The following is a 144,179-nucleotide window of genomic DNA, read 5'->3' as shown; positions in this document are numbered from 1 at the left end:
AGTGAACTCAATGGGCTGAATGGCCAAGTTTGTTCCTACGTCTTATGGTCTAACCTACCCCCCATGTGCTCCTGAAAACACAAGATCCACACCACCTGTCATGCACACAGTAGCAGAACCCCTAAAGAGAACATGAAGCCATCAAAATCTGCCGTCCATCTCAACACTTCGATGTCTCAGACAGGCTCCTGCTCTCTCACTAGAAAGGGAGGGAGAGGTATCGCTCCTGCCACAACGAGAGGAGAGGGGAGACCAACAGCTCGCTGTTCCGATGTTACGTTCACGATTAAAGATTAACTTTTTACTTGCCAAATGCACATTGAAATGTAGAGTGAAATGCATCGCTTGCATTAAACCAAATCAGCGAGAATTGTGCTGGGCCAGACCATTTCCAACACCAACACTGCAAGTTCGCAGTTTTGTATCTCTAACCCTAACTGCACGTCTTCGGAATGTGGCAGGGAGCCACAGCATCTGGCCGAAACCACGGGGTCACAGGGATAATGTACAGGAATAAACAGGCGAGCTTTTGTGCCACGGCCTTCACCAAGACTGTTTATTCCTCTCCAACGATGCTGCCTGATCTGCTGAGTTCCTCCAGCATTTTTGTGTTTGTTACTCTGGGGTTCCAACATCTACAGAATCTCTTGTGATTGTGATGGGGAAGCCCAACAAGTCAGGCAATATCACCGGAGGGGGGAATGAGCTGTCAGGATTTAATTTATTCTAGTCACAGAATTATTGAATGAAGGAGATAACAATCTGGCCCACCCACGTCCCTCTATGTATGAAGAAATCCACTTGAGTCACACAGTAATTAACATACTGCAGTTGTGAACAAACAAGTTTCTCATTGATTCTAGCTACAATCATAAACATGAGAAAGTCTGCAGATGCTAGATATCCATAGCAACAGATGAGGCCACCCTCAGGGTAGAGGAGCAGTAATTTATATTTCAGACAGGTATCCTCAAACCTGATGGTATGAATATCCAGTAAACAAATACCCCTATCCCCTGACTTTCTCTATTCACCACTCAGACCCTTTACCTCTTCTCACCTGCCTATTACTTCCCCCCGGCTCCCCTCCTCCTTCCTTTTCCCTTATGGTCCTCTTTCCTCTCCTATCAGATTCCTTCTTCTCCAATCCTTGACCTTTCCCACCCACCTGGCTTCACCCATCACCATCCAGCTTGCCTCCTTCCCATCCCTCCCCACTCATTTTTATTCTGGCATCTTCCCCCTTCCTTCACAGTCCTGATGAAGGATCTCACAACGTTTTGGAAGAAGAAAATAAGAAGTGTTACGTCTTTTTTTTAAAAAGCTCAAGGGTCTCTTTCTCCCGCTTGCAAAGAAAAAATTACGCTGCACTTCAACGGGTAGGTACTCATGTTGGTTTCATCTTAAAGCTGTTACGTTTTTGTCGCCACTGTTATGTTTTGCAACTCGAAAACGTAAAATTAATTGAAGGAAAGTCAAGGGTCCAGGATGTGTGTGCTTAGATTCATTTAGCTTTAGTGAGGTGCACAATTATGAAACAGTGGCATGATGCTGTATGCTATTCAGGTACTTCGTACATGTGACCCATCATGACTTACGTAAATAAACAAAGAGAAACAATATGCAGTGCCTATAAAGAGCATTCACCACTCTCAGAAGTTTTCATGTGTTATTGTTTTACAACATTGAATCACAGTAGATTTAATTTGGCTTTGTTGACACCGATCAACAGAAAAGATCCTTTTATGTCAGAGTGAAAACAACTTTCTACAAATTGGTTTAAGTTTATTACAATTAATAAACACAAAATAATTGACTGCATAATTACTCACCCCCTTCAAGTCAGTATTTAGTAGATGCACTTTTGGCAGCAATTACAGCCTTGACTCGATGTGAATAGGTCTCTACCAGCTTTGTACATATGGACACTACAATTTTTCCCCACCAACACACACACAAAAAATGCTGGTGAACGCAGCAGGCCAGGCAGCATCTATAGGAAGAGGGACAGTCCCCACTCAATTTTAAAATGTTTCAATTTTTTCCCACTCTTCTTTACAAAACTGCTCAAGCTCTGTTAGATTGCATGGGGATCGTGAGTGAACGGCCCTTTCCAAGTCCAGCCACAAATTCTCAATTGGATTGAGGTCTGGACTCTGATTTGGCCACACCAGGACATTAGCTTTGTTGTTTTTAAACTATTCCTGTGTAGCTTTGGCTTCAGGCTTAGGGTCATTATCTTGCTGGAAAACAAATCTTTTCTAAATTCACAGATCTCTTGCAGACTGCATCAAGTTTTCCTCCAGGATTTCCCTGTATTTTGTTGCATTCATTTTACCCTCTACCTTCACAAGCCTTCCAGGGCCTGCTGCAGTGAAACATCCCCACAGCATGATGCAGCCTCGACCATGCTTCACAGGAAGGAGGATGTGTTTTTGATGGTGTGCAATGTTTGGCATATGCCAAACATAGTATTTAGTCTGATGGCCAAAAAGCTCAATGTTGGTTTCATCAGAACCTTCTTCCAGCTGACTTCAGAGTCTCCCACATGCCTTCTGGCAAGCTCTAGCCGAGACTTCAGGTGAGTTTTTTTTCAACAGTGGCTTTCTCTTTGCCACATTCCCATAAAGTTGTGACTGGTAAAGCACCTGGGCAACAGTTGTTGTATGTGCAATCTCTCCCATTTCAGCCACTGAAGCCTTTAACTCCTCCAGAGTTGTCATAGGTCTCTTGGTGGCCTCCCTCACTAGTCCCCTTCTTGCACAGTCACTCAGTTTTTGAGGACGGCCTGCTCAAGGCAGATTTACAGCTGTACCATATTCTTTCCATTTCTTGATGATGGACCTAACTGTTCTCCAAGAGATATTCATGACTTGGAAATTTTCTTGTACCAGAAGCTGGACCTTCCAGATACAGGTGTTATTTTTACCACAATCAATTGAAACACCTTGACTGCACATGGTGATCTCCATTTAACTCATTCTCTGACTTCTAAACCTAATTGTCAGCACCAGTGATGATTTGGCGTGTCATATTAAAGGGGGAGAAATACTTATGCAATCAATTATTTTGTATTTTATATTTGTAATTAATTTAGATCACTTTGTAGAGAGATGTTTTCACTTTGACACAAAATAATCTTTTTCTGTTGATCAGCATCAAATAAAGCCAAATTAAATCCACTGTGATTCAATGCTGTAAAACTATAACACATGAAAACTTCCAAGGTGAGTGAATACTTTTTATAGGCACTGTTCTTACAATATCATTAAAAAATTACTAATAGTAAACACACAGCATTCATGAGTTCAATGTCTATTCAGAAATCCGATTGTGAAGGCGGAGAAACTGTTCCTGAAACACTGAGTGTCTGTCTTCAGGCTGTTGTACCTTCTCCCTGATGGGAGCAATGAACAGAGGTGATGAGCGTCCTTAATGATAGATGCTGCCTTTCTGAAACATCGCCTTTCCAAGTTCTCCTGGATGCTCATGAGGCCAGAAGTGCCCATGATGGAAGTGCAAACACAAGGAAGTCTGCAGATGCTGAAAATTCAAGCAACACACACAAAAATTGCTGGTGGACGCAGCAGGCCAGGCAGCATCTCTAGGAAGAGGTACAGTCGACGTTTCGGGCCAAGACCCTTCGTCAGGACTAACTGAAAGAAGAGATAGTAAGAGATTTGAAAGTGGGAGGGGGAGGGGGAGATCCGAAATGATAGGAAAAGACAGGAGGAGGAGGGATGGATCTAAGAGCTGGAAAGTTGATTCGCAAAAGGGATACGAGGCTGGAGAAGGGAGAGGATCATGGGATGGGAGGCCTAGGGAGAAAGAAAGGGGGAGTGGAGCCCAGAGGGTGGAGAGCAGGCAAGGAGATATAGTGAGAGGGACAGAGGGAGGAAAAAGAGAGAGAGAAAATAAATAAATAAGTAAATAAATAGATAAATAGATAAATAAGGGATGGGGTACGAAGGGGAAGAGGGGCATTAACGGAAGTTAGAGGAGTCAACGTTGATGCCATCAGGTTGGAGGCTACCCAGACGGAATATAAGGTGCTGTTCCTCCGACCTGAGTGTGGCTTCATCTTGACAGTAGAGGAGGCCGTGGATAGACATATCAGAATGGGAATGGGAATCATGATGGAAATGGTTGAGTTTAGAACTTTCTGCAGCCTTTTGCGATGTTGTGCAGTGGCCTCTCCGCTTCAGACGGTGATATAGCCAGTTAGAATGCTCTCTATGGTACATCTGTAGAAATTTATGAGTGGCTTTGGTGATATACCATTTCTCCTCAACCTCCTAATGGAATAGAGCCACTGTCGTATCTTTTTTTGTAATTGTGTCAATATGCTAGGCCGGCGTTGGAGATGTTGGCACCAAGGGACTTGAAACTGCTCACCCTTTCCACCTGTAATCCTTCGATGAGAATGGGAGTGTGTTTCATTGACTTCCCCTTCCTGAAGTCCACAATCAAATTCCTGGATTTTTACCAACACCGAGTACAAGGTTGTTGCTGCATCACCACTTGACCAGCTGATCTATCTCAGTCCTGTATGCCTTCTTGTCACAATCTGAAATTCTGCCACCGATAGTCGTGTCATCAGCAAAATTTTAGATAGCATTTGAGCTGTGCCTAGCTGCACAAGCATGGGTGTAGAGGGAGCGGAGCAGTGGGCTAAGAACACATACTTGAGGTGGCCCAGTGTTGACTGTCAGCAAGGAGGAGATATTATTTCCAATCCTCTCAGACAGTGGTTTCCCGGTGAAAAGTTGCAGAGGGAGGTACAGAGGCCCAGGTTTTGAAGCTTGTTGATTAGAACTGAGGTAATGACTGTCTTGAACACTGAGCAGTAATCAATAACCAGCAGCCTGACATGGGTATTACTATTGGCCGGGTGATCCAAGGCCAAGCGGAGAGGCAGTGGGATTGCATCCGCTGTAAGCATATTGTGGCAAGAGGCAAAAATGCTGCGAGTCCGGGTCCTTGCTTAGGCAGGAGTTCATTCTGGCCGCGATCACCTCTGAAAGCACTTCATCACAGTAGGTGTGAGTGCCACTGGGTGGAAGTCCTGGAGGCAGCTCACCCTCCTCTCCCTGAGCACGGGTATGATCATCACCCTTCTGAAGCAGTTGGGAACCTCTGGCTGCGGCAGTGAGAGATGGAAGACGTCCTTGAACACTCCCGCCAGTTGCTTGCGCAGGTTTTCAGAGGCCTACCAGGTGCACCATCAGGGCCTGTGCCGTGTGAGGGTTCACCTTCGTGAAAGGTGAAACCTTTCCCATCCAAGTGTCTTTTAAATGCCATCAATGTACTTGTTCAACCATTTTCTCCTTTAGCTCATTCTGTATATGCACCACCCTCCGTGTGAAGAAGTTGTCCCTCAGATTCCTATTAAATCTCTCCCCACACACCTTCAACCTATGCTGTCTAGTTCTCAATTCCCTATTCCTGATAGAAAAGCTATCCCTATTCATACCTATGGTCTTTGATTGTATGCACACATGCAATTTCACCCCTCAAACTCCCACACACCATTTAGTCTATTCAGCCTCTCTCAATTCCCAGTCCCTCCAGTGCCAGCAAGATCCTCATAAATCTCCTCAGCCACGGTTCTGTTCAATGATAGAATAGGCTCAGGGGGCCAAATAGCCTTCTCCTCCTCCTGTTTCTATGTTTCTAGAGATGCTTTATAGAAATCATTGATTGTATCAAGTGTTGAGGTTGACAGGGTGGACAGCTTCAAGTTCCTTGGTGTGAGCATCACCAAGAGCACGTGATGGTCCACCCACACTGATGAACCAGCCAATAAATCTCTACTTCCTCAGGAAGCTATAGCATGGCCCTGAGGGCTCTTACCAACTTTTATTGTTGCAGCATAGAAAGCCTTCTGCCTGGATGGGTAATGGCTTGTTATGGCAGTTGCTCCGCACTCGACCGTAAGGAGCCGCAGAGAGCTACGGACACATCTCAGTGCATCACAGGATGAACCTTCACTCCGTAGACTCTGTATACACTTCCTACTGCCTCAGTAAAGCAGCCTTCATAATCAAAGACCCCACCTACCCTGGACATCGTCCCTTCTTCCCTCTCCCTTCAAGCAGAAGAATCAAAAGCCTGATACCACCAGCCTCATGGACAGCGTCTATCTTGAATGGACCTCTTGTATGTTAAGATGAACTTTTGACCTCATCAAGACCCTTGTATGTTATCTCTACGTTCCCAACAGCAGCCCCAGATTTTTATCACTCACCCACACAATTTAAATACAAAAGCCTGAAGGCACATACAACCAGGTTCAACAACGGCCTCGAGCTTACTGTTATCAGATTCTTGTACAGAACTTTTATATGGCAAGAAGGACTCTTGACCTCACAATCTACCTCACTGTAATCTTGCACTTTATCACTTCAATTTTTCAGTGGGTTTTAAACTTTATTCCACATTATTATTATTATACCAACTCATATTATTGTACCATCACTGTGTGGTATGGCAATTGTCCCGTATCAGACCGCAAAGCACTCCAGTGTGTGGTGAAAACTGCCCAGCGGATTATCGGCACCCAATTGCCCATCATTGAGAACATCTACCATAAGCGCTGTCTGGGTGGGGAAAAAAGCATTATCAGGGATGCACCTCACCCTAACCACAGGCTTTTTTACTCTCCTCCCATCCGGTAGGCACTACAGGAGCCTCCGCTCCCGCACCAGCAGGCACAGGAAGAGCTTCTTCCCTGAGGCTGTGACCCTGCTGAACCTCACATCACAGCGCCAAGCAGTATTGCACCCATATTGTACTGTCTCAGTACTTTTATATTTGTGTGCAGTAGCACTTTTTTTATTCACAGTTATTTTGTAGGTAACACTATTCTTTGCATTTCTGGTCAGATGCTAAATACATTTCATTGGCTTTGTATCTGTACTTGGCACAATGACAATAAAGTTGAATCTAATCTAATCTAATCTAATTATTATTTTACCAATTGTTTGAGCTCAATGCACTTTGGTCTCTATCAATATAATCAATATAATATTTGACTATATTGTGTTACATGACAATAATAAACCAATACCAATGCCAACAGCATTTTCATTAGGCCATTCAATTAACAAAATACACGTGAGTCTGCAAGTTAGAAGACAGGGCCCCTTGAGTTTGCTCTGCTCTTCAGTAAGCATTAGCATCCTAAGCAGACCTGATTATAATTTCAAATGCACATTCCCATCTCCCCTGGTCAAATATACTTGTTTAAAGGTCAAAGTAAACATTATTATCAAAGTACATATATGTCACCATATACAACCCTGAGAGTCATTTTCTTGTGGGCATACTCAGCAAATCTCTAGAATAGTAACTATAACAGGATCAATGAAAGATCAGCCAGAGTGCAGAAGACAACAAACTCTGCAAATCAGAATCAGAATCAGGTTTATTATCACCGGCATGTGGCATGAAATTTGGTAACTTAGCAGCAGCAGTTCAATGCAATACATAATCTAGCAGAGAAAGAAATAATAATAATAATAATAATAAATAAAATAAAACAATAATAAATAAACAAATAAATCAATTATGTATATTGAATAGATTATTAAAAATGTGCTGTTCCTAAATTGCTGAGTGTGAGTGTGCATACTTCCTGAATACAAATGTAGATAACGAGAACTTGAGATAGTGAGATAAAGAGTCCTTAAAGTGAAATCATCGGTTGTGGGAACATCTCAATGGATGGGGCAAGTGAAGTTGAGTGCAGTTACTCCTGGGAGTAAAATGGTTAACACTTCAGGAGATTTTGATGGCTCTGGGCCTGTACTCACTGGAGATTAGAAGAATGAGGAGGGGTCTCTTTGAAATCTACTGAGAGTTGAAAAGCCTAGAGAGAGTGGAAAATACATTTCCTGTAGTGAATGTGTCTTGGACAAGAGGACATAATCTCAGAATAGAGGGATGTCTATCTAGAACAGAGATGAAGAGGAATTTCTTTAGCCAGAGGATGGTGAATCTTTGGAAATCATTGCCATGAACAACTGTGGAGGCCAAGGCACCGGGCATATTTAAAGCAGAGGCTGATAGGTTCTTGATTAATAAGGGTGTCTACGATTATGGGGGAAGGCAGGAGAATGGGGTTGAGAGGGATAATAAATCAGCCATGATGGAATGGCGGAGCAGTCAATGGGCCATTTGGTCTAATCTTGTCCTATGTCCAATGCTTTTATGGTGTTGCGGTCTCTCATCAGTTGAGATGCAGTTAGTCGGGATTAATTAGAGCGTGCATCTGCCCTGGCTTAGGATCAACAAAGTCAGCACATACCAGTGAAACCAGGCTTTAATGTAATTATAAAGCAGGCGTGTCACGAGAACCCCATAAACATTTATGAATGAATGACTTTAACGGCTGGATAATTTTTCACAAACTTTCTTCCCACTAAAAACAAAGGTGATTCTTGTTTTAATTTTAAATTCAATTTTATTGATGCCATAGGGATCCATGTCCAAATATAAAAGTCATAAAAACTAGCTTTTGCAGCAGCATCATGATCCATTACAGACATGACAAACATCAGATAATCTAAACCTCCTCATGGAATTGTGTAAGATGCTATTAGAAACATAGAAACATAGAAAACCTACAGCACAATACAGGCCCTTCAGCCCACAAAGCTGTGCCGCACATGCCCTTACCTTAGAACTACCTAGGCTTACCCATAGCCCTCTATTTTTCTAAGATCCATGTACCTATCCAGGAGTCTCTTAAAAGACCTTATCGTTTCCGCCTCCACCATCGCCGCCGGCAGCCCATTCCACGCACTCACCCCTCTCTGCATAAAAAATTTACTCCAACATCTCTTCTGTACCTACTTCCAAACACCTTAAAACTACGCCCTCCCATGCTAGCCATTTCAACCCTGGGGAAAAGCCTCTGAGTATCCACACGATCAATGCCTCGCATTATCTTGTACACCTCTAGCAGATCACCTCTCATCCTCCATCACTCCAAGGAGAAAAGGCTGAGTTCACTTAACCTGTTTTCATAAGGCATGCTCCCCAATCCAGGCAACATCCTTGTAAATCTCCTCTGCACCCTTTCTATGGTTTCCACATCCTTCCTGTAGTGAGGCGACCAGAATTGAGCACAGTACTCCAAGTGGCGTCTGACCAGGGTCCTATATAGCTGTGACATTTCCTCTCGGCTCTAAAGCTCAATCCTACGGTTGATGAAGGCCAATGAACCATACGTCTTCTTAACCACAGAATCAACCTGCATAGCAGCTTTGAGTGTCCTATAGACGCGGACCCATTGCTGAACCTTGAGGCATGGGTCTTCAGGCTCCTGTACCTCCTGCCTGATGGCAACATCAAGAAGAGAGCATGCCCTTGCTGGTAAGCTGGTAAGAGTCCCTGATGATGGATGTTGCCTTCCTCAGTGGTGGGGATAGCTATACCCATGATGGGACTGGACTATCCCCCGCGTTCTGTAGCCACTCACATACCTGTCCTTTGGATTTACAATCCCAGATCATGATGCAATGCTTGGTATGGAATGCTTTCCATGTGCATCTGTGGAATCTTGTCAAGAGTCTTCAATGACATGCTGAATCTTCTTAAACTTATAAGGAAGCAGAGACTCTGGTATTCAGTGGTGTACATCCATCACTAGCTAGTCAGTATGTGTTCAGGCTGCAGTGAGGAGAACCAGCAACACAGATTGCCTAAGATTACCAACCCTTGACTTACAGACACCCGTAAACATACAAGTGAGATCCCATAATATCACTAAACTCAAAAGTTCAACATTCTGTATGTACATGTATTGATTTCTATGTTTCTCCTCTCTCTCTGTTAGTTTCCCTTCTCTCTCCACTTCTAGTATTTTTTTATTATGGAACAGTACAGCAGGGGAACAGGCTCGTTGTCCACCATGTCTGTATTGAACATGGTGTCAAATTAAACTCAATATCTTCTGCTTGCACATGATCCTGATCCTTCCATTCCATGTCTTGCGTATTTGTGTGCCTAACGGCCTCTTAAACACCATCATCATATCAGCTTCTACCATCACCACCGCTGGCAGCCCCTCCCAGGCACCTATCATTCTCTGTGTGAAAAAAAAAACTTGACCCACACAGCTCCCTTAAACTTTCACCTTCTCACTTTAAATGCATGTCCTCTGGTGCTGTATTTGGAATTTCCATCTTGGGAGAAAGATTCTGACTGACTTCTAACCATTGAACACATCGACCTGAAACACTGTTGTTGGAAAGTAACATCGACCACCAGGGACACACCTCCCCCACCACCACCACCACCCAGGACACGCTCTCGTCTCGCTGCTACCATCAGGAAGAAAGTACAGCAGCCTCAGGACTCACACCACTGGGTTCAGGAGCAGTTATTACCCCGTTGACCATCATTCTCTCGAACCAAAGGGGATAGCTTCGCTCAACTTTATTTGCTCGCTCATTGAATGGACTCACTTTCAAATACTCTTTTTTTTAGATTATCCCATGCTCTCAATATAATACTTATTTCTTATTATTGTTTCTCCTTTTTGTATTTGCACATTGTTTGTTGTCTTCTGCCCTCTGTTTGAACTCCTTAGTTGGGCGGTCTCTCATTGATTCTGTTATGGTTATTATTCTATAGATTTATTGAGTATGCCCACCAGAAAAAGAATCTCAGGGTTGTATATGATGACATATATGTACTTTGATAACAAATTTACTTTGAACTTTGAACTATGCCTCCCATAATTTTATAAACCTCTGTCAGGTCTCCACTCAGCTTCCAGAGTTCCGGAGAAAATAACTCAAGTTTGTCCAACTCCTCCAAATAGCTAAACAACAGTATCAGTTTTATGTTTTTGATGCCTTTCATTACAATACTGTGGAGGTACAGTTACCATAATGAGAGGTCCTTGTGCAAATTCTGACTTGTCGACAAAATCGACTTAAGGACAGCTATAAAAACTGAACCTATTCATTACCCAGGTTTATTTATAGGCATCCGTTAGTCTCGTGAGACCATAGATTTGCTCCTTGTAAGGTTTCCAGGGCGCAGGCCTGGGCAAGGTTGTATGGAAGACCAGCAGTTGCCCATGCTGCAAGTCTCGCCTCTCCACGACACCAGTATTGTCCAAGGGAAGGACATTAGGACTCATACAGCTTGACACCGGTGTCGTCGCAGAGCAACGTGTGGTTAAGTGCCTTGCACAAGGATGCAACACGCTGCCTCAGCCAAGGCTCGAACTAGCAACCTTCAGATCACTAGACCGACATCTTAACCACTTGGCCACGCGCCAACACAAGGTACAGGTACAGCATCCAATTAACTTGCTGGGTCTGGAGATGCATATAGACGAGACCAGATAGGAACGCTGGCAGCTTTCCTTCACTGTAGGACGATAATGGAAAGGTGAGATTTACTGACAAAGCAGCATTCCCACTGTTGTGTATTAAATATTTCAATAATATTTAAGTAAACATATTCATATAAACATCTTGATTTAGCATTCTTGTTCTTTTAAATAATTCATTATGGGCTTTATATGTATAAATATATACACACATAAATATGTGAATTGCATACATCATCACGCTCCAGTTTATTATCGCAAACAAGAGAAAATCTCCAGATGCTGGAAATCCAGGTAACACACACAAAATGCTGGGGGAACTCAGCAGGCCAGGCGGCATCTATGGGAAAAAGTACAGTCGATGTTTTGGGCTGAGACCCTTTGGCAGGACTGGAGTGAAAAAATAGATGAGGAGTAGATATAAAAGGTGGGGGTGGGGAGAGAATATTTTTATTAGCATCACCAGTTTATCATCACCAACATTTGTCATGTGTTTTGCTGCTTTACAGTACGGTGCAGTATGTAATACACCATAAATTACAGTCCTTCCTAGCGTGTCGCACCAGACTGTCAGCCATTCTTGTCTGGCGTGTAGTGTCAGGATTGGTCTCCTTTCAGATTAACCAGGTCACGATATGAACGCTCCTGACTCAACCCTTGTTTTTTTATGAGGCCGAGTGGCTAGCTCGACGCTCAACCCAGCGCGGATGGAAAGCGTGCCCGGGGGGGGGGGGAGTGCGGTGGCCTGACTTGGATTCGAACTCGGGAGCCTTCGCTCCAAAGTGCAGTGCTGATGCCACTACGCCACCAGCCGGCCATAAATTACAGTAAGAAATATATATAAATTAAGCAGTGCAGGCAAAAAAAAGAGAGCAAAAATAGTAAGGGGCTGTTCATAGGTTGATGGACCATTCAGAAATCTGTTAGTGGAGAGGAAGAAGCCGGTTCTAAAATGTTGAGTTGTGTGCCTTCAGGCTCCTGTACCTGCTCCTTGATGGTAGCAATGAGAAGGGGACATGTCCTGGCTGATGGTGGTCCTTAATGATGGATGTTGCCTTTCTGAGGCATCGCCTTTTGAAGATGTCCTGGATGCTGGGGAGAGTAGTGCCCCTGGCGGAGCTGTCTAAGTTTGCAACAGTCTGCTGTTTCTCTGACCTTGTGTAGTGGCCCCTCCATACCAGGCAGTGATGCAATGTGAGAATGCTGTCCACGGGACACTCGCAGATACTCGCTAGAGTCTTGAGGGACGCACAAATCTCCTCAAGCTCATCGCGGAATATATTCCTGATTCATTTTAACTGACAGAATCAGAATCAGGTTTAATATCACCAGCAGATGTCATGAAGATTAACTTTGCAACAGCAATACAATGTATTGCATGATAACAGAGAGAAAAAAGAAAATTGGTTAAATTAAATAAGTAGTGCAAAAATAGGAAATAAAAAAGTAGTGTGGTAGTGTTCATGTGCTCGATGTCCATTTAGGAATCAGATGGCAAAGGAGAAGAAGCTGTTCCTGAATCACTGAGTGTTTGCCTTCAGGCTTCTGTACCTCCTACCTGATGGTAGCAATGAGAAGATGGCGTGTCCTGGCTAGTGGGGCCCTTAATGATGGGCGACCCGTTTCTGAGGGTCCTTGAAGATGTCATGATGGAGCTGGCTAATTTTACAACTCTTTGCAGCGTATATCGATCTTGTGCAGTAGCCCCCCACCCCCCCCGCACACCCTCCCACCCCAGCCAGACCAGAAATTAAACCTCATAGCTGTTTGGATGGAGCTTAGCTACTGACTGTAGATCTTTCTACAGTCCTGGACACCATGATTTCTGGTAGTTAGTCATCGCCTCGTGGGAACAGTAAATCCCCACAATCAACAGATGAGATGAGAAAGCCTTGCCCATCCGCTTGGGAAAACAGAATATTTTTGTTCTATTCACCCTTTGTTGTTGTAATGCTACTGGAAAGGGAGGGGAGGTAAACATGCACCAGCCTACATTCAGAATTCTGGAGCAACTCAGCAGGCCAGGCAGCATCTATGGAAAGGAGTACAGTCGATGTTTCAGGCCGAGACCCTTGGCCCAAAATGTCGACTGTACTCCTTTTCATAGATGCTGTCTGGCCTGCTGAGTTCCCCCAGCGTTGTACGTGTGTTGCTTGGATTTCCAGTATCTGCAGGTCTCCTCCTGTTTGTGGCCAGTCTACATTGGTGGATCAGAAATGGAGAGGGTCAACTGCTTTAAATTCCTGGGTGTTATCATATTGGATGATGCATATAGGCTTGTCCCAGCACACAGATGCAATCACGAGGAATTCACACCAGCATCTTTACTTCCTTAGAAGGCGGTTCAGCTTATCACTGAATACTCTAAAGGCTGATTTATACTTGTGCATACGGGCTACACTGTAGGCCTGATTTATAATTTTGTGTAGCCCTACGCCATAGCGAGCATGCGTAGTTGTGTCTGCGTCGCTCTGCAATTCACCGCCAAGACGCTAGTCGGCGGTGGGGTTTCTATGCCACCGTGTTGAGTTTCTTCGTGAGAGACAGGGACGAGGAAATGCATTTCAAATATTTTCCAATGTCGGCAGGTAGATTTGACGATTTGGTTCATCGTCTCCAACCATTTATTTCGCATCAGTGTACAGACATGGCAAAGAAAAGCAACCAGAAATACGATACTACCACGCGGACCCATCACAGTTGTTGCGGTCTGCGTCGCCGTGACGCGTGAGTTACGTTTTTGGGGAGATGCACGTCACCCTACAGCGTAGGGTACGCAGTACCTATGGCGTAATTTTGACACAGAAGTATAAATTGGGCTTAACACACTTCTAAAGATATACTGTTGAAAGTGTCCTGACTGGCTGCAAGATGGTCTGGTACAGCATTTTGAAAGCACAGCAATGAAGGAAGCTGCAGAAAATCAGCCCCACACATTGCGGACATATCTCTGCCCACCATCATTAATATCTCACAAAGGCACCATCTCTCATCAAAGATCTCTTCCATTCAAGAATTCAAATATTCAAAGTACATTTATTATCAAAGAATTTATAAATTATCTGCCTTGAACTTTGTCTGCTTGCAGGCAGCCATAAAGCAAGGAACTTGAATAACCCCAGTGTAAACAAAAGCAAAATCTGCTGCTCAGAGAAAGAGAAAGAAAAATAAAATTCCCACTGTGCAAACAATAGAAACAAGCCAACAGCATCCTGAACCAGACAGAGCCCAATTCCTGCTCCCAGAGCAGCCGGAGAAAATCCAAGCTAAATTTCAGTAAACCCACATCAAAGTTGCTGGTGAACGCAGCAGGCCAGGCAGCATCTCTAGGAAGAGGTACAGTTGACGTTTCAGGCCAAGACCCTTCGTCAGGACTAACTGGTGTGCACTAAACCTCGGTCTCCAGTTTTCACACCAGTGGAGCAGGAACGGACAGTAGCCAGATCAGTTCACAACTTCAGCGCTGCGGAGTAAGGAACGAACTGTTGCAGGAGAGCGAGCAAAATCAGCCTGATCCTTGCCTCCATACCCGACTCTTGGGCTTCCAGCCTATCGGTGCCGGCGTTTAAATTGTCCAAGCACCGAGCAGTGCCACGTTCGAGGACCTGGATCCCGGTGCCCGGACACATCTGGACTGCCACGCCTAAGCCGTTCTTGATCTCACCAAAGCAGCTCGGCACTTGGAAGAATCCAACCTCTCTTACTCAGGTTAGGTGGACGGGCATCGAAACTCTTCCGCATCGGCTCCTCCCTACGTGGCTCACTCCATCTCCAGTAACGATATGAACTTGTCTGCACACCCGGCAGCTCGAACATGTTGCACCTCGCAACGCCGCAGCACCGCTCGTCCCCCGAACCAGCCTCGTCTCTGCCTGCCTCCTCACTGTCCGCAGTGATAGTTCACCATAATGTGCTTCATGAAAGATGTTATAAGTAATGTTTTTAGTCAATCTTTTGCCTTTTGAACTACCAGTAAACTGTCGCACCTCTCCAGCAGTGCCGTCTCAAACCGGAAGGAAATGCCATTTCCTCATAGTTACCATCATTTAGGAAGCACAGGTTCAAGAACAGTAACTTTCCTTCAACTATTCATTCTTGAGCTAGCTTAATCACTTTGGAAGGTTAAATTTAAAGGCAGAATACAGGGTTAATACTCCTCTACTATAAACATGAAGCCACACTCAGGTTGGAGAAACAACACCTTATATTCCGTCTGGGTAGCCTCCAACCTGATGGCATGACCATTGACTTCTCTAACTTCCGCTAATGCCCCACCTCCCCCTCGTACCCCATCCCTTATTTATTTATATACACACTTCCTTTCTCTCTCTCCTTTTTCGCCCTCTGTCCCTCTGACTATACCCCTTGCCCATCCTCTGGGTTTTTCCCCCCTCCCCCATTTCCTTCTCCCTGGGCCTCCTGTTCCATGATCCTCTCATATCCCCTTTGCCAGTCACCTGTCCAGCTCTTGGCTCCATCCCTCCCCCTCCTGTCTTCTCCTGTCATTTCGGATCTCCCCCTCCCCCTCCCACTTTCAAATCTCTTACTAGCTCTTCCTTCAGTTAGTCCTGACGAAGGGTCTCGGCCTGAAACGTCGACTGTACCTCCTCCTAGAGACACCGCCTGGCCTGCTGCATTCACCAGCAACTTTGATGTGTGTTGCTTGAATTTCCAGCATCTGCAGAATTCCTCATGTATACAGGGTTAATGGTAGGATTCTTGGCAGTGTGGATGATGCAGAGGGATCTAGGGGTCCACCTTCATAAATCCCTCAAAGTTGCTGTGCAAGCTGATAGCGGTTAAGAGGTCGAATGCTGTGTTGACCTTCATATGTCGGGGGAACTGAGATCAAGAGCCACAGGGTAATGTTGCGGCTCTATAAAACTCCGGTTAGACCACACTTGGAGCATTGTGCTCAGTTTTGATCGCCTCATTATAAGGAGGTTGTGGAAGCTTTAGAAGAGGTGCAGAGGTTGCAGTCTCGATTGGATGAACAGTTGAGTGAGTCGGGGTTTTTCCCTTTGGAGCGGAGGATGAGATGTGACCTGACTGAGATGTACAGATGATAAGAGGCATAGAAAGAGTGGATAGCCAGAGAATTTTTCCCGAGGTGGAAATAGCTAATACAAGGGACATAATTTTAAGGTGATTGGAGTAAAACATAGAGGGGGATGTCAGAGGTAGGCTTTTTGAGTAGCACTGCCCGGAGTGATGGTAGAGGAAGATGCATTTAAAGGACTCTTAGGTATTTGGTGAATGAAAAATGAAGGGAAGGGTTAGATTGATCTTAGAGTAGGTTAACCGTTCAGCACAACCTGGTGAGCTGAAGTGTCTGTACTGTACAAGCCCATCCAGCAGGGGGGGGTCAGCATGGGGTGTCCTGCAGCTCCTGAGGGAAAAGAATACAATTTATCCTGAAGAACGTGAGGCCACGGGAGCAGGAGTTGGATGGTCATATGAGCAGCTGGTGCATATCGCAAGTCCTGGTTATGCAACCACTGACACCAGGCAGACAGCCTCTGAGGAGTATTGATAATGGCTGGGGTCACCCGTCTTGTAAAGACACAGTCCAGAAGAAGGTAATGGCCAACCATTTCTGTGGAAAAATTTGCCAAGAACAATCATGGTCGTGGAGAGGCTATGATCGCCCACGCCATATGACACAGCACAGAATGTTGTTGATGACACTCAGGAGAGATAAACATGTCATTTTTTATTTATTTATTTTTATTTATTTATTTAGAGATACAACACAGAACAGGCCCTTCCGGCCCACCAAGCTGCGTTGCCCAGCGACCCACCAATTTAACCCCTGACCTAATTACAGGGCAATTTCCAATGACCAATTGACCTGCTAACTGGTAGTCCTCTGAACTGTGAGGAGACCTGAGCAGCCAAAAGAAACACACACAGGCATGGGGAGAACATACAATCTCCTTACCGATGACACCAGAACTGTGCTCCAACACCCCAAACTCTAATAGTGTTGTACCAAACATGCCCCTTTTGACTAAGAGCTTTTACTGGGGTGGATTTTCAATTGCCATCTGGGTATCTGACCAATTTCATGAGCACAGACCCAGTACAGAGACCCCCTTGATGGATAAACAATTGGGCTATTTCTCTGCTGGATGAGTGATTTGCAAAGCAAGTGTTAACGTCCATTCACCAAAATAAAACTCTGCACATTTAAATTGCCATTTACAACTGGGATTCTATTGTGACTAGAGACTTTCCTAATGACCAGCTTTTTTTAACCCCAGCTTAACCACATCAGAAAATCTTCTTCTGACATCATGTCTAGACTCCCTAACCCTCTCTGTAACTACAAGAATCGTTCCACCCCAGAATTATACCCAGTTTTTAGAGTGTAGATTGAGCGTGTTGGTTAAAAGTACAATAACAATACAGTAAGCTAAATATCCTATTACAATTCTGGTCAATTCTTGTTGACTTTATATGGTTATGATGACACAGCAGGAAGCCGTCTATCCCCTTATGGCCATGCTGGCTCCAAGGGGAGCATTCCCAATCTACATATTTAAAGTCTGAAGTGATACACTTTGGAAGGTCAAACTTGAAAGCGGAGTTCAAGATCAAGTTTATTCAACCCAAACGACAAAACGTTCTCAGTACCATGGTGTATCCATGGATAACATGTATAATTCACAGCACATAAAATAAAATATTACCACAGATAAGTTCATAAAATATAATTCAAAGTGCATGTAGTGTGCAACACAGGTAAATAGTAAACAGTCCTGTATTGGCAGGTTTCATAACAGTGTGGACAAAGATATAGATCTCGTCCATCAGTCCCTCAAAGTTGCCATGCAAGTTGATAGGGTGGTCAAGAATACACATTGGGTGTTGTCCTTCATCAGTCAGGGGACTGAGTGCAAGAGCCACAGCGTAATGTTGCAGTTCTATAAAACCCTGGTTAGATCACACTTGGAGTACATAGAACATAGAACATAGAATAGTACAGCACAGTACAGGCCCTTCGGCCCACAATGTTGTGCCGACCCTCAAACCCTGCCTCCCATATAAGTCCCCAACTTAAATTCCTCCATATACCTGTCTAGTAGTCTCTTAAACTTCACTAGTGTATCTGCCTTCACCACTGACTCAGGCAGTGCATTCCACGCACAAACCACTCTCTGAGTAAAAAACCTTCCTCTAATATCCCCCTTGAACTTCCCACCCCTTACCTTAAAGCCATGTCCTCTTGTATTGAGCAGTGGTGCCCTGGGGAAGAGACGCTGGCTATCCACTCTATCTATTCCTCTTATTATCTTGTACACCTCTATCATGTCTCCTCTCATCCTCCTCTCTCCAAAGAGTAAAGCCCTAGCTCCCTTAATCTCTGATCATAATGCATACTTTCTAAACCAGGCAGCATCCTGGTAAATCTCCTCTGTACCCTTTCCAAAGCTTCCACATCCTTCCTATAGTGAGGTGACCAGAACTGGACACAATACTCCAAGTGTGGCCTAACCAGAGTTTTACAGAGCTGCATCACTACATCGTGAATCTTAAACTCTATCCCTTGACTTATGAAAGCTAACACCCCATAAGCTTTCTTAACTACCCTATCCACCTGTGAGGCAACTTTCAGGGATCTGTGGACATGTACCCCAAGATCCCTCTGCTCCTCCACACTACCAAGTATCCTGCCATTTACTTTGTACTCTGCCTTGGAGTTTGTCCTTCCAAAGTGTACCACCTCACACTTCTACGGGTTGAACTCCATCTGCCACTTCTCAGCCCACTTCTGCATCCTATCAATGTCTCTCTGCAATCTTTGACAATCCTCTACATTATCTACAACACCACCAACCTTTGTGTCGTCTGCAAACTTGCCAATGCACCCTTCTACCCCCACATCCAGGTCGTTAATAAAAATCACGAAAAGTAGAGGTCCCAGAACAGATCCTTGTGGGACACCACTAGTCACAATCCTCCAATCTGAATGTACTCCCTCCACCAACACCCTCTGCCTTCTGCAGGCAAGCCAATTCTGAATCCACCTGGCTAAACTTCCCTGGATCCCATGCCTTCTGACTTTCTGAATAAGCCTACCGTGTGGAACCTTGTCAAATGCCTTACTAAAATCCATATAGATCACATCCACTACACTACCCGCATCTATATGCCTGGTCACCTTCTTTGAGGATCAGGCTTGTTAGACACGATCTGCCCTTCACAAAGCCATGCTGACTGTCCCTGATCAGACCATGATTCTCTAAATGCCTATATATCCTATCTCTAAGAATCTTTTCCAACAGCTTTCCCACCACAGACGTAAGGCTCACTGGTCTATAATTACCCGGACTATCCCTACTACCTTTTTTCAACAAGGGAACAACATTCGCCTCCCTCCAATCCTCCGGTACCATTCCCGTGGACAACGAGGACATAAAGATCTTAGCCAGAGGCTCAGCAATCTCGTCTCTCACCTCGTGGAGCAGCCTGGGAAATATTTCGTCAGGCCTCGGGGACTTATTTGTCCTAATGTATTTTAACAAATCCAACACCTCCTCTCCCTTAATATCAACATGCTCCAGAACATCAACCTCACTCATATTGTCCTCACCATCATCAAGTTCCCTCTCATTGGTGAATACCGAAGAGAAGTATTCATTGAGGACCTCGCTCACTTCCACAGCCTCCAGGCACATCTTCTCACCTTTATCTCTAATCGGTCCTACCTTCACTCCTGTCATCCTTTTTTTCTTCACATAATTGAAGAATGCCTTGGGGTTTTCCTTTACCCTACTCACCAAGGCCTTCTCATGCCCCCTTCTTGCTCTTCTCAGCCCCTTCTTAAGCTCTTTTCTTGCTTCCCTATATTCCTCAATAGACCCATCTGACCCTTGCTTCCTAAACCTCATGTATGCTGCCTTCTTCCACCTGACTAGATTTTCCACCTCACTTGTCACCCATGGTTCCTTCACCCTACCATTCTTTATCTTCTTCACCGGGACAAATTTATCCCTTACATCCCGCAAGAGATCTCTAAACATTGACCACATGTCCATAGTACATTTCCCTGCAAAAACATCATCCCAATTCACACCCGCAAGTTCTAGCCTTATAGCCTCATAATTTGCCTTTCCCCAATTAAAAATTTTCCTGTCCTCTGTGATTCTATCCTTTTCCATGATAATTATAAAGGCCATGGAGCAGTGGTCACTGTCCCCCAGATGCTCACCCACTGAGAGATCTGTGACCTGACCCGGTTCATTACCTAGTACTAGATCTAGTATGGCATTCCCCCTGGTCGGCCTGTCCCATACTGTGACAGGAATCCATCCTGGACACACTTAACAAATTCTGCCCCATCTGAACCCTTGGAACTAATCAGGTGCCAGTCAATATTAGGGAAGTTAAAGTCACCCATGATAACAACCCTGTTATTTTTGCACCTTTCCAAATTCTGCCTCCCAATCTGCTCCTCGGTATCTCTGCTGCTACCAGGGGGCTATATAATACTCTCAATAGAGTAATTGCTCCCTTCCAGTTCCTGACTTCCACCCATACTGTCTCAAAAGATGATCCTGCTACATTACCCCACCCTTTCTGTAGCTGTAATAGTATCCCTGACCAGTAATGCCACCCCTCCTCCCCTTTTTCCTCCCTCTCTATCTCTTTTAAAGCACTGAAATCCAGGAATGTTGGGAATCCATTCCTGCCCTGGTGCCAGCCAAGTCTCTGTAATGGCCACTACATCATAATTCCATGTATGTATCCAAGCTCTCAGTTCATCACCTTTGTTCCTGACGCTTCTTGCATTGAGGTACACACGTTTCAGCCCTTCTACCTTACTGTCTTTACACCATTTATTCTACTTCTCTTTCCTCAAAGCCTCTCTGTATGTTAGATCTGGCTTCACTCCATGCACTTCTTTCATTGCTCTATCGCTCTGGGTCCCATCCCCCTCGCAAATTAGTTTAAACCCTCCCGAACCATGCTAGCAAACCTACCTGCAGGATATTGCTCCCCCTTGAGTTCAGGTGCAACCCATCCAATCTGTACAGGTCCTACCTTCCCCAGAAGAGATCCCAATGATCTAAAAATCTAAAACCCTGCTCCCTGCACCAACTCCTCAGCCACGCATTCAAATGCCATCTCCTCCAATTCTTACCATCACTGTCACGTAGCACTGGCAGCAATCCTGAGAACACCACCCTTGAGCTCCTGCTCTTCAGCCTTCTGCCTAGTTCCCAAAACTCACACTTCAGGACCTCATCCCTCTTCCTGCCTATGTCGTTGGTGCCAACATGTATCACGACTTCTGGTTGCTTTCCCTCTCATACCAGGATGTCGTGCACCTGGTCAGAGACATCCCAGACTCTGGCACCCGGGAGGCAACAAACCATGCGGGTGTCCTTCTCATGTCCACAAAATCTCCTGTCTGCTCCCCTGACTATAGAGTCTCCAATGACGACAGCTCTCCTCTTCTCTGTCCCACCCTTCTGCACCACAGGGTCAGACTCAGTGCCGGAGGCCCTGCTACCGTGGCTCACACGTGGTCGGTCGTCCCCGCCAACAGTATCCAGGACGGTAAACTTATTATTCAGGGGAATGGCTACAGGGGTGCCTGCACTACCTGTCTGCTCACCTTCACTTTCCCCCCTCTGACTGTCACCCAACGACCTGCTTCCGACAGCCTAGGTGTGACTACTTCCCTGTAGCTCTCATCTATGACTGCCTGATTCTCCCTTATGAGTCGAAGGTCATCCAGCTGCTGCTCCAGATTCCTTACATGGTCTTCCAGATCGCCCAGCCGTATGCACTTCTGGCAGATGTGACTCTGCGGGAGAGGGGCGTTCCCCCAAGACTGCCACATCTCACATGAGAGGCACATCACCGTCTCAGGGGACATTATAAAAGCTAACTGCGAGCTAGCTTGTCCTCTGCCTCTTCTCATCGAAGCCTCCCGAGTCAAAGCCTCAAAGCTCCACTGTGTTCAGTTCTGGTCGCCTCTTTATAGGATGGAAGTGGGAGCTTTACAAAGGGTGCACAGAAGGTTTACCAGGATACTGCCTGGATTAGAAGGCGTGTCTTAGGCTACGTCCACACTACGCCGGATAATTTTGAAAACGCCGGTTTCGAGTAAAAACGACAGGCGTACACACTAAGCATTTTTCAAAATATCCCTGTCCACACTAACACAGATATTTGGGTGAATCTCCTCTATTGGGCATGCGCAGGACACACAGAAAACAAGTGAAGAGGAAATGGCATACTTAGTGCGCGTTTGTCCAGTTACAGAGTAGAAAAACATAAAAGGAATTGCTCTTGGCTCTTGCGCAAGAGGACTTAAAACTAAAAAATAACAAATACTGGAGCATATGGAGGCAACCAACAGGGAGTTCACGGACAGTATGACCCGGCTGACGACGAACATTGAAAAACTAACTAACTCTGTTGCAGTAATAAAGCACCTTGTTAAATGTATAAAACCTGTCTGCATCAGTGTTATCCTGTATTTCCATACAATGTTACATTAGGCTGTTACACATCCGGTGTCAGAGAAGTACTTGTATAAATAGATAAACCACCTTCATACAAGCAAGGACAGAAAATAGGGCAAAGTGAGTACACTTATTTATTCAGTAAACTATGGGTCGAAGTATTTGGTGAGTACATGTCTAACCCTTCTGGGTTCAGTCTCGTTGCCGTCTGTCTGAAATTGTTAGGTTATGTGGGGGTTGCGTTCAAGAAAACAATGAAATGCTGCTTTGCGGCCGTCTGTTCCGGCACGTCATGACAAGGTTTTTAAATACTCAAAAAAGCTCACTTTACAATTTAACTCTCACGCCGTTCACACCGACTGCGCGTTATAACAGCCGTCCGGCAGTGCTTGTGTAGTACCAAGCAGAAGCAGAAAAAGCATTGTTGGTGTGGTGTTGTCATGACAGCATTTTTAAATCTCTCCGTTTACCCCATACACACTACAACGGATATTAGGTGTTTTCAGATTTATTCACTCTGGAGACCGTTTCCGAAAATCTCCGTTTTCGGGGGATGAAAACGTCGCTTTAGTGTGGACAGAGGGTCAAAACAAAGAGAAAAAGCTTCATTTTCAAAATTATCCGGCATAGTATGGACATAGCCTTAGGAGGGTAAGCTGAGAAAGCTGGGGATTTTCTCTTTGTAGTGAAGGGGGATGAGAGGTGGCTTGATAGAGCTGCACAAGGTGATGAGAGGCAACGCTGCAGTGGACAGCTAGCATCCGTTTTGCAGAGCAGCAATAGCTAAAATGAGAAGACATACTTTTAAGATGATTGGAGGGAATTTTTTTTTTACACGGGTAAGTTTATTTTTACGCAAAAGTTTAAGTGCATGGAACTTACTACCAGGGTGGTGGTAGAAGCAAATGCATTGGGGGGCATTTAAGAGATTCTTAGATAGGGACATAAATGAAAGAAAAATGGTTGTGTGGGAGAGAAGAGTAGGATTGATTTTGAAGTACGTTAAATGATTGGCCTGTACTGTGCTGTTCTATGTTCTATGTTATACAGCAATGCTGCAACACAGGTCTATCAACTCCCGCTTGATGCTTCTGGCACTTACGTTACTAACAGGCAAGTTAGCACGGACGACCATGAGAATAGGCCCTTGGGCCGAATAGGTCAGTGCCAGCTATAAAGCACCCCTTTAAACCAAACCCTCTCCAGTTTGCCTCCGTTCCTAACAGTGTCCCCAGATACTACCATTTCGCAACTACACTAGGAGTAACTTAGAGCAACCAATTAACCCACCAACCCCATACCTTTGTGGGACATGGGAGGAAACTGGAGAAGGTACAATTCAACACATGAAATATAATATATAATACCTCCTATATCTAATAAAGTGTCCACTGAGGGTATGTTGAAAGAAAAGCACGTTTATTATCAAAGAATGTATAATAATGTATAATGGTCCTTTTCATTGACTACAGCTCTGCCTTTAATACCAACATTCCAAATAAACTGATTCCTCAGCTCCGGAACCTGGGCCTTAGCACTCAGATCTGCAGCTGGATCTTCAACTTCCTCACAGACAGGACCCAGGCTGTAAAAATAGGCGACAAACTCTCCTCTACAATCACTCTGAGCACCAGTGCCCCACAAGGCTGTGTACTCAGCCCCCTGCTGTACTCACTGTACACCCATGATTGTGTAGCCAAGTTTCCATCAAACTCAATATATAAGTTTGCTGATGACACAACAGTTGTAGGCCGTATCTTGCGTAATGATGAGTTTGGGTACGGAGAGGAAATTAAGAACCTGGTGGCATGGTGCGAAGACAATAACCTATCCCTCAATGTCAGCAAGATGAAGGAATTGGTTGTTGACTTCAGAAGGAGTAGTGGACCGCATGACTCAATTTACATCGGTGGTGTGCAAGTGGAACAGGTCAAAAGCTTTAAGTTCCTCGGGGTCAATATCACAAATGACCTGACTTGGTCCAACCAGAGTGCACTACCAAGAAGGCCCACCAGCGCCTTTACTTCCTGAGAAAACTAAAGAAATTTGGCCTGTCCACTAAAACCTTCACTAATTTTTATAGATGCACCGTAGAAAGCATTCTTCTAGGGTGTATCACAATCTGTTATGGAAGTTGTCCTGTCCAAGACCGAAAGAAGCTGCAGAAGATCGTGAACATGGCGCAGCGCATCACACAAACCAATCTTCCGTCCTTGGACTCACTTTACACCGCACGCTGTCGGAGCAGTGCTGCCAGGATAATCAAGGACACGACCCACCCAACCAACACACTTTTCATCCCTCTTCCCTCCGGGAGAAGGCTCAGGAGCTTGAAGACTCGTACGGCCAGATTTGGGAACAGCTTCTTTCCAACTGTGATAAGACTGCTGAACGGATCCTGACCCGGATCTGAGCCGTACCCTCCAAATATCTGGACCTGCCTCGGTTTTTTTGCACTGCCTTACTTTCCATTTTTCTATTTTCTATTTATGATTTACAATTTAAATTTTTAATATTTACTATTTTTTACTATTTTTACTATTTTTAATATTTAATATTTGTAATCCAGGGAGCAAAAAGCGCAGAATCAAATATCGCTGTGATGATTGTACGTTCTAGTATCAATTGTTTAGCGGCAATGAAGTATAAAGTATAAGTGTAATTATACACCTTGAAGTTTATCTGCTTACAGGCAGCCCAAAGCAAGAGACGGTCTGCTGAAAGGTCCCAGCCCAAAACGTCGACTGTTTACTCTTTTCCATAGGTACTGCCTGGCCTGCTGTGTTCCTCCAGCATTGTTGTGTGTGTGGCTTGGACTTCCAGCACCTGCAGGTTTTCAGTTTTTTGGAACTGGCGAGTAGATGCCTTGGTACAGATCTGAAGGTAAAGCATTTGAATCCCACTATAGCACCTGGTAAATTCAAAATACCATACTAACTTGGAACAAAGCGTTGGAATTGCAAATATGAAGCGCCAATTAACTCAATTCAGCGAAAAAAATTTGCTGTCCTTTCCCAGCAAAGCCTTTCTAAGACTTCAGAGCAAAAAAAACATCTCACTTCAGGAAATAATTAGAGATGGCCATTAAATGCCGGCTTTGTCGATAATATCACTGAATAAACAGAAAGATGAATTTATCAGCGAAACTGAAGAATGAAAATAAGATTTTTTTTCCGGTAGTTTTATTATCCTGATTTCTCTGCCTGAAAATAAATCCAATATAAACATAATGTGGAAGATTGCAGATGTTACTCAAAGGAAGATTATCACAGGCCCCAGGGTAAGATGTTTGAGAAAGGCATCTAATTGTACCATTACAACAAAACACTTTAAGCTGAAGGGCTGGACCTCCTCATATATTTTTTAAATATCTGGGAGAACTAAAAACACAATGCTGAAAGCCTCTACTTTTATAGACAGATGTATTCAATCTAAAACTTTTTCTTAACTTCAAATTCTTTTTTTTTGATCCAGATGTTTATTCAAACTTGCTCAGACTCTGTAGATGCCAGGAAAACTGATATAAAGGACATTTTAGCATTTTCTATTTACTTTAGGGCTGCTTTGGCAGAATAAAAACAGGAATGGTTCTCGCAATATTCCTGCCCTTGACGTTTATCCTGTTTTTTTTTAAACAGCCTCGTAATTGTACTAAAATGGAATGTGATTCTAAATCGTAAACACAACACCGGCTTCTTCCAGTCCTGATGAAGGGTCTCCACCCAAAACTTCAACTCTTTATTCCTCTACATAAATGCTGCCTGACCTATTAAGTTCCTCCAGCATTTTGTGCAGTTATGAAGGATGATTCCAGATTCCAGAGCAGTGTGTCACATAGAGCCACTGCTTCACAATGCCTCTGCCCATTCTGCTGCTCTCTGTGAAGATGTACATGTTCTCCCTGTGACCGTGTGAATTTCCACTCAGTGCTCGAGTATCCTTCCACATCTGAAAATGTTCGGGTTGGTAAATTAATTAACCCTAACGTGCACAGAGTGGCTGAACATGGGGAGGACAAGTGAGATTGATGTTGATGAGGATTTGAGGAGAATAAAAAGCATGAAATAGATTCTTGAGGCAAAGAGCTGGTATCTGTGCTATATGAATCTATTTTCAGTTCAAATCAAATGCTAAACATCTAAACTATTAATTTCATTCTCTATGGATTATACCTAACCTCCGGTATTTTCTGATTTTATTTTAGGTTTCTGGGGGTGCAGGGGAGGTTCATCAGGATGCTGCCTGAATTGGAGAGCAGGGGATATAAGGATTCAAATTCAGATTTATTTATTTATTTATTTATCACAGAGTTGCTCTGATGTGTCAAGCGTACTAGAGTAGTGGGGTAGTGCTTGTCGCTCTCACTTTCAGCTTCCACCGCTGGCTGGCAGTCTTGCGAAAAGGAGAGCTGAATATGTAAGTCTCTCCTAGCCAGTACATGGCCTCTCTAACAGCAAGCCTCATGTAGTGCCTCCTCGCTGGCAACGCACAGAAACTGAACTCCCTTCAGATTTGGGATGGACTACAGAGAATGGGGAGGAGATCTGGCCCCTGCACACATGGATGAAGGCCACACAGGCCCACAAGTGAAGGCTATGGGAGTAAACACAGACAGCAAATCCGAAGTGAAACCTGTAAGACGGCTGGACATCATTGAACGTCCTTGCGGCAGCTCCTGCAGCCAGGCTTGTGCCAAACATATTGCTTCATGAGCTTTCCTTTGGACTACACTGGTGAGGCCGAGAGGGAGATCTTAGCGACTGGGCATCTCAGCATCTCCAAACCTTCTGCCCAGGCTTGTGATGATCATCATCGCCCATTGTCCTTCGAGACAGACCAATGCCAGCCAACCAACCAACCTATTTATCATATGTACATTGAAACATACAGCGACGTGTGCCATTTGCATTTACAACCAACACAACCTAAAGATGTGCTGGAGGAAGCCTTGCAAGTGTTACCACACGTTCTGACACCAACGTACTGTTGTGACTGCAAACGAAGTCACCAGAAAGTCACTGAAGCTGGTGGGTATAAGAGCCTATATTCTGCAAAACAAGCAGGCATCATACTGGAGACATGCTTGGAAGAAGAGGCTCATAAACCCAACATGCATCACATTTTTAAACCCTTAAGATGAATGGTAACTCAATACAGCTTCAGCAGGCGCAATGACATCATTTACTTCAGCATGGCAATGCTTCTATTGAGTAACATAGAATTTGCAAAAACCTAGATCTTCACACAGACACTCTAGGTTGAATGTTAAATCACAACTATTTCAGAATCAGGTTTATTATCACCGGCGTGTGTCGTGAAATTTGTTAACTTAGCAGCAGCAGTTCAATGCAATACATTGTATAGAAGAAAAAATAAACAAATAAATAAATTACAGTATACGTATATTGAATAGATTAAAAATCGTGCAAAAACAGAGTTGCATTCATGCATATGTAGACATCTCAGGTCGATGGGGTGTTTCCTGGTTTGCAACCAACCCCAGTCTGCAGCTCCAGGAACACCGAGCTGCATTGTAAACTCAATCCACAATCTGCATTCACATCTGAGCACTGGTTGCTGCTGAAATTTTTTTAGGCATCCGTTAGTCTCATGAGACCATGGATTTGCGCTTTGGAAGGTTTTGAAATTAATATTTGCGATATACTCTGACTCCAGAAAGCGCGCTGACATTAGCCTGCCCACAATGTTCAGCAGAATCACAATGTTTAACAGAAGGGATTGGATAAACTTGGGTTATTTTCTCTGGGGTGGTGGAAGCTGATAGAAGTTTATAGAATTATAAATGTATGAAGTTATGAGTCTTATAAACTTATAATTATAAAATTATAAACATACGGGTGTTATAAACATATGAGAGCCATAGATAGAGTGGACAACTGGTATCTTTATCACTAGGGTCAAGATTTCTAATACCACTGAGCATGCGTTTTAGTTAAGAGGGGATACGTTCAAAGGAGATGTGTGGGGCAAATTTTTTGAGGTGAATAAGCTACCTGTGTGGTGATGGAGGCAGATATGATGCAGGCATTCAAAAAGCTCTTGGATAAACCCCTGATTATGCAGAGAACAGAAACCATATGCAGGCAGAAGGGATTAGTGTAATTGGGCACCATCAAGCTCGGCATAACATTGCTGGCAAACGGCCTGTTCCTGTGCCTCAGTTCTTTGTTCTATTTCCAACATCTGCAGGTTTTTATTCTACAAGTGATTGTAAAATATCAATTAGAACTCGTATGGCCAGATTTGGGAACAGCTTCTTTCCAACTGTGATAAGAATGCTGAACGGATCCTGACCCGGATCTGGGCCGTACCCTCCAAATATCCGGACCTGCCTCTCGTTTTTTTTGCACTACCTTACTTTCCATTTTTCTATTTTCTACTTATGATCTATAATTTAAATTTTTAATATGTACTAATTTTTACTATTTTTAATATTTTTAATATTTAATATTTGTAATCCAGGGAGTGGGAAGCGCAGAATCAAATATTGCTGTGATGATTGTACGTTCTAGTATCAATTGTTTGGCGACAATAAAGTATAAAGTATAAGAATGTAGAATTGTTTAATTATTCTACATTTCTACAAATTTAGGGTGGAAATTGCGAATAGTGGAGGAATAATTTTAAGGTGATAGGAAGAAAGTATAGGGGGAAAGTCATAGGGAAGTTTTTGACACAGACAGTGGTGGGTGCTTAGCACAACCAACACAAACTAAGGCAACTTGCAAGTATTGCCACGCATTCCAGTGCCAACATAGCACGGGTGGTGGTAGAGGCAGATACATTAGGGGCATTTAAGAAGCTCTTCGATAGGTACATATCTGATAGAAACATGGAGTGTTATTTAGAAGGGAGAGGTTAGATTGATGTTAGAGTAGGTTAAAATGCCTACTCTATGTGCCACAGTGTTCTATTTTCTATGTTAATCTTTCATAGCTGTTCCAGAGTTAATAATAAACAGGATGAAAAAGGGGAATGAGTTAGAAGGAAAGAAACAGGGAGGGATTTCAACAGGAGTTTTTGAAGTGAAGCACACCTGCAGAGAGAGTTGAAGAATAACCAGTAATATCTCATCACAGCTTGAGATATGATCATATAATAAAAGGACAGAATGGATGCTAAGCTTGATTGCAGCTGCAACATGTCACGTGAAGTGGTATTACCAGAGAAATCCACAAGAATGAGAGATGCTGTTTTCGCATTGGAGGCTAGAGTGGTTTATTTTAATAAACCTGAGGCTTCAAGGTTAATTGTGTGCCAAGTCTTCACAACATAACACCATTCTATCTCAGCAACCTCTGTCAGCTCTACTGTCGACACTGGTTAACTGGGCTCTGAAAAATCACCTTCGGTCCTCAACCGTACTTTATTTATATGTGCACAATGAGAACAACCCCGGCCCCTGTCGCCACACTGCTCTGAAGTCTGAACAGAGAAAAAACATCTTTGTATAGAATTGACTAACAGTTACTGATATAGACCAATTGGTAACCTTGTTCATATTTCCTATTTGCAAGATCAATTGCTGTTCGCTATACAGGTGTTAAAATTCAATTGAAACAAGATAACAACTGATTAGAAAAAGAGAAGATTTGCAGTTGTGAAGTTAGTAAGGTTATTTTAGTTGGTGTGTGCAACTTGAATCTTTACATTACATTCTTATTTTGTCTGCGTGTGCCAAATGGCTCCAGTCCACTGCTGTGCAAAGGGAAGCTATGCTCTTCAAATACCTTCTTCAAAAGACCTTTCTTGCCTGGGCTGACCGCACTCTATCTGCAAACTATCCAGGCCTGGACATTGTCTAAACCCTTGCCTTGTCACAGCTTCCACACTGCAGGCTTCGAAGAGTCATGCTGCAAAGTGCATGCCATTGAGTCAAGTTTGTTGTCATATGCACATGTGTGGTGAGGCACGATGCGGCGTGGTAGTGTAGCAGGTAGCATAATGTTTTACAGGGCCAGCGCTCCGAGTTCAATTCCAGATTCCGTGCGTAAGGAGTTTTTACATTCTCCCCTTGAGTGTGTGGGTATCGACCTCGTGCTTCATTTTCCGCCCACATTCCAAAGACGTACGGATTAGGGTTAGTGAGCTGTGGGCATGCTACGAAGCAAGGCGACACATGCAGGCTGCCCTCAGTACATCCTCCGACTGCGTTGATCATTGACGTAGGTGGCGGGTTTCACCGTATGCCTTGATGTTTCAGTGTACAAGTGACAGATAAAGGTGATCTGTTTAGGTACAATGAAAAACTTGCCGCAGCGTGCAGGTTTAGATAACACACAATATAAATTATAGAAGAGAAAACACTTGTGCAAAACAAGACAGTACTGCAGGAAAACACACAGAGACAAGTCCAGAGTACTGCAAGAGGTGGGGTTAGATTTGTGTAAAGCAGTTCAAGAAGCTGATGGCTACAGGAAATGACTGCTCCTGAGCCTCATGATATGGGACTTTGGTAAAAATAGGAGCGCTGAGAAAAGGACATGGCCCAGCTGGTGGGGACCCTTGATGATAGACGCCGCCTTCTCCCAGCAGTGCCTCATAAACTCATTCAAAGTTCAAAGTGCAAAGTAAATTCGTTATCAACTTTTGCGAATGTCACCATATAACAACTTCAGATTTAATTTTCTTTCAGGTATTCACAGTAGCACAAAGAAATAGAATAGAATTAATGAAAACCCTCACACGAATACAAAGACTGACAAACAACCTGTACAAAAGAGGGCAAACGATGCAAATACAAAAAGCAATAAATAAATATATATATGTTCACATACATAAATAGATAGGCAGATAAATAAATAAATAGATAGATAGATAGATAATAATACTGAAAATATGCATCGCAGAATCCTTAAAAGTGAGTCCATGGGTTGTGGAATCAGTTCACATTAATCGTACTCCGATCCCAATTTATTAACAACAACCAAATTCTATCATTCCCACCCCGTTTCAGAATCAGAATCATGTGTAATATTGTTGGCATACGTCGCGAAACTTGTGAAATTTGTTGTTATGGAGCAGCGGTACTTTGCAATGCATAATAAAAGACTGCAAATTACAGCAAATATATATATATATATATATATATTAAAATGAGAAAAAATTAGTAGTGAGATAGTGTGCATGGGTTCAATGTCTATTCAGAAATTAGATGACAGATGGGAAGAAGCTGTTCCTGAATCATTGAGTGCGCACTTTCAGGCTCCAGTACCTCCTTCCTGATGGTAGCAATAAGAAGAGTGTATTAATAGAGACCAATTACCTACTAACCCACTGGATACATTCAGGAGGTCAGACCACATCTGCAGGAAGAAAAACAGTTTTAACGTTCAACTCGAAGTTGAGGGGGTTTTCAGCCGTTTCACTTCCCATAAACGGGATCTGGCTTCGAGGAATTCCCAACATTTCCTGCTGCTGTTTTAGCTTTCCAGCATCTTCAGTCTTGCTCATTTTAACTTACAGACCTGAATGCTTTTGGGAAACTGGAGCACTCAGAGGAAACTCCTGCCATAACAGGAAGAACAGGCAGAAACTGGCCAGAGGTCATGAGTAAATTCAGGGCCCTGGAGATATCAGGCAGTGACACTGCAATGTGCAACTTTGCAACAGCCCAGTACAGCTATATCCCTCCCATTCGGGATGCTTGACCGTCCCTGCCTTTCAGCACTTCTCCAAAGGCTGCTGAAACCCACAAATCCCTGTCTCAGTTTTCCTGACACTCTCTCCTCTTTTAAGATAGCATTTAAAATATAAGGCATCCATTAGTCTTAAGAGACCATGGATCTTCACCTGAAAAGTCTTCACTCTCCAGGGCACAGGCCTGGGCAAGGCTGTATGGAAGACCAGCAGTTGCCCATGCTGCAAGTCTCCCCTCTCCACAACACCGATGTTGTCCAAGGGAAGGGCATTAGGACCCATACAGCTTGGCACCAGTGTCATCGCAGAGCAATGTGTGATTAAGTGCCTTGCTCAAGGACACAACACGTTCCCACGGCTGGGGCTCAAACTCACAACCTTCAGGTCGCTAGTCCAATGCCTTAACCACTTGGCCACGTGCCCACAACAACATTTATAGTCCAGCCAAATATATCAGTGGTAAATTTTGTTCATTGACCCTGCTGTTCAAGGTCTCCATTTAAATTTGAGTTGTTTCTGTACATTATCTGCAAAAGATAAAAGATAAACACGTGAGATTCTGCAGAGACTGGAAATCCAGAGCAAAGTAAAGCAATCCATTTTCAAATGGCGATGCCTCTAAAAAGTGGTATCCATCATTAGCGACCCCCATCACCCAGGACATGCCCATTTCTCATTGGTCTTCATTACTGAAATGTCCTTTGTGGGATCATGCCAGGTTCAGCATACCAGAGATAAGGATCTGAGGCACAAGAGACTCTGCAGGTGCTGGAAATCTCGAGCAACGCAGACAAAATACTGGAGGGACTCAGCAGGTCAGGCAGCACCTACGGAAGCAAATGAACAGTTGGTGTTCTGGCCTTTATGCTGGGCAGGTCATGTCAGACAAATTTGATGAAGTTTTTTGATGAGGTGATGAAGATGACCGGTGGATGTTGTCTACTGGACTCTCTAAGAGAGTAAGGTATTTGACCACATCCCTCTTGGCAGGCTGACCCAGAAGATTTACATGCTTGGGATCCACAGAGACTTGGTAGTTTGGATTCACAACTGGCTTGCCCACAGGTGACAGATACATATATATACAAACATATGCATATAGGGTTTCCATCGAGGGTTATCACCTCTGGTAAAGGAGCTTATCATGTTTATACTGGGGTAGCTGAGTGAACAACCTCTGAATGACCTTTGGTTCCCATTGGACACTCAGCTCTCACCTGTGTCTCCAAGTAGCTGTTTGCATACAACAGCAGCCACACCTTGGTATAGAGGCGGGCTGAAAGAGGTGAGGGTAGTCGGCAGCCCTCATACCCCCGGTGAGGTAGGAACACTCCTGTCCTCGCTTGCAAAGACAGATCTGGCAGACTGGGCGGATATGTTTCTTCTCCAGGAAGCTGTATCAGTAAAAAAAAAACTCGTCTGTGTAGACATCAACTGGTTTGTGTAGATTTTCACAAACAAGCTCAAAACAACGACTGTACTTTTTTCTATAGATGCTTTCTGGCCTGCAGAGTTCCTCCAGCATTTTGTGTGTGATTGCATGTAGATTTTAATGGTTTTTAACACCTGAAGAATACATTGCATATGAAAATAAGGAATTAGACGGTGCTCAAAGTTTTCAATCAAGCTAACCTTGGTGTAAAATAAAATTGACAATTCTGTGCTGAATGAAGTTTTAGAACAATTTGGTGACGGGGATGATTCCATGATCTGGTGATTATTGAGATGATAGCAGCAATAAATATAGTCTTTATTGGATCAGCATAACATAGTCACTGCATTAAAGCACCAATTAAATGATTCATGGAGATACCTCTGTTTGTGTAGAAGAGTGCATTGCTTGGTCTCTACTGCAGAAGAGGTTCACCAGAGTGCTGCCTGGATTAGAGAGTGTGTACTATAAAGAGAGATTAGACAAACCTGTTTTCACTGGAGCAGCAAATCCTAAGGAAAACCTGATGGACAGAATAGACAGCCAATATCTTTTGCCCAATACCAGACGGCATGCATTGAAAGTGAGAGGGGTGAAGTTTAAAGGAGACTTGCAACCTATCATCTACCATCCCACCAGCCTCCACATCCAGCACATAATTCTCCGCAACTTTGGCCATCTCCAACAGGATCCCAGCACAAAGTACATTTTTCCCTCCTCCAAACTTCCTACTTTCTGCAGGGATTGCTCCTTACTCAACTCACTTGTCCTTTCATCCCTCGCCACTGATCTCCCTCCTGGCACTTATCTTAGCAAGTAGTTAAAGTGCCCCTACACCTCCTCCCTCACCAGCATTCAGGGCCCCAAACAGGTGACACCTCACCTGTGAGTTTGTTGGGGGGTCATCTACTGTATCCAATGCTCCTGGTATGGCTTTCTGTATATCGGTGAGACCCGACGTAGATTGGGAGACCTCTTCACGACATATGCCAGTGATGTTAAACCTGATTCTGATTCTTTCAATGGTTCAAAGGTTCCACTTAATATCAGAACGTATACAGTATACAGCCTGAAACTCTTACTCTTCACAAACATCCGCGAAATGGGAAAAAAACCAAAGAATGAATGAGAGAAACATCAGAAACCCAAAGCCCCCCTCCCCCTCCCCACAATCTATGGTACTGTTCATATGTTACTGCTTCAATGAACAGTGGCCCTCTGTTTAGACATAATAGATAGATAGATATACTTTATTAATCCCGAGGGAAATTGGGTTTCGTTACAGCCGCACCAACCAAGAATAGAGCATAAATATAACAATACAAAAACCACAAACAATCAAACAACAAAATGCAAACTATGCCAGATGGAAATAAGTCCAGGACCAGTCTATTGGCTCAGGGTGTCTGACCCTCCACGGGAAGAGCTGAAAGTTCGATGGCCGCAGGCAGGAACGACCTCCCGTGCCGCCCAGTGTTGTATCTCGGTGGAATGTGGTCGAAGTCCAACAGTAGAAAGTTCAATATCCGGTCTACAAACACGTTCCTCGATTGTAATATGACCCGGATTGCACCATCTGTTGTTAACCAGAATAGTAAGCACCCAACTCCTTTACGCTTACCGCTCTCAGTGCACTTCCGGTCAGCTGGAACGGTCTGGAAGCCGTCCATGGAGAAGTTTTGATCGGGTATGTTCTCGTGCAGCCCCGTTCCAGTGAAACACATAACACTGCGCTCCTGAAATCTTCTCTGACACCTGGCTAGCACTGTGGACTCGTCCATTTTATTACCCACCGAACTCCTCTTCTCCATAAGTCTCTGTTGTCTCGACCCGGTCCTCTTTCCTCGACTAAATACTGGAGATTCGGCAGATGCCTGTTTTTCCTGAATAATACACATACACACACACACACGATGCTAGAGGAGCTCAGCAGGTCAGGCAGGATCAATAAACACTCGATGTTTCAGGCCGAGATTCTTCATCAGGACTGTTTAATGTCTCACGCAGCAAGTGGAACCTTCCCTCGATGTTGCCTGTTTTTTGCTCGGAAGCAGGATTTGAACCCACAATGCTTGTGATTCCAAGGGTGTGTGTTACCACAAAGGGTGTGCTGACACTAACACTGTTTGACATTGTAACTCAGTGATGATTGATGAAACTGCAAGTTCAATTCTTCCTTAAAAATAAGCATTCTGGATCCAGTCTTCTGCCTAGCCTTACCATCCTCTGATCCCATTACCTTTCTCTTGCCTGTCTGGTCTTAATGAAGAGGTTGGATCAAGTGATCTCTCAAGATGTACTCTCAGTGACTGGCAGATACCAAGCCCCTTTCCTCAGAACCCCGGACGGACTCCGACAGGAGGAAAGAGTGGGCGGACCACAAAGAGAAGATGGAGTTACATGCAAACTGTCATTTTAACCATTGGAAAGATTACAGAGAATGATGAAAAATAACAAAATAAAAATGAAAGAATAAAAGTGTTGGTAAATAAGTTAAAAACATAAAACAGAAGTATTAAGAAACTTATAACAACACATATGTCAGACTGCTGGAGGAACTCAGCAGGTCAGGCAGCATTTAATGAGAGGAATAAATAGTTGATGTTTCAGACTGCAACTTTTCATCGTGTCAGTCCAAAATAGCGACTGTTTATTCCTCTCCATAGATCAAGCAAGATTGTTGAAGGATCAGTCCTGAGGTGTAGGCTCTTGATCCTCCATCAACTGCTTCTTCCCCTCCATAGATGCTGCTTGACCTGCAAATGAGTGTGGAACAGTAGGGGTCAGTTGTCCAGAGTAGTTGGCAGTTGAAGCCTTATGGTTTGCATGGAATTGGCTGAGTGTGAGACATACAGCACAGAAACAGGCCCTTCAGCCCATCAAGCCCGTGCTGACCCATCAAGCACCTGCACACTGATCCCATTTCATTCTCCCCTCGATCCTATTAACTCCCCCTTGATCAAGGGTTCCCAGACTTTTTTTTTAAATGCCATGGAGCCTTACCATTAACCGAGGGATCCGTGGACCACAGGCTGGAAACCCCTGTCCTAAATTTGACCTCCCACCTATACACTAGGGAACAGTTTACAGTGGGTAAGTAACCCACCACACTTCTGAGACGGGAGGCTGGAGGCCTGTCTCCTGTTTGGGTGGGGGCGGGCGGGGAAAGGAGACAAGCTCAGCAACAGATTCAAAAGGGAATTGGATTGGAATCTGAAGAGAGTTGCAGGGCTATGGCGACTGGCAAATGGGAGTGTCTGGACTGAAATTGCATTGAGCTTCAAGCACCATCTGCGGTCTCTTGTGGTCTCTTGCCTGGTATGAGGGCTGCGATGCACAGGATTGGAAGAAGCCGCAGTGGTTCATAGACCCAACTATGCCCCTTGCGGGCACTAACTCCCCACCAATGAGGATGTCTTCAAAAACAAGTACCTCATGAAATGGGCATCCATCCAGGACATGCCCTCTTCTCATTACAACAATCAGGGAGGGGGTACAGGAGCCTGAAGACCCATAAGACCATAAGACAAAGGAGCAGAAATCAGCCATTTGGCCCATCGAGTCTGCTCCGCCATTTTATCATGAGCTGATCCATTCTCCCATTTAGTCCCACTCCCCCGCCTTCTCACCATAACCTTTGATGCCCTGGCTACTCAGATACCTATCCATCTCTGCCTTAAGTACACGCAATGACTTCACCCGCACCGGATTTTCCGTCTTCCCCATCAGACTTATACATGATACATAAACCCTGGAAGACAACATCGCTATTCCTCTTTCACAGAATATCTATCTATTATCCACCCGTCTGTCTGTCTGTCTATCTGTCCGTCCGGCTGCCCATCTATCTGTGTTGATATCAGAATCGGGGTTAATGTCAAATATGAATTTTGTTGTTTTGTGGCAGCAGTAGGGTGAAGTAGGTAAAAAAAATGCTAAAAATCACAATAAGAAATGCACAGTGTAAAATTAAATTCAATAAGTAGTGCAAAAGGTGTGTAAAATAGTGAGGTGGTGTTCCAGGGTTCATTGTACATACAGAAATCTCTAAAATGTTATGTGTGTGTCTTCAGGCTCCTATACCCACTGCCTGACGGTAGTAATGAGAAGAGAGCCGTATAACTCAAGTGACTTTTTTGATCTATTGCGACCGACAGACTTCTCGCCGCACGTCAGTGATAGTGAGCCCAATTTGGACTGTGTCTCCCTCGCTGTCGCCTGCAAAGGGAGTTGGACCTAGTGAGAACGGAAACAGTTCATTGGCTGGGAGGCTCGGGGCGTTGTGGAGCGAGAGTGCACAACGTTATATAAAATGCTAGACGCTCTCCGATCTCGTTCCGTTGGAACAGCACTTTGCAGTGACCGAGCCGGACAGTGGGGAATGTCCACTGCCGATGCACTGATGCCACGGCCGGGGCCGAGAGAAATGAAGTGCGCGAAGACCCGAGTTAAAACCACGGCGCTGATCGCGCTGGTGTTGTTCTCGCTACTGCTTATCTTCCTGGGCGCCCTATTGATCAGGACCTACACGTTTAGGGCCGAGCAGCAGACGGCAATCGGTCAAAGTGCAGCCCTCGCTTCGAACTTCAGCCTGAACGAGAAAAGGCTGATGCTGGACAATTTCAAGGGAGCTCTGAGGATTGCCACTGTGTCTTGGGGCGACTCCGACTTCAACACGTCCGCACTGCGAGAGTTCAGCCACTATCTGTCTCAAGGTAACTTCTGCCGCTCTCTCTCGCTCTCTCTCTCTCCGTCTCTCTCCCACTCTCTTACACCATCTGTCCGCTTGCCAGCATCTTGCACCCGGACTTGCTGATAGAAGGTGAGGGATTGCCGCAATTGTTGTCCCTAAAGAGGCATTGAACTTCGAAGGGAGAAGGTTGTAGATTATTTGTCGACAATTTGTGTGTGTGTGCGTGTGTGTGTGTGTGTGTGAGAGAGAGAGGAGGGCACACACACACACGCAAAACACACGAGACTGCGGATGCTGGATTCAGTAGCATCAAACAAAACTGTTGGGGATCAGTCCTGATGACGGCTCTCGGCCCAAAACGTTGACTGTTTATTCCGCTCCATAGATGCTACCTGGCCTGCTGAGTTCCTCCAGCATTTTGTGTTGCTCTGGTTTTCCAGCATCTGCAGAATCTTGTGCATTTAAGAACCACAGGTTCTTCCACGACTGGACAGGAACCAAATACCTCAGTTAGTGCAGTCGTGTACCACCCCAGGGGGCCACATGACTGCCTACAGTGCTGCTGTTTTACTAATCTGACAACACCACTAAATGCCTTTACTATTAATCTCTGATCAAAACATCGACTGCTTTTCATTTTCATAGATGCTGCCTAATCTGCTGAGTTCCTCCAGCATTTTGTGTGTTTTGCTCTGGATTTCCAGCATCGGCCGAATTTCTTGTGTTCACGAAAAGGCATTGCACATTTTATTATTGTAAATATTTTTATTATGAATAAAGCCTATTTTGGTTAAGAAAGGAATGCTCAGTCAACAATCGCTATCCCAGCTCCCATGTGCAGGGCATTTCGACTCCCCTACCTATTTCCATATTGACCCATTCATTCTCCGACATCCCTACTGACAGGGTGAAGCCCAACTCAAACTGCAGGGACAACACCTCATAGTCTATCAATTTCCCTCCCCTATCTTTCTTTCCCTCCTAACTTCTGATCTTCCATTTTTATCCCCTCTCTCTCACCCCCTCTCTCCCCACCTCCATATCTCTCTCTCTCTCTCTCCCTCCCTCTCTCTCCCCCCTCCCCCTCTCCATTTCTGGTTTTGCCTGCCATACACATCTCTCCTCATGTTTGCCACTATCTTCTCCTTTGTATGATCAGAGTCCAATGCTTATATCCCTGTGTTCCTGCTCATCTCCCTCCAGCAGATGTCTCTCCCCACCCCACCTCATTCCATCAGCCTCTTGTTGTTTGCCTCTCTTTCCTTTACTTGCCTCCATGGAAGATATGTAGAACATGGAAATTTGGGCATACAGCACAGTACAGGCCCTTTGACCAACAATATTGACCTTTTAACCTACTGCAAAATCAATCTAACCCTTCCCTCCTACATAGCCCTCCATTTATCAATCATCCATGTTCCTATCTAAGAGTCTCTTAAATGTCTTTAATGTATCTCTCTCTGCCACTACCCTTGCCAATACATTCCTTGCACCCACCACTCTCTGTGTAAAAAAAATGACTCTGACACTCCCCCTGTAATTTCCATCGGTCACCTTAAAATTATCTCGCATTATATTAGCCATTTCTATCCTGGGGAAAAAGTATCTGGCTGTCCACTTATCATCTTATATACCCCTATCAAGTTACCCCTCCATTCCCTGTTCCCATTCTGGCATATCGACCCATGGCCTCCCACTTTGCCACAATGTGGCCACTCCAATGGTGAAGGAGCAACACCTCATTTTCCGACAAGGTAGCCTCTAACCCGATGGCATGAATATCAATTTCTCCTTCCTGTAAACTTCCGCTAATGCCCCCATTGACTTCTCAAACTTCCGCTAATGCCTCATCTCCCCCTTGTACCCCATCCATTATTTATTTATTTATATACACACATTCTTTCTCTCTCTCTCCTTTTTCTCCCTCTGTCCCTCTCACTACACCCCTTGCCCATCCTCTGGGTTCCCCCCCCCACTTTTCTCACTCCCTGGGCCTCCTGTCCCATGATCCTCTCGTATCCCTTTTGCCAATCACCTGTCCAGCTCTTGGCTCCATCCCTCCCCCTCCTGTCTTCTCCTTCTCCTGTCATTTTGGATCTCCCCCTCCCCCTCCCACTTTCAAATCTCTTACTAACTCTTCCTTCAGTTAGTCCTGACGAAGGGTCTCGGCCTGAAACGTCAACTGTTCCTCTTCCTAGAGATGCTGCCTGGCCTGCTGCGTTCACCAGCAACTTTGATGTGTGTTGCTTGAAATTCCAGCACCTGCAGAATTCCTCGTGCTCTCCCTCCTGTAACTTTTTTCCCTACCCCTTCCCTCTACTTCTATTCCACACTCTGGCCTCTCGCCTCTTCTCCTCAACTACCTATCACCTCCCCCGGTGCCCCTCTTTCTTCCTTTTCACCTATGTTCCCTTCTGCTCTCCTCTCAGATTCCTTCCTCTCCAGCCCTTGACCTTTCCCACCCACCTGGCCTCACTGATCACCTTCCAGCTAGCCTCCTTCCCTCTTCCCCCACCATCCTTTTTATTCCTTCAGTCCTGCTGAAGGGTCTCGGCCTGAAACGTCGCCTGCACTCATTTCCACTGATGCTGCCTGGCCTGCTGGGTTCCTCCAGCATTTTGTGGGTGATTCTTTTTACTCTGGCATTTTCCCCCCTTCTTTTCCAGTCCCGAGAAAGGGGGCTCGGTCCAAAATGTCGACTGTTCATTAATTTCCATAAACACTGCCTGACCTGCTGAGTTCCTCCAGCATTCTGAGCATGTAGCTCTCAACCTCCGTCACTCCAAAAGGAAAAGCCCTGGCTTGCTCAGCCTACCTTCATAAAACATGCTCTATAATCCAGGCAGCATCCTGGTAAATCTCCTCTGTAAATCCACCCATTATCCACCTTCCTCCCTCCCCTACCCGGGACTACTGGCATCCCCTCCTCAGTCTACTAATCACCTCAGTTTCTAGTCTCACCAGTCCCCCTTTCCCAACAGGCCCTTTCCCCCCCACAGATGCTGCTTGATCCACTGAGTTCCCACAGCAGATTTTAGCTCCAGGTTCCGGCAACAACAGCATCTTCCTGTTTCTATCCTTGGAACTGTTGTTGAGGGGGGTATAGGGAGAAGTTAAATATCAAATTTACTCATAAGGGGGGATGGTTAGTGGCAGTGGGTGAAAGAGAGACACAAAGACGCTGCAGAAGCTGGAATCTGGAGTTACAAACAAACGGCTGTAGAAGTCATCAGACCAGGCAGTATCCGTGAAAGTAGAGCGGATGGTCACTGTTTCATGCCGAGACACTGCACCAGGACTGAGTGGAGTGGGAGCATGTGGCCTGGTGAGACACGGACTTGGAGTTGATAAACGTCAACTGTTTATTCCCCTGCATAGAAACTGCCTGACCTGCTGAGTTCCTCTAACATTTTATGCGTGTGTTTCCCAGGATCTCCAGCATCTGCAGAACCTCTTCTGTTTGTATTTGAATCCACTTCCTCTGTGGTGACCTTTTCCCCCCTTTCTCTATCTATCTATTTTTGTCCTCCTCCCCTCCCGGTCCCATTCAAGCACCACAGACCTAGTTCACCACAGGGTTCCCTGCTCCTCTGCCCCTCAACTTCCTGGTGACGCATGGAAAACCTCTTTAATGTCCTCCAAGGAAGGAAATCTGAAACATTGTGCAGTCTGGCTTAAACGTGATTCATGACTTGTGACCCCAGACTTATCTGGTTTAGTTTCTATATAATGTCAGAGGTGAGTGAAGCACAGTAGGGTAACACTGTTAATATACCAGCAGCCTGACTTTAATCCACACAAAATGCTGGAGAAACTCAGCCGGCCAGGCAGCACCTATGGAAAAAAATACAGTCGACATTTCTGGCCGAGACACTTCAGCAGGACGGGAGAAAAAAGGATGAGGAGTAGATTTAAAAGGTGGGTGGAGGGAAGAGAGAAACACAAGGTGAAAGGTGGAACCTGGAGGGGGAGGGATGAATTAAAGAGCTGGGAAGTTGATTGGTGAGAGAGCTACAGGGCTGGAGAAGGGGGAGTCTGACAGGAGAGAACAGAAGGCCATGGAAGAAAGAAAAGGTGGGGGGAGCACTAAAGAGAGGCAACGGGCAGGCAAGGAGATGAGGTGAAAGGGGGACTGGGGGATGGTGAAGGAGAGGGCGAGAGGAATCAATGTTCATGCTATTGGAACATCAATTTCTCAAACTTCCAGTAATGGCCCCTCCCATGGACCTCAAGTTGGGAAACCCTGCTCTAAGTAAAGTTAACTGAAACACACCTCAGATACAGACCCATCACTGAGCAGTAACATCCTTGTGATGTAGCCTTTCTGTACCCTTTCCAGTTTAATGACATGCTCCCTGTTGCTTGGTAACCAGCAATGCACACAGTACACATTGCGGGGGTGGGGGTTAGTGTCACAGTTTATAGTGCCAGCAGTCAGGGTTCAATTCTCACCACAGTCGGTTTAATATCAGAGAATGTATATGTGATACAGCCTGAAATTCTTACCCTTCACAGACATCCATGAAGCAGAAGAAAATCTCCAAAAATGAATGATAGAAAAATGGTAGAATCCCAAAGCCCCCCTCCTATCTCCACACACAAGCAGCAGCAAAGACATTAAACCTCCCCCTCCCCTTCCCCCCAGCAGAAAACATCAGCCCCTGCACCACCCGCCATGCAAGGAATAGCAAAGCTCCCAAAGAGACCATGACCTAAAGTTCATCGGAAGCCAGTGTTCACCCCAGCAGTTCAACATGCTTCAGACCCTCTCTGCTGCTAGCAAGGGAGAGTGAGGTATGGCTCGAGCCGCAGTAAGAGCTCACTGTTTTGATGTTACAGTCTCGAGTGTGGCATATTTCAACCGTAGCGTTTACTGCTGTCTCGACGTTCCGATCTCCTGCAGTTTCCCCCGGATGTTCTGGTTTCCTCCCATGTTCCAAAGATGTATGGACTTGGTTCAAGAGTTGTGGGCATGCTATATTGGTGCCTGAAGTCTGCCAACTCCTGCAGGCTGCCCCCTGGCACACGCTTCAACTGTGTTGGCCATTGGTGAAAACAGCGTGTTTCATTTTGTGTTTCGATATACTGTCCGTGTGACAGTAAGCCAGTCTTGAGGCTTCTTGTCAAAGAGTTTCTGACAGTCTAGTCAAGGAATTGTCACATGGCCTTCTCCCATGATGCAAGCAGAACGTCCTGTGCTTACTTTGGTTCTGAGCAAGACTCGGTGCAGTGGGCTTAATGCCACAGTGGGTTGGGAAAGCTCTCCAATTCCACCCTATGAGTCAAATACTGGAAATACTTCAGGAAAGAATTGTACATTGCAGAGAAGGATGGTAGGATCTTTTTCCATGGAATATTAGCTCCCTGTGCCTAATAGCTTCTCCTGTATTTATCTACTGCTCTTTTAAAAGTTTGTGGTGGATAGGATTGTGGTCTTGCTTAGATTAAAGTAATCAAATACTTGAACATAAATTTCAGATCTCAGCCAATGAATATCTGTTTGGTTAATTAAATGCATATGGAATTTGCAATTGGTTTATAATTGTTACAAGCAATGTTCCCTCTAACTTGTAATGACCAGTGGGCACAAAAATCTTGGGCTGTGCAATTTTTTTGCCCAGTGACAACAACATGTGCGCATGAATTTTTAAGTGAAAGTAAACCAAAGCTGTCCTAAGGATAGTGAACTACCAAGCCCAGTTTGTTGTTTGTTGCTTAAATGAAATAAAATAAAATAAAACATATCAGTGAATCTTAATGCTCACGTAGTATACAACAGCATGTAAGAATACCAGTCTTTTCATGTGTTATTAAAGTTGTTTGAAATGGTCAAACAAAACTTATAAAATAACAAAGCTAGTTGACTAAATATCCAGATGTGTATCTTATTTGGAAATCATTGCATACAGAACTAATTTTGAAGCTTAATTACATAATATACTTAACTGTTAAAAAAAGGTTGGGGACCCCCGACTTAACATGCCAACGAGGTGGAGGATGAGGACTTTTTTTTGCACAGCTTGAATTCCCTTGTGCACTAGTAACAAAAGCTGTGTGCATGCGCACACCTTAGAGGGAGCATTGGTCACACGTAACAATGCGCAGCGAAATGCTTATTTCGCATACCATCCAGAGAGATCATTTCATTGTAACTGAACAGAGGAAGAATAAAGTGTTAGATTTACAGAGAAAATGCAGGAAGCCAATAAGGTGCAAGGTCAGAATGAGGTAGATTACGAGGTCCAGTGCCCATCTGATTTATATATTGAGATACAGCACAGAGCACATCACCTAGCAATCCCCCAGTATAATCCTAGCCTAACTATGGGACAATTTACAATTGAGCAATTAACCAACCAACAGGTCTTTGGGACCGTGGGAGCAAACCAGAGCACCCGGAGGAAACCCACGTAGTTACGGGGAGAATGTACAAACTCCTTATAGGCAGTGGTGGGAATTGAACCCAGGTGGCCTGTACTGTAAAGCTTTGTGCTAACCATTACACTACCGTGCCGCCCTAGTCTTATCATACAAGGGAACCACATAGATGGGTAGATGCTGGTCTCAAACCTGAAGGTACATTCTTTTAGGCTCATACTTCTTCTACCTGATGCAATAGGGAGAAAAGAGAACGTGTAGGACGGGTGGGATCTTTGATTACGTTGTCTGCTGTACCGAGGCAGCAGAAAGTGTAGACCAGGGTTTCCCAACCTGGGTCCATGGATCCCATGCTTATTGGTATTGGTTGGGAACCTCTGCTGTAGACTGTGCAGATTGTGAGGTCAAGAGTTCATTAACGTACAAGAGGTCTATTCAAAAGTCTTATAACAGTGGGATAGCAGCCGTCCTTGAGGCTGGTGGTTTCAGGCTTTTGCATCTTCCGCTTGTAAGGAGGTTGAGAAGAGCTAATTCCACAGTGGTGGGGCCTTTGATTATTGTTGGTTCTTTTTCGCACCTTGTGGCATATCGGGGAGCACTCTTTTGCCGTTTCCTTAGCATTTGTCTGTTTTTATGAAGCCGAGTTGCTAGCTCGACAGATGGAGAGCGGGCTGGGAGCCGGCCAGATTCGAACCAGGGACCATTCACCTTGAAGTCCAGTGCTGATGCCATTACACCACTGGCCGAGGGGCCTTTGATTATGTTGACTGTTTTATTGAGGCAGTGAGAAGTGTAGGCAGAGGCTGGTTTTTGTGATGTACACTTCTCCACAGTTTCTTGCGGTCATGACAAGAGCAGTTGCTATACTAAGCTGTGATACAATCAGAATGAAATGTTGAGGTGGAAGCGAGCACCATTGATCAACGAACTACAGGGCTGTCGCTAAAGAACAATTTGGTTCAATCATGTCCATCAGACAAGGAGATATTCCATCCTTATCTATCGAGACCCATCAACTGTCAACTGCCAATTGCTATTTCCTTTTCTCTGTTCCTCCGCCTCATTCTCAGGATGAGGCTTTCCTTTCCGAACATATGAATCAAAGTCAGAATCAAGTTTAACATCACCAGCATGTGTCATGAAATTCCTTAACTTTACAGCAGCAGTACAATGAGATACATGAAAACTAAATATAGAGAAAAAAATACTGAATTACAGTAATATATATACATATATATCTACTAAATAGTTAAAGATAGTGCAAAAAAAAACAGAAACAAAAAAATAGTGAGATAGTGTTGATGGGTTCAATGTCCATTTAGAAATTGAACGGCAGAGGGGAAACAGCTGTTCTTGAATCGCTGAGTGTGTGCCTTCAGGCTTCTGTACCTCCTTCCCGATGGTAACAATAAGAAGAGGGCAAGTCCTGGGTGATGAGGGTCCTTTATGATAGATGCCGCCTTCCTAAAGCACCACTCCTTGAAGATGTCTTGGATACTGCTGAGGCTAATACGCAAGATGGTGCTGACTAATTTTACAACTTTCTCCTCTTGCTTCTTCTCTGACCTTCTCCTTCTTCAAAGAACAAGGTTTCTCTTCCTCTGCCATTAACGCTGCCCTCCCCCCACATCTCCTCCATTTCCTGGGCATCCACCTCTGTCTCATCTTCCCGCAACCATAACAGGGATAGAGTTCCTTACCAACCACCCTACAAATGTCCGCATCCAGCACATCATTCTCTATAACATCAGCCTTCTTCAATGCGATCGGACCACAAAACACATCTTTACTTCCCCCACTGTCTGCTTTCTAGAGGGATTGCTCTCTGTATGACTTCCTTGTCCACTCATCCCTCCCCACTGATCTCCTTCCTGGCAATTATCCCTGCAAGTGGAACAAGTGCTCCACCTGTCCATTCACCTCCATTCAGGGTCCCAAACAGTGCCTCCAGGTGAGGCAACACCTCACCTGCAAGTCTGTCGGGGTCATCTACTGTATCCAGTGTTCCTGGTGGAGCCACTGGTACATTGGTGAGACCTAATGTAGATAGGGGTGGAATGCTTTGTCAAGCACCTTCACTCCATCTGCAATAGACCATAAGACCATAAGACAAAGGAGCAGAAGTCGGCCATTCGGCCCATCGAGTCTGCTCCGCCATTTTATCATGAGCTGATCCATTCTCCCATTTAGTCCCACTCCCCCGCCTTCTCACCATAACCTTTGATGCCCTGGCTACTCAGATACCTATCCATCTCTGCCTTAAATACACCTAATGATTTGGCCTCCACTACTGCCCGTGGCAACAAATTCCATAGATTCACCACCCTCTGACTAAATAAATTTCTTCACATTTCTGTTCTGAATGGGCGCCCTTCAATCCTTAAGTCAACCCCTCTCGTACTAGACTCCTCCATCATGGGAAACAACTTTGCCACATCCACTCTCTCCATGCTTTTCAACAGTCCTGATGAAGGGTTTCGACCTGAAATGCCAACTGATTATCCTTCTCATAGATGCTGTCTGACCTGCTGAGTTCCTCCAGCGTTTGGTGTGTGTGTTGCTCTGTCAACTGTCAATGTTAACTCCCTACTGAGTTCTGAATTAGGCCAAGAAGCCGTACATTTCAAAGGGAACCGATGATGCTCCTCCCAGCAATGTCTGCCTTCCGCAACTGCTGTAATTAATGTAATAATCTTCTTCACTGTTATGTTTAGCACCTTAAATCTCTCTGTAAATTAAGGGAATGGAACATGTTGGATATTGGAAAGTTTTATTTCTGAATAGAACTCAGATTTGCAGAGCCAGTTATGTTAACTGAATCTGCATCCCTCCAGCCAGTTTCAAAATGTTGAAGATTTACTCATTGTGCTTTGTAAGGAACTCAGTTCAAACAATGAGAAATGTGTGCACAAACGCATGCAAGCACATGCCCAGAGTAACACATACATGCACCCTTCCAAAACATATGTACACCTTCAAACACAACCACGAATTAACACACACATAAACCCAAACCAACACTTACACACCCCCAATCCACACACACAAGCGCGCAATCACTCACGCACACACAAGTGCTAACCGACATGTATGCACACACCTACATATATGGCCTTTTGCACATGAAAGCACACACACCAAAATAGAGCGACATATGCATACACCCACTCAAACACAAACATAGATGCACATTCAAACACATCCATGTACCTACACACACATATACACAAACACAAGCCAACACATATACTCAGTCCACCCACAGATCCACACCAATACACATATGCATGCACACACTTAAACACACACAAGTACAAACCAACAAGAATACACACATCTACATATAGTATATGGGCCCTCAACATGGAAACACACACTAACACACCACCCATACACCACAATGCACACACGCGCACGCGCGCTCACAAATTCATTGGCAAAGTTCAGTAAGAATTTAAATAACTATGATGCTGCTCTAAGTGCTCTTTTCTGTTTACTTGGCTGGTGTTGTGCTGAAATTGAGCTGGGGGTGAAGGAGAGGAAGTTCCTTCAGAGTAAATTGCCCCGAATCTGACACTTTAGTAATATCTTTACCATTGTACCAGAACTTCGAGCCCCAGAGAGATGCCTGCCTGCTGAAATTGGTTGAAATTTGCAAATTCACTTTGTCACCTGGTCAAGTGACTTTCTGTAACATAACTCCAACAGAATGTTTATCAGAAAAAGGATGTTTCAAATCTAAAGCAACACACGAGTGCTAGAGGAACTCAGAAAGTCAGGTCGCATCTATGGAAATGAATAGACTGTCGACACTTTGGGCCAAGACCCTTTTTGAAGACTGGAAAGGAACAGAACAATGCCAGATTAAAATCATTGGCGGGGGGTGGGCTGGAGGAAGGTGATAGTTGAAGCCAGGAAGATGGGAAAGGTAAAGGGATGGAGAAGAAGGAATCTAATAGGAGACAAGAGTGGACTTCAGGAGAAAGAGAAGAAGGGGACCCAGGGGGAGGTGATAGGCAGATGAGAAGAGGCCAGCGTGGCAACAGAAGAGGGGAGGGGGAGGGAATTATTTTTACCAAAAGGAGAAACTGTTATTCATGCCATCAGGTTGTGGAGTCTACCTAAGTGGAACATAAGGTCTTGCTCCACCATCCTGAGGGTGGCCTTATTGTGGTTTCAAATTTAACACCTGTTCAACACAAGGCAAGTTGCAGTTCCCTGTTCCTGGTAGTCACTTTTCTCCCTGTCAGTGGTGAACAGCCTCACCATAAACCTTTAGCACTGCCCTTAGCCGGCTGAGACAATGTGTCGCTGTGTTCTGCCTGTGATTGAGACGGAACTCGGGAAAAGTACGCTCAGATGCCTCCTCTAGCCAACGAAGTGTCCACTGGGTAGATGTTTCTGGCCTTCTGCTGCTGTAACCCAAACAACTCTAGGCTCAATGTTGCGTGTGTTCGGAGATGCTGTATTACACACCACTGCTGTAATGCGTGGTTATTTGATTTACTGTCGCCTTCCCATCAGTTTGAACCAGTCTGACCATTCTCCTCTGACCTCTCTCGTTAACAAAGCATTTTTGTTTACAGAATTGCTGCTCACTGGGATAGTTCTTCATTTTTCTCACCATTCTCTGTAAACCCTAGAAACTGTTGTGCAGGAAAATCCCAGGAGGTCAGCAGTATCTGAGATACTCAAATCACTCTGCTGGCACCAACAATCATTCCACAGTCGAAGCCACTTACATCACAATTCTTTACCATTCTGATGTTCAGTTTGAACAATAACTGAACCTCTTCACCATGCCGAACAGCCTCGGCCCGAAACATCGACTATACTTTTTTCCCACAGCTGCTGCCTGGTCTGCTGAGTTCTTCCAGCATTTTGTGTGCGTGTGTGTTGCTCTTCACCATGACTGCATGTTTTTATGCGCTGAGTTGCTGCCACGTGATTAGCTGATTGGATGTTTGCATGAAAGAGCAGGTGTACAGGTGTACCTGATAAAATAGTCACTGAGTCAACATTGTTAAGAAATAGCTTAAGGTGCTTCATGATACAACACAAAAGACAAATAAAGAAGTATTTGAATAGATGATGAAAAAATGTGTACAAAGAAACTAGTTTCAAGGAGACGCAAGAGACAGCAGATGGAGGAGTATAAATTAAACTGCTGGAGGATCTCAGTAGATCGGGCAGCATCTGCGGAGGCAGAGAGATGGTCGACACTTCGGGCTGAGACCCTGCCTCAGGATTGTTTTAGATTTAAGGACAGGCTGGGAAAGGGAATGTTGAGAATAACGAGGGAGGAGATGCGAGAATGCAGAGTTCAGGTGTCAGAGATCACAGGCCGCAACAGTGAATGTAGTGCAATGCTTTTCCTTCCTGAAATGAATATTCAGCCTTGCCCCAAAATTCATCCGCAGCACAAGAAGAACATTCCCATCCTCTTCAGAAAACATTTTCCATTGATTTTCATTAATATTAACCTCTTCTTCAGGTAAAGTTTTGTCCAGTTGCATTTTAGAGCCTTTGACCCGAAACGCAATCTGCTTCACTTCTCAAAGACGCAGCTTCATCTGTTTGATGTTTCCAACATTTTACAGAACATAAAATGGGTCCTTCAGCCCATCAGTCTGTGCTGACTGTGATGCCAATTTGAGGGCAGAACGGCGGCTTCGTAGTGCTGGCAGTCGGGGGTTCAAATCACACTGCTGTCTGTGGGGAGTTGGTACGTTCTTCCTGCGACCTCTTGGTGCTCCAGTTTGCTCCCACATTCCAGAGACGTACAAGTTAGGGTCAGTAAGTTGTGAGCATGCTATGTTGGTGCCCGAAACATGGCAACATTGCGGGCTGTTCCTCAGCACACACTTGGACCATGTTGGTCGTAACAGGAACAATACATTACACTCCATCTTACGATGTGCATAAGACAAATGAAGCTGTGTTGGCGCGTGGCCAAGTGGTTAAGGCATCGGTCTAGTGATCTGAAGGTCACAGTTCGAGCCCCAGCTGAGGCAGCGTGTTGTGTCCTTGAGCAAGGCACTTAACCACACATTGCTCTGTGATGACACTGGTGCCAAGCTGTATGGGTCCTAATGCCCTTCCCTTGGACAACATCGGTGGCGTGGAGAGGGGAGACTTGCAGCATGGGCAACTGCCGGTCTTCCATACAACCTTGCCCAGGCCTGCACCCTGGAAACCTTCCAAGGCACAAATCCATGATCTCACGAGACAAACGGATGCCTAAGAAGAAGAAATGAAGCTAATCTAATCTTGTGTTAAACTAATCTCATCTGCCTGCACACTCTCCGCCTTTGATATGCCTGATGGAAATCACCAGATTATGAGAGGCATAGATAGACAGCTGGGTGTCTTTCTCCCATGACCAACATGTCTAATGCGAGAGTGCACATATTTAAGTTGAGGAGGGTAAATTCAATGAAGATGGTTTTGGAGCAAGATTTATACTGAGTGGTAGGGGCCTGGAATGTGCTGCCGGGGCGAGCGGTGATGGAGGCAGATATGATAGAGGCTTTCAGGCTTTCAGGAGGCTCCCATGGATGTGCAATGAATGGGGGGGATATGGACATTTGAGGAGGCAAAAGAGGCAAGTTTAGTTAGACATTTTAGTTACCTTCAATGCAGTGGGCAGGTAGTGGGTGAGTCCAGGTGAGAGGGATGGGGGAGGGGAGAAGCAGCAGTTGGCAGGTATTAGGTGATTCCAGGTGAGAAGGGTGGAGGAGGGGGACGAGAGGTGGTTGAACGCCAAAGTTGTGCGGTCTCTCATTGATTCTGTAGTGGTTATTATTCTATAGATTTATTGAGTATGCCCACAAGGAAATGAATCTCAGGGCTGTACATGGTGACATATGTACACTTTGATCATCAATTTACTTTGGTTTTTGAACTTTGAACATTTATTTGTGAGCTGAATTAGTTTGGCACAACCTCGGGGGCTGGGAGACGTGTTCCAGTCTGTACGGTGCTGTGCAGTTCTCTGTTCTGGGTACTATGATCTGTTGTGAACCTGATTGTGGCTCGAGGTTCCTCAGTAGACAGAATTCAGAGAATTCTGGTTATGATATTGGCCTGGTGTTTGTTCCTCTGGGGCAGCCAATAAAACTTCACAATTAGAGAGATAAATTATTTTAAAGAACAGTTGGTATCTGTTCCTCATGGAACTGGAGTGACTCACTGATGACAAAACTGTTGCATAACACACTCAAAATATTGGAGGAACTCAGCAAGTGAGGCAGCATCTATAGAGGGGAAATAAACAGTCGACATCGCAGGCCGAGACCCCTCATCGGGACTGGATAGGAAAGGCAGAGGGAGAGGGAGGGCATCAGTTATCAGGGAGTAGGGGAGTCCGAGTGGGGGGAGGAAGAGGAGCAGCAGTTGGCTTGACAGGTATTAGGTGAGTCCAGGTGAAAGGAGTTGGGGGGGGGAAGGAGCAGCGGCTGGCAGGTAATAAGTAGGTGAGGATGGTGAGGGAGGGGAAATACTCAGTAGATCAGGCAACACTGTGGAGAAAGAAGCTGAAATATCATGGCACCGTAACAAGTTAGAAAATGAACCTGAATTAAGCTGCAGAGCAGGGGGAGGGATGGAACAGGAACAGTTATTACCCTACATTAGGCCCGGACCAGTGCGGTTAACTTCACTCACCTCAACACTGAACTGATTCCACGACCTACAGGCTCACTTTCATGGTTTCTGCAACTGATATTTGCAATATTACTTAATTTTTTTTTGTATTTGCACAGTTTATATTCTTCTGTTCTTTGATTGTTTGTCAGTCTTTGTGAGTATTTTTTCACTGTATTTCTCTGTTCTACTGTGAATGCCTGCATGAAAACGAATCTCAGTGTGGTATATGGTGACACCCTCGTACTTTGTTAATAAACTTACTTTGAACTTTGAGAGAATGATAGGGCGGAGAGCAGGAAAGACTAAAAGGCATAGATGGTAGTGCTGTCACTTGGTGGCGGCTCCTTACATTGCATGCTCTCAACCATCACCTTACTGAGGTTAGGCAGCTGACCAGAGACCTCTGTCCTGGTCTAGTCTTTCAAGTTGTCCCAGGTGTAGCCCATTACTGCACTTGATGTCTAAAAATCTTCATCTCCCAGGGATGAGGTCTTTGGAAGTTCGGTTGATGATCCTGTAGCGCTGGGCTTTAATGGGATGAGGTTGCTAGCCCCTTGCCCAACCCTCCTTCTTTCGTAGCTCCAGGGTGGAGTCTTACATCGCAGTAGTAATGTTAAATTTCTTTTTGTTGTCGGAGTTAATGAAGTCAAGGAGGGAACAGAGATATGGCCAGTAGGGGTTTCAGGAAATCTGAAATAAAGAACGTTGTGTGCCAGAGTTAATTTATCCTTCATTGCTCAGATTCAGATTCATTTATTTATCACAAGCATGTTGAAACATCCAGTAAAGTCTGTCGTTGGCACTACGGTAGAGTAGCGGTTAGCGCGATACTACTGCAGAGCCGGACATCGGAGTTCCGAGCTCAATCCCTTGCGCCCTCTGCGAGGAGTTTGTGCATTCTCCCCTTGACCGCATGGGTTTCCTCCCACAGTTCAAAGATTGTACCGGTTAGTAGGTTAATTGGTCATTTTCAATTGTCCTGTGATTAGGTCAGGGTTAAATAGGCAGGCTGCTGGGCAGTGTGGAACCACTGTATCTCCAAATAAGAATAAATTTTGCCTTTAGCTAAACCTGAAGCCAATTACAAGTGTGCATCAAAATAAATTACTTTCACTTGAAACAAATTGAAGAGCTACAGGGGGAAGTTCCCCATCAGAATACAATTGAAATCTGGAAGCGGACTTGCCTTGTTAGAGTGGAGTCTTCTGTGTGTTACCTGATCACCTCCATGTGCAAACATTTCCATTGATCATGATACTGTCTTGCATCATGTCTGTATTTTCAGCCAATAATTTAGCTAACAGAATATAATGGTAGGAAGTGGGCTTCTAGGTCATATAATCATCAGTTCCAACTACTGCAATCGGCTGTCTGGTTGAATTAAGCTCCTAAGTTCAGCTCAGAAACATTGGAAGCTGTTCACGTAACCTGTCCTTAAGTTACAGATGGTCCATCAAGTCTACGTATGAAATGTGATGTTATTTATCTCTGCTTGGCTGCTTGCATCACTCTAATTCTCTGCCATAGTCTCACTCCAGGTCCCTCACTCTCCTTCTCGTCTTCCCTCCTTCAATCTCCTCCACCTTCTCATCCCTCCCTGTACTTCCATTCCCTTCTCTCCCTCATTCTTTCACTCTTCCTTCCTGTCCCTCAGCAGGTCGGGCAGCATCTATGGAGATATCCATAGATAGTGGAGAGGTAACCATAGATGCTGTTAGGGCATTCTTTGCACATATTAAAAAACAACTTCAGCAACTAACTTCATCCACCAATTTTCAAATCTGAATATAGACTGTAGGTTAAATTTAAAATGCAGCTCTGAACAATAAGTTCCTAAGAACTGTGAACCACAGGTAATTGGAAGACCAGATAATGCTGATTTAAATTCATTCGGGTACCTGTAATGTGGGTGCGAAGAGGGAAGTGTAAAGGTGGTGGATGGTTCAAAGGAAGCATTGTGGATGCATTGTAAATATGGAATTGTCCTTTGATCTTTAGCACATAAAGTGCCATGTAGTGTTGGGTCAAGCAGACCTCTTCCTCGGAAAGGGGTCGCAATATGATGCCTGCTATGCCTTATTTTGTCGAATAAGGTGACTGCTTCATATCTACCAGTACTTCTCTGCGGTGACTTTGTTCTCACGACAACAGATGCTGCCTGACCTACTGAATTCCTCTAGCATTTCGTGCGTGTTGCTCTGGATGTCCAGTATTTGCTGATCCTCTTGCATTTATGACCTCTAGCCTCGCCCAACCCAAGGAGAAAAAGCCTGCATGTATCCAACTGTCTATGTCCCTCATAATTGTGTATTCCTTTTTGTTTCCTTGCAGTGTTTCCATATGTGTTTTCCTCACGCTTTGTGCACCATGAGATAGTTGCAAACTATAGTCACCTGTTCACTGTCATTGGCTCCAATGACTCTCTCCAGCCGTACATCCTGACCGCCCACCTGGATGTGGTCCCTGCAGTAGGAGAAGAATGGGAGGTCCCACCATTCTCTGCGGAGCAGCGCAATGGCTACTTGTATGGACGGGGCACTTTGGACGACAAGCTATCTGTCATGGTACTGGTTCTTTCAGTTAGTTTTAAACATAGAACATAGAATAATGTGTTTTTTTTAAATTATTGCATTCTTTATCTTATTGTGTTTCTTCTTGTGCTGCGTAGAATCCAGAGCAACAACTATTTCATTTTCCTTTACACTTGTGTACTAGAAATGATATTAAACAATTTTGAATAGCAATTACTGCACTCTCAGGGCCCAGCTCCAACTGGCATCAAGGTGACGATTGTCAGTGGATGGAAAGTTCAAACTTCGATGCCAGGTGCAGCAAGGATTAGTTAGACAAAGTTCCCTCTCAATTGTCTTGACACTCCCAGGATAGGGAAGGGACCATAGAGCACTACAGCACAACACAGGCCCTTTGGATCATGATGTACCAACTTTTTAACCTACTCTAACATTAACCTAATCCTTCTTTTCCACATAGCCCTCCATTTATCAATCATCCATGTTCCTACCTAAAAGTCTCTTAAATGACCTACTGTATCTGCCTCTACCACTACCCCTTGCAGGGCATTCCACGCATCCACTGCTCCCTGAGTAAAAAAAAAACTTACCTCTGATATCCCCCCTATACTTCCCTCCATTCAACTTAAAGTGATACCCTGTCACATTAGCCATTTCCACACTGGTTAAAAAGTCTCTGGCTGTCCATGTCATCTATGCCTCTGTTGGATCTGTTTAATTTCTATCCTTAGGGTTCTTCCAGGAGTCAAAATCCCAAGATTTCAGTTTATTTTAGAGTACAAATTAACCAATTCCCCCCGGGATTAATAAAGTATGACTATGACAATGACTATGACTATGAAACAAACATGCAAGTACTAAACAAACTAAATAAAAAGCTGAGAAACAATGTTAAGAGGGGATTTACTGTTAAGAAGTTTAAGCCAAAGGAAGAAAATGTGGCACTTCTAAAAAATCACTTTTATTGATAAAAGAAATTGCTTAGATACAGCATAAGCTAACTAACAGGCTACATAGTTACAACAATTGCATCATGTTGATAATGTGCTAATACTTAGCCATGAAAAATGAGAACGGTGATGAACTGTTAGTTTAGCTGCTATACCGCTTTCTGCCAGTGAGTGTGAAAAATACATGAGCTTGTTAAAAAGTACAAATCTTATAAAAAGTATTATTAAAAAGTAAACAGTGGTTTCCAATACCTCTTATCACCTTGTACATCTCTGTCAAGTTACTTCTCATCCTTCTTCGCTCCAAAGAGAAAACCCCTAGCTCGCTCACCCTACCCTCTTAATCCAAGTAACATCTTATTAAATCTTCTCTGCACATCCTTCCTATAATGAGGTGACCAGAACTGCTTAAATCGTGTTGTGAGAGGTATCTATTGCTTTGACAGAACTATTGTATGGGAATTATGATATAACCACTTAAGCCATTGACCCCACGGACTGTTCTGCTACAGACTTTAGAACATAATGGGCAAAAGATATTGAAAACAATATTTCAATGGCAAAGTCGAAATTATTTGTCTCATGCACAAGTACATGTGTGCACATGTATAATGAAAAACTTATTTGTAGCAGCTTCGCAGGAATAGATCAAAAGATAAGCAGCATTCACAAGAAAAGAAAACATAGATGAATCATAAATACTTATTTTTCAAGAAATAATACAATTAGAACACAGAAAAACCCCAGTCCATTACAGTACCAGTGAAGGCTCATGTTGCATGTATTTCTGGGTTCTGGTTACTCGTTTTTTTTTGCTGTTTCTTTAATGGTTTAATCAGTGTGATCCATGCAATGTGATCAGCAAAGGATGCTTTGCCCTGCAGCCTGCAGCAAGCTAGCAAAGCGACACTGAGCTGAACTAAACTGAATACTACTGGACTGCTGGTTTCGTGTTTAGTGTTCTGTGCGTTGTCTGCTCACTTTCTGGCATTGGTGCAATTTGTCCTTTTATCGCGCTTTGTGTGTTTGATGCCTTCTTGAATGGGTTCCATGGTCTTTGTTTCGTGACTGCCTGTGGGAAGACCAATCTCAGCGTTGTATTCTGTATACATACTTTGATAATAAATATACTTTGAATCTTTGAGATGCAAAATGCTGGGCTGGCAGGTTTTCCAGAATATTTCCATTAATCTTCCACAACACTCTTTTACTGCCTACAAATGTCACACGGGATGATGATAAATTTCCCAGTGAAAGCAGTGAGTTTACTGAGATCGTAGGAAGCAGAGTCACTGAGTTTAAAGTGAGCACAGGAAGCAGGGTTCCGGTGTGTTGATAGGAAGTAGGGCTCTCATGAGGTTATAGTGAGCACTCAGTGTGCACTGCCCCTTCGCCAGGCCTCGGCAACAGGCACCAAGACCTTGCCTGGCTGGTGGTGAGAGGGCTCCTCCTTGTGAGATCCTGCCTGCATGTCCGGAACTTCCGGAAGCATCACTCCCACTGCGGGGTGAATGTAGTGGGGAAGAGATGATAGCTCACCTTTTTGCCGACTGTGGGTTTGAGGAGAGGATGTGGAGAAAGGTGCAAGGGTCTGTATCATGGTCCATCTTAAACAGGGAACACTCTGCTCTACAGGCTGTTCCCAGGGACACACACACACACACACACACACACACAGACATCAGGTACTGCTGGCGGGTCACCAGCTCAGTGAGGGTGCCCTTTGGTCTATCCGGAGCCTGTTGGTCTCTCAGCATAGTGAGATGTCTGTAAGGACGGGTTCAGTCCAGGCAGCAGGTTGATGTCCTGAGGGAAACTTGATGAAGCCAATACTAAGGGTCTGAGGGGAAGCACCACAGTCTAGGCTCCTTGTGCTACCAGACATGGAGGGGCAGGTGTTGGGTTGGGAAACTCCTGAAATAATGAAAGAGGTGTTAAATCAGATTAAGGATTATAGATTAGATTTATTTGTCACATGTACACTGAAATATTGAAGCATACAAATGAAATCCCTCCTTTGCACCAACGACCAGCACAGTCCACGAATGCTACAGGTGGCAGCCTGCAGGTATCGCACACTTTTGGCACCGACACTGCATGCCCACAACTGACTAACCCTAACCTGTTCGCCTTTGAAACCTGGGAGGAAACCGGAGCACCCGGAGGAAACCCACACGGTCACGGGAAGGACATCGGATTACCTGTTGGGTGTTTATTGTATGCCTCCGACACAATGACACGTTACGCTGGGCTCTAAATGCAAGAGGTTCTGCAGATGATGGAAATCCAGAGTATCACACACAAAGAGCTGGAGGAGCTCAGCCGGTTCTGTAGACGGGAGGATGGTCTCCGCACAAAACATCGGCTGTTTATTTCCCTCCATTGGTGCTGCATGATCTGCTGAGTTCCTCCAGCGTTTCGTAAGTTATGCTTAGTTTTTATTAGTGGACTCTTCTAACCAGAAGCTTTGTTTATACTGGAGAGATGTTGAAAATTATTAAACATTTGTGCAGGAACACTGCAGTTCCACGCCAAGACTGAAGTGGAAAAAGCGGTCAAGGCAATAGGTCTCAGGCTTCATGCTTGGAGTGAGGAAGGAGAAATGTCAGCTGTTTGTACAGAGATTATTTTGTACAGTAAATCAAACAAGTGGAGCTTTATAAATACCAGCCTAAGGCCAGTTGGGTCAGGCTCTTATTAAGCTTGCAGGACATGCTGTCAGCAATTTATCTGCATGACAGAATCCGCCATCAGTAATCAGTTGCTTTCATGTAATGGTGCATTGTTCAGTGAACCCAGGAGAGTGAAGAGAATCACCTCCGATTGGATCTTACCAAATATTGAAAGGCCTAGATCAGAGGTTCGAGGTGAAGAAACTCCAAGCCAATGTGCGACTCCATTTTAATGATTAAAACTTCCATTATTCGCTGATTAAAGTGAATAATGAGGCGACTGTGGAAGGTGAGCGCAAACTGCCTGCCTTCTGTTCACTGAACCGGAGAAGGAGCCTGTGTAGCCATTCGCTGTGCCTGGAGGATAGGCCTCGGCGCCTCCCTCTCTTTCAATGATCTTGGAGGATGTTGCCGAGGTTCTGCTTTTATGGATTTGAACTATGGACTATGGAGTTTTTCAGTCTTACGGTTTTTATATTCTGTAATCTCTCCCATTCTTTCTCATTGCTTTTTGTGTGGGGGATGGGGATTTGGGGCCGATGTTCTTGTTACGTTTCATGCAGGGGGAGGGATGTTTTGGGGGGGGGGGTCAATGGTCGTGTTGACCTTTTATTCTGCGGGGGATGGGTCTGCAGTTTCTCTCTGAACTGACTTCCATGGTTTTTCTTTGTTTTGTTGCTATCTGGGGAAGAAGAATCTGAGTTGTATACTGCATACATACTTTGATAATAAATAAACCTTTGAACCTTTGAATCTGTGAAATTCATTACCATAGATGGTGGAGGTTGAATCATTGGGTATACTTAACACGGAGGTTGATAGGTTGTTGTTTAGTAAGGGCATGCATCAAAGGTTATGGGTTGAAGGCAGGATAATAAATCAACCATGGTGGAATGGTGGAGCAGACTCAATGGGCTGACAGTCCTAATTCTGCTTCTAAGCCTTATGATCTAATTATGCTCCTGTGGCAGAACATAGTAATACCTGATGAATAAGCATTGTGGAGTAGGGCAAGGAAGACAGGCTGTGTTAAACTGCCCTTCGATAGATGAAGCTGAGGTTCAAAGAGCTTTAAACAGAGTAAATGAGCCACAACTTTTTCCAGTAGCTGATTGGTTGGTGGTAAAAATCCAGAGGTAGAAAATAATTGGCCAGAAATTCAGACACGCCAACTTGTTACAATCAGGGGTGCAAGAGTGGTGAACATGAGTTCAGGAATAGGTTTTAGTTGTCCACGTCATTGGTGGGGCCACACTTGGAGAACTGTGTCCACTTCTGATCACCCTGGTATAGAAAAGACGTGGTCAAACTGGAAAGGGAGCAGAAAATGCTTACGAGGATATTGCCAGGACTCGAGGAGCTGAGTTAGAGGGAGAAGTTGGTCAGGATCGGTCTTCATTCCATGGAGAATGAGGGGTGACCTTATAGAAATGTTTAAAATGATGAGGCATGGATAATGTGGCTGGTAACTGACTTTTCCCCAGGGTAGTGGAATATTAAACATGGGGGCATACATTAAGGGTGAGGGGGAAAGGCTTAGAAGAGATATGAGGGGCAACCTTTTCACACAGAGGGTGGTGATTATATAGTATGAGCTGACGCAGAAACTGGTTGAGGCAGGTACAATAGTGTCATTTAAGAAGCATATGGAGGGAGGGGTTTTAGGGGATGTAGGCTGAGTGCAGGAATTCAGAATTGGAATAAGGAAAGGGAGGATTTCTCCTTTCTGAGAACAAGCTCCCCACCCCCACCCCTTCCTGTATTCCCCACTCTGACCTTTCGCTTCTTCTCACCAGCTCATTACTCCCCCCGTGTCCCCTCCTCCTTCCCTTTCTCCCATTGTCCACTCTCCCTTCCAATCAGATTCCTTCCTCTCCAGCCCTTGACCTTCCCCACCCACCTGGCTTCACCTATCACCTTTCAGCTAGCCTCCTTCCCCTACCCCCCCCCATCACCTTTTTATTCTGGTACCTTCCCCCTTCCTCCTCATTCCTGAAGAAGGGTCTCGGCCCGAAACGTCGACTGCTTACTCTTTTCCATAGATGCTGCCTGGCCTGCTGAGTTCCTCCGGCATTTTGTGTGCGCTGAATGAATGAGTTCAGCACAACATTGTAGGCCAAAGGGCTTGTTCCTGTACTGTCCTGCTTTATATTCTAAGGGACCTGTATTGTTTCTGCAGGCCTGCCTGACTCACTTGCTCTGTGAGTTCCAGTACTCTGACAATAGTAACAGTGGCTCATTGTTCTTGTGGGAAAGCAGTTGACTTTTCCCCCAGCGGAGCAGTAAAGACCAAAGACAATGTAATACGTGACAGCATAGCACCACACTCTCCAAGAGTATTAGGGCCCAAGAGGCTCCAGGAAGCTAAGAAACTTTGTTTTGCAAAGGTGAGAGAACTATTTGTGCAATATTTTAAAGAAAAAGAGCAATTTGCCCTGGTTGCTGAGAGAGCCATTCAAGGGCAGGATAAGGAATAACAGAGAAACCTTCCCTTCCAGAGCAAAAACAATTCAAGAGCATGGACTCAGCGTGCACAGAGTGGAATAAACAGGCTACGTTTCAGGCTGAGACCCTTGTCTTGGCACAAAATATCCAGATTTCTGCATCTGCAGAATCTGCATCAGTATAACCATGCCCTCCAGCGCCCACAAACCATACTCACAGCGTAGCACCCAGAGGAAACCCACATGGTTCACGGGAGTAATTTATGATCAAAGTATGTACATGTCACAATATACTACCTTGAGAATCATTTTCTTGCAGTTTTCACATGCAAAAAAAGAAATACAGTGGAATGACACAAAGAAAAACTATAGATGAGCATACACAGACTGACAATGTGCAACAGAAGACACTGCAAATGAAAAAATAATTTTGAGAATAATAAAGAGTTGTAAAACTTTGTTGAAAGCTCTTTACTGTAACCTTCCTTCTTGAACTTGTTTGGTCTGTTTTTACCCCAGGGAATTCTCCAAAGCTTGGAATTCCTTTTGGAACGAGGCTACAAACCACATCGATCTTTTTATATTGGGTTAGGTCATGATGAAGAGGTGAGTCAGTTTTTGTTACCCTGTGTGCTTAAACTCCAAAGAGTGCAGAAAATATTTGAGACATTGCTAGCCCCAGAGGGCCTGAGTTACTGTATAGGGGAAAATGGCCAGACTTTCAAGGCTTTTATTCTGTCAGTGAGTGTATTTTTTTTGGGGGGGCGTGGTGTTAGTAAAGATGTTCTCATGATTTTATTTCTAATTGTCTGGATATTGTACACGGTGGCAAAGTGATATTGCTTGCCAATGGCCTAAGATCCTCTGTTGGAAGAATTACTGTGAAAGTTCAAGATATCTCTGGCAGCCTGCTGAAAGGGCTCATCGTGTGATCTGAGCCACCAACGACAATGCAGGTTTCTTACACAGTCAACAAAGAAGAGAAAGGGGGAAGGAAGCCTTGAAGCAGTGGAGTTGTTGATACAGCTCCAATAAAGTCGAGTTTATTGTCATGTGCACAAGTACATGTAGGCACAGGTGCAATGAAAAACTTACCTGCAACAGCAGTACAGGCACATCAAATCATATAAGCAGCATTTGCAAGAAAAGCATGAATTAAACATAAATAATACACAATTTTTAAATAAAACACAATTAAAGCATAAAAAGACTATTTTAGTGCAGAATGATTAAAGTGACCCCAGTGCTGCCAAACTGTAATGATTAGGAGCAACACCACCTCACACAAAATGCTGGAGGTGCTCAGCAGGTCAGGCGGCATCTATGGAAAAGAGTAAACAGTGGACATTTCAGGCCAAGACTTGTCCTTAGGACTGAGAAGGAAGGGGGAAGATGCCAGGATAAAAAAGTGGAGGGAGGTGAAGGATAATAGCTGGAAGGATATAGGTGAAGCCAGGCAGACGGGAAAGGTCAAGGGCTGGAGAAGAAAGAATCTGATAGGAGAGGAGAGTGGACTACAGGAGATAGGGAAGGAGGAGGGGAGGGGATCCGGGGGAAGTAATAGGCAGATGAGAAGAAGTGACAGGTCAGAGTGTGGAATGAAGGAGTGGAATTTGGTCACTGAAAGGAGAAATTGATATTGATGCCATCAGATTGGAGGGCGCCCAGACGGAATATAAGATGTTGTTCCTCCACCCTGAGGGTGGCCTCACCTTGGTACGAGAGGAAGCCATGGATCAATACATGGGAATGGGAATTAAAATGCTTGGCCACTGGGAAACCCCGTTTGTGGCGGACGGTGCAGAGGTGCTCGACGAAGCGGTCCCCCCAATTTACGGCAGGTCTCACCAATGTGGAGGAGGCCACATCAGGAGCACTAGACAAAGTAGACGAGCCCAGCAGATTCACGGGTAAAGTGCTGCCAAACCAAGAAGGACCGTTTGACTTAATGCCGACTTGCTGGAGGGAAGTAGCTAATCATAAACTCAGGAGGTTCTGCAGATGCTGGAAACCCAGAGCATCATACATACACACCACAAAATGCTGGAGGAACTCAGCAGGTCAGGCAACATCTACGGAGAGGATAAAGAGTTGATGTTTATGGCTGAGACCCTTCATCAGGACTGGAGACAAAGGGGAAGTAGCTAAAATAAGGTGGGCAGAGGGGAAGGAGGACATGCTGGCAGGTATAGAAGACTTGGATCTCACACCACCAGGTTCATGAACAATTAATACTCTTCAACCATCAGGCTGCAGAACCAGTGTGAACACAACCTATGGATTCACTTTCAAGGACTCTACAACTCACATCCTCAATACTATTTATTTATCTATTTATGTCTCGTACTGTGCAAAAGTCTTCAGTATGTATATATATAGTTAGGGTGCCTAAGACTTATGCACAGTACTGTAGTAATTTTATGTATTGCACTGTACTGTGGCCAAATTTCATGACATATGTGGGTGATGATAATCTTGGTTCTGCTATGGGTCTCTGTTGTGGACTGAGAGTGGGAAGGGGGCAGGGAGAGGGGAGTCATGGTTGGGACAAGGGGAAGGGAGAGGGGCGGAGAGCGGGAAGCACCAGAGAGACTTTCTGTAATGATCAATATACCAATTATTTGGAATCGAATGACTGTGCCTAGTGTCTGAGGGCTGGGTGTGTCTGCCCCTGAGTAATCCCCTGGCCCTGGCACCCCTTCTCTGCCACTTGTCCCACACCCCTCCCGTGACACTCCACACTCCCATTCCCGCCAGGTTTTAAAATTCACTCTCCACTCCTCGTTGACAAATATAGTACCGTGCAAAATCCTTAGACAACTTAGCTATAGATGTGAGGGTGGTGAGTGTATGGGAAGAGCTGCCAGAGGAAGTGGCTGAGGCAGCTACAATAGAATCATTTAAGAAGGAACTGAATGGGTGCGTGGATGCCCAAGGTCATGCTGGGAGCAGCCCGCAAGCATTGCCACACATCTGGTGCCAACATGAGCATGCCCACTACGTTTCACAGCAGCAGCAGCAACATCAAGACCACAGGCCCCTTTGCCATCCCTCCCACCCCTTCACACACCCAGACAGGCCTCCAACTCCAGAAGATGGGTGGACAACCTGATCAGGATGGGCTGTACCTGTTTTATTCTATGGCCCTAAAAGGAATGGCCACAGATGGTGGAGAAATTGAAGATTCATTGACGCTGAGAGGCTGGAATTTGAAGAGTGAACATATCTAAGGAATATAGGATTAGAGAGGAACTGTAAGACCATGAAGGGATTTGAAAGACAGGAGCATAGTTTAAATTGTAACGGTGCTCACCTAGGTGCCCGTATAGGTTAGCAGGTGCAGGTGAGAGTGGGAAAGGGGATAATATTTGTTTGGATGCCCTCAGTTTGTTGGATGAAAGCCAGCTAGGAGAGCGATGGAATAATGACGGTTTCCTGAGTGAAGGAATTCTGTGGGACTTTTACAAAAGGGGGATTTCTTCTAGTGTTCTGGCCGTCTGCACAGATGTCAGGAAACCACAGATCATTTTTTAAATGATTAGATTTATTTGTTCACACAGTAATAGTGATTAAATTGGTAACATTGTTCATTAGGAACTTTGACACCACATTTGCTGTAACTGGTTTTGACCATAAGACAATTAGACTTGGGAGAAGAATTAGTCCATTTGGATCATCATGCCTGCATGCCATTCCATCATGGCTGATTTATTTTCCCTCTCAACCCCGTTCCCCTGCCTTCTTCCTGTAACCTAATCAAGAAACTATCAAACTCTACTTTAAATATACCCAATAACTTGTGTTGGCACGTGGCCAAGTGGTTAAGGCGTCGGTCTAGTGACCTGAAGGTCGCTAGTTCGAGCCTCAGCTGAGGCAGCATGTTGTGTCCTTAAGCAAGGCACTTAACCACACATTGCTCTGTGATGACACTGGTGCCAAGCTGTATGGGTCCTAGTGCCCTTCCCTTGGACAACATTGGTGGTGGCATTGAGAGGGGAGACTTGCAGCATGGGCAACTGCCAGTCTTCCATACAACCTTGCCGTGGAAACCTTCCAAGGTGCAAAGCCATGGTCTCACGAGACTAACGGATGCCTATAGATAAAAAAAAACTTGGCCTCTACAGCTATCTGTGGCAATGAATTTCACAGATTCACCACCCTCTGGCTAAAGAAATTTCTCCTTATCTCTGTTCCAGAGGGATATCCTTGTATTCTGAAGCTGCCCCACTATTAAAAACATCCTCTGCACCTGCACTCTACCTAAGCCTTTCAATGTTCAGTAAGTTTCAGTGAGATCCTCCCCACTAATTCTGCTGAACTCCAGTGACTATAGGCCCAGAGCAATCAAAGGCTTCTCAAGCATTAACCCCTTTATTCCTGGGATGATTTTCATGAACGTGCACTGGATCCTCTCCAATGCCAGCTCATGGGGCCCCAGAGCTGCACACCATACAATAAGTACAATGCTCACAATACAGAGGCAGCACAGTAGCATGGTGGTCAGCGTAATGCCAGTACAATACCAGCGGTGAGATTGGGGTTCGATTCTGGCTGCTGTCTGTAGGCAGTTTGTGCATTGTCCCCATGACTGTGTGGGTTTCCTCCAGGTGCTCCAGTTTCCTCCCACATTCCAAGGTGTTGTAGGCCACGGGGAGAAGGCAGGAGAACGGGGTTGGGAGGGATAATAAGTCTGCCATGATGGGATGGCAGATCAGACTCAACAGGCCGATTGGCCTAATTCTGCTCTATGTCTTATGGTCTTATTCCAAATACCTATGTTTAGGATTAGTGACTTGTGAGCATGCCATGCTAGCACTGGAAGCATGGTGACACTTGTGGGATGCCTAGCACAGCTCTCGCTGATTTGATTTGACCCCTTTCATATATGTTCATGTGAGAAATCATGCTAATCTTTATATATCTATATAAGTGGGGCCTGTCTGATTAAAAGGCTTAGAAAAGCTGCTCCTCAGAGAATTCTCCCTGCCTGTCCTTCCTTACTGTGCAGCACATGCAGAGCACTGTACAGCAAGGGCAACTCACCAAATCCACTGAGTCACCATCCCAGGTTAATAGAAATTGTATCTCACATGATACCATCAAATAACCATGGAATTAGTGGTGCTCAGATCAATTCTGCTCACAAAATCTTCAATGAATGAGGCAGATTATTTCAACAACAATGAAGATTTAAGTGTGGGAAGTCCCAAAGGCTCTCAAAACAGCGACAGATCATGTTGTCTTACCCCACCCTCTCAGCAGGGAAAATGTTTAAATCCATCATGTTGCTGTCAAATGGAATTATTTGTTTCTCTAAGCAAATAATTCTCTGCAGCAACTCCAGCATTAAACTTGAGAGGAATAAATACGACTGTTGCTATGGTAACACCACACAGGACATTGCCATTTTAAAATCCAGTGCAAGGAATTATGGGCAAGATTAACAGGCATTGAAGCCTCAGGGAATTAGCTCATGATGGGACCTCATAAAAAGAGCTGAAAGATGTAAGTTAGGGACAGAAGCTGTTAAGGACATAAATGCATTGCCTTTCTTCTTTCCTGGCGTGCAGGTCGGAGGGAATAATGGCGCCAGGAACATTGCCGCGGTCCTGCAGTCCAGAGGAGTGAAGCTCGCCTACCTCCTGGATGAGGGTTCAGCCATCTTTGACAAAATCATACCTGGACTGGAGAAACGGGTTGCAATGTAGGTACCACAGACCCTTGTGTGAGCAGAGACTTCAGCTGCCTACGCAGAATCATAGAGTTATTTCAGACCCAACTGGTGGCGTAGTGGCATCAGTGCCAGACTTCAGGACGAAAGGTCCCGAGTTCGAATCCAGCTAGCTCCCCTGCACACTTTCCATCCGTGCTGGGTTATGAACTGATGATCTCTTTGGAAACTCACCCAGCAGAAGGCAATGGCAAACCATTGCTGTAACTTGCCTCGTACGCGGTTCCCCACTACGTCAGAGAGGTGTGGAGGGAAATCGTCCACTAACCGGAGAAACTCCGGATGCGACGTACCTTTCCTTTATTCAGCAATAAAAAAAACAGGCTGAAGGCAGAAAAAGAATCCAGACGCAGGAATCCAGAGCAACAAATAAGATTAAGCAGCATCTGTGGAGCAAAATGGGGAATCAGCATTTCAGGTTGAACACCCTTCACCTGGACTGAAAGATAGAGGGGAGTTACCGCATGTGTGTGTGAGTGGGTGGGAGGCTTGTTTTGTTGTTGTTGTTTTGTTGATGCTTGTTCTGTTCTACAGAATATTGCGGACAAGTTGGCGCCAAAATGAGTGGCAACACTTGCGGGCTGCCCCCGGCACATCCTTGGACTGTGTTTGTTGTGAATGCAAAAGATGCATTTCGCTGTACGTTTCAATGTACATGTGATAAGTAAATGAATCTGATTCTAAAAAAAATGCAATCTTGGGGTCCAAGTCCATACCTCGCTGAAAGAGGCAACGCAAATAGCCGGTCTGATTTTTGAAAAAAAGGCCTATGGTGGGATTGTCTTGCATGCCTTGTGAAACCTATTAAATACTGAAAGGCCTTGATAGAGTGGATGTGGAGAAGGTGTTTCCTATGGTGGGGGAAGTCTCGGACCAGAAGACACAATCTCAGAATAGAGCGACGTCCCATTAGAATAGAGATGAAGAGGAACTTCTTTAGCTAGAGGGTGGTGAATCTGTGGAATTCATTGCCACAGGCAGCTGTGGAGGGAGAGTCATTAGGTATATTTAAAGTTGGTAGGTGCATGATTAGCCAAGGTGTCAAAGGTTACAGGGAGAAGGCAGGAGAATGGTCTTAAGAGGAATAATAAATCAGCCTTGATGGAATGGCAGGTATAATCGATGGGCTGAATGGCCTAATTCTGCTCCTCTGTCTGATGGTCTTACAGTCTTCTACATGTAGAATAAGTGTAAGGAGTTATTTATGGTTGTCTAAAATTATGGTTAGCCCACATAATACATGTGTCATCAGGGACCCCGACCACCTAGGACATGCTCTCTTCTCACTGCTGCCATTAGGAATAAGCCTCATATTGAGATACAGCATAGTAACAGGCCCTTCAGGCCCAATGAGGCTGCACTGCCCAATTACACCCATTAATCTACCAATTTATATGTCTCTGGAATGGGGGAGGAAACTGAAACACTCGGAGAAAACCCACATGGTCAAGGGGTGAACATACAAGCTCCTTACAGACAGCGGTGGAATTGAACCTGGGTCATTGGCACTATAGTAGTATCAATCCTCAGACTCTGTTAGTTGTTGAGACAAAATTACATGTTCCCCTGTATGTTTTAATATTTCCATTTACCTATGACAAAGAGAGCTAATCTAATCTCTTTAAGATGTTAGATAGGCGCATGAGTATGCAGGGCATGCCAAAGATAGAATCTGATAAGAGAGGAAAGTAGAACATGGAACCAAATAGAAAGTTGGGGAGTGCAGATGGGAACAGTGGGGGGAGGGGACCCAGTGGGAGGAGTGGGGGGTGATGGACAGATGGCAATCGGGGGAGGGGACCCAGTGGGAGGGGTGTGTGGGTGATGGACAGATGGGAACAGTGGGGGGGGAGGGGACCCAGTGGGAGGAGTGTGTGGGTGATGGACAGATGGGAACAGTGGGGGGGGGGACCCAGTGGGAGGGGTGTGTGGGTGATGGACAGATGGGAACAGTGGGGGGAGGGGACCCAGTGGGAGGAGTGTGTAGGTGATGGACAGATGGGAACAGTGGGGGGAGGGGACCCAGTGGGAGGGGTGTGTGGGTGATGGACAGATGGGAACAGTGGGGGGGGGGAAGGGTCCCAGTGGGAGGAGTGTGTGGGTGATGGACAGATGGGAACAGTGGGGGGGGGAGGGGACCCAGTGGGAGGGGTGTGTGGGTGATGGACAGATGGGAACAGTGGTGGGGAGGGGACCCATTGGGAGGAGTTTGTGGGTGATTGGCAGATGGGAACAGTGGGGGGAGGGGACCCAGTGGGGGTGATGGACAGATGGGAACAGTGGGGGGGGGAAGGGTCCCAGTGGGAGGAGTGTGTGGGCGATGGACAGATGGGAACAGTGGGGGGGGAGGGGACCCAGTGGGAGGGGTGTGTGGGTGATGGACAGATGGGAACAGTGGTGGGGAGGGGACCCAGTGGGAGGAGTGTGTGGGTGATTGGCAGATGGGAACAGTGGGGGGAGGGGACCCAGTGGGGGTGATGGACAGATGGGAACCATAGAGGGGGGACCCAGTGGGAGGGGTGTGTGGGTGACGGACAGATGGGAGCAGTGGGGGGAGGGGACCCAATGGGAGGAGTGTGTAGGTGATGGACAGATGGGAGCAGTGGGGGGAGGGGACCCAGTGGGAGGAGTGTGTGGGTGATGGACAGATGGGAGCAGTTGGGGGGGGACCCAATGGGAGGAGTGTGTAGGTGATGGACAGATGGGAGCAGTGGGGGGAGGGGACCCAGTGGGAGGAGTGTGTGGGTGATGGACAGATGGGAACAGTGGAGGGAGGGGTCCCAGTGAGAGGAGTGTGTGGGTTCTAGACCATGATGGTATAAGTCCTAAGGCTCCTGTAGCTTGTTCCTAATTGCAGCAGAGAGAAGAGAGCATGTCCTAGGTGGTAGGGGTCCCTGATGACACTTTCTTGCAGTGATATTTTGTGTAGGTGTGCTCACTGGTGGAGACGGCTTTGCCCGTGGTGGACCGGGCTGTGTCCACTACTTTTTTGGAGGATTTTCCCATTCAAGGACGTTGGAATTTCCATACTAGGCTGTGACACAGTCAATTTACTCTCCACCACACATCGATGTAAGTTGGTCAAAGTTTTAGATGTCATGCCGAGCCTTTGCAAACTCCTAAGGAAGTCGAAGTGCTGCCGTGTTCTTTTCATAATTGCATCTGTGCTGGGCCCAGGATATGTTCTCTGAAATGGTAACACCGAAGAATTTAAAGTTGCCGACCCTCTCCACCTCTGATCCTCCGATGAGGACTGGCTCGTAAACCTCTGGTCCTGAGGTCAATAATCAGCTCCTTGCTCTTGCTGACATTGAGTGAGACGTTGTTGTTGTGGCACCACTCAGCCAGATTCTCAATCTCCCTCCTATATGGTGATTCATCACCACCTTTGATTCGGCCTGTGACAGTCAGCAAACTTGCATATGGCATTGGAGCTGTGCTTAGCCACACAGTCGTAAGCGTAAGGCGAGTAGAGCAAGGGCTAAGCACACAGCCTTGTGGTGCACCTGTGCTGATGGAGATCGTGGAAGAATGTTGTTGCCAATAGAAACTGACTGTGGTCTGCAAATGAGGAAATCGAGCATCCAATTGCATAAGGAGGCATTGAGGCCAAGGTCTTGGAGATTATTGATTAATTTTGAGTAGATGATAGTATTGAAAATTGAGCTTTAGTCAACAAATAGCTTTCTGGTGTATGCACCTTTGCTGTCCAGATGTGCCAGGGTTGAATAAAGAGCCAATGAGATGGCATCTGTTGCCCTTGTAAGCAAATTGGAGTGTTTCTAAGTTGCTTCTCAGGCAGGAGTTGGTATGTTTCATCACCAAACTCTGAAAACACTTCATCACTGGATGATAGTCTTTGAGGCAGGTTACCATGTTGTTCTGAGCCACCGATGTAATTGAAGCCTATGTGATGCAAACTGCTGAAGCAAAAAGTTAAAGATCTCAGTGAACCCTCCAGCCAGTTGATCAGCACAGGGTTTTAGCATTTGGCCAGGTACCCCATCTTGGCCAGATGCTTTGTATGGTTTCACCCTCTTGAAGGCTGCGTGTATATCAGCTTCAGAGACTGAAATCACAGGATCATCAGGGCTTGTGGGGGTTTGTGATTGTTCCTGCATGCCTTGATGGTCAAAGTGAGCATAGGAAGCATTGAGCTCACCTGGAAACGAAGCCTTGTTGTCACCTGTGTTGCTTGATTTAACTTTATAAGAGGCAAAAGTATTCACCCCTTCCCTTTTATACAGAAACAGACACATTGGCCCACCATGTCCATGCCATCAAGTGCCCGTCCACTTCCATCCCTTTTACTAACCAGTGGTGTAACATTATGATTGTTTGCAGAGTGGATGCACCACCGGTGGGGGGGGGGGGGGGGGGGGGGGTCCTTGATAGATGCCCATCTTCTTTCACCCCCTCCTCTTCACTTTTTTTTTATACAGAAACAAGCACATTAGCCCACCACTTCCTTGTCAAGAAGCACCCGTCTACCCTCGTCCTTTTACAAGCCAGTGACATCGTATGCCCTGGAAATTTCAATGCTCCTTAGATGTTGTGAGTCTCAGTTTCCTATGCCCACTGAAGAAGCGCATTCCATATTCTCCACTGAAAACCATTCCTGAGTAATTGGCAGTTGGTTTATTATTGTCACATCTACCGAGACAGAGTGAAAGAACTTTATTTTGCATGCCATTCAGACAGATCACACCAAAACATAAGCAGATGAAGATAGTGCAAAGGGAAACACAATATCAGAGTGCAGAATAAAGTGACTGAAAAGTGCAGTGAGGTGGACAGGAAGGAGCAAGGCTGTTGAGAGGTCGATGGTGATGTAAAGAATTCAACTTTATTCTACAATATGTCCATTCAAGTAGTTTATAGTTGTGGGATAGAGTTAGCCTTGAGCCTGGTGTTACAGGTTTTTAAGCTTTTGTATCTTGTGTCATAAGACACAGGAGAAGAATTTGGCCACTTGATGCATCAAGTCTGCTCCACGATTCAGTCATGGCTATTTTCCCTCAACTCCACTCCCCTGCCTTCTCCCCGTAACCCTTGACACTCCACGATCTTTTGCGTGAGTGGAAAGGTGGGGAGGGGGTGGGGAGGATGAAGAAGCCTGGGATGTGAAGGATATGGGATTATGGTGGTCGGCAGCAGCAAGTGTAGCCAGAGAGTATGAAGAGGAGGTTTCATGTTAGACTGGGCTGTGTCCAGAAATCTCTGCATTTTCTTGTGCCCTTGGGCTGAAAAGTTGTCGTACCAAGACATTACAACTCTTGGATAGGATGCTCCCTATGGTGCCTCTGTAAGCATTGAGAGTACTTGGTAACATGCGAAATTTCCTAAGACTTCTGAGAGCATAGAGACACTGGTGAACTTTCTTTGCTGTGGCATCTACGACTGGACCACCACAAGCGATTGACGTTATTGTTTACTGATGCTTACTGATTCCCAAGAGAGTGCGCACCTTTAAAGATGGAATGCAGAACCTAGGAATCTGTTCCATCTCAGATTCATTCTTTCCCAGAGATCAAGATGAACCCTTCATCTTTCAGTCTGCCTCCTTACGGCCCTTGCACGCTACTGCTACCGGCACTGCACTTCTGTAACGCAACATCTAATATCGTTTCATGTCATTTCCAGGACACAGGTGTAAAGGAGAACAAAACAGTTGTTACTCCAGATCTGATGCAGCACAAACAAACACACAGTAAGATAAAGAACTCAATAGTTAAAACAAAACACAATAAATATGAATACAGAAGATAGCTTATAGAAACCATAGAAAAGCTACAGCACAGAAACAGGCCTTTTGGCCCTTCTTGGCTGTGCCGAACCATTTTCTGCCTAGTCCCACTGACCTGCACGTGGACCATATCCCTCCATACACCTCTCATCCATGTATCTGTCCAATTTATTCTTAAATGTTAAAAAAGAACCCGCATTTACCACCTCGTCTGGCAGCTCATTCCATACTCCCACCACTCTCTGTGTGAAGAAGCCCCCCCTAATGTTCCCTTTAAACTTTTCCCCCCCTCACCCTTAACCCATGTCCTCTGGGTTTTTTTCTCCCCTTGCCTCAGTGGAAAAAGCCTGCTTGCATTCACTCTATCTATACCCATCATAATTTTATATACCTTTATCAAATCTCCCCTCATAATATACATAGATTGATTGTCTTCCCATAAAGTGATACTAGGCACAGGAATGTCTGTACGTAAGATGACACTGTAAGGAAATGATAACGCAGTGGGGAGTTTGGAGGGGGTAGGTTAGTGGCTGGAGGTGTTGATCAGCCTTACTGCTTGGGGAAAGTAACACAATATTCTGCATTCTGTTGCTCTTTGTCCTTTAGGACTACCTCGATGTGCTTTTGTAAGGCACGCTCCATCTGGATGACAAAGAACTTCACTTTATCTTGGTACTTGTGACAACAGTAAACAGACTGCATTCAAAAGTCCCTGAAGTGGTGTACCACACCATCTGTTCCTGGAACACCACCAGGACTATTTCCAGTTCGGATAACAGCTCTCCAAAAATTTGACCTGACTCTTTTTTTTAAACAGTTTCTCCCCACTCCAGCCTACCCGGCTCCTCCTTTTTGAGTTCACCTCAGTGGGGTCCCAACCTTCAGCCTCTCCATCAACTAACCCAGCTTCACCACCTCACTGAACCCTAGAATGGGGAACTTGGAATAGTACATCACAGAACAGCCCACAGTGTTGTGCCAACCCTTGACCCTACTCCAAGATTGTCAGGAAATGGGAGGCTTGACCCCCCAAAAGCAGAGCAGCAGAGATGATTTAGCAGTAACTGGTATTTTACTAATGAACTGCAAAATAACAAGCTGCAACGGGCCGCAGAACAAGAGAGTGCAGGTACTTAACATAACAAGGTAACTGAAAGCTAGGAATAACTGATTGATCCTGGCTGGTTTGATGGGCTTCCAAAGAACTGTGGATTAAAGCTGGGTTTAAATCGCCTGCAGGTGATGAGTTGGAAGTGAGTGGCAATTGACTACTGTTGGCTGGGTGAAGACCGAGAGGTGCCTGCCTGTGCAGGCCTGACAAAGATCAACCTAACCCTTCCCTCCCACACAGCCCTCAATCTTTATTTCACCCATACGCTAATCTAAGAGCCTCTTAAATGTCTCTGTTGTATCTGCCTTTACCACCACCATTGGCAATGCATTCCATGCACCCACCATTCTCCGTGTAGAAAAACCTACCTCTGACATCCAATCACATTAAAGTTATGCCCCCTCAGATTAGCGATTTCTGCCCTGGGAAAAAGTCTCTGGCTGCACATTCTTGTCTATCTACCCTCGCCTCTTCTTCTATTGCCCACTCTGGCCTCTTGTCTCTTCTCACTTGCCTATCGCCTCCCCCTGGATCCCCTCCTCCTTACCTTTCTCCTATGGTCCACTCCCCTCTCCAATCCGATTCCTTCCTCTCTGGTCCTGTACCTTTCCAACCTATCATCTTCACCTATCACCTTCTAGCTATCATCCTTCCCCTCCTCCCACCTTTTTATTCTGGTGTCTTCCCACTTCCTTTCCTGAAAAGGGTCTCAGACCATAACTATTTATTCATTTCAATAGATGCCGCCTGACCTTCTGAGTTCCTCCAGCATTTTGTGTGTGTTGCTTTGGATTTCCAGCGTCTGTGTGCCTCTTAACATCCTGTACACTTCCATCAAGCCACATCTCTCCATCCTTCACCCTAAAGAGAAAACCCCTAGCTTACTCAACCTTTCCACATAAGACATGTTGCATCTGTCAGCTGCAGCTTCCGTCCAGATGTTGCATTCTGATGCACACGCTCCATGCTTCCAGCAAGTGGTTAGGATGAAAGTAGTCTGAACCTATCAATTACAGTTGGAAGTGTAGTGGAAAGGTTTACAAAATTATTTTAATTGAACAAAATGCTTTCCGGAGGACAAATGACCAGCATTTTCCAGTGCTTTGAAGAGTGCACTGTTTTCTGAACTATAGCGTGATTAATGCGAACTGAAAATCTGAAGTATGTAACTGGAAGACTTTTGTTGCTTGAAATGATTAGAGCCACATTCCAGCACTTCAACCAGAAGAGGATCTGAGAAACTTCCACTAAAGAATCTACAATTCAAGCAACACACACAAAATGCTGGTGAACGCAGCAGACCAGGCAGCATCTATAGGAAATACAGTCAACGTTTTGGGCTGAGACCCTTCGTCAGGACCAACTGAAAGAAGAGATAGTAAGAGATTTGAAAGTGGGAGGGGGAGGGGGAGATCCGAAATGATAGGAGAAGGCAGGAGGAGGAGGGATGGAGCCAAGGGCTGGAAAGTTGATTGGCAAAAGGGACACAGAGCTGTAGAAGGGAGAGGATCATGGGACATGAGGCCTAGGGGGGAAGAAAGGGGGAGGGGAGCACCAGAGGAAGATATAATGAGAGGGACAGAGGGAGAAAAAAGAGAGAGAAAGAAAGGGGAAAAAAAATACATAAGTAAGTGATGGGGTAAGAAGGGAAGGAGGGGCATTAACGGAAGCTAGAGAAGTCAATGTTCATGCCATCAGGTTGGAGGCTACCCAGACGGAATATAAAGTGTTGTTCCTCCAACCTGAGTGTGGCTTCATCTTGACAGCAGAGGAGGCCGTGGATAGACATATCAGAATGGGAATGGGACGTGGAATTAAAATGTGTGAAATGACAACTACAGGTCATGGGTTAAGGGTGAAAGGTGCTTAAGGGGCACCTGAGGGGTAACTTCTTCACTGAGGGTGGTGAGAGTGTGGAACGAGATGCCAGTGGAAGTGGTGGACGCAGGTGTGATTTCAACATTTAAGAGAAGTTTGCATAGGTACATGGATGGGAGGGGTGTGGTCCGGGCGCAAGTTGATGGGACCAGGCAGATGAATAGCTTGACACGGAGTAGATGAACTGAATGGCAATCCTATCGTATTCTATGGCTCTCTGACTCTGAAAAGAGGCCAATCAGCCCAACAGATCTATGCTAGCTCTCCAAGGATTTCCGTGAGCCACATAGAAACACTGATTTCCCTGTCACATACACATCAACTTGGCCTGATTCTCCTCCCTCCCACCTACATGAAGGGCTATTACAGCGGCCAGCTAACCAAGAAAATCTTTGGGATGTGGCAGGAAGCCAGAACATCTGGAGGAAATTCCAGATAGGCCACATCTGGAGTATTGCATTCAATTCCCTTTGCCCTGTTATAAAGTCAAAAGTCCATGTCAGTATATTGCACATACCCAAATATGTATATGCATACATGCAATGAAAACTCTGCTTACAGCACATGCCCGCATTCACAAAAAGCATAAACTGGACATAAGTGATGCATAAATTTATAAGAACATCATTAGAGCAAAAAAAGTCTGTTTTAGCGGAAAGCGATCAACATTGTGACAGTATTGATAAACTGTAGTGATTAGAGTTGTGCAAGTTGGTTCAAGAGTCAAATGGTTGTAGGCAAGTAGCTATTCCTGAACCTGGTGGTGTGGGACTTCGGGCTTCTGTACCTCCTGTCTCATATAGTAACGTCGAGAAGATAGCATGGCCTAGGATGGTGTGGGGATCTTCAAAGTTCAAAGTGCAAAGTCAATTTTTATTATCAGAGTACATATACGTCACCACATATAACCCTGAGATTCATTTTCCTGTGGGCATACTCAGCAAATCTGTAGAATAGTAACTATTACAGGATCAATGAAAGATCAACCAGAGTGCAGAAGACAACAAACTGTGCAAATGCAAATAGAAATAAATAGCAATAAATAACGAGAACATGAAGTAACAAGATAAAGAGTACTTAAAGTGAGGTAATTAGTTGTGGGAACATCTCAATGGATGGGTAAGTGAGTATAGTTATCCCCTGTTGTTCAAGAGCCTGACGACTGAGGGGTAGTAACAGTTCTTGAACCTGGTAGTGCGAGTCCTGAGGCTCCTATATCTTCTACCTGATGGCAGCAGCGAGAAAAGAGACGGTCTGGGTGGTGAGGATCTTTGATGATGGGTGCTGCTTTCCTACGACAGTGTTTCTTATGAAGAGATGTTGCAACATTATTATCACTTTGATTACCTTGCACGACTTTTTTTATTATACGTACTGTCTGTTTCTTGTATAAACCTGTATACAGTGTGTTCTCCTTGTGAGTCCTGTTTGCCTGACACTATGTGCCTGTGATGGTACTGCAAATAAGTTTTTCATTGACTTGTGCATTTGACAAAAAATTTAACTTTGATTTTCACTCTGAGTCATTTTGCCAGGCAGTATATAAATGGAAGTTTATTGGAGTTAGCAAGGGATATGAGTTTTGTTTAACACGGTGACAGTGAGTTGAAATCTAACTTTTAAAATGTTTGACCCTGTCCAGGATTGCCACGTCTGAGAAGAGCTCTGCAACTATTGGTCTGAGTGTGACCACAACTTCTGGCCACTCCTCGATGCCACCGAAGGAGACGAGCATTGGAATCTTGGCAGCAGCAGTGTCCAGGTCAGTGAGAGGCTGTGCGTGGTGATGAATCACCCTAGCACTTTCAAAACTTTCAGATGCCTTCTGTACTGTGTCTTTGTGTCTGTGAACCCATGTGGGTGTGTGTTTGTATGTTCAGTTTCACCGGATTCTAATGTTGTTTATGAACCAGTTTCATAGCCTCTGACAACCAAACCCAACACCTGGCTTTCACATGTGGCTGAGGTAATAGGCCCAGCAAAGCTGACACCTTCAAACCAGCCACTCTGGGCAGATGGGGCTCATCGGCTGTAGTTGGCAGCTCATCTAGGAGAAGGAAAACTCTGATCTCAAACCTCCACTGCCTTGCAGCGATACCCACTCATGGGGAAAGCTTTGGGAGTAAACCCCGTGGAGAAATCCAGAGCCGGAGTCCCTAAGGCAGGACCATGTTGAGTTCAGCGTTGATCAGCAACTCCTGCAATTCCACTAGTGCCAACCTGTGTTGGTCTCTGCCGTTCCTTTGGACTCACCATCTGCAAGGGGAGGGGGAGCCTGTTACGTGGGCACCAGCTTGCTCTCTGTATCATACTGCCCAGGCTTGCATATCATATAGACAGCTGGAATGCAATATCCATCATTGACCCCGACCGTTGTGTACTGGGAGAGGGAATGTCCTATTGGTATCACCTTCATCTTTGATGCAGAAAGCTGTGCCGGCCATCTAGCGAGTCTCTGGGTAATCCTCAGCAAAGTCTCTCCTTCCCTCCCCAGAACTTTTCTGTCTCTGTTTCTTCCTTGCTCTTTCTTTTTTCTGTCTTTTTCTTTCTTTGTCTCATTTTCTGTCCCTATTTCTATTTTCTTCTCTGGTTTTCTCTCTCCATCTTTTTTTTAGCCCTCTCTTTCCATTGTTTTTCCCTTCTAATCGGTTTCCGCTACAACCCAGAGCAGCCCATCCCAAGCACCCACCACACTTTGTGTTTTTAAAAAAAAAACTTCCCCCATTAACTTAGCCCTCTCACCTTTGACGTACATCTTCTAGTACTTACCATTTCTAAGATAAGGTTAAGTTAAGACCTGAATGCATCAATGCATAAAGATTGAAGATTAGCTTTATTTGCCATACGTATACAGTGAAATGTATTATTTGCATGAACGATCAACACAGTCCCAGGAAGTGATGAGTGTTGCTTTGCTTCTGGTACCAACATAGCATGCCCACAACTTACTAGCCCGTACACCTTTGGAATGTGGGGGGAAACCGGAGCATCCGGTTTGTTAATTTTTTTTAGTGTGAGAGAGGGGTTTGATGTCCTAGTTGCTGTTTTCCGTGTGGAGAAACCTGCTAGTTTCTTATGTGGGGGGGGGGGGCAGCTGGGGTCAGCGATTTGGTTCCTTTTTTGTGCAGGAGGGGTTGATGTTTTTCTCTGAATGACTTCCACGGTGTTCTTTGTTTCGTGACTGTTTGAGAAGACAAATCTGAAAAATTGTATGCTGCATCCGTACTTTGACAATAAACGAACCTTTGAAACCCTTGCAGTCACAGGGAGAACTTAAAAAAAACTCCTCACGGACAGTGAAGGGAATTGAACCCTGATCACTGACACTGTGAAGTGATGTGCTAGCCACTAAGCTACCGTGCCATCCCCATTTCCACCCTGGTTAAAAAGATTCTCGCTTGTTTACCTTATGTGTGTCTCTGTTAATGTTATGAATTTCTATTCTATCTCCTCCCTAGTTACATCGCACGGTTAGCACGTCTCCACTCATGGCCTTGAGCGAGGTTCATGCTGAGTTCATTTGAGATGGGTGATGTCCAAGGAAAGGGGAGGGAAGTAGGAACTGATATTAGAACGTCATCAAGTGTCTGATCTGGCCGCCAAGTCAGATAGAAATAAACGATCGTCTGCATGGCACTGCCTCCCCTCAGCTAAGTACTTCCATCTTCCCCTTGGATGCAGAACAAGTGCTTCCTTTCCACCAGCTAAATCTTTCCAGACAGCCAGCTGGGAATCCTTGTGATCTCAGTAATTTTATCAGGCATGTGATAGTATACACAGAATGATCGGGAATAAACAGGGGACTGTAACGGAAGAAGAAAGTCAAGGATGGCTCAAAGGATCCAAAGGAAATGGTAAATAAACTGTGGAATGCCTGGATGATGATTGAGAGCTTTGCACTGGCAGATCATTAAAACAGTTCTGTTTTAAATTGTTATGTTTCTTTTTGATGTTGAAGAGGCCTGATGTTAGAGAGGCAGCTAAATTTCAAGGTCAGGCTGTGTAGGAGGCAGGAATGGCAGAGAAGTCAGAAATCCAGCCACCATGCTCCCTCGGGGAAATCCCTCCTAACTCCAACATAATTGCAGTGTAATTTAGCATGGAACGGGCTCTTCAATCCAGAGTCGGAATCAGGTTTAATATCGCTGTCTTATATGGTGTGAAATTTCTTGTTTTGCACCACCAGAGATATAAAATTACTATAACTTTTAAAATAAACAGAGAAAAATAAAGGAATAATGAGGTAGTGTATGGGAGGTTTGTGGACTGTTCAGAAATTTGACGGAATAACTCAAATATGTCAACCAAGGTACTTATCTCAGCTGGTTCCATTTGCCTGTGTTGGTCCATATCCCTCTAAACTTGATTACCTGACTGGCAGACCACAGTACGTGTGCTTGCAACACTGTGTGTCCGACAGAGTGATCAGCAGCACTGGGGCTCCACAGGGGACTGTCTTGTCTCCCTTTCTCTTCACCATTTACACCTCGGACTTCAACTACTGCACAGAGTCTTGTCATCTTCAGAAGTTTTCGGATGACTCTGCCATAGTTGGATGCATCAGCAAGGGAGATGAGGCTGAGTACAGGGCTACGGTAGGAAACTTTGTGACATGGTGTGAGCAGAATTATCTGCAGCTTAATGTGAAAAAGACTAAGGAGCTGTTGGTAGACCTGAGGAGAGCTGAGGTACCGGTGACCCCTGTTTCCATCCAGGGGATCAATGTGGACATGGTGGAGGATTACAAATACCTGGGGATACGAATTGACAATAAACTGGACTGGTCAAAGAACACCGAGGCTGTCTACAAGAAGGGTCAGAGCCGTCTCTATTTCCTGAGGAGACTGAGGTCCTTTAACATCTGCCGGATGATGCTGAGGATGTTCTACGAGTCTGTGGTGGCCAGTGCTATCATGTTTGCTGTTGTGTGCTGGGGCAGCAGGCTGAGGGTAGCAGACGCCAACAGAATCAACAAACTCATTCGTAAGGCTAGTGATGTTGTGGGGATGGAACTGGACTCTCTGACGGTGGTGTCTGAAAAGAGGATGCTGTCCAAGTTGCATGCCAGCTTGGTCAATGTTTCCCATCCACTACATAATGTACTGGGTGGGCACAGGAGTACATTCAGCCAGAGACTCATTCCACCAAGATGCAACACAGAGCATCATTGGAAGTCATTCCTGCCTGTGGCCATCAAACTTTACAACTCCTCCCTTGAAGGGTCAGACACCCTGAGCCAATAGGCTGGTCCTGGACTTATTTCATAATTTACTGGCATAATTTACACATTACTATTTAACTATTTATAGTTCTATTACTATTTATTATCTATGGTGCAACTGTAACGAAAACCAATTTCCCCCGGAATCAATAACGTATGACTATACTATACTGACTATACTAAACTCTCCAAAGAGGCAGGAAGTGTTGAGGAAGCAGGGAGTCTACAAAAGTTCTTAGACATATTGTGAGAATGAACAAAGAGGTGCCAGATGGAATACAGTGTACGGAAGTGTATATTCATGCACTTTGGTCGAAGGAATAAAGATGTGGACTACTTTCTAAATGGGGAGCAAATTCAGAAGACAGGGGTGCAAAGGGAACTGGGAGTCCTCGTGTAGGTTTCCCTAAAAGTTAACTTGCAGGTTAAGTTGGTGGTGAGGAAGGCAAATGCAATGTTAGCATTCATTTCGAGGGGACTAAGATATAGACAATAGACAATAGACAATAGGTGCAGGAGGAGGCCATTCGGCCCTTTGAGCCAGCACCACCATTCACTGTGATCATGGCTGATCATCCACAATCAGTATCCAGTTCCTGCCTTATCCCCATAACCTTTGATTCCGCTATCTTTAAGAGCTCTATCTATCTCTTTCTTGAAAGCATCCAGAGACTTGGCCTCCACAGCCTTCTGGGGCAGAGCATTCCATATATCCACCACTCTCTGGGTGAAAAACGTTTTCCTCAACTCCGTTCTAAATGGCCTACCCCTTATTCTTAAACCGTGGCCTCTGGTTCTGGACTCACCCATCAGTGGGAACATGCTTCCTGCCTCCAGCGTGTCCAATCCCTTAATGATCTTATATGTTTCAATAAGATCCCCTCTCAGCCTTCTAAATTCCAGAGTATACAAGCCCAGTCACTCCAATCTTTCAACATATGACAGTCCCGCCATCCCAGGAATTAACCTTGTGAACCTACGCCGCACTCCCTCGATAGCAGGAATGTCCTTCCTCAAATTCGGAGACCAAAACTGCACACAGTACTCCAGGTGTGGTCTCACCAGGGCCCTGTACAGCTGCAGAAGGACCTCTTTGCTCTTATACTCAATTCCTCTTGTTATATAGTAGCAAGTGTGCAATGCTGGGGCTTTATAAGGCATTGATCAGACTACACTTGGGAGTAGTGTGAGCAGATTTGGGTCCCTTATCTGGGAAAGGATGTGCTGGCATTGGAGAGGGTCCAGAGGAGGTTTACAAGAATGATCCCAGGAGTGAAAGGGTTAACACATGAGCGTATGACGGCTCTGGGCCTGTACTCAGTGAGTTTAGAAAAATGAGGAGGAACCTCACTGATACCTACTGAATATTGACAGGCCTACACAGAGCAGACATGGAGGTGTCTTTCCTATAGAAGATGAGTCCAGGACCAAAGGGCACAGCCACAGAGTAGAACAGCATCCGCTTAGAAGTACCGTGCTGCACCCCCTATATGCTACAAGTGAATTCCCTTGATCCCAGCTGCCTGTACCTGACTCATCCTTTCCCTGGTCATCCAGAGTTCCCTACTCCTGCCAAACTTGCCCTTCACCTCAACGGGTACATGTAGACATTGATTCCATCACTATCTCACCTTTGAAAGTCTCCCACTTGCCTGTGGTCCCTTTCCCCGCAAACAACCTACACCAATTGACTTTTACAAGCTCCTGTCGCATACGCTCAAAACTTACCTTGCCCCAGATTAGAACTTGATCCAGTGAACTAGTCCCATCCCTTTCTGTCTTGAGATAAAATCAGGCCCTCTTGCTGCTCCAAATAAGGAGCCTAAAGTTGGTTGGGTTCTGGTCAGAATAGGAGGACATCCCTTTAGAACAGAGATGAGGAGGAATTTCTGTAACCAGAGACAATGTTCCCTCTAAAATGTGCACGTGTGTGTGCACACACATCTTTTGCTACTAGCACACAAAGGAATTTAAACTGCGCACAAAAGGTTGTCACCCTCTTCCTCGTTGGTATGTTAAGTATATTTCAGGATTGTACACAATCGCATTTCCTTTTCCAATTTCTGATGCAGATGGTGTTGACAACGTGGAGTTTACGATGATTTGTCTGCAGATTTTGGAACTGGCTTACTTATACTGATTTTATTGAAAAAAACTATTCAGTGAGCACATGTAGTTGTCACAGGGCAAAAAATTGCACGGCACAAGATTTTTGCACACACTGGTCATTAGAAATTAGAGGGAACATTGGCCAGAGGGTGTTGAATCAGTGGAATTCATTGCCATAGACAGTCATGCAGGCCAAGTTATTGGGTATATTTAACGTAGAAGCTGAGCATTTCTTGATTTTTAAAAGGACATCAAAGGTTACTGAATCAGTGTAATTCATTGCCACAGAACCCTATAGAGGCCAAGTTATTCAGTATATTTAAAGCAGGGGTTGATAGATTCTTGATTAGTGAGGGAGTCAATAGTTACTGGGTGGAGGAAGAAGAATGGAGTTGAGAGCGAAATTAAATCAGCCATGATCATATTGCAGAGTAGACTCGGTGGGCTGAATGGCTTCCTATGTCTTAAGGGAGGCAGTCACGTGTTTCTGGCCTGAAACCAGAAGTTCTTCCCACACCCTCTTGATTTAGCTACATGTAATTTCCATTGATTTGCATCCATTGGTTAGTGCTTCCCTTTTTCTCTTTGTCCATTCCCCATCCTGGTTCCCCTCTCACCAATTTTCTTCTCTTCACCTGTCCATCACTGTCCTCTGGTGGTCCCTCCCTTTCTCCTTTCTCCCATGAGCCACTGACCTCTCCAGTCAGGTTCCTCCTTCAGCCCCTTACCTCTTCCACCTCTCAACTCCACACCCCCCTCACCTCTCACCTTCCAGCTTGTACTCTTCCCCCCGCCCCATCTTCTTATCCTGGCTTCTTCCCACTTCCTTTCCGGTCCTGATGAAGACTCTTTGTATTGCTTCAGTATATTTACTTGCCCAATAATAAATTATTGTCCTGCTGTGGCCAGTGAAAAGAAGTGGTGATAAAACACCTTTTTGATACTCTGACTTACTTACAAAAGAAATCCAAACAGTCAGAAATTGATGTTGCAAACCACCCACCTACCATTTGAAAAGAAATTCTGGGAGGTTCAAACAGTTGGGTATGGTTGTAAATCTGCATTAATCTGCACCTCAAAAGACCATGGGCTAGACTAAACAAGACCAAGAAAGTTTTGGATATCACAAAGAAATCCACAAATGCTGGTAACCAGAAATAAAAATAGACAATGCAGGAATAGTGCAACAGCTCAGGGAACATTATGGTGCTGTGTGTTTCCAGCATTTGCTGCACTTACTTTATCAAGAATACATTTAGGTAAATAGAACGATAGTATTGACAGCAGGTAACACTGCGGTTAGTAGAACACTATTACAGCACCAACGACCCGGCTTCAGTTCCACTGCTGTCTGACTAACAAGGATTTTCTCCTAGTACTTGCTTACTGCCCATTATGCCACTGGCGTTTAGGGCAGCAATGAAGGTCCTGCGTCTGTCCTTGGCCATGAAACCAATTTTGGCCTTGGTCTTGGCGACATTCAGGTCTTCCTTCATCAGGCCAGTAGCTTCCCCTTGCTTTTCATTATCATCAGCCTTGCATGTTCTGGGGGGAGTCTTAAAAATACCATCGCACTCAGATGCAGAAGGATTCTTCATTGCTGTTTCCGTAACAGCTTTGTTTTACCATTCAGGGTTGTTAGCCCCGAACTCAGCCCTCCCCCGCCAGCCTGGAGGACCGGCGGACCACTCTTAGCCTGGCCTCTATGTTATTCATCTGACCCTATCAAGAGCCAAAGCATAAAGCCTTGACTCCAGCCAGCATAGCTCTCCGAGTCATTGAGGCATGCAAGCCTCCAAACCCAATGGCAAGGTTATGGTCCTCTTGGAGGTTGCTCTTCCAAGTGGACTGCCCCCGGGTGTTCCAGATCTCTCCCACGTTTCATAAGACCATAAGATATAGGAGAAGAATTGGGCCATTTGGCCCATTGAGTCTGCTTCAATCACATTTAATTTATTATCCTCTCAGCCCCATTCCAAAGATGTAGAGATTGGTACGCTAAATTGGTCACATGGGTTTGTTGGGCTGGAGGGGCCTGTCAGTCTAAGTACAGAACAGAAATGGGCCCATTTGGCCCATCTTATCTATACTGATCAGGATGCCTTTCTATTTTAATACCATTCACCCACATTATCCCCATAACTCTCAATTCCCTCCCAATCCCTATTCACCAGATTGATTCCTGGGAAGGCAGGACTTTCATATGATGAAAGACTGGATCGGCTAGGCTTATACTCTCTGGAATTTAGAAGATTGAGGGAGGATCTTATTGAAACGTATAAAATTCTAAAGGGGTTGGACAGGCTAGATGTAGGAAGATTGTTCCCGATGTTGGGAAAGTCCAGAATGAGGAGTCACAGTTTGAGGATAAAGGGGAAGCCTTTTAGAACCGAGATGAGGAAAAACTTCTTCACACAGAGAGTGGTGAATCTGTGGAATCCTCTGCCACAGGAAACAGTTGAGGCCAGTTCATTGGCTATATTTAAGAGGGAGTTAGATATGGCCCTTGTGGCTAAAGGGATCAGGGGGTATGGAGATAAGGCAGGTACGGGGTTCTGAGTTGGATGATCAGCCATGATCGTACTGAATGGCGGTGCAGGCTCAAAGGGCCGAATGGCCTACTCCTGCACCTATTTTCTATGTTTCTATCTCAATACCTGCTCAAATGGCATTTTAAGTAAACACAAGAGATTCTGAAGATGCTGGGAATCCAAAATAACACACACAAAATGATGGATGAACTCTGCAGGTCAGACAGCATCTAAGGGGAGGAATAAACAGTTCATGTTTCAGGCTGAGATCCTTCATCAGTTTTGGGCTCCTTATCTCAGAAAGGATGTATTGTCATTGGAGAGAGTCCAGAGGAGGTCCATGAGGATGATTATGGGAATGAAGCGGTTAATGTATGAGGAGCGTTTGGCAGCTTTGGGCCTGTGCTCAATGGAATTTAGAAGAATGGGGGGTATCTCAGTGAAACCTACCGAATGTTGAAAGGACTAGATAAGGTGGATGATGAGAGGATGTTCTCTCTAGTGGGGGTATCCAGAACTAGAGGGTGCAGCTCAGAATTGAGGGGGTGACCTTTTAGAACAGAAGTAAGGAGAATTTTTTTTAGCCAAAGAGCAGTGAATCTGTGGAATGCTCTGCCAAAGAAAGTGGTGGAGGCCAAGTCCGTGGGTATATTCAAAGCAGAAGATGATAGAATCATGATTGGTCGGGGCATCAATGGATATTGTGAAAGAGCAGGTGTATGGGGTTGAATGGAATCCGGGATCAGGACTCGATGGGCTGAGTGGCCTAATTCTGCTCCTATGTCTTATGGTCTTATGGACATTCAAGAGCTGCAATTGTACCTGCCTCCAGTGCCTCCTGTGGCAGCTCGTTCCAACCACAACCCTCAGTGCAGCAGTCTGTCCCTCAGATTAGCTTAAAATTTCTCACCTCTTGACTAAAACTTTCCCCTCCAATTTCGAACTTCTCAACTTGGATACCTCACTGAGTAGTTAGAGTTAGGGATTTCCAGTTCAAAGGTACAATGATAGTGCAGGGACTTGAGGACCTGAGTTATAAGGAAAAGTTGAATGGGTTAGGACTTTATGACCTGGAGCATAGATAGAGGTATACAAAATTATGAGGGATATAGATAGGGCCAATGCATGTAAGCTTTTTTCACTGAGGCTGGGTAAGACTATAACTACGTCATGAAAGGGGAACCTGAGGGAGAACTCTTTCACTCAGAGGTTGGTAAGAGTGTAGAACGAGCGTAGGTGGTGGATACAGATTCAATTGACCCATTTAAGAGAAGTTTGGATAAGTACATGCATGGAAGGGGTACGGAGGGCTACGGTTTGGGTGCAGGTTGATGGGGCTAGGCAGAATAATAGTTCAACATTGACTAAATGGGCTGAAGGGCCTGCTTCTGTGCTGTAATAACCTTTGACTCTAAAACTGCAGTAATGACCAGAACCAATTATTTCCACTTTCTCTAGACTGGAGCGTAACCCGATGCCCAGAATGTTTGGACAGGGTCCAGAACGTGGATTGTTCGAACACTTGACTCCTCAGGTATAGTTGTGTCTGTAGCAAGTTGTTTCATTAGTTGCACTAATCATTTATAGTTTATATTAATTGTGGGTTGGCAGGGTCTGCCAAGACCACAATCGCAAACATTATACAACACAGCACATAATGAATGAATGTTAATTTTGTCATCGTACCATACTGCTGCCGCAAAACAAGAAATTCCATTAACAGTAAGACAACAATAGCAAACCCAATTCACATTCTGATTCTTTTGCTCCAGGGAAAGCCATAGGAGCAGAATTAGGCCATTCAGCCCATCGAGTCTGCTCCGCCATTCCATCATGGCTGATCCTGGATCCCACTCAACCCCATAAACACCTTCTCGCCGTATCCTTTGATGCCCTGATCGATCAGGAAATGGTCAACTTCCACCTTAAATATACAGGTGGACTTGCCCTCTGCCACAGTCTGTGGCAGAGCATTCCACAGATTCACTACTCTCTGGCTAAAAAAATTCCTCCTTACCTCTGTTCCAAAGGGTTGCCCCTCAATTTTGAGGCTGTGCCCTCTCATTCTGGATACCGCTACTGTAGGAAACATCCTCTCCACATCCACCCTACCTTGTCCTTTCAACATTCAGTAAGTTACAATGAGATCCACCCACATTCTTTTAAATTCCAGTGAGTACAGTCCCAAAGCTGCCAAATGTTCCTTATATGTGAACCCTTTCATTCCCGGAATCATCCTCATGAACCTCTTCTGAGAGATGGGGCCGAAAACTGTTGACAATACTCCACCAAGTGCAGCCTGACTAGTGTCTTATAAAGGCTCAGCATTATCCCCTCGCTTTTATATTCTATTCCCCTATAAAACAAACCCATCCCATCCAACCTCCGCAGTACCACTGTCTTCCAATTCAGGCAATTGTCATGTTCTTTGGGTTGAGCTGGATTGCGTTAGAACTAACAAATGCCTCATGGTTACTCCTCCTCTACACTAGCCCTCCATTCCACTGTCGCAACTACAGTATGAGACACCTAACACACTGCTGGTCAACCCTGCTTTCAGCTGTCCCACGGTCTCTCCCCTCCCAAAATAAATGAGTTTCTTCAGCTCTACAAGACTCTGAACGCCATGCACTGCTCTAACTCTGACCTCTTCTCCTTCCCTGAATTTAATCTCATTACCATTGGTCAACATGTCTTTTGACTCTGGAATGCCCATCCTTTGATTGAGCTTTGGTCGTCCGCTCCAACAGTGCCCCAACTGGCAGAGACACTGCCTCGCAAGGAAGGGTACAAAGCTTGCAGTGGGATCTGCACCAGCCAGAAAATGTGCTGAAAAATGGCAGACGGAGATCTGTGAAATGTTGCATTTTGGGAGGACAAACCAGGGTAGGACCTACACAGTGAACGGTAGGGCACTGAGGAGTGTGGTAGAGCAGAGGGATCTGGGAATACAGATCCATAATTTCTTGCAAGTGGGGCCACAGGTAGACAAGGTTGTAAAGAGAGTTCTTGGTGCATTATTCTTCATAAATCAAAGTATTAAATATAGGAGTTGGGATGTTATGTTAAAGTTGCATAAGACATTGGTGAGGCCTAAAGTGAAGTATTGTGTGCAGTTATGATCACCTACCTGCAGAAAAGATGTAAATAAGGTAAAAAGAGTACTGTACAGAGAATATTTACAAGGATGTTGCCAGGACTTGTTATAGGCAACAAGAGTAAGTTATAGGAGCAGATTGAATAGGTTATGACTTTAGGGCTTTACCTGGAACATAGGAGAATGAGGGGAGATTTGATGAAGACATACAAAAGTATGAGGGGTATAGATAGGGTAAACACAAGTAGGTTTTCTCCACTAAATTGGGTGAGACTAGAAATAGAGGTGATAGATTAAGGGCGAAAGGTGAAATATTTAAGAGGAGGAACTTCTTCGCTCATAGTGGGGAGAACATGAAACAAGCAACAGCAGCAGAAGTGATGGGTGAGGGTTTGATTTCAATGTTTAAGAGAAATGTGGATCCGTACACGAATGGGAAGAGTACGGAGGGACAATGGTCCTGGTATGGGTTGATGGAACTAGGCAGAATAACAGTTCGGCACAGGCTAGATGGGCCGAAGGGACTGTTTCTATGCTGTAGTGCTCTGTGACTCTACAACTCACAGTGCTGGAGACCCCAGGTTCGATCCCGACCTCCAGTGCTGCTTTTGTGGAGTTTGCACATTCCCCCTGTGGGTGCATTTGTTTCCTGCAGGTGCTCTGCTTTCCTCCCTCATCACCCAGGTATGCTGGTCAGTAGGCCAAATAGCCGTTGTAAATTGCCGGTAGTGTCTCAGTGAGCAGCAGTGGGGAGGAAGAGGTTTATTGAGAATGAAAGGAGAATTAAAAAAAAAAGATCAGATTAACATCAGATTCCCGTGAAAGGGTGGATGCTGGTTAGTGCAGTTTTCAATTGGTGAAGGGCCAGTTTCCGTGTAACACCTCTCTACAACAACACCTCATTGTCCTGCTCACTGCCATGCTCCATGATAAGGTGCATGAATAGTTTTCACTGAAATTAGAAGGTTTGAGTTGAACACTGCAGCCTGATAGGATCATATTGACAAATATTTCATCTATTCTGATAAAACTGAGACATAAGTAATTGGTTTAACAATGCAGGGCTGACTCATAAACTAGATAGTGAGTCAATACAGAGTCAACAAAGTTCTGGATAAATTCAACATTAATATCAAGCTTACTATCTACTTTTGAACTGCAATCATCACAAAAGAAACACATGCAAGTCAAGATATCTGATCTCCAAAATAACTCCAAAGGCATTTGAGAAATAGTAAAAACTGTTTCAACTCATCTTCAAAATGTGAGCAACACACACAAAATGTTGGAGGAACTTAGTAGGGCAGGCAGCAACTATGGAGAACAACAAATAAATGACGTTTCAGGCTGAGAATATGAGGTGTTGCTCCTCCACCCTGAGAGGGGCCTCACCACGACAGTAGAGGAGGCCACGGACTGCCATGTCAGAATGGGAATAAGAAGTAGAATTAAAATGGGTGGCCACTGGGAGATTCCGCTGGCTGTGGTGGATAGAGTAAAGGTGCGCGATGAAGCAGTCCCCGATCTACGTTGGGTCGCACCACTGTAGAGGAGGCCTCACCGAGAACACCGGCTACTGTAGGTGACCCCGACAGACTCGCAGGTGAAGTGCTACCTCACCTGGAAGGCCCTAAATGACGGTGAGGGCGAAGTTGAAGGAGCAGGTGTAGCACTTGTTCCGCTTGCAGGGATAAGTGCCAGGAGGGAAATCTGAAATATGACATGTGCGGTAAGCCAGGATGTTCCTTTTGCAATTTCAGTACCCGCGGGGGAAATGGCAGTCACTAAATACCTGGCGCATTGCCCAAATTGCATAATATTGCGTCATGTCTGAGATGGCGAGATTAAGTTAGTAATTGGATGTCCGCTTATAGAAATACCCTCATTAAGTAATTGAGAGGATTCCAATGGTACTGAGATGTTTGTGATACCGCAACTGCTCAGAAATAGATTCTCTCTTTGTAACTTCCTCACTGGGGAACTGACTTACTGATTTCAGCACAGAGCAACAAGATGCAAATACCTCATGGGCCAGCCATCATCTGTATAGCCCCTGCCACATGCTCAGGCTGTAATTTCATCGCCTTGCCTGCTTTTTAATTGACAACTTTTGGGAGCCGTAAGAGGGAAATAGAAAATTAAATAATTTCAGGTTTTGCTTAAATTACTAAGGGGTAGTTTCCCCAATCATTCACTGCCAACACAGCTGATGATGGCACTTTTTTCTAATTTTCTGCTACTTTCATTCATGTTCTTGTTTATTTGCTCACAATGTACGGGACATTGCAGGCAAAGACAGTGTTAGCAACCAGAATTGGAATTGGTTTATTATTGCCACGTGTACCAAGATCCAGTGAAAAGCTTCTCAAGCATAGTGGTCATACAGATCCGATCATTGCACACAGTTCATTGAGGGAGAACAAGGTAAAACGATAACAGAATGCAGAATTATGAATGCAGCTACAGGTGGACAATAAGGTGCAGGATCAGAACAAGGTAGATTGTGAAGCCAGACATACAAAAGGTCCATCAGGATTCTGAAGGCAGTGGAGGAAAAGCTGTCGTTCTGCCTGGTTAAATATCCTTTCAGGCCTTTCTATCTTCTGCCCAATGGAAGGGGGGGGAGAGAATGTTTGGAGGTGGGGCGGGGTTTGCCCTCAGTATGAGTGCCTTGTTGTTCCATTCATGGGTCAACCACATTTTATTAGACCTAGAGTTATGTGTAGTGTTGGTCTGCTAACTAAAGGTAGATTTTATTCCATGGGACCATTAGTTTTTACAATAGTTTCTTAATAATTGTTACAGATTCCATCTTTTTACTACCAATTTGAAAACGACTACAAGAAATCCCAGTTTTTTCATGAGATAAATCCAGCAGCTGATTTACTCCAGGCCTCATTTCCTCTCCGACGCTAATTGAATGATGCTTTCCATTCCCTTTAAGAAGCTCCTATAATCCATCCTCCATAACTCTACAGGGTAAAGAAATCCAGACATGCACTTTGAACTGAAGTGACCATTCCCTTGTCTGATTTTGTTTTTTGACTTTCTTCCTATTTCATTTTTTACTTTGACTTATTACATCACCCATCGATAGATTTGTAAGCTGACAAGCATTAGGTCAATTCAAAGCTATGGTGGTGGAGTAGTGCAGCAGTTATTGCATCACATTGGACCTCCAGATGTAAGAGCGGGGTTCTGTTCCTGTCGTTGTCTGTAAGGAGTTTGTATATTCTCCCTGTGACCACATGGGTTTCCTCCAGGTGCCCCGGTTTCCACCTGCATAGGTTCTTGATTAGTAATCTTAAATCTTTATCGAATCTGAAGTGGCCTTGATAGATTAGTGAGGCTCAGAACCACAGTTTGGTGTAATTGGCAGACTGTGTAGAGAACCGGCAGACTGAATTGGAATTGTTATCCCTCAGAATCCCAGCAACAAGATTTCATCGTATTCCATCTGGGCAGTCTCCAACTTAATGGCACTGATTTCTCTAAATTCCCGTAATTCTTCCCCTCCCCCCCCTTCTCTCTTTTTCCATCCCTCGTTCTGGCTCCCCTCTGACCCCTTCTCTTAGAGGGCACATGCTATCACGAGGCTGGATAAATTTGGGTTGTTTTCTCTGGAGCAGTGGAGGCTGAGGGGAGATCTGATAGAAGTTTATAAGATTATGAGAGGCACAGGCAGAGAAGACAGGGAGTATCTGTTTCCCAGGGGTGAAACGTCTAGTACCAGAGGGCATGCATTTAAGTTGAGAGGGAGTAGGTTCAAGGGGGATGTGAGGGATAAGTTTTCTCATTCAGAGAGTGGTGGATGCCTGGAATGCGCTGTCTGGTACGGTGGTCGAGGCAAAGACATTACAGGCTTTTAAGAGATGTTTGGATAGTCACGTGGATTTAAGGAAGACAGAGGGATATGGACGTGGTACAGGTCGGAGGGATTAGTGTTTGGGTGTTTTTGAATAAGAATCAGAATCAGAATCATGTTTATTATCACCAGCATGTGTTGTAATATTTGTTAACTTAGCAAATTTCATGACACATGCCAGTGATAATAAACCTGATTTGCTTTCTAGCAGGTTTGGCAGAACATTGTGGGTCAAATGGCCTGTTCCTGTGCTGTACTGTTCTATGTTCTCCTCACTTGCCCATCACCTCCCTCTGATGTCCCTCCTCCTTCCCATTCTCCCATGGTCCACTCTCCTTTCCTATTAGATTCCTCCTTCTTCAGCCCTTCACCTTTTCCTATCTCCTTCCCGCTTCTTACTTCACCACCCTACCCCAGCCACTAATCTTCCCCTCACCTGGCTTCACCTATATCCTCCCAGCTTGAACTTCTCCCCAAACCCCACCTCCTTATTGTGGCTTCTTCCCCCTTCATTTCCAGTCCTGATAAATGGCCTCGGCATGAAACCTCGCTTGTTTATTTCCCTCCATAGATGCTGCCTGACTTGCTGAGTTCCTCCAGCACTTTTTGGGTGTTACCCTGGATCTGCAGCATCTGCAGAATCTCTTGTGTTTTTGATAGGTTAGTGATGCACTGAACCAGTCTGTGGTAAACCGTGGTTGGATGCAATTGGTTAACTCTGCAGAGAGCCAACAAGTTGAATCAGAATAAACACGAGATTGTGCAGACGCTGGAAATCAGGAGCAACACACACCAAATGCTGGAGAAACTCAGCAGGTCAGGCAGCATCAATGGAAATGAATAAACAGTCAACTTTCAGACCCAGACCCTTCTTTGTGACAGATTATTCTGAATCAGAATAACTACCATTCAGAAACCCAACAGCAAGATTTCTTCAATGAAACATTTCAGTATCATGGTGTCAAATATTCTTGGCATTGCTTCAAGGATTTTTAGTTACCACATGCATTAATGATTTCCGTTCTTATATTTGAGAAGACCTTTTGAGGGCCAAATGTTTTTGAACTGTTGCTCTACTTTCAGATCGCATTTCTTGAACCAAAGCTAAAATTTACAATCAGGTTATAATAATATTAATCGTATTTTAATATTATGAGTGTGCGGCATAAAAATTTAATGTCACTTAGTGTATTAGTTTGCCAAAGAGTTCCAGAACTAAAATGTTTTTTTGATCTATAAAAAAATTACAGTAACCATAATGACCTCAGTACAATAACATGCTGTAGATCAGTGGGTAGATGGGATCTCGTCCGTTCACAACATGCTTCCAGTTGGGCACTGAAAGTGACATTTTGAGAGTGACATGGTAACACAGCTGTTACGCATCGCTTTACTGCAGCAGCAACACCCGACTTCAGTTCCTGCCACTGTCTGTAAAGAGTTTGCATGATCTCCCTGTGACCATGTGGCTTTCCTCTGGGTGCTCTGTTTCCTCCCACATCAGAGTCAAGTTCAATATCATCGGCATACTGCGCATCATGAAATTTGTGAGCCTAGCACCTGCAGTACATTGAAATACTTGACAAATATAGAGAAAACAATAAAAGAATTCCAGTAAGTGCATATATAGTAAATAGTTAAATTAAAAAGTAGTAGTGCAAAAACACAAACAGGAGGAAATCTGCAGATGCTGGAATTTCAAGCAGCACACATCAAAGTTGCTGGTGAACACAGCAGGCCAGGCAGCATCTATAGGAAGAGGTACAGTCGACGTTTCGGGCCGAGACCCTTCGTCAAGACCTGACGAAGGGTCTCGGCCTGAAACGTCGACTGCACCTCTTCCTAGAGATGCTGCCTGGCCTGCTGCGTTCACCAGCAACTTTTATGTGTGTTGCTTGAATCTCCAGCATCTGCAGAATTCCTGTTGTTTGCGGAGTATAAGGTGTTGTTTCTCCAACCTGAGTGTAGCTTGATAGGCCGAATGGTGTCATCCTGCTCCGCTGTCTTAGGGAGTTGTTACAAAGAAGTGTAAGAGGTGCTCCATGCTGTGGGTAGCCTACAAGCACCGCCACACCTCCAGCACCAACATAGCAAACCTACAACGTACTAAGCCTAAAGGCTGATTTATACTTGTGCATCAAATGGACGCCGTAACCTACGCAAGTGGCCTACGCGCGTTGTGAGCATTTATACTTGAGCGTTGGTGTGTCTGCGTCACTCTGCAATTCAGGCACGTCGCACAGGCGCACACACACCTGCCCACGCAAGGCTTCATGGTCACGGTAGTCTTTCTCCGGATAAGCAAATTTAAAGCGAGCGTCTTTTTTCGTAAAAGCAAAATGTGTCCCCCACAATTTCGGAGGTCTGTAAAGCTTTATGGAAAGCATTGCAGCCAGAGTTCCTTCCCTGCCCTTCAGTCACCCAATGGGAAGCTACTGCAGTGTAGGATGAAATGCGATGCTGCCAGGTGGACCAATCACAGTTGTTGCGGTCTGCGTTTCCGCGACGCGTAGTTACATTTTGGGAGAGGTGCACGTCAGGCTACGGCGTAGGGATTTGCGTAGGGTTCGCGGCGATGCCGTACCTACAGCGTCAAGTTGACGCAGAAGTATAAATCAGCCTTAATCCGTATGTCCTTGCAATGTGGGAGGAAATAGGATCACCCAGAGGAAAGGCGGGAGGAGGAGATAGCGGAGCGCTACGCGCGTGCAGCCCTCCAGTGAAAATGATATCGTATCCGTTAAATAGGGACCGTGGACAATTCTGATTTGATGGAGACAGATGTGAAAACACAGAGGAACATCTGGAGAAAATTCTGAAACGCAGATTCGCTGCCGCCGTTACTGGGCGATCGAGAATCTTCCGAGGGAAGGCCCCAAAATCCCCAGCTTTGCCTGCTGTTGGCGACCAAGATTGAGGTCGAATTGTTCGGATAGAGATGGTGCTCGGTACTCAGTGTCGGAGAGCTGATCGGAGGCTCGAAGTTTTCAGACGACTCAGAGTTGAACTGTGGTGGGCATGGCAGGGAGAGTTTTTCTCCCTTCATTTGAGAGACTTTGAACTTTTTACTGTGCTCATGGACTTCTTCATCAAGTTATGGTATTGTTGCACTGTTGTAACTATATGTTATAATTATGTGGTTTTGTTAGTTTTTTCGGTCTTGGTCAGTCCTGTGTTTTGTGATATCACACCGGGGGACAGATTGTATCATTTCTTAATGCATTTCTTAATTTCTTAAATGACAGTAAAAGAGGACTGCGTGTCTTCATAATCTAAAAAAACCCATGCAGTCACGGGAAGAACGTACAAACTCCTTCCAGACAGTGGGGAGAATTGAACCCGGATCGACACCGCTGTAAAGTGTTGTGCCAACCACTATGCTAACATGCCACCTCTGATTGCATTGTGGTGTGTTGAAACCCTCCCTTGGGTGAACTGCAAGACTAAGTGTCCCGTTCACTTTTGTGATCGCCAGGCACATGACAGGAGTGGGTGCAAGTACATCAAAACAGGCATGTGGTTCCAATTTCTAGGCAGGAATTTGATTACAAAGACTGTGTCCCAAGCTTATATTGGAGTTTAGTTCATGTAAGTATGAGGAATTGCATTCCAGGAAGATAAATAAGGAAAGGATCTCCACAGTGGTCCCTGAGAGTGTTATAGAACCGAGAGACCTAGGGGTACAAGTCACTTCTTGTCAGTCTCTATTAATGTATAATTTTCCATGAATTCATCATATTTATCGTATCTCTTTATTTTCCTGTAATTGCCAGCAGGAAAATTAATCTCAAGATAGTATGTGGTGGCATATACGTATGTACTTTGACATTAAATTTACTTTGAATTTGTTGATGTCGACATAAAGGAGCTGTCTCAAGTAGACAAGGCAGCGTAGGAGGTTTTTGGCACACTGGCCTTTATTAATCACTGAGTATAGAAGCTGGGATGCAAACAAAATGCTGGAGGAACTCAGCAGGCCAGGCAGCATCTACGGAAAAGAGTAAACCGCCGACATTTGGTCTTGGCCCGAAACTCCAGCTACTCGTTCATTTCCATAGATGTTGCCTGGCCTGCTAAGCTCCTCCAGCATTTTGTGTTTGTGTGTGTTGCTTTGGATTTCCGGCATCCACAGATTTTCTCGTGTTTATAGAAGTTGGGATGTTATGTCGTAGTTGTACAAGACGTTGGTGAAGTGGCACTTGGAATATTGTGCTCAGTTTTGGTCACCCTGCTATAGGAAAGATGCTTTTGAAATGGAAAGAATGTGAAGGACATTTAGACCATGAGACCTTAAGACATAGGAGCAGAATTAGGCCATTCAGCCACGGTTTGATCCATTTCCCTCTCAATCCCATTCTCCTGCCTTTTTCCCATGACCTTTAATTCCCTGACTAGTCAAAAATCTATCAGCCTTAAATACACCTAGTTACCTAGCCTCCACAGCCGCCTGTGGCAACAGATTTAGCACCCTTTGGCTGAAGAAATTCCTCCTCATCTCTGTTATAAATCAACATCCCTCTATTTTAAGAATGTGCCCTCTGGTCCTAGACTCCCTGACCAAAGAAGACATCCTCTTTGCATCCAGCCTATCTAGGCTTTCAACGTCCATGAGATCTTCCCCTCAGTCTTCTAAATTTCACTGAGTATAGGCCCAGATGATGTTGCAGGGACTTGAGTGACTGAGTGGACTTGTGTTAATTTATTTTATGACTGAATGTGCTGTGTGTGTGACTATATGTACTGTGTTTGCATCTTGACCGCAGAAGAACGATGCTTTATCCCTCTGTGTGTATTGTGCATTGTGGAATGACAACAAACTTGAACCTGAATTTCAAATTATGGAGAGAGATTTAGCAGACTGGGACTTTTTTCACTGGAGCGTGGGAGAATGAGAGGTGATCTAATAAAGGTGTATGAAGTTATGAGAGGCATAGACGGTGAATGCACACAATGATCTTCCCAGGATTGGAGAATCAAGAATTAGAGGGCACAGGTTGAACACTTGGCACACAAACAAAAATTTAACTCTCTGTCTTGGTGCGTGAGACAATAATAAACCAATTACTAATTAACTCGCCGTCAACTTTCAGCCTCTGAAAGAAGAAATTTCTCTTCAGTTTTGTCCTGTAATACAAGACTTTGATCCCTCACTAAGACACCTCTCTTGTGGGAAGTGTCCACCAGCAGCATATTCAAGTCCTTTTAGAGAGATTGAGGGGCAACTTTTTCACCCAGGGTGTGGTCAGTATATGCAGTGAGCCGCCAGAGGAAGTGATTGAGGCAGACACTTGCATAGGTATATAGATAGGAAAACAAGAGATTCTGCAAAGCAACACACACAGAATGTTGGAGGAACTCAGCAGGTCAGACAGAATCTATAGAAATGGATAAACGAGTGTTGATTTAGGCTGAGACGCTCTCAGCCCGAAATGTCGACTCGTTATCCCTTTCTATAGATGCTGCCTGACCTGCTGAGTTACTCCAGTATTTTGTGTATGTTACTGTGGATTTCCGGCATCTGCAGAATCTCTTGTGTTGGTGTATATGGATAGGAAAAGTCTAGAGGTATTTAAAAATGTTAGAGGCATACACCTTTGTTGTAAGGCGTGACTATTTGAGTTACTGTTGCCTTCCCGTCAGCTTGAATCAGTCTGGGCATTCTCCTCTGACCTCTCTCATTAACAAGACATTTTCACCCACAGAACAGCCACTCTGAATGTTGTTTTTTCGATTTATACACCATTCTCTGTAAACTCTAGAGACTATTGTGTATGAAAATGCCAGGGGATCGGCAGTTTCTGAGCTACTCAAACTTCCCCGTCTGGCACCAACAAACATTCCATGGTCAAAGCCACTAAGATCACATTTATTTCCCATTCTGGTGTTTGGCCTGAACAATAACCGAACCTCTTGACCACGTTTACATGCTTTTATGCATTGAGATGCTGCCACATGATTGGCTGTTTGGATATTTGCATTAATGAGCAGATGTAGATGTATACCTAATAAAGTGGCTACTGAGTGTAGAATTTTAGAATGTTTATTAGTAAAATAACCATTTTTTTTTTACAGCTTCCTTTCCCCCTGAACGTGGTCATGGCCAACCTGTGGCTGTTTGCGCCGCTAGTCAGCAGGTAAGTAATAACAACAGAACTGACCTTCTGCTCGATCAGCTTTGTTATGTACAATCACCTAAAGATCCAGAGAAGCAAAGAGGTTATCCTGGAACACACACAAAATGCTGGAGGAACTCAGCAGGTCAGGCAGCATCTATGGAGAGAAACAAACAATGAACACTTCAGGCTGAGTCACTTCATCAGGATCTGTTAATTTGGATTTACAGCATTTCAAGGTTCAAATTACTTAATGTCATTTCCTGTACTCAAGCGTAAAGGAGAACAAAATAATTATTGCTTTGGATCCGATGAAGCACAAAATAAAACACAATAAGATATAAAGACACAATAATACTAATTTAAAAACTCAATAACTATAAATACATAAGATATGTTTTTGACTTCTCCCCTTCTACTCCAGTCCTGATGAAGGGTATCGGCCCAGAAAGTTGACTGTTTACTCTTTTCCATAGATGCTGCCTGACCTGCTGAGTTCCTCCAGCATTTTATGTGTGTTGCTTTGGATTTCCAGCATCTGCAGATTTTCTCATATTTGTGACATACAGTAGGTTGATTGTATGTCCATAAAGTTATGCTAGGCACCTGAGTGAAAATACAGTGGCCAACAGGAAATGTCCCAGTGGTGGTTGGAGCATATAGGGGTGAATTAGTGGATGGAGGTGTTGATCAGCCTCACTGCATGGGGAAAATAACTACTTTTTGAATCTGGTCATCCCGACATGCCACGTAGCCTCCTTTCTGATGGAAGCAGGATAAACAACTCAGGATCAGGGTGGGTGGGATCCTTCATGATGTTATTGGTCTTTATCCACTGATGTAATTGTGCAACCATTGATTGGTGTAGTTTATCAAAGGAATTTTTCATCTCAATTATAAAGTGGTGGATTTTTCAGAGGCGCAATCTGTTATCTTTGGCTTCTGATGGCTTTTCATTCATCGTAGCTTCCGTTCTCTGCTCTCTGTTTAATTTGGTTGGTATTTGTATGCCTGTCTGTACTTTAAAATAAATAATCGTTAAGACTTCTTGACTCCTGGAAGAACCCTAAGATAAGAAAATAAATACAGATCCAACGACAGATTGTGCACAGTTCTGGTCACCAGACTGCAGAATAGATAAGATCTCACTAAGACTGTAGAGAGGAAATTTATAAGGGTATTGTCAGAACCAGAATGATGTTGCTAACAGGGAACATTTGGGGTTATTTTATTTGGACCTGAGGAGGTTGAGGGGGAGTTAATTGAGATCTTTAAAATTATTGGGGGGGTGGTCCTGGACAGATTAGGGGAGTCCAAAAGTAGGGGGCATAGATTCAGGGTGACAAAGGAAAGATCTAAATTTTTTTCATGCAGAGAATGGTAAGTATATGGATCGAGCGGTCAGAGGAAGTGGTTGAGGGGGTACAAAAGTATCATTGAAGAAGCACTCAGATGGCACATGGCCAGACAGGGCTTAGAGGGATGTGGACTGAAGACAGGAAATTGGGACTAGCTGAATGGGTACGTTAGTTGGCATGAATGGGTTGGGCCAAAGGGCCTGTATTTGTGTTGAAATGCTCTCTGACTCTTAACAGGTAATTGGATGTGTTTAAGACAGAGATTGATAGGTCTTTGACTGGTAAGCAAGTTAAAGGTACAGGGATAAAGTTGGAGAATGGGGTTAGGGAACAAAAATGAACCCGGATTGGATGGCAGAGAAAACTCAATGGGCTGAATGGCCTAATTCTGCTCCTATACCTTATAATCGTATGTTTCCTCTTAGGATTATGGAGAAGAAACCATCAACGAACAGTCTTGTGAGGACAACTACTGCAGTAACAGAGTTTCACGCTGGAATTAAGGTAAAAGGTTACTAACTTTGCCTCAGGATTAGACATTGTTTTTGGTACCTGCAGTGAATGGAGAGGTGATAGTCAAGTGAGCAGAGGCAAGAGGCCAGAGTGCAGAATAGAAGAGGGGAGTGGGAAAGGAATTTATTTTTACCAGAAGGAGAAATCGATATTCATGCCGTCGGGTTGGAGGCTACCCAGATTAAACATAAGATGTTGCTCCTCCACCCTGAGGGTGGCCTCATCTTGGCACAACGGGAGGCCTCGGACCGACATGTTGGAACAGGAATGGGAATCGGAATTAAAATGTTTGGCCACCATGAGGTTCCACTTTTGGCAGATGTAATGGAGGTGCTCGATGCAGCGGTCCCCCCGTTTTTCTTCCAGGTGAGTGAACACTTCACCTGCGAGTCGGCTGAAGTTGTCTATCGTCTCCAGTGATCCCGATGCAGCCTCCTCCCGATGAGACCTGTGGTAAATCGGGGGACCGCTTCATCGAGCAATGCCAACTGAACGATCAGTGTTTGCTTCCTGTCGCTGTCTATAAGGAGTCTGCACGTTCTCCCCGTGTTTGCATGGGTTTACTCCGGGTTTTCTCCCACATTCCAAAGGTGTACAGGTTAGTAGGCTAATTGGAAATGTGGGAGTAATTGGGCAGTGAGAGCCTCTTACTTTACTTTATACTTTATACTTTATTGTTGCCAAACAATTGATACTAGAATGTACAATCATTACAGCAATATTTGATTCTGCGCTTTGCACTCCCTGGATTACAAATTGATAGTAAATATTAAAAATTTAAATTATAAATCATAAATAGAAAATAGAAAAATGGGAAGTAAGGTAGTGCAAAAAAACCGAGAGGCAGGTCTGGATATTTGGAGGGTATGGCCCAGATCCGGGTCAGGATCCGTTCAGCAGTCTTATCACAGATGGAAAGAAGCTGTTCCCAAATCTGTCCATATGAGTCTTCAAGTTCCTGAGCCTTCTCCCGGAGGGAAAAGGGATGAAAAGTGTGTTGGTTGGGTGGGTGGTGTCCTTGATTATCCTGGCAGCACTGCTCCGACAGCATGCGGTGTAAAGTGAGTCCAAGGACAGAAGATTGGTTTGTGTGATGTGCTGCGCCGTGTTCACGATCTTCTGCAGCTTCTTCCGGTCTTGGACAGGACAACTTCCGTACCAGGTAGCGATGCACCCTAGAAGAATGCTTTCTACGGTGCATCTGTAAAAATTAGTGTTACTGTGCTATATCTCTGAATATAGTTGCAGAGACACATGGAGTAGGTCATGTGAATGTACCGAGGTGAGTGCTCAGTTCCAGCCCCTCTCTCCAAGTGAACAGCGGTGTTAATTTTACTTTTCCACATTAGTTCCATTTCATTCAAAGTTATTTTGCAGTATGATTATACCCACTGAATTCACTTGGACTTGGACCCCAACCCAAGCCGATCCAAAAGGCAGTCATAAACGTGGTGGGTTTGAAAGGAATTCAAAATAGCGACGTCAAAAAAAAAATCATATTTTCTTTATTCAGTGTACTCTTGCTGATTTAACTGCTGCCACGTGGCATGGGCTGGATAAATGTGTATCCCCAAGAGAATGGGATTTTCTGGCAAGGACATCCTCTCGAGAAAGACCCATAACATCTGGAAATTCAACTTAGTCAAACTGAAACTAAGATGTAGCCATGAGGAGAGCCCAATTTCAGACCAGGGCAAAGTGTGCTGAAAGGGTCATACAACATGTTCAGTTCAGCTCATTTTGGGATGGATTTTCAAGCAATGGTTGACAGAGCTACAGAGTCATACAGCACAGAAAAAGGGCCTTCGGCCCAACCAATGTTTGATAGAGTGGATATGGAGAGGATGTTTCCCATCGTGGGAAAGTCTAATACCAGAGGACACAGCCTCGGAATAGAGGGGCATCCATTTAGAACAGAGGTGAAGAGGAATTTCTTCAGCCAGAGAGTGGTGAATCTGTGGGATTTGTTGCCACAGGTGGCTGTGGAGGCGAGGCTAAGTTTTTAGCTATACTTAGGACAGAGGTTGATAGGATATTGATTATTCTGGGCATGAAGGGATACAGGGAGAAGGCAGGAGACTGGGGCTGAGATGGAAAATGGATCAGCCTTGATGAAATAGCAGAGATGACTCGATGGGCCAAATGGCCTAATCCTGTTCTTATATCTTATGGTCTGATGATCAATCAATGCCATCTGAGATGCTCATCCTTTGAAACCTTTCCTATCCATATATCTGTCCAAATGTTTTTTAAATGCTGCTATTATGCCTATTATACCTCAACCACTTCTTCTGGCAGCTTCCTCCATATACAGACCACCCTCTGTATGAAGACGTTTCCTCTTAGATCCCTTCTTAATTTTCTCCTCTCAATCTTAAAGAAAATTAGTCTTCTCCATGGGGAAAAAGACTGTGCAGCCATACCCCCCATGATTTTATGTACCTCTATAAGGTCACACTTCAGCCTCGAGACATTCCGAGGAATAAGGATTGAATCTGGCCAGCCTCTCCCTATAACTTGGGTCCTCGCGTCCCGCAAACATTTCTGTAAATCTTCTTTGTACTCTTTTCAGTTTAGTGACACCTTTCCTGTAACAGGATGGCTGAAACTGTGCACAATACTTCAGGTGCAGCCTCACCAACATTGTGAACAACTGCAGCTGCAAAATGTTCCTATTTTTACAGGAGGCAGGGGGATGAGGATGGCAAGGATGATCTTGACTTTATTTTATTGAAATACGGTGCAGAGTAGACCCTTCCGGCCCTTTTGAGTTTCACTGCCCACCCCCGATTTAACCCTGACCTAATTGCGGAACAATTTACAATACTGTACTAATTATTCTGCCAACTGGTACGTCTTTGGACTGTGGGAGCACCCGGAGGAAACCCACGTCGCCACAGGGAGAACGTACAAATTCCTGACAGGCAGTGATGGGAATTGAAGCCGGGTCGCTGGTACTGTAAAGCATTGTGCTAGCCATTATGCTGCTGTGCTGCCCACTTTCTAGGGCTTTGCACAGGTACAAAGCAAACTGATGAACCAGCCAGACAATAAATTAGTTTTTTCTGGCTTCAGATTTAGATTAGTTTATTGTCAAACAGACCACAGAGCAATGGAATTCCTTACTCAGTTAAAGCTGACAGAATAAACAGTCTACAACATGTATTTGTAAATACATCTATAAATACAGTGAGCACAAAACAACAGTGTTGGTATAATAACAGTGTAATCTGAAGTGGTGCAAACAGAAAGGTTAAAGAGACAATCATGGAATAACTGAGAGAGGTACAGTAGAATTAAGAGCCCGAGAACATGGCAGCACCACCAGGAAGTGATTCAATAATTCAAGATTCAAAATGAATTTATTATCGAAGTACCATGCCTATAAAAATTATACCCCCTCCCCAGAAGATTTCACATTTTGTTGTTTTACAACATTGAATCACAGTGGATTTAATTTGGCGTTTTTGACACTGACCCACAGAAAAAGACTCTTTCATGTCAAAGTGAAAACAGATCTCTACAAAGTCATCTAAATTAATTACAAATATAAAACACTGATTGCATCAGTATTTACCCCCTTTAATATGATGCACCAAACCATCATTGGTGCAGCCAATCGCTTTTACAAGTCACATAACTAGTTAAATGGAGATCACTGTGTGCAGTCAGGGTGTTTCAATTGATTGTAGTAAAAGTACACCTGTATCTGGAAGGTTCAACTGCTGGTGAGTCAGTATCCTGGCAAAAACTACACCTTGCAGACAAAAGAACATTCCTAGCAGCTCTGTGAAAAGGTTATAGAAAAGCACAAATCAGGAGATGGATACAAGAAAAATTTCAAGTCACCGAATATCCCTTGGTGTACAGTTAAGTCATAGTCATAATCATACTTCATTGATCCCGGGGGAAATTGGTTTTCGTTACAGTTGCACCATAAATAATAAATAGTAATAGAACTATAAATAGTTAAATAGTAATATGTAAATTATGCCAGTAAATTATGAAATAAGTCCAGGACCAGCCTATTGGCTCAGGGTGTCTGACCCTCCAAGGGAGGAGTTGTAAAGTTTGATGGCCACAGGCAGGAATGACTTCCTATGACGCTCTGTGCTGCATCTCGGTGGAATGAGTCTCTGGCTGAATGTACTCCTGTGCCCAACCAATACATTATGTAGTGGATGGGAGACACTGTCCAAGATGGCATGCAACTTGGACAGCATCCTCTTTTCAGACACCACCGTCGGAGAGTCCAGTTCCATCCACACAACATCACTGGCCTTACGAATGAGTTTGTTGATTCTGTTGGTGTCTGCTACCCTCAGCCTGCTGCCCCAGCACACAACAGCAAACATGATAGCACTGGCCACCACAGACTCGTAGAACATCCTCAGCATCGTCCGACAGATGTTAAAGGACCTCAGTCTCCTCGGGAAATAGAGACGGCTCTGACCCTTGTTGTAGACAGCCTCAGTGTTCTTAGACCAGTCCAGTTTATTGTCAACTCCTATCCCCAGGTATTTGTAATCCTCCACCACGTCCACACTGACCCCCTGGATGGAAACAGGGGTCACCGGTACCTTAGCTCTCCTCAGGTCTACCACCAGCTCCTTAGTCTTTTTCACATTAAGCTGCAGATAATTCTGCTCACACCATGTGACAAAGTTTCCTACCGTAGCCCTGTACTCAGCCTCATCTCCCTTGCTGATGCATCCAACTATGGCAGAGTTATTCGAAAACTTCTGAAGATGACAAGACTCTGTGCAGTAGTTGAAGTCTGAGGTGTAAATGGTGAAGAGAAAGAGAGACAAGACAGTCCCCTGTGGAGCCCCAGTGCTGCTGATCGCTCTGTCAGACACACAGTGTTGCAAGCACACGTACTGTGGTCTGCCAGTCAGGTAGTCAAGAATCCATGACACCAGGGAAGCATCCACCTGCATCACTGTCAGCTTCTCCCCCAGCAGAGCAGGGCAGATGGTGTTGAAAGCACTGGAGAAGTAAAATAACATGACCCTCACAGTGCTCATTGGCTTGTCCAGGTGGGTGTAGACACGGTTCAGCAGGTAGACGATGGCATCCTCGACTCCTAGTCGGGGCTGTCATCAAGAAATGGAAAGAATATGGCACCGCTGTAAATCTGTCTAGAGCAGGCCGTCCTCAAAACAGAGTGAGTGTGCAAGAAGGGGATAAGTGAGGGAGGCCACCAAGAGACCTATGACAACTCTGGGGGAGTTACAAGCTTCAGTGGCTGAGATGGAAGAGACTGCGCATACAACACCTGTTGCCCAGGTGATTCACCAGTCACAACTTTATGGGAGAGTGGGAAAAAAAGCCATTATTGAAAAATATTCACATGAAATCTTGGCTAGAATTTGCCAGAAGGCACATGGGAGACTCTGAGATCAGCTGGAAGAAGGTTCTCTGGTCTGATGAAACCAAAATTGAGCTTTTTGGCCATTAGACTAAACACTGTTTGGCAAAAGGTGAACACCACACATCGTCAAAAGCACACTATCCTTAATATGAAGCATGGCAGTGGCTGCATTATGCTGTAATAATGCTTCACTGCAGCAGGCCCTGGAAAGCTTGTAAGGTAGAGGGTAAAATGAATGCAGCAAAGTACAGGGAAATCCTGGAGGAAAACCTAATGCAGCCTGCAAGAGAACTGTGACTTGGGAGAAATTTGTTATCGAGCAAGACAAAGATCCCAAGCATAAAGCCAAAGCTAAACAGAAATGGTTCAAAAGCAACAAAGCTAATGTTCTGGAGTGGCCAAGTCAGACTTCAGACCTCAATCCAATTGAGAGTTTATAGCTGGACTTGAAAAGGGCTGTTCACTCATGATCCCCATGCAATCTGACAGAGCTTGAGCAGTTTGGTAAGGAGGAATGGGGGAAAAGTTACATTGTCCAGTTGTGAAAAGCTGATACAGACCTATCCACACAGACTCAAGACTGTAATTACTGCAAAAAGTGCATTTACTACATACTTATTTGAAGGAGGTGAATATATATACAATCAATTATTTTGTGTTTTATATTTATAATAAATTTAGATCACTTTGTAGAGATCTGTTTTCACTTTGACATGAGTCTTTTTCTGTTAATCAGTGTCAAATAAAGCCAAATTAAATCCACTGTGATTCAATGTTGTAAAACAAGAAACTATGAAAATTTTCAAGGGAGGGTGAATACTCTAATAGGCACCAAATGCATGTAGTATACAACCCTGAGATTCGCTTTCCCACAGACAGCCACAAAGCAAAGAAAAACCCTGGAACCTCTTCCAAAAAAAAAATCAAATCCCCAACGCCCAAAAAATAAGAACACATTGTGCAAACAGCAAAAGACGAGTGAAAACACCATATAAAACATCAAACTGCAGAGTCGTGGAAACAGTCGAGGAATGTTCAGTTCAGTTCAATTTAGCAGTGTGAAAGAGGTGACTGGTTCAGGAGTCTGCTGCAGTGGAGGAAAAGCTATTCCTGAGTCTGGTCATCTGGGCTTTCAAGCTCCTGTATCTCCTAGAAGAGAGAAAAGGAAGTGGTCATGTTTTTGTGCATTTCTTTGCTTAAAGTTGATTTCAAAGGCAAATTACAGTATGACTATCAGAAAGAGTGTTTAGATTTAGATTCAGATTTATTTACCACAGGTACATCAAAACAGTGAAACGTGTTGATTGCGTTAACAACCAGCACGATCTAAGGATCTGCTGGGTGCAGTTTGCAAGAGGCACCATTCCAGCAACAACATAATATGCTTACAATGTTCAGCAGAACAACATACAACCAACATACAACAAGCAAAAACAACAACACAAAAACAGCAATTCAAGCCTTTTCCCCCCACCCACACACACTATCAGACCTCACGGTCTCCATCCCCAGAACAGGCTGCCTCCAGGCCTCTGACCTCCAGTCCTTGGCCCTAGCCCCAGACTTGCAACTCTCAGGCAATGGGCCTCTGGCCACCAAGGTGAAGTTCTCTTTGAGGTTCTGTGTGGCTTCTGTTGTTACACTGGAAACCTCTGAATTGTGTTTCTTGCCTTGCTGGCTTTCTGGCCTAAGACTCCATTACAGAACTCCTCTGAGAAAGCCAGGGTGAAATTGAATAGGGGAAACAAAACTGCAGATTCTAGAAACCTGAAACAAAATCTGAATGTGCTGGAAATACTGAGCAGAGTGATTAGCATCTCCAGAGAGAGAAAAAATGTAATTAATGATCAGGCCAGTGATCAGACCTGGCATCAGAAATGAAAAGGAAACTTGAGGCAAATAGTGGGAATAAGGGGAGCCTTTTCTTTTTGGCTACCTGTAACTAGTGGTGTTCACAGGGGTTCTGTGTTGGGACCAATTCTTTTTATGCTGTATGTCAATGATCTGGGTGGTGGAATTGATGGCTTTGTTGCAAAGTTTGCAGATGATATGAAGATAGATGGAGGGGCAGGAGGTTTGAGGAAGTAGAGAGGCTACAGAAGGACTTAGATTAGGCAGAGAAATGACAGATGGAATACAGTGTAGAGAAATGTATGGTCATGCACTTATGTAGAAGAAAAGAAAGGGTTGACTATTTTCTAAATGAAGAGGAGATACAAAAAAGCTGAGGTGCAAAGGGACTTGGCAGTCCTTGTGCAAGATTCCCTAAAGGTTAATTTGCAAGTTGAATCTGTAGTGAGGAAGCCAAATGTGGTATTAGCATTCATTTCAAGAGATCTAGAATATAAAAGGAAGGATGCAATGTTGAGAATTTATTAAGCCTCACTTGGAGTACTGCAGACATCCCACCTCTCCCAGAAGTTTTGGGAGTCTCCCGCATATTAATAGTGGCTCCCTGATGCCTGCAAATTATATACAATATCACGGAAATCAATTTTTTTGAGAGCGAGCAAGAGAAAGCAAGAGGGAGTGCGAGAGAGAGAGCGAAAGCGCGCCATGGCAGAGTGTTCCAAAAAAAGAAAATATGAAACGTACGTCACCCCAGACTACACTAAAGTGTACCCCTGCCTAATAAGGGTTAAAATATTGACAGGGTTGCTCACTGCACTGTTTGCAACAGTGACTTTTCTATTGCCCATGGTGGGTTCAGACTGTAAAAGACATGTTGAGGTGAGTTTAACAGGTGTCATTCATTCATTAGCAAAGCTAACGTTATTTAAACTAGCTGGCTAGCTGCTAAGGAGCTACTCTATTGCAGACATCCCACCTCTCCCGGAAGTCTCCCGCAAATTGATGATGCTACCTCCCTGAAGTGAGTTTTTGCAGGGTGGGATGTCTGCTCTTATCTTAGAAAGGTTCTGCTGAAACTGCAGAAGGTCGAAAGGAAGTTCACGAAAATGATTCCAGGATTGAATGGCTTGTCATATGAAGCGTGTTTGATGGTTCTGGGCCTGTATTCACTGGAATTGAGAAGAATGAGGGGTGACCTCATTGAAATTTACCAAATGGTGAAAGGCCTTGATAGAGTGGATGTGGAGAGGATGTTTTCTTTTGAGGCAAGCATTCAGTCCATGACGACAGACAAGAAGGGCTCATTTAACTCAACAGCCATCTTACTACGACAAACACAAAAACAGACCGGGTGCTATGTCCCGGGGCGAGAACCCACTCAATTACATACAGTCAAAGGGGAAGTGATTATTACACACCCCGGTAACAGTCAGGGTGACCCACACACACGCAAGTGAATAACACTGTATAACCCAAGCTAAACTGTAATATTGAATGAACTTGAACATCTCACCATAATCCCACGAATGCATTTTAAAAGAAGAACAATAAATAGAAATGCTGTCAACCATGCCCACTTCCCGCCAGAGTCCCACACTGCCCCCACCTGAGGGGTCAGCCATCCCCAGCAACATCAGAATTCACAACAAGGTCCAAAAGTCTCGGTGGTGGTTGACACCACCTTCTGTGGAGCTGTGGGGTTCCTGTAGCCCCACCTCACCCATGGGATGCAATGTTTTATGCGGCAAGAGGCAGGGCACCCAGAGAGACTTTTCCTTCCTTCAGCTCACTGGGCCGGTGGTCTTTGGGGGCGGGTCCCGGCACTGCTCAGGCACCCGTATCCGATATACCACATTATGATGCGGTTGAGCACATCTCCCGGCCCCTTCCAGCGGCTTCCAAGTGTGGGAGATAGTAACACACATCAAAGTTGCTGGTGAACGCAGCAGGCCAGGCAGCATCTGTAGGAAGAGGTGCAGTCGACGTTTCGGGCCAAGACCCTTCGTCAGGACTAACTGAAAGAAGAGCTAGTAAGAGATTTGGAAGTGGGAGGGGGAGGAGGAGATCCAAAATGACAGGAGAAGACAGGAGGGGGAGGGATGGAGCCAAGAGCTGGACAGGTGATTGGCAAAGGGGATATGAGAGGATCATGGGACAGGAGGTCTGGGGAGAAAGACAAGGGGGGGTGGGAACCAGAGGATGGGCAAGAGGTATATTCAGAGGGACAGAGGGAGAAAAAGGAGAGTGAGAGAAAGAATGTGTGCATAATAAAAACAGTAACAGATGTGGTACGAGGGGAAGGTGGGGCCTTAGCGGAAGTTAGAGAAGTCGATGTTCATGCCATCAGGTTGGAGGCTACCCAGACGGAATATAAGGTGTGGTTCCTCCAACCTGAGTGTGGCTTCATCTTTACAGTAGAGGAGGCCGTGGATAGACTTATCAGAATGGGAATGGGATGTGGAATTAAAATGTGTGGCCACTGGGAGATGCTGCTTTCTCGGAATTAAAATGTGTGGCCACTGGGAGATTCTGCTTTCTCGGAATTAAAATGTGTGGCCACTCGGAGATAGTCCCTTCTTCTGGGGTGGGGCAGTAGTCCCATACTGGGGCCCCCTCCATGTACTGCCACATTGGCCTCCTAGGCCCCTTTGCAGTGGTGCGCGAACAGCTCCACTTCCTGCCTGCACCCAGGCCAACAGAAGCATTGCCCAACGTCTTTGTAACCCCAAAATGGCAGCCCCCACCAGCCCATGCCCTAACTGCAGCACCGTGGCACGGAGCCCCCGGGGGGACCACCAGCTGCAAGAGGCGTCTGTCGCCATCGAAAAACTGCCACGGCCAGAACAACAATCGTTGCTCACCTCCATCGTCACCCAGTGAATGTATAGGGCTTTGGTCCTCTGGATCCAGGGCATTGATGGAATCGCAGAGCAGACTCAATGGGACAAATGGCCTAATCCTGCTCCTATATTTTATGATCTTGTGGTCTTAATCAAATCAAAGAGGCACAGACCAGAAGGGCCACAATGGCCTGTTTCTGTGCTGTAATTGTTATATGTTATATGGTATAAAGTTGCAAGAAAGGAGGATCAAGTATCAAAAGTAAACTTTATTCACCATATACATCTGCATGTATTCAGAATTTGCTGTGGTGGGGTTGGGTTGAGTTGTTCTCCAAACTTGACAATCTATTTGCAAATGTTTCATCACCATATGAGGAGACATCATCAGTGCCCGCATTGGCTTATAAATGGGATTGAGGTCTACGTATCTGCATATCTGTTTATAAAATTGTTTGCGGAAAGCCATGCTTCTAGGAACTCTCTTGCGTGCCGTGTGTTTGCTTGCACCGTGACTTTCACTGTTGAACTTGTGTCCCCCTCGATCTTCATGGGTAGAGACTGGGGAAGAGTCATCCCTAGTTACTGCCATGTGTTGCTCAGGGTGCGACATGCAGCAGAAAACAACAACATTCAACAATTATAAAGAATAAAGAATCATATAAGAATAAAGTTAGAGGCTAAAGCACAGATATGGAATAAAATGTGCACAGATACATAAATACCAGCATGTATTTACAATGTAAACAGCATTATAAAAAGAGGTTTAAAGTTTACAGTGCAGTGCAGTGATTGGGCAATAGGCAGAAGGCGGTGAGGGGCTAAATGGAATGGTTGATCAGGTTAGCTGCCCGGGGGGAAGAAACTTTTACAATGATGTTACAAGTTTTAATAACCCTACAGTACAGGGAGCTTTTGGAACAGGCAGTTTGCAGGTTGGGTCGTGTCCACAGTGATTTCCCCTGTCTGAGTCATTGTTTTGGACGCAAGTTTTACAGAGATGGTAGAAGGCAGCCAAAGGGCAGGGGAAACCAGCACAGACTGAATGAGGCAAGTGGGGCTGCTGCCGGCTGAGAGAGGATGGTGAAGCATTACTGATCACTCCGCAGGAGATGTAAAATGAGGGAGATGAATCAGGACAGAGGAGACAGAGAAATCAACGCAGGAGCAGTGAGATAAAACACACTACAATTACTGAAAATAAAACTGAATGCTTGGTTGCCTAGAGTTATTGAATTTATTGTCGATTCCTGGGGCCTGCAACATTCCTAGTCAGAAGATGAAGTGTGGTTCTTCGAACATAGGCTAGACTTCACTGAAACAATGTCAGCAGCCAGAGGGAGGGTCAGACAACTGGAATCTCATGTGGATACAAAAGGATATCCCCCAGGATTTAATGAGGAGGTTGATAGTTTCTTAATTAGCAAGCATGTTATGGGGAGATGGCAAGAGAATGGAGTTGACTTACACCACTGGGGTTTAGGGCATCTATGAAGCTCTTCCATCTCTGGTGGTCTTCAGGGCTTCCTTCTTCATATCCGTAGCTTCCTCTCGGTTTTCGCTACTGTCGGTCATGCAAGTCCCAGGTGGAGACTCCGTTGCATTCAGATGTAGAAGGATTCTTCATTGCCATTTCGATAACAATTTGTTTGACCAGTCAGGGTTGTTAGCCCTGAGCTGAACCCCTGAACCTGGAGGACCGGTGGACCACTCTTAGTCTGGCCTCTACCCTTTGACCTCCTACTAAGAGCCACAGCATAAAGCCCTGACTCCAGCCAACATAGCTCTCTGGGTCATTGAGGCACACAAGTCTCTAAACAATGACAAGGTTGTGGTCCTCTTGGAGGAGAATGGAGTTGAGGGGTAAATCAGCCGTGATGGAATGGGCAGAGCAGACGTGATGGGCCAAATGGCCTAATTCTGCTCCTGCTGTATGTCTTGTGGTCTTATGGTTTGGGTTTTGTTTCTCCAGCACAAAGCAGTGCAAAAACATAATTAGCATTTTGAAATGGAGGAAGTATAAACCAAATACTGCTTGGGAGTTGTGAATGGTCTGAAGGAAAGCTGAAATGGGAGGCAAAGAGTAACTGAGTCTATGATACAATCAGGGCGCAGGAGCGATACAGATCAAACATGGACAACAGGGACAGGCTTGGATAGACATCTTGGTTGGCATGGACATGTTGGGACAAGAGTCCTGTTTCTCTGCTGTATTACTCTGAAGGGACACCAGTTAAAGAAGAAGACATCTCAAAATCCAGGGCTTTTCTCTTTGGAACAAAAGAGAATGAAAGGTAACTCGATGGATGTATACAAGATGATATTGCTAGAGACTTTTTCCCAAGGGTGGAAAAATGGCTGATATGAGAGGGCATAATTGAAAGGTGATAGGAGAAAAGTATAGGGAAGGATATCAGAGTTAGATTATTTACACAGAGGGTGGTGAGTGCATGGGACGCACTGCCAGGTGTGGTTGTAGGGTCAGATACATTAGGGGCACCTAAGAGACTCTGAGATAGCACATGGATGATCGAAAAATGATGAGAGGGCTATGCAGGAGGGAGGCATTAGATTGATCTTAGCGTAATAAACGGTCAGCACAACATCGTGGGCTGAAGAGTCTGTGTACAGTGTTGCATTCTCCTAGGTTCTATGAAAGCTGTGATCTCAAATTTGTCTTCTTAAAAAAAGAAAAGTTAGGAGAATGGAAATAGTCATAGTCATACTTTATTGATCCCGGGGGAAATTGGTTTTCGTTACAGTTGCACCATAAATAATAAATAGTAATAGAAATAGTAATAGTAATATTACTATTAGTAAATAGTAAATAGTAATAGTCATAGAAATAATAAATAGTAATAGAATAGTAATAGAAAATAGTAATAAATAATTAAATAATCCCTACAACATCGCTGGCTGGCCTTACAAATGAGTTTGCTGATTCTGTTGGTGTCTGCTACCCTCAGCCTGCTGCCCCAGCACACAACAAACATGATCGCACTGGCCACCACAGGCTCGTAGAACATCCTCAGCATCGTCCGGCAGATGTTAAAGGACCTCAGTCTCCTCAGGAAATAGAGACGGCTCTGACCCTTCTTGTAGACAGCCTCAGTGTTCTTTGACCAGTCCAGTTTATTGTCAATTCGTATCCCCAGGTATTTGTAATCCTCCACCATGTCCACACTGACCCCCTGGATGGAAACAGGGGTCACCGGTGAAGTCCATTCTGATTCTGAATCTGAAGTCTTTATCAGAGGCGGAGTTGGGGGAGTTATGCCAGGGAAAAGCAGAATCTCTTGACTTCATCAGTATGTCTCTGTTATTTTGCTTGGATTATTTCCGAAGAGGCCTTGAAAAATCATTAGCACACACCCAACATTTACGAATGTGACAAAACCACAATATTGGCTTTGTATCCTGAGCAATCCATGACTTTCCATCCTGTTCCCTTTGAGAATTGAGTTACTTCTCAGTTGGTGGCTGGGGTTCTGGAGACAGACTTCGATTATCCCTGGACACGTCGTGAGCCGTACAACACTGTTATTCTTTGAGTATGTCATGCTTCCTCTCCAGTGTCAGATAGAGCTGCAGAAAGTGATTAGTGATGGGAGTATCAGATGCTTGGGTGTTGACAGTGGCCAGGAGAAATCATGAAATCATAGGGGTTTCTGTGATCTGTAGAATTAATCAGGATAGGCAGAAAAGGGTATCGACTCACAGTTTCAGCTTGTGCTGGTGCACTGCGTGCAGTTCTGGACACCAAACTTGAGGAAAGATGTGAAGATTTCAAAAGGGCTGCGGAAGAGATTTACCACGATTCCAGGGATGAGGGCCTTTGATTATATGCATAGGCTGGGGAAGCTGGAAATTGAAGCCTTCCATTGATCGGGGTCGACCAACAATATTGCAACCTGGCCGTTTATGTGATACGCAAGCCAGGGCAGTACAATATGGAGAGCAAGCAGTTGTCCCTGCACCACTCCCCTCTCCACACTGCTGGTGGATCCAAAGCAACAGCAGAGAACGATACAGTTTGGCACCAGCTGCATTTCAGCAGTTTTCAGTCAGTGTTGAACTCAACATTGGACTAACCTAGGGACTCCAGTTCTGGATTTTTCCCCCGGGGTTTACTCCCAAAGCCTTCCCCATGAGTAGGTATAGGCGCAAGGCTGCAGAGATTTGAGATCAGAGCTTTCCTTCTCTTTGAAGAGTTGCCAACTACAGCTGACAAGTCCCTTCCGTCTGAAGTACCTGGGTTAAAGATGCCCATAACCCACCTTTGCCCTGTTGCTATCAGTAGAAATGGTTCCATCGGGCTTAGTAGCTAAGCCATACATGAGGGCCAGGAGCTGGAGTTGGTTGTCAGAAGCTATTTGGGACACACAGCATTGGGACCATTTAAAAGGTAGTGGAAGCTTATCCGCACCAACTATAACAACCTTAAAGAACCAACCTGGGAATCTCCTCCTTGGAATAGAGCAAGTTGCAAAAAGAGCAGCATCCATCTTCAAAGACCCCACCATCCGAGCCATGTACTCTTCGCCCTTCTGCCATCAGGTAGGAGGTACAGAAGCTGTAGATAGCACGCCATCAGGTTGAGGAAGAGTTATAACCCCACAAGCATCAGGCTCCTGACCCGGCAAGGATAACCTCATTCACTACTGCTCTGAACTGATTCTATGCCATACAGACTGACCTGCGAGGGCTCTTTTCAACTCATACTCTCAGCGTTATTTTCAATTGTACGGCTTGTCTTTTGCACACTGGTTGTTTGTCACTCTTTGTTTATGCATAGTTTTTCACAAATTCTGTTGCTTTTTTTTCTTGTAAATGTCTGCCAGAAAATGAATCTGAGGAGAACGTGGTAACATATACAGTACATAGTTTGATAATAAATTAACTTTGAAACTTGTAGCAATATTGGCAACCATGAGGTAAATAGAGAAAAAACATTGGCAGAATGACGTAGAATGAAGATGATTGATGAAACAACCAAGGGTGATGTGAGAGGAAACACCTTTACACCATTTTTAGGGTCCAGAATGTTGACGTGGCAAACGTGGATCCAACTGGAGTATTCCAGAGATATTCAGACAGCAGGACTAACTGGATTGCTCGCATATAATCAGCATAGAACCGAAGGGACAAATGACTCTCTTCCATTCTCTATTAGAGTCACAGAGTAATGCTGCATGGAAAAAAGCCCTTAGGCCCGGCTCAAACATGCTGAAAATGGTGCCCCTCCTAAGCCAGTCCCATTTGCCTGTGTCTAACCCCTATCCCTGGGGTCCACAGACCACTCGGTTAATGGTAAGGGTCAATGACATAAAAAAGGTTGGGAACCCTTGTAATGTTGTTGTTGTACCTGCCTTAACCACTTACTCTGGCAGCTCATTCCATGTATGCTCTCTCTCTTCTATGTAAAGAAGTTGCCCCTCAGATTCCTATTTAAACTTTCAGTTCTCATGAATAAGCTCTTCTCAGGCCTCCAGCCAGCTACAGGTGTCGATTATAACCAACGTTTCGATGACAAACTCTGCCATTATTTGTAAGATATCTTTTAACACAAACGGTCTAAAAGCTTCTGGAGACAGAGAGCCTAGGTACCCACAAGGAATGCTGGGAAGCTGACTCTGAGTAGAAAAACCTTCCAACTATTAACAGATCAGCTAGTGATGTGCTAAGTGATAATATCAATCTGATCTACAAGCTTTCTTGAACTAAATAACTTAGCCAGAGTTGTCCAGCTTGAAACAAGCCAAATTAACATACAGTGTCTTGAACTGCACCTCAAGCATTAAGCCCATGTGCTGTGGGGCTGCAAGTCTGTGCTACAGAAAGTGCTTGTTTGCTAAGCTGTTCCTTTAACTTCAAAGTGATTACTGCTTGTTGTTTACATTAAGAACCAAAGACTGGCTCCTGTTTATGACAAGAAGCTAAACAAAGAATATTAGTTGGAAGTTTAACTTGCTCAAAAGCACTTTGATCTCTAGTGTCAGTTGCTAGTGTTTAGAAAGCTGAGCTTGGCAAAGAATAAGTAAGGACCCCCCAGCCCTGGACAGTGAAAATCCATCACATACCAAAAAGAAGACGATGTCTCCACATCCCCAATGATTTGATAAGACACTATAAAATCACACTGTCATCTACTACATTCCCAGGAATGAAGTCCTTGCCTGATTAATCATTCCCTATGACATCATGTCTGAATCATAACATTCTTGTATATTTTCTCTGCACTCTTTCTAGTTTAAGGACGTCTTTCCTATAATAGGGCAGTTAAAACTGTGCACTGTTGGGCCGTAGAGTCACAGCACAGAAGCAGGTCCATCAGCCCGTCCAATTTATGCTGAACTCTTATTCTGCCTAGTCCTATCAACCCACACATGGACCATATCCCTGCCATCCATGTACTTATCCAAATTTCTCTTAATTGTTGAAACTGAATCGACATCTACCGCTTCCACTTGCAGCTTGTTGCACACTCACACCACCCTCTGAAGAAGTTCACCCCTTTAAATATTTCACCTTTCACTCTTAACCTATAACCTTTAGTTCTAGTCTATAAACTTTAATAACCTTTAGTCCAAACGCAGTGGGAAAAGCCTGCTTTCGTGTACCCAATCTATACCCCTCAAAATGTTGTGTACCTCTGTCAAATCTTTCCTCGATCTCCAACACTCTAGGGATTAAAGTCTTAAACTATTCAACCCTTCCCCATAACTCATGTCCTCAAGTCCTGGCAATACCCTTGTAAATTTTCTCATCACTCCTAGTGTAGCCTTTCCAATGTCTTGTGCAACTGCAATATAATGTCATCTTGGCCTGAAACGTTGACTGTACCTCTTCCTAGAGATGCTGCCTGGCCTTCTGTGTTCACCAGCAACTTTTATATGTGTTTCCTGAACTTAGTGCCTGACTGATAAGGGTGAGCATGCCAAGCACCTTCTGCACTAACCTATCGAATATTGAAAGGACTTGATGGAGTGGATGTTTCCTTTAGTGGGAAGTCTAAGACCAGATGGCACAGTCTCAGAAGAGAAAGACATCACTTTAGAACAGAAATGTGGAGAAATTTCTTTAGCCAAATGATGATAGAATTCATTACTATGGACAGTTGTGGAGGCCAAGTCATTGGGTATATTTAAAGTGGAGGTTGACAGGTTCTTGATAGTCATAGTCATAGTCATACTTTATTGATCCTGGGGGAAATTGGTTTTCATTACAGTTGCTCCATAAATAATAAATAGTAATAGAACCATAAATAGTTAAATAGTAATATGTAAATTATGCCAGTAAATTATGAAATGAGTCCAGGACCAGCCTATTGGCTCAGGATGTCTGACCCTCCAAGGGAGGAGTTGTAAAGTTTGATGGCCACAAGCAGGAATGACTTCCTATGACGCTCAGTGCTGCACTTTGGTGGAATGAGTCTCTGGCTGAATGTACTCCTGTGCCCACCCAGTACATTATGTAGTGGATAGGAGACATTGTCCAAGATGGCATGCAACTTAGACAGCATCCTCTTTTCAGACACCACCATCAGAGAGTCCAGTTCCATCTCCACAACATCACTGGCCTTACGAATGAGTTTGTTAATTCTGTTGGTGTCTGCTACCCTCAGCCTGCTGCCCCAGCACACAACAGCAAACATGATAGCACTGGCCACCACAGACCTGTAGAACATCCTCAGCATTGTCCAGCAGATGTTAAAGGACCTCAGTCTCCTCAGGAAATAGAGGCGGCTCTGACCCTTCTTGTAGACAGCCTTGATGACTCTGGATGTCTGAGATGACAGTGAGCAGGTAGGTGAATGAGGTTCAAAGCGATAGTAAATCAGCTGTGATGGAATGGTGGAGCAGACACAATGGGCCGATTGGCCTTATCCTTCTCCTGCGTACATAGAACATAAAACATATGTCTTATAGTCGAAACTGTCCATAACTCTTTAGAAAACTATGTACTTGTTGGGTCATGTGTGGAACTATCCTGTGATTTTCGAGCCAGCATCAGGAAGAAAAAAGTGGGAATGAGATGTGCTGAAGGCAGACTGGAGAGTTGAATACAAGTAACCAGCTGTTAGTGCTGCTGCCTCCCTGCCCCACTGACCCAGGTTCAATCCTGGCTCCAGGCATTGCAAACTTGGATACCATTCCCCAAGGGATTGTGTGGAATTTCCTGGCTTCTCCAGTTCCCTCCCACGTCACAGTAATATGCTGGCATGTTAATTAGAATCACATTTAATATCACTGGCATATGTTGTGAAATCTGCTGTTAGGCGCCAGCAGTACATTGCAATACATAACAATAAAAACATTATTAATGTCAATTACAGTAAGTGTATACAGTACGATAATATATATGCAGTATAGATACGGTACACACATACATATACACACACACAAAAAAAACTAAATGAAAGTTACATTAAGTTACAACTGCAGTTGTACAAGGCCTTGGTGAGACCACACCTGGAGTATTGTGTGCAGTTTTGGTCCCCTAATCTGAGGAAAGACATTCTTGCCATAGAGGGAGTACAAAGAAGGTTCACCAGATTGATTCCTGGGATGGCAGGACTTTCATATGATGAAAGACTAGATTGACTAGGCTTATACAGGGTTCTGAGTTGGATGATGAGTTGGCTGAGTTAGTCCTGACGAAGGGTCTTGGCCTGAAAGGTCGACTGTACCTCTTCCTAGAGATGCTGCCTGGCCTGCTGCGTTCACCAGCAACTTTGATGTGTGTTGTTTGGTAAATTCCTTCCCTTTTCAGTCTTAATTTATTCTCAAAGTCCAAAAATAGGAAACAAAGAATAAATTGTCAACTTTTCTTATTGCTTTTGACGGGAGTTCTGTTTTCTCTGAAGTGTGCTGTTAGAGGCTGGTGGTTTCTTGGAATACAGCCACAGAACTGGGCTCATTGAAACAACAATAAGCTCATAAATTGCAAAGGGCTGCTAAAGCAGTCCTTTACTCAGACTCTTCACAATTTTTTTGCGGATTTTTTCAAAGAACGTTCAGAAATATTCCGGTACATTTTAACCAATCTGCATTCAAGATTATCCATTGTTTACTGTCATTCTTCAGTACACTAGTGTAAAGGAGAACACAATGATGGTTACTCTGGATCCAATACAGCATAAAATGGGAGATTCTGAGATGCTGGAAATTCAAAACACAAAATGCCGGAGGAGGTCAGCAGGCCAGGCAACATCTATGGAAAAGTGTCAACAGTTGACATTTCAGGCTGAGACTGTTCTTCAGGACTTAGAAGGAAGGGGTAAGATGCCAGAATAAAAAGGTGGGGAGGGGGAGGGGTAGGAGGCTAGACGGAAGGTGATTGCTGAAGCCAGGTAGGTGGAGAAGGTCAAGGACTGGAGAAGAAGGAAGCTGACAGGAGAGGAGAGTGGACAGTAGGAGAAAGGGAAGGAGGAGAGGGTCCAAGAAGAAGTTTATAGGCAGGTGATAAGATGTGAAAGGTCAGAAAAAAAACAATAAGCATAAAGAACAATAAAAAATAAATACATGTTTAAAGCAATCCTATAAAACACAATGTACAAATAACTTGTATTCACCGAGTGATTGTCTTGGTGATGTGTATATTGTGGTGGAGTGGGTTAATGAGTGGAGATGTTGATCAAATAATCAGCTTTTTGAGTCTGGTAGTCCCAGTACGGATGCTGTGTGGCCTCCTTCCTGATGGAATTGGGACAATCCATGAGCAGGGTGGGTGGGATCCTTCATATTTCTGGCTTCCCCCCCATCATGACAGAAGAACATAATGATGCAATTTCATTCATTCTGTAAATTGGGCCAAGAAACTTAACAAAAGTCTAGTCTGTGGGCTTCGCTGGCATCTGGAATTTCATGTATCGAAACATGTAGGGGGGTTGGTATGGTATCTTGATGTGAGAGCTCAGTTTTGTATGTTAAAGGGGTCTATAATCTGAACAGACAGTCACTCAGTCACCTATTGGACCCATTGAGAGCAGGTTGGTGGGGGGGGGGGGGGCAGGGGTCATAAGCATTTAATTCTAGTTTATTCTTCAGAACCAAGCAGACAGTAAAGTAGATTCCAGTGCAGATATAACAGGAAATCCAGCGAAGTACAGCCAGGAATTAAATTACAGATATGCACAGGATGTTGAGAGATAGATTGTGGAAGGATTGAGGAAGGAAATCACAAGCAAACAATGCTGAGAGGGAGGGGCAAGAAGGGGAAGAGGGAATGAGTGAAAGAGACAAAAGAGAGTGCAATAGATGGAAAATCAGAGAGAGAAATGGGAAAGAAGGGAGAAAGAGAAATAGAGTGAGAGAGTTGGGGAGGTGAGGGAGAGGCAAAAAGAGGAACAGTTGGTCAGAAAACCAGAGAAAGAGTTGAGGTAGATGCAGGAAAGAGAGAATTAGAGAGAGAGAGAGAGAGTGAGACAAAATGAAGACTTGATATGAGAGAGAGGTAGGGGGAACGAGAGAATGAAAAGGGTGAGGGGTTGAGTTTGGAATGTACCTAGCAGCCTCTCTTCTGAGCGTCTACAATGGAGCTGATGTCACTTCAATATTAAGCTGCAGCTCCTGCACTGAATTTCAAGACGCTCTGTGCTGTTGGCTGGGAGTGAATCAATTTGCATTACCACAGGCTCGCACAGACTGTGGAAAGCGCATAAGCAGTCTGTAAAAAAAAACTAACATCTCCAGGCCCGTCTGTGATGGTCAGGAGGGCTCGTGTGACTTTTGCAATTAAAACTGTGCCCAGTTTCCCAATCCGTGCTCCCTCAACCCTGTACTAATGACATCCCCAGACCAGACCAAACCCTTCCAACTCCGGGTTCACTCAATTAGAATCTGGAACAGCTAAGCTGAAGGGACGTTAGGTCAGTGTTGTGCAGGCCCGATAGGGTGAGAGTGGAAAATGAATGAATCGGATGCACTGTATGGTAGCATGGTGGTTAGAGTAAACACTTTATTGTGCCGGTGGCCAGGGTTCAATTCCTGCCACTGTCCGTTAGGAGTTAGTACGTTCTCCTGTGTTGGTTACTTCCAGGTGCTCCAATATCTCCTACATTCCAAATGCACACAGGTTAGGGCTATGTTGGCACCACAAACACAGCTGTGCATGTGGACTGCCCCCAGCACATCCTCAGACTTGCATGATCTTTGTGGAAGCGATGCATTCTACTGTATGTTTCAATGTACATCTGACAAATAAAGCTAATTTTTAATCGTAACACCCGGTAGTTCAGGCTAACAAAGACCCTCCTGGGCCCATCACTCCACCCGCTGAAAGTTAGTGGTACTGCAGCTGGCTTCACTCCACTTCAAAACTTTTCCAGGACAGAATGGAATTGGAAAAACTTTGAGCAGAGAACCATTCACCTTGTTGTAACTTTGTCACATGCCGCATCCTTATGATTATCTCTGTTCTCAGATGTCAAGCACACAGACCGAATCAGCTCCAACCATCTTTTCAAGGAGAATATCGAGATCCCTGTGTGAGAAGCTATCTCCTCATCTTGCCTCTAGAAGTGATGATGGCATGGACGTTAACCTATTAGACTAACAACCTAGAGACAGGAATTCAACTCTCTAGCGTAATGCTACTACAGCGCCAGTTGTATGATTGGGGTTCGATTCCCACCGCTACCTGTAAAGGAGTTTGTACATTCTCCCTGTGACATCACGAGTTTCTTCCGGGTGTTCCGGTTTCCTCCTGCATTTCAAAAATATGGGGTTATGGCTGCTAAGTTGTGGGGGTGCTATGTTGGTACCTGAAGCACGGTAACACTTGCAGACTGCCCGCAGCACAATCCTTGCTGACGTACTTATTTATTTATTTGTTGGGATACTGTGCAGAATAGGAGTTTCTGGCCTTTCAAGGCACACCACCCAGCAACTCCCTAGGTAATCCTAGTTTAATCACGGGACAATTTATAATGGCCAATTAACCTACCAACCAGTATGTCTTTGGACTGTGGGAGGAAAATGGGGCACTTGGAGGAAGCCCACACGTTCCATGAGGACATACAGAGGCCCCTCACAGATGGCATCAGAATTGAACTACAGACTCCGACGCCCTGAGCCGAAATAGTGTCGCGCTAACCACTGCGCTACTGTGGTGCCTTCTCCACCCATAATCTAATGGCGGAGAGGAAGAAGTTGTTTGCAAACCGTTAGTGTGTATCTTTAGGCCCCTGTACCTCCTCCCTGATAGTAGCAGTGAGAAGAGAGCATGTCCTCGGTGATGGGAGTCCTTCATGGGAGATGCTGCTTTCTTCAGGCACCGCCTTTTGACGATGTCCTCAATGCTGGAAATGCCAATTTCTGCAGCTTACTCGTGAAACAGCTGTAAATCCCGTCGGGTCACTGATGTCATATGAATCAGAATCACTTTATTGCCAATATGTGAAACATAACAGAATTGATTGTGGTTCAGTGCCAGGTATAAATAGCCATAGCCATAGTCATAGTCATAGTCATACTTTATTGATCCCAGGGGAAATTGGTAAAACACAGGACAATACCATAATAGACAACACAATAGGAACCAACCATTCACAAGACAATAGCACAAACAGCAATCAACAATTAGCAGAATGGTCACATGCGCAAATGTCAATAATCAAACTTAAACTGTGAACATATGAACAGACCCAATAATGATCAACAGAACAAGGAGAGCAGGAAAGGCGATGTAATGGATGTTGTGCTGGGACAGCTAGGGGATTATGAGGGAGGGAATCGGCTCTCCACACCCAGTTTGGCTAGTACCTGACCCCAGACCCAACAATGTAGCTGACTCTCAAATAGCCTACAAAGCCACTCAATTCAAAGATGATAAGGAATTGGCAATATTTCATGAGTCTTAGATAAAACAGCAAGAAACAGGCTCGTCGGCCCAACTCGATGTACATGTTATCTATTCCCATTCTATCAGATTTGACTCACATCCCCCATACTCTTCTAATCCATTTACTTACCCAAGTTTAAGATCAAGTTTATTGTCATCTGTCTACATATATACAACCAAACGAAACAATGCTCCTCCAGACCACGGTACGCCCACAGTGCATAGTGGCCATGGTTATGTTGGGCTCGGATTGGCTGTAGTCAGATTGGCCTTGAATTGGCAGTGGTCAGGTTGGGTTCAGAGTGGCCATGGTCAGATTTGGCTTGGATTGGCCATGATCGGGTTGAGCTCAGATCAGGTAATGCTAATGGGGTCAGGCCAGGTGTGAATAAGACAGCATCAAGCTGATACAGGACTTTGGTTTTTACTATTACCTAGGATGTTCTAGATACATTAATGTGGAACATCTTTTCTTGCAGGTCTCTGCATTGTCCTGGGCAAGTGCTTAGTGCAGAGCTGATGAGGGAATTTGTTGACATGACTTCATTAATTCTCTTTTTCTTCCTATTCAGGCAAACATGATTGCTTCTTCTGCAAGAGCAACAGTGAATTTCCGCCTTCACCCAGCTCACAGGCTAGAAGAGGTATTCTACATATCAATTACAGAGCAGATGGAAATGGTGTTGGATGAGGCTTGGTGGCTAGCACTCTTATCTCTGTGCACCAAGTCTAGAGGAGGTTCATGAGAATAATCCCAGGAATGAAAGGGTTAATGTATGCTGGATTGGGCCTTTACTCACTGGAGTTCGGAAGAATGAGGGGGTATCTCATTGAAACCTGTCAAATATTGAAGGCCTAGATAGAGTGCATTTGGAAAGGATGCTTCCAATAGTGGGGGAGTCTAGGACCAGGGGGCGCAGCCTCAGAATAGAGGGACGTCCCTTTAGAACGGAGATGAGGTTGAGGAGGAATTTCTCAAGCCAGAATGTGGTGAAACTGGAATTCATTGCCACAGTCAGCAGTGGAGGCCAAGTATATATATATATATTTAAATTAGAGGTTGAGAGGTTCTTCGTGAGTAAGGGTGTCGAGAATTACGGGGTGAAGGCAAGCGAATGGGGTTGAGAGGGATAATAAATCAGCCAGAGAGTACTCGATGGGCTGAATGTCCTGTTCATCTCCCATGTCAAATGGTCTTATGTTCTAAGTCCCATCTCTCAACTGGAGTGCAAGGATTTAGGTGTCTATCAGAGGATGTGGCACTGTCCGAGGTACCGTCATTCCAATGTCCAGACAGAAGAGATCCTCTTAGCTATTATTTCAAAAGTTAACCAGCCAGTATACGTGTGTCAAACACAACTGAAACAGATTCTCTAGATTCAAGGTGGGCATGGCTGGGTTGGGTCTGGTTTGGAATGCCTATTTTCAGATTAGATTAACATTGGTTTGTAGCACAGAAACAGAACACTTGGCCCATCGTCTTCATAACAACAATTTTGCCTATCTACACCAACCTCATTTGCCTGCAGTGGGCCAGCCTGTACTTTGTCTACTCACCTGTGTGGTAAAATGACTTTTCAATGTATTCTTTGTACACTTAGTGGCCACCTTATGAGGTACACCTGTATATCTGCTTGTTAATGCAGATATCTAATCAGCCAATCATGTGGCAGCAATTCAATAAATAAAAGTATACAGACATTGTCAAGAGGTTCAGTTGTTCAGATCAAACATCAGAATGGGGGAAAATGCAATCTAAGTGACTTTGACTGTGGAATGATTGCAGGTGCCAGATGGGGTGATTTGAGTATCTCAGAAACTGATAGGATTTTCACACACAACAGTCTCTGGTGTTTACAGAGAATGGTGCAAAAATTTTTTAAAAATGCAGTGAGTGGCAGTTCTGTGGGCGAAAACACATTAATGAGAAAGGAATACCTTTCAACCCAGTGTGGTCTTTGCTGTTGTAGCCCATCCACTTCAAGGTTTGATGTGTTGTGCATTCAGAGATGTTCTTCTGCACACACATGGTTATTTAAGTTACTGTCACCTTCCTGTCAGCTCAAACCAGTCTGGCTATTCTCCTCTGACTTCTCTCATTAACACATTTTTGACCACAGAACTGCTGCTCACTGCATGTTTTTTTTTGTCTTCTACACTATTCTCTGTAAACTCTAGAGCTTGGTGTGAGTGAAAATCCCAAGACATCAGCAGTTTCTGAGATACTCAAGCTGCCCCATCTGGCACCAAAAATCATTCCACCAAAGTCACTTAGGTCACATTTCTTCCCCATTCTGATGTTTGATCTGAACATCTGAACCTCTTGACCCTGTCTGCATGCTTTTATGCACTGAGTTACTGCCACACGATTAGCTGATTAGATATTTGCATTAACAAATGTACAAGTATACTTAATAAAGTGGTCACCTCATGTATTTTCTATAAGATCTCTGTCTGTCAGTTGTCCATCCTTCTGAACTGTGTTCTATCTTCTTTCAGCTCCTCCAGCAGATCCAGCATATTATTTCTGATGAGCGAGTTAAGATTGAAGTTCTACAATCTAGTCCTCCAATTCCAATGAGTTCCTATGATGATGACGCCTTTGGGTACCAAGTTATCAAAGCAACAATTGGCAACATTTTCCCTGATGTGACCATCACTCCAGGTAAGAGAAGACAGGACCAAACTAAAAAGTTTCCATCCCATTTTGTTTCAGAGGTTGCAATAACTGGAGTCACTCCGGGCTGAAGTTATTGATCTCTGTGTCCGCTTGTGACTGACTGGATTCCCTATAATAGAGGGAACTTAAGCCAATTTCACATGTGGATATTCTTATGCTGCATTCGTGAATAATGTGTTTTTGGAAGTTAACTTTGCATATCAATATAGTTTGGACAGTATTGGATCCAGAGTAACAAGTATTTTGTTCTCTTTTATACTCATGCACTGAACAATGACAGTAATCAATCGTGAAACTTGATGTTATTAGAGGCTGTGGATTACGAGAGAAAGGAGCTTTTGAATATTTCTTCACAAAATCCAGGAGAATCTGCGCAGCTCTCTCTGTATCCACATCTTGAGATTTTGCAGACCTGTAACACTGGGACACTCCTTCCTCTGGGCTTTATAAGGTGTTGGTCAGACCACATTTGGAGTATTGTGAGCAGTTTTGGGCCCCTCATCTATGAAAAGATGTGCTGGCAGTAGAGAGGGTCCAGGGGAGATTCAAGAGAATGGTCCTGGGAATGAAAAGGATAATGTGTGAGGAGCATTTGATGGCTCCTCAAAATGCCTGTACTTGCTGGAGTTCAGAAGAATGAGGAGGAATTTCATTGAAACATACCAAATAATTGAAAGTCCTGGATAGAGGGGACATGGAGAGGATATTTCCTATAATGGGGGAGTTTAAGACCAGAGGGCAGGCCTCAGAATAGAAGGATATCCTTTTAGAACAGCGATAAGGAAGAATTTCTTCAGTCAGAATCTGGTGAACAGGAGGAAGTCGTTGCCAAGGACAGCTATGGACACCAAGTCATTGGGCATATTTAAAGCAAAAGTTGGTAGGTTCTTGATTAGTCAAGGTGTCAAAGGTTATGGGAAGAAGACACAAGAATGGGTTTGAGGTGGATAATAAATTAACCATGATGGAATGGCAGAGCAGACTCGAAAGGCTGAATACCCTAATTTTGCTGCTTGGTCTGATGGTCTCTACTTTCCCCTCTAACACCAGTTTCTTACACATTCACCTCACTGGTGTGGCCCGTGATTTCTGGCACCCGGACCCACTATTCTCACATCTCCTCCCTCGTCATTCTCAGCACCACTTTCCCTAGCCTGTCCTTAAACCTAAACCAGTCCTGAGGCAGGGCCTCGGCCTGAAGCATCCACCATCTCTCACCCTCCACAGATGCTGCCTGATCTACTGAGTTCCTCCAGCAGTTTGATCTATATTCCTCCATCTGCTGTCTCCTTTGTCTCCTTGAAACTACAAATCATCTCTTTGAATGTTTCTTTCTTTGTCTTTTGTATTGTATCATGAAGCACCTTAAGGTATTACTTAGCAATGCTGACTGTACACTCAGTGGCCACTTTATTAGGTACGTCTGCTCGTTCATGCAAATATCTAATCAGCTAATCATGTGGCAGCAACTGAATGCATAAAAACATGCAGACATGGTGGAAGAGGTTCAGTTATTATTCAGACCAAACATCAGAATGGGGAAGAAATGTGATCCAAGTGACTTTGACTGGAATGATTGCTGGTGTTTGAGTATCTCAGATACAACCGTAGTGATCCTCTCATATCTCCTTTGCCTATCACCTGTCCAGCTCTTGGCTCCATCCCTCCCCCTCCTGTCTTCTCCTATCATTTTGGATCTCCCCCTCCCTCTCCCACTTTCAAATCTCTTACTAGCTCTTCCTTCAGTTAGTCCTGATGAAGGGTCTCGGCCTGAAACGTCGACTGTTCCTCTTCCTAGAGATGCTGCCTGGCCTGCTGCGTTCACCAGCAACTTTGATGTGTGTTGCTTGAATTTCCAGCATCTGCAGAATTCCTCGTGTTCGCGGTATCTCAGATACTGTTGGTTTCCTGGAATTTTCTCTAGAGTTTACAGAGAATACTGTAAAAATACAAAGGTTCTCCAGTGAGTGGCAGTTCTGTGGGTGAAAATGCTTCATTAATGAGAGAGGTGAGAGGAGAATGGCCAGACTGTTTCAATCTGACAGGAAGGTGACAGGAATTCAAATAACCCAGTGGCATGGTCAGAAGAGCCCATCTGAAGCAGATGGACTACAGCAGCTGAAAACCACACCAGGTTCCACTCTTGCACCTAATAAAGTGGCCACCAAGTAAATATTTGCAAGTTTGTCATACTTGTTTCGTCTTCTGAAATATACTACATGCATTTACTGATTCCGGCATCTACTCAACCACTGTGCAAACATTATTGTTCAAACATACAGAGTTCTGCAGCTGTTCCCACTGTCTGTCATCACTGATTGCTGTCGTTAGATCACCCATGCGCATAGCAGCAGCAGCAGACTTTAACCATTAACAAACCCTGGGGAGCACCTCGTCCCTTCCGAGTCGGAAACGCCTACCCCAGATCTTTACTTTCCAACTGTAGATGTTTTCTATCCATGCTGCCACATCTCCTCCCTAACGTGTTCCTGAAATCTCCAATAGGTCGCTTGGAAGACCCCTAATTTAGTGCCCGCGGAGAACAGGAGAGGCATGGAATTTTAAGACCATTAGACCATAAAAGGTAGAAGCAGAATTATACCTATTGGCTCCACCATTCCATCATGGCCGGTTTATTATCCTCCTCAGCCCCCATTTTCCTCCCCTCTCCCTGAAATCTTTGACACCTTTACAAATCAAGAACCTATCAACCTCTGCTTTAAATATACCCAACAACTTGGCCTCCAAAGCCCTCTGTGGCAATGAATTCCATAGATTCACCATGCTTGGGCTTAAGAAATTCCTCGACACCTCTGTTCGAAAGGGACGTCCTTGTACTCTGAGGCCTAGGCTCCCCAGCTATAGGAAACATCCTCTCCACATCCGCTGTATTGAGGCCTTTCAAAATTCAATAGCTTTCAATGAGAGCCCCCCCCCCACCCCACTCTTCTAAACTCCGGTGAGTCCAGGCCCAGAGCCATCAAACAGTTTCGATGGATTACTGATCCATGACTGCAATCTGGTTGAAAATAATCCTACAGAAATTCCAAACATAGCATCCTTTAACTACTCGTGCGTTTCCAGAGACCCACTGATCTAGAATTATGACACAATTGGTGGCCATTCAGTCCATTGAGGTTATGCTAGATCCTGTTATGCCAATCCCAGCAATGCCATTTTCCCTTCTTTCTCCATAGCCCGGGTTCTCACGTGCTTTCCCAACAACACTCCAATTATGAAGAACTACATTTAACAACCAGATTTAAATTGGTTTATTATTGTCACTTGTACTGAGGGACAGTGAAAACCTTGTCTTGCATACCGTTCATACTGATCAACCCATTACAACAGTGCATTGAGGTAGCACAAGGTAAAAATCATAACAGACTGCAGAATAAAGAGTTACCATTACAGAGAAAATGAGGGTAGACAATAATGTGCAAGGTCATAATGAGGAAGAGTTCATTTTATCATACTAGGGGACGATTCAATAGTCTTATAACAGTGGGATAGAGGCTATCCATGAGCCTGGTGGTTGTGTTTTCAGGCTTTCATATCTTCTACACAAGGAAAGGAGTGAAGGGTGAAAAGAAGGGTGTTTTAATTAACACAGTAGAAGGTGTTGAAGATCTCTGTGCTTCTGCACACTCTCCAAAGTTACAACGAAGACGGAACCTCAAAAGTTTATATCCAGTGCCCTCTACTCAGTTCATAGCTTCTTAAATAAAAACCATGGAATTATTAAACATTACCTGCCTTCCAAAGTTGGCTTCAAACTTACTGTCCACCTCCAGAACGTCTTTCACAGTTGCCCCTTCATTTAGCGATGGTCCATTAAAATTATACACTTCTTTCAAAAATTAAGAACAGAAATTGTTGGAAACAACAGGAATTCTGCAGATGCTGGAATTTCACAGAAATTGTTGGAAATGTTTTTCAGCCCTGATGTATTCTGTAAAAAGTGAAAAACAAAGTTAATGTTTCAGGTCAAAGACCATAACGTTCTGTGGAACGTGTTTTATGTTTTTGCTGTGCTAATTATTTATATAATTTCCTCCCCTTTGCATCCAGGCCTCTGCATTGCAAGTACTGACACCAGGCACTACCAGAACCTGACCACAGAACTTTACAGATTTACCCCAATGATCTTGAAGGAAGAGGACATTGCTCGGTAAGATGTTGGTACAAGGGTACTGTTCATGTCTTAAGTATTCTCTTTATGAGTTCCACCTCAGCAGTTTATTGGTAATAGTATTGATTTATAACTGTCATGAAAGCACAGGATGGGAAAAAGCAGCAAAGGGCCATAAACTCAGCCAGCGCCATCACGGGTACAACCCTCTCCATCATCAAGGTCACATACAAAAAGCAATGCCTTAAGAAGGTGTCACCCATGAACAAGGAACCCAACAACCAGGACTCGCCTTCTTCTCATTGCTGCCATCAGAGATGGAGTACAGGAGCCTAAAGACACACGCTCAACATTTTAGGAACAGCTTCTTCCCCTCTGCCTTCAGATTTCTGAACGGTCCACGAACCAGTGAACAGTCCCTCAGCATTTTTGCTCTCTTTTTGCAGTGCTAAGTTTTATATTGAAGTTTCTTATTGTAATGTGTTTTTTTTATGTATTGCACTATGCTGCCGCCGCAGAACAACAAATCTCGCGACACATGTGAGTGATAATAAACCTGCTTCTGATTCTGAGGTACAGTGAAGTCTAAAATCACGTAGCACCAGGCTCCAGGATAGCTTCTATCCTGTTGATGCAAGACTGTTGAATGATCCGCTAGTACAATAAGGTGGACTCTTGACACAACCTCTCTCCTTGCACCTTACTGTCTGCCTGCACTGCACTTCTCCAGTAGCTGTAACACTTTATTCTGCATTCTGTTACTGTTTTCCCTCGTATTAAATGCATGGTTTTCATGAAACATTGGTTGTCAGGAAATGTAGAGGAGGCTTGACTCAAACACAAAGCAGCAGAGATGATTTAGCAGCGAACTAGAGCTTTAAAAATAAACTGTAAAGTAATAAGCCACAAGAGGCCACAAACCACATGAAAACGGACACTAAACACAACCAGGCAACAGGGCCACAAAACACGAGAGAACAGAGAGTAAACACAACCAGGCAACAAGGCTAGGAGCAAGTGGTTGGGGCTGGCTGGTTGGATGGGTGAACAAGGCCTGCAGATGAGAGCTGGGTTTAAATAGGATGCAGGTGATGAGTTGGAAATGAGTGGCTGCTGACTCTTAGCTGGGTGGAGACTGGGAGCTGCCTGCCTGTGCAGGTCTGAAAAAAACTATTTGTAGCAGTATCACAGGCACATTACATCATATAAGCAGCATTCACATGAAAAGAAAAAAACATAAATAAACATAATTTAACAACAAAGAACACAATTAGAGCAAAATCTCCATTTGAGTGCAAAGTGATCAAAATAGTTACAGTGCCAAACTGTAGTGATTAAGGTGTTGCTGGGGGGTGTTGGTTGAAAGGAAGTAGCTGGTCGTGTAGGACTTCAGGCTTCTGAACCTCCTGCCCAATGGTGTGCCCATGATATATTGGCTTGAGTCCACTACTCTCAGTGGCTTCTTAGGTTCCTGCACATTCAACTTGCCGTACCAGACCATGATGCAATAGTCAGGGCACTTTCAACAGGACATCTATAGAAGTTTGTTCGTGGACAATGACAAGCTGAACCTCCTTAACCTCCCAAGAACGTGAAGACACTGGCACTGCTTTCCTAATGCTTTGTACAGACAGCACGCAGAACAAAGGTTGTGCCTTAGTACATAGAGGTAGATTTGGAGATAAAGCGTTTACCCTTTCAGTGTATGAGAGACCTGTTCACGAGTTTGCCGGAAGGGACAGGAGCTGTCCTTCAGTCTGGTGGCGTGCATTCTCGTTCTTCAGCCGGATGGGAGAGGAGAGAAGAAAGAGCGACTTTAACCTGAAACATTAACTCCGTCTCTTCCCGCGGATGCAGCCTGACTTGCTGAGTGTTTGCAGCATTTTCTGGTTTTGTTTTATAGTACATCAATACTGCATTTTCTTGAAAAGGAATTGCCAAGTCAGTGAGATTCTGCCGGTTAGGAGGCCACCAGATGGTGTCACTGTAGCTTAGTGGTCAGCACAACGCTTTACAATACGGGCGACCCGGGTACATTCCCCAACACTGCTTGTAAAGAGTTTGTATGTTCTCCCCGTGACTCTGTAGGTTTCCTCTGGGTGCTCCAGTTTCCTCCCACAGTCCAAAGACGTACCGGTTGGTAGGTTAATTGGTCGTTGTAAATTGGTGGGTTGCTGCACAGTGTGGTTTGAAGGGCCGGAACAGCCTACACCATGCTGTCTCTCAATAAATAAAAATAAAAATAAATAATAAGATGCACAGATGAGGTAAAACATCTTGCTAATATTCACCATATTAGGATACATATTTGAAGAGAAAATCAAAGCCAATAGTTCTGATTATCAATTCATATTTATTTCAGATCCAAATTCAGGTTTACTTATCACATGTACATCAAAATATACAGTGAAACGCATTGTCTGCATTAACAACCCACACACCCAAAGATGTGCTGGCAGTAGCCCGCAGGAGTCACCACACATTCTGCCACCAACATACAGCACCTCTAAAAAGTAGTTACCCCCTCCCCTTCGAAGTTTTCATGTTTTATTGTTTTACAACATTGAATCACAGTGTATTTAATTTGGCTTTTTTTGACACTGATCAACAAAAAAAGACTGTGCTGTGTCAAAGTGAAAACAAATCTCTACAAAGTGATCTAAAAATATAAAACACAAGATAACTGATTGCATCAGTATTCACCCCCTTTAAATCATCATTGGTGCAGCCAATTGGTTTTTGATGTCACATAATTAGGTAATGGAGATACCTGTGTGCAGTCAAGATGTTTCAATTGATTTTAGTAAAAATTCACCTGCATCTGGGAGGTCCAACTGCTGGTGAGTCAGTATCCTGTCAAAAATTATGCCACGAAGACCAAAGAAAACTCGAAGCAACTCCACGAAAAGATTATTGAAAAGCACGAGTCAGGAAATGGATACAAGAAAATTTCCATGTCACTGAATATCCCTTGGAGTATAGTTAAGTCAATCATCAGGAAATGGAAAGAATATGGCACAGCTGTAAATCTGTCTAGAGCAGACCGTCCTCAAAAACTGAGTGACCGTGCAAGAAGGGGATGAGTGAAGGAGGCCACCAAGAGACCTGTTGCAACTCTGGAGGGGTTACGAGCTTCAGTGGCTGAGATGGGAGAGACTGCAACAACTGCTGCCTGTGTGCTTCACCAGTCTCAGCTTTATGGGAGAGTGGCAAAGAGAAAGCCACTGTTGAGAAGAAATCACATGAAATCTCGGCTAGAGTTTGCCAAAAGGCATGTGGGGTCTCTGAAGTCAGTTGGGAGAAGGTTCGATGGTCTGATGAAACCGAAATTGAGCATTTTGGATATCAGACTAAATGCTATGTTTGCCATAAGCCAAATACTGCCCATCATCAAAAACACATCATCCCTACCGTAAAGTACGGTGGTGTTTGCATCATTGTCTGGGGATGCTTCACTGCAGCAGGCCCTGGAAGGCTTATGAAGGTAGAGGGTAAAATGAATGCAGAAAAGTAGAGAGAAATCCTGGTGCATTCTGCAAGAAAACTGCTACGTACTTGGGAGAAGATTTGTTTTCCAGCAAGACAATGACTTCAAGCATAAAGCCAAAGCTACACATGAATGGCTTTAAAACAACAAAGTTAATGCCCTGCAATGGCTAAGTCATTTATGGCTAGACTTGAAGGGCTGTGTACTCATGATCCCCATGCAATCTGACAGAGCTTGAACAGTTTGGTAAAGAAGAATGGGGAAAAATTGCAGTGTCCAGATGTGCAAAGCTGATAGAAACCTATCCACACAGGTTCAGAGCTGTAATTGCTGCCAAAGGTGCTTCTACTAAATACTGACTTGAATGGGGTGAACTTATGCAATCAATTATTTTGTATAATTAATTTAGATCACTTTGTGGAGATGTATTTTATTTTCACAGGAAAACATCTTTTTCTGTTGATCAGAGTCAAAAAAAGCCAAATTAAATCCATTGTTTATTGTTTTACAACTTTCGAACACATGAAAACTTCCAACAGGGGTGACTACATTTTATAGATACTGTATGCCTAATATGTTCAGCAGAACAACACAAGCAACTACAACCAAACGAGACAGGACAACAATAGCAAAACAAACTCCTTTCCCACCCATTCAACACACACACACACACACACACACACACACCCACCCTCCAGCCCCAGGATGGATCAGTTTCCAGCCTCCATTGCAGTATTGCATATAGTAAGCACTGTGGTGGCAGGTATTAGCAAATGTTCCCTGCTCTGTCTGTGAATAGTTTTCTCACCATGTATAATCACTATAATTTACTTACTTCAAAGTTGTTGGTGAACGCAGCAGGCCAGGCAGCATCTCTAGGAAGAGGTACAGTCGATGTTTCAGGCCAAGACCCTTCTGAGCATCCTCAATTTACTTACTCTTTTGTTTGCCTCTGTTTTCTCAATGTAAGAACAGCCTTAGGAAAGGTGCATATTTCAGCCAGCCAAATTGGGTAATTTTCTTGTCAATCAAGTCTAGCGATCACGCTAGTAATTGAGAGTGACTTTGTACACCATAATTTGTAAGTAACTATCCTCCACTCGCTGTATCTCCTGGCAAAATTACCCTCCTTGTACTGAGGGAAGTTGCTTGTTGTAGTTAAGAGCATAACGTAACAGTTAGCACGATGCTATTTTAGCTCGGGGCATCCCAGAGTTCAGAGTTCAATTCAGGCACCGTCTGCAAGGAGTTTGTAAGTTCCCATTATGAACCACATGGGTTTCCTCCAGGTGCTTGGGTTTCCTTGCACAGTCCAAAGACGTACCAGTTAGTAGGCTAATTGGTCATAGTGAATCGACTTGCAATTAGCCTGGTGTTCAACAGGTGGGTTGCTGGCTCATTGGGCCAGAAGGACCTGTTCAGCTCTGTACCTCTAAATAAATAAAGTAACATAGAATACTACAGCAAAGAACTGGCCCTTCAGCCACCATGTTATTCCAGCCTTGCCTCCCACTCAACTCGCCGTCTTTCTTTCATCCACGTGCCTATCCTAGAGCTGCTTAAATGCCCTTAATGTATCTGCCTCTATCACCACCCCTGGCAACACATTCCACACACCCACCCCTCCCTGTGTAAAAAAACCTACCTCTGACATCCCTCCCCTATACTTTCCTCCAATCACCTTAGAATTATGCCCTCTTATATTAGCCATTTCTGCCCTAGGAAAATGGCGCTGGCTGCACACTAAGCCTCTTCAAAGTTCAAAGTACATATAGGTTACCATATACAACCCTGAGATTCATTTTCTTGCAGGCATTCACAGTAAATCCAAGAAACACAATAGAATCAATGAGAGATCACACCCAACAGGACAAAAAACCAATGCACAAAAGACAACAAATTCTGCAAATTCAAAAGAAACAGAAGTAATAGGCAATAAATATCGAGAATATGAGATGAAGAGTCCTTGAAAGTGAGTCAATAGGTTGTGGAATCAGTTCAGAGATGAGATGAGTGAAGTTATCCATGCTGATTCAGAACCCTGATGATTGTAGGGTAATAACTGTTCCTGAATCTGGAGGTGTGGGATCTAAGGCTCCAGTCGGGAGCAGGTTTAATCAATTTTTGACACACCCAGGTGGCCGTACTTGCCTATGTGGAATGATTTGAATAGGTCATTCATATTCAGTGAGTGTTTAAGTTCCAGAAGACATGCCCGACGTAAACAGAGCTGAATGGGACTAACATCAAATAGCTGGAAAAACAGACTCTCTGCTGTGTCGTCAGGGCAACAGAAATTAACAGTACTTGATTTCCATGCTGAACCTATATACATTGGCTGATATGGCAGACACAGATTAACCGGAGTAACTGAAGTTACGTCCATACTAGACCAGATAAATCCGTAACTGAAGCTTTTTCTCTTCGTTTTGACCCTCTGTCCACACTGAAACGGCGTTTTCCTCCCCCAAAAATGGAGATTTTCAAGAAACGCTCTCCACAGTTAATAAATCTGAAAACGCCTAATGTCGGGCGTAGTGTGTACGGGGTAACTGACTATTTTTAAAACCGCTGTCATGATGTGCCGGAACAAACGGTACCGGCAGCACGGCCTTTCATTGCTTTCTTGAACGCAACCTCCAACACCACAACAATATCTGACAATAGATGTGTAACAGCCTAATGTAACATTGTATGGAAATGCAAGATAACACTGATGCAGACATGTTTTATACGTTTAACAAGGTGCTTTATTAATGTGTTGCTTGTGCAAACATTCAATAGATACAATTGTCACTTTTGCCCAGTAACTCATTTTATTGAACATGTTAAATACAGCAAAATGATACACAAAGACATGGCAAAAGTAAAGGCAAACAAATGAGGTAACAGCAAATTTCACTTTTGCCCAGTAACAAGCCTTATTGCATTTAGTTGTAGCTGTTGTCCCTTTCATCGGTGAGGAGACTATGGCTGTAGGAAATGTTTCTGGACAGACGCACATCAAGTCTTTTGTTTGGCAATTTCCTTTTAAGTTTTTCTAGTCTGTAACGGGACAAACGCGCACCAAGTATACCGTTTCCTCTTCGCTTGTTTTCTGTGTGTCCTGCACATGCCCAGTAGGAGGAGATTCGCCCAAATATCCGTCTTAATGTAGACAGAGGTATTTTTAAAAACGCTTAGTGTAAAAACGCGTCATTTTTATGCGAAACTGGCGTTTTCAAATTTGTCTGGTCTCGTGTGGACGTAGCCATAGTCACAGCATGGAAACGGCCCATCACATCCATGTCGTCCCATTTGGTTCACCTGCAGCCAGAGACACTTTCCCAGGACAGAAATGGCTAATACAAGGAAGCATAATTATAAGGTGTTGGTCATATAGTGGGGACACCAGAGGCATGTTTTGTTTTTACACAGCCTGTTGGGTGCATGGAGTGCACTGGCAGGGTGGTGGTAGGGACATTTAAGAGACTCTTAAGTAGGTACATGGATGATAGAAAATGGAGTGCGATGGAGGAGTGAAGGGTAAGATTGATTTTGGAGTAGGTTAAGGGGTCAGCACAACATTGTGGGCCAAAGGGCCTGTACTACGCTGCAGTGTTCTACATTCTATGTACAATAATCTCATTTTCCCACATTAGGTTCATAGCCTTCCATGCCCTGCCTCTTTATGTGATTGTCTAACTGTACTTGACCGTGTTATCTCCTCTGACCTAAACACAAGAGATTCTGCAGAGTAACACACACAAATCCAGAGTAACACACACAAAATGCTGAAGGAACTCAGCAGGTCAGGCAACATCTATGGAAAGGAATAAAGAGTCGATGTTTTGGGCCAGTACTCTTCAACAGGGCTTTTAGTGTGTGTTCTAGATAACAACTGCACTCGGTACCAAAAAATTTACCCCTCTGGTCCTCTTCAACACTCCTTACTTTCCTCTTACACCTACGTCCTCTTCATACCTTTACCACGGGAGAAAGATAACGTCTCCTCTGTCTATGCCTCTCATAATCTTATAAACAATTATCATCTCACTCCACTGCCTCCTTCACTCCAGGGTGAACAAGTCCAACCTGTCCAATCTCTCCACATGACTAAACTTGTCCAATGCAGGCAACATTCCGGTGAATTTCCTCCGGCCTCTCCCCAGTGCAATCATATCCCTCCAATGGTATGGCGACTGGAACAACTCACAATACCTCAAATATGGCCACAACAATGCTTTGTAAAGTGGCAAAATAAACTCTCAACTTTAGATATCCAGTGTCCCGGACTATGAAGGCAAGCATTCCATGCACCTTTGTCACAACACTCTCAGCCTGTGTTACCACCTTCATTGAACTGTGGACTTCAACTTTCTGTCCAACAATGTTTGTAATTTTTTAAATTTTTATCTAGAGGTAACAGCACAGCAACAGGTCCTTCTGGTTCAACAAACCCACGTCACCCAATTACACCCACGTGACCAATAAACCTACTAACCCCCATGTCTTCAGAATGTGGGAGGAAACCCACACAGTCAGGGGGATGTTACAAACTGTAAAGTTTTAGAAACAAACTAGCAGCAAGAGATTTCACACTGATTTGGGTTTTAATGCTAAAACCACCATCTTTATTAGTATCTACTTATAATATAGTAACTCAACCAAGATAGACAAAAGTTAACAGTGTTATGTGTATATATGTGTGTAAGTATAACTCCTAAACTACTGAGCTTGGGGAAACAAGGTTTAAAGTCTCGAGATGGTAAAGTAGGAAAGTTCGGTAATCCACAAAATAAATGATGAGAGAGAGATACTTGTAATCCACGTTGTAATGGAGAGGGAAGGTAAGTACGAAGTATTCCACAAGTTCCACGTCAGGTAAAATGAGATAACAGTCGCCGTAGATCTTGTCCGCCGTGACGTTCCAAATCCACATACGAATTACCACCGAAAGTGACCTGTCACAGGAATATCGTCTTTCAGTGGTTACCACACAACGCACCCAGGCAAGGGCTACACCAGTGGTCCCACAAGATATCCCAAAAATCCACTCCTATGGATTATACGAAGTGACAGTCACACATCCGTTATGCACCGTGTGCTGATGATCAACCCACCATAGGAGAGTTCCAAGCCTCAGCTGCGACGAGCTGAAGCTACTGGCTTCCCCAGTCTCTCTCTCTCTGTAAAAATCTGAAGCAAACTCCTTCAGCCTGTGACTGATGTCATAGTCCCACCTCACTCAGGCGCTTAAAGTGACAGTCCACAGTAAATGAAACCTGTGGGTTCGTAACAGGGAGAACGTATAAACTCCTTACAGACAACGGTGGAAATTGAACCCAGAATGCTGATGCTGTAATAACGTTACAAAAACTGCCACGTTACTGGCCTATTTAACACCCTATCATTTATAGTATCTGCCCGACCCCTACTGTCTTCCCAAAATGTGTCACCTCACACTTCTCAGAATTAAGTTCCATCTGCCACTGCTCTGCACAATTTCCGATCTGATCTCCATTCTGCTGTGGACTTAGAAAAGGCCTTTTAAATACTCAATGCAATACCAGTGCTGACATACGTTCCTAAGCCTTTCAAAAATAGCCTGTGCTCTCTTGCAATGCCCTGCAGAATGAGAATCAGGTTCATTATCACTGACATATATCATGAAATACATTGCAAAGAAATAAGTAAGTAGATACATAGATACCTCTCTTTTCTGCTCTCTCTTCGCACTACCTATTTAATATATATATATATATATATATAGTTATTCCTTACCATGTCCTCTGGCACATTGGCTGGCAACCTTGCTGTTTCTTCAGCATTTTTGACTGTATTTTATGAGGCCGAGTTGGTAGCTCGACACTCAACCCAGCACGGGTGGAAAGCATGCAGACAACTAGCCAGATTCGAACCTGGGAGCACTTGCCTTGAATTCCGGTGCAGCTGCCACTATACCATCAGCTGGCTATAAAATGTTATATTTCTTACTGTAATTTATAGTTTTTTTATAGTTGCAATGTACGGCTGCCACAAAACAATGAATTTCATGACATATGTCATTGATAGGGTGGTGGGGTGGAGATGTGTCTCTACCAAGGGAGGTGTAAGGTGCTCCTTCCCGCCGCTAGCCTGCAGGTCGCCCTTGGGCAAGGGGTAGCACCTGCTTGGCCCCCGATCAGGGTCACGTAAAGCCACGGGAGAAGATGGTGGATGGTCGTATGAGCGGCTGGTGAATATCACATCCTGGTTATGTGACCACTGACGTCAAGGGCAGACAATCTCTGAAGAGTATTGATAATAGCTGGGGTCACCCGTCTTGTAAAGACACTGCCCAGAAGAAGACAATTGCAAACCACTTCTATAGAAAAAATTGGCTAGAACAATCATGGTCATGGAAAGACAATGATTGCCCACATCATACAACATGGCAGAAAATGATATTAAACCTGATTCTGATTCTAGATAGATGGTGCAAAAGAGAAAGTGAGGTTGCCTGAGCCAATAGGCTGGTCCTGGACTTATTTCCTGGCATAATTTACATATTATTATTTAATTATTTTTGGTTTTATATGGCTATATTTATACTCTGTTCTTGGTTGGTGCAACTGTAACAAAACCAAATTTCCCTCGGGATCAATGAAGTATGACTATGACTATGACTTTCGTGGCTTCATGGGCCTTTCACAATCGGATGGTAGAGGGGAAGATGCTTTTGCTAAAAAGCCGAGTGTGTTTCTTCAGGCTCCTGTACCTCCTCCTTGATGGTAGTAATGAGAAGAGGGCTTCTCACTCTACATTCAGTTTTAACAAAGGATTGCAACTGGTGCATTAATGTGAAAATATCATAATTAACTATGGGGTTAAAGGGAGAAAGTAAGAGAATGGGGTTGAAAGAAAAGATCAGCCATGATTGAATGGCAGAGCAGATGGGCTGAATGGCCTGATTTTTCTCCTCTATAGCCTTATCATTGATAAGAAATGATTTTTTTTTTAACATAACTGTTTTTTATTTTTTCAGGTTGCATGGTGTGAATGAAAGAATACCTGTGAGGAACTATGAAGAGGTGGTTCAGTTTTACTTTACCTTGATACAGAACTCAGACTCTTAGTGCCTCCCATCCCACAATTCCTCCTATGATCTGCAGGGAACGAGCCAACAGAAGGCCCCAAGATCAATGCAATCTTGAAACGTATGAAGTTCTCACAAACCTCGCCAGCAGTTAATTCCTTCCACAGCTCTTGAAGTGGATTCAGAAAAAAGACGCAACCTCATTTCTGCATGTCAAAGGATAAACTTTTGACAGCACATGCTTTTGGAATGTCGAGGCACGTGGGTGTTTGGAACAGGGTATCCGTAGAACTGGTTTACTAAGTCTTCCTGAAAGGATGAGGAAGTTGTTCTCAGAGCAGTCCGGGACATGTTAGTGCTGTGGATACTAGTGGGAGAAATTGCTCCTTTAAGCTGTTGTCCCTTGCTCGTGGAATCGCTTGATAATGGACAATTCAAAGAAGCTGAGGAACACCTGAATCCAGATGAATTTTTTTTGCAGCAGAACATGCCTTTGCTGTTAACGGGCACATGAAGAAACACTAAATGAATGAGACCTTGACCTTGGTTGCAATAGCAAGACCTTGTCTAATTCTAATCAATATGACTATCAGTTAACTACAATATGACTTATCACCACAGGCTGGAAATACTCTGCAGGTCAGATTCAAAAGGCATCTATGGGTGTGGAAGGAAACAGGGAATAATGTCTTGTCTTATCCATACTGCACCAACCATGGATCAACCATGATTGTATTTGAATGGCAGGACAGGCTCAAAGGGCCAAATGGCTTACTGGTCCTACTTTGGCATTTCTAAGACAGGTTGCATCCTTGTGGAGGGAATCAGAGTTAACATCTGATCATTGATCCAAAGCATTAACCCTGATTCCCTCTCGACAGAAGCTGACTGACATTGTATCTTGTAATGACATAGAACGAGACTGTCCAGTCTTGAAGATCCATACCATCATCCAGGGGTGCAATTCTCATTAATCTCTTTCTTCTCTCCCCTGCAATTACCACACGGCCACTAGTTTCCCTTGACGTGTTTTTGCCAATGACCTAGGCGGGCCAGGCAGCATCTATGGAGAAGAGTAAACAGTCGATGTTTTGGGCCGAGTCCCTTCGTCAGGACTGAGAAAGAAGATGAAAGGTGCCAGGATAAAAAGATGGGGGGAGGGGCCCGTCTTCAGGACTCGGCCCGAAACCTCGACTGTGTACTCTTTTCCCTAGATACTGCCTGGCCTGCTGAGTTCCTCCAGCATTTTGTGTATTTTTATATACGCAATCTCCAATTTACCTACCAGCACATTGTTGTGATGTTGGAAACCAGGGAACTGGCAGAAGGCCAACCGGTCACAGAGAGACCTGCTGAGTCCTTCCAGCATGTTTGCCGTTTACTACATCTGGAGTACTTCACTTTTAAATTGCACAAATCCACGTGATTACATATAGCAGTGCAGTGATTACTTTGCCAGATGTGCAGACCATTGCACAATCTCGAATCCAATCACAGCACAGGGAAATTTAAATTCATCTAAATAATTAGCAACTCACGTCAACAGTGACCATGAAACTTTGGTCTGAGAACTCTACCCTCCTTTCTGTGTGACCCCATACTCATCAGTATGGATTGACTGTTAACTGTTGACGGTCAGGGACAATTAAGGAGGGACATTAATTGCTGGTGTTACCGATAAATGCCTTCTCTACATATCATTCAATATCTTTTGAGTGATGTAGATTTTATGGATTTATATTTAACATATAATATTTTCAACATAATATTTATTGACCAAAGTTAATGTATATTGATTTCATTCTTATATAAATTATAAAGCTAAAGTTTACACTATTCTGAAAAGGGAACTTCTTCCAGCTAGGCTCCTGATTTCCCTTGTCAGATCAGTATATTAGTTATTGCCGTAATAAATATTTTTGAGTGGTCAAATTGAAATCTTTCAGGATCATGTACCCTTGTGTTGTCCGTTCATAATTTAATTTAATTCAAGTTTAATTGTTGTTCAACCATACACGAACACTCATGAATACAGCCAAACGAGATAGTGTTACTCCACGGTCAAGGTGCTAAACCCCACGTGAATCAGATCAGTTCATTGTCAGATACACAAGGGAAGTAATGGAATTCCTCACAAGCGTGCGTGATCATAGTCCTGGCGTTAGAAAATGGAAGGCTCAGCTGAATGTTGGCACCAGAACGTGTGGTGGCACTTACAGACTTCCCCTAGCACATCCACGGCAGAACGGTAGCATAGTGGTTAGCGCAAAGCTCTGCAGCAACGGCTGTAAGATCGGGGTTTGAGTCCCACCGTCTGTAAGGAGTGTGTACGTTACCCCCTCTACAGCACCGGCTGTAAGCTCGGGGTTTGAATCTTACCGTCAGTAAGGAGTGTGTACATTCTCCCCTCTACAGCACCGGCTGTAAGATCGGGGTTTGAATCGCACAGTCTGTGAAAAGTGTGTACGTTCCCCCCTCTACAGCACAGGCTGTAAGATTGGGGTTCAAATCCCACTGTCGGTAAGGAGTGTGTACATTCCCCCCTCTACACCACCGGCTGTAAGATCAGGGTTTGAATCTCACCGTCTGTGAGGAGTGTGTACGTTCTCCCCATGACTGCTTGGGTTTCCTCCGGGTGCTCCAGTTTCCTCCCACATTTCAAAGAGGTACGGGTTGGGGTTAGTAAGTTGTGGGCGTGCTACGTTGGCATCAGAAGCATAGTGACTTGTGGGCTGCCCAGCACAATCCTCACTGATTTGATTTGACACAAATGATGCACTTCACTGCAAGTTCCAATGTACATGTGACAAATAAAGCTAGTCTTTACCTTATCGTTTGTGGTTAACACAAGTGACAGATTTCACTGCAGGTTTTGATGTACGTGTAATAAATTAATCTGAATGTGAATGTTCCTTCCAGCAGCTTACTGAATGCAAGCAATGCTTACCTTCTTGCTTCTTGACAGTTTCTTGGGCAGTACTGTGATGCAGTTAGCAGAGCCACTGCCTCACAGCACCAGTGACGAGGGTTCAGTGCTGATCTCTGGCGCTGCCTGTGAAGAGCTTGCACGTTCATTTGGACCTTTGTTGGACCTTGGTTATCTATAATTAAATATGTAAATGTACACAGCATGGTAAGTTTGCAGATGATACTAAAATTGCCAGTGTGGAAGGTTATGAAGATGCACAGGGATCTTGATCAGTTTGTATGCAGGCTGAGGACTGGCAATGGCTTTCAATGCAGATAAGTGTGAGTTATTTCAGTTTGGGAGATCTGAGGGTAGGACTTGTACAGTGAATGGTAGGGCTCTTGGGAAGCGTTATGCATCGGGGGCACCTGGGAGAGTAAGTTCACGGTTTACTGCAAGTGTCTGGTCAGGTAGATAGGGTGGTAAGGAAGATG

The 144,179-nt window shown here is 44.5% G+C and overlaps 1 protein-coding gene across 2 annotated transcripts; it reads left to right on the top strand.

Annotated features, from left to right (window-relative positions):
- The first annotated feature begins 38,195 nt into the window (after positions 1-38,195).
- Positions 38,196-142,715, top strand: LOC140210078 (N-fatty-acyl-amino acid synthase/hydrolase PM20D1-like). Of its 2 annotated transcripts, XM_072278871.1 has the most exons (12): positions 38,199-38,637; positions 54,972-55,204; positions 61,757-61,843; positions 66,808-66,941; positions 77,349-77,468; positions 87,026-87,101; positions 98,602-98,663; positions 100,426-100,504; positions 123,994-124,065; positions 125,921-126,086; positions 130,173-130,272; positions 140,727-142,715. In XM_072278871.1, the coding sequence occupies exons 1-12, from the start codon at positions 38,235-38,237 to the stop codon at positions 140,815-140,817; spliced, it is 1,623 nt and encodes a 540-aa protein (XP_072134972.1). In that variant the 5' UTR covers positions 38,199-38,234; the 3' UTR covers positions 140,818-142,715. The 2 variants fall into 2 exon arrangements, with proteins under 2 accessions (XP_072134973.1, XP_072134972.1); XM_072278872.1 differs by lacking the exons at positions 123,994-124,065; positions 125,921-126,086; positions 130,173-130,272; positions 140,727-142,715 and adding an exon at positions 112,687-112,821 and having other exon boundaries at positions 38,196-38,637.
- Positions 142,716-144,179: the final 1,464 nt, after the last annotated feature.

The sequence above is a fragment of the Mobula birostris genome, chromosome 14 (assembly GCF_030028105.1).
Source record: "Mobula birostris isolate sMobBir1 chromosome 14, sMobBir1.hap1, whole genome shotgun sequence".
Lineage (NCBI taxonomy): Eukaryota > Metazoa > Chordata > Chondrichthyes > Myliobatiformes > Myliobatidae > Mobula > Mobula birostris.
Note: the sequence above shows the minus strand (reverse complement) of the source record. Positions and strands in the feature narration are given on the sequence as shown.

What these genes read in the sequence shown, in the direction of transcription:
- LOC140210078 (XM_072278871.1), top strand. Translation starts at nt 38,235, where the DNA reads ATGCTAGACGCTCTCCGATCTCGTTCCGTTGGAACAGCACTTTGCAGT. An exon ending in TTTGCGCCGCTAGTCAGCAG is followed by an intron (nt 98,664 to 100,425) that starts GTAAGTAATAAC and finishes GTTTCCTCTTAG; the next exon opens with GATTATGGAGAAGAAACCAT. An exon ending in TGATGTGACCATCACTCCAG is followed by an intron (nt 126,087 to 130,172) that starts GTAAGAGAAGAC and finishes CTTTGCATCCAG; the next exon opens with GCCTCTGCATTGCAAGTACT.